General features: G+C 33.2%; 4 protein-coding genes across 5 annotated transcripts; 2 read left to right on the top strand and 2 right to left on the bottom strand.

Moving 5' to 3' along the window:
* Positions 1-32651: 32651 nt before the first annotated feature.
* On the bottom strand, positions 32652-34709 carry LOC133188269 (uncharacterized). The gene has a single exon (XM_061323642.1). The coding sequence runs from the start codon at positions 34707-34709 to the stop codon at positions 32652-32654; it is 2058 nt and encodes a 685-aa protein (XP_061179626.1).
* Positions 34710-58927: 24218 nt separating this feature from the next.
* Positions 58928-60988, top strand: LOC133188268 (uncharacterized). Its single transcript, XM_061323640.1, has one exon. The coding sequence runs from the start codon at positions 58943-58945 to the stop codon at positions 60986-60988; it is 2046 nt and encodes a 681-aa protein (XP_061179624.1). The 5' UTR covers positions 58928-58942.
* An 8476-nt stretch (positions 60989-69464) lies between these two features.
* Positions 69465-77988, bottom strand: LOC133188613 (nitric oxide-associated protein 1-like). The gene is made up of 8 exons (XM_061324107.1): positions 77056-77988; positions 76548-76676; positions 76037-76219; positions 74325-74536; positions 72108-72239; positions 71729-71845; positions 71288-71411; positions 69465-70253 (listed from the first exon to the last, which is right to left on the bottom strand). Exons 1-8 carry the CDS (start codon positions 77978-77980, stop codon positions 70045-70047), a joined length of 2031 nt encoding a protein of 676 aa, XP_061180091.1. The 5' UTR covers positions 77981-77988; the 3' UTR covers positions 69465-70044.
* A 13144-nt stretch (positions 77989-91132) lies between these two features.
* Positions 91133-137713, top strand: LOC133188612 (FERM, ARHGEF and pleckstrin domain-containing protein 1-like). 2 transcript variants are annotated; one of them, XM_061324106.1, is made up of 28 exons: positions 91133-91276; positions 101793-101948; positions 105088-105192; positions 105537-105652; positions 105982-106079; positions 106472-106598; positions 107868-107955; positions 108231-108401; positions 109756-109916; positions 111489-111560; positions 113339-113649; positions 125514-125748; positions 126102-126366; positions 127434-127523; positions 127787-127917; positions 130182-130266; positions 130532-130718; positions 131047-131097; positions 131403-131461; positions 131565-131636; positions 131896-131964; positions 132062-132155; positions 132335-132416; positions 133101-133210; positions 135159-135304; positions 135587-135694; positions 135968-136119; positions 136423-137713. In XM_061324106.1, exons 2-28 carry the CDS (start codon positions 101850-101852, stop codon positions 136511-136513), a joined length of 3375 nt encoding a protein of 1124 aa, XP_061180090.1. In that variant the 5' UTR covers positions 91133-91276; positions 101793-101849; the 3' UTR covers positions 136514-137713. The 2 variants fall into 2 exon arrangements, with proteins under 2 accessions (XP_061180090.1, XP_061180089.1); XM_061324105.1 differs by lacking the exons at positions 125514-125748; positions 126102-126366; positions 127434-127523; ... (12 more) ...; positions 135968-136119; positions 136423-137713 and having other exon boundaries at positions 113339-116336.
* Positions 137714-144179: the final 6466 nt, after the last annotated feature.

The following is a 144179-nucleotide window of genomic DNA, read 5'->3' as shown; positions in this document are numbered from 1 at the left end:
CTTTAAGATCAGTTTATTTGCTTGAAAATATCTCACCGCTCTTCTTGTCCTTTTTTATAAGAGAGGTTAAATTTTTGATCTGGTCATCTATTGCATCCATCTTTAGTTTGAGCTCGTTACCAAGATTTCTCTCATCTTCGTCCATTTTCCTCATTTTATCTAGATATGTCTCTTCCAACTCTTTATCAATAGCTTGGGTTTCAATTGAAGCAAGCTCACGTACATACGTGCATCCCGTATATTTTTCCAGTCTTCCACAAATATCTTCAATTCTGCTCCAGATTCTTCGGAATTCGTGGTCTGACATAGAAGCTGATGATGCATGCCCAGAAAGCTCATTCCCAATTTGTCTAATGCGTTCGATATCGTCCCCAACTGTCAAATCAGAAGGTCCTGGATTTTTGTTCCAACCATTTGTAGGTGGCGTGATGTTTGGGCATACATTTCTCAGTAAAGTATACAACAACGTGATATCAAATTCTTTATAGTCTGATATAACTGCTCTATTGATAATGTTGATCTGTTCTGGACGAAGAATTCTCATGACTTGATGAGCTTTAACTAACTTTTGAAGTTGGGATGGGGGAATTTCTTTAGACAAGACATCTCTGTAAATTTTTGTCAATTCATCAATGATAGCTATGTTTACTCTTGCAAAATTAACCACCGGTGAATGTGCTGCTGCCATATATGCCTGAAACTGGTTGGCTGTAGAATTTTTCTAAAGGATTTTTTTGTTTCTTTGAATGTTTATCCAGTGATGCTTACATGTCAAATTATGATTCTCTATAAAGTAATGAAGACATATTGTTTCACATCAAATTTTCTTCCGGTAGTTATCATTCATGTTTTTTTACGATTTGATATTTTGAATGTAGTTACTTTTATCATCACCTTATGTAATGTGTTACGTACAAACCAAAACATAACATAAACTTTGAGCATTCGTTCCAGTATTAAATTAGTTTTAAACAAGTATTTTTATGTAGTACATTATGAAAAAATAATTTATTTACCGAGAGGACATCTATATTGCAGATGCTAGATTGCTAGTTTCATACAAATGTATTTATATATTAAAAAATGATGAATTTTGCAACTTTGTCGCAGGAAATTCGAGCTGACTGTTTTCTCAGACAATTTGATTAAACAATTTTTTCATCGTTATGAAAAAAAAGGTTTAGTTTATCACCTTGACATTTCAAGCTATACTCGATACAGTAATGGAGATTAATTCCTTATGTATTATAAAAAGTCATTGCAATGCTTTGCAATTGTGCACAAAAAATAATTTTAAAGGTGAAATTGTAGACTGATTCTTTGAATACATATAAATAAAAAAGATAAGCAGTGAAAAAAAAACTTAATAACGCTTCCTCACAATCTATTGATTTTACGTATTTCTTTCCTTGTCACCAAAAAAATTTATTCAAGATATCAGACACAATTCAGTCCTGACAACAGGACAACAGGTAGAAAATATTCCTACGTGTACCCTTAAACACACACATATTTTTTTATTATGTATAATATTTTTTATTAAACTGAGACTTAAAAAATTATCTGCCAGTGGATAATAATCTTTATTAATTTCATTTTTAAGTTTGCTTTGATGGAGTGGGGGGATCAACACCCATATAATGTATGCAGATATGTCGCTGGTATGGGTCTGTTTTCAACAATACATACAAAAAATGTATGCTTATTTTGGTCACGCCTTTACGTATACTCTGATATATTATGCAGTTAACATAAATTTAGCGGATTGTGATCGATACAGGTTCGGTGACGCAATATCAGAATGTGTTGCATGTATACCTATTCAAATATCTTCACACATTATTAAGTGATCCCCGGGGGTCAAATAGAATGAAATTAAATGAACATCTCTTTTGTTTTTCTTATTATAAAGTTAAACTTACCTGAACATCGTCTAAGGTAACTTCATAAGGAACTGTGAGTGCATTTGTCCCATGATTTCTTGCTCTTTAAATTAGAAGAACGTAGTACAAGGGATCATGGGACAAGATTATGTAGTTTCATTATATGCAGACGTACATCGTCTCAAGCCACGGTTCGGAGTCCGCATATACGAGAGTGGATCCAAAGGTAATGTTATAACTTCTATAAAATCTCTAATAATGAAATGTTATCAATAACGTTTCACAAATTAAGGATGGATTCTTCTCATATTTCTTATAATGGCAGAATCTTGATTTTCTGAATACTCAATATTCAGACTGTTTACACTTTTTTAACATCCAAAAACTTTGGTGTCATCGGCCTTGATTTTAAGTCAAGGTCATTTGAAAGTTAGTCCTAAAAATAGTACTTTTACACAGAGAAGTTTTGAAATGTATGCATATGAATAAATTTTGCTGACTGAAAAAATATCTTTCACCATAAAATTAAAGTTGTTACTTATTTTTGATGACTAATTCATATGAAATGAGCTGGTGAAAAGATAACATGAAATCCTTTATATTCAATAAATACATTTAATCTGAATTTCCTCGATATTTTTTCAAAATTCTCAGTTTTCATGAATTCACATGAAATTTCATCTCAATTTTTACAATTGACCATATAATGTCAAATATTTAGATTTTTGTCTGATGAATATTCAAAGGTTCAAGATTAATTTACAAGGTAAAAAAGATATAGTAATCAGGCAAATTATTGAAAAAAATTAGCCCGAATTTGCTCTATACTTTCTGAAATCTTCAATTTACAGAGTATTTTAAATGTCTATAAGAAAGATTTTTAATCCCCAAAAATATATCAATTTGGTGTAATTGTGACATAAATACATTCATTTCTACTAGTTATACATTCTATTTTTATGGTATTTTACACTAATGATATTCAAAATATTCATTTCGAATTTCCTCTGTCATTTTATTCTTATGAATGTTATGTTTGACAATTTTATAAAAAAAACATCAATTTTCTAGTGGCAATTACAGAAAAATTATCACATACATTCTTCACATGCACAGGACTAATTCAAAGCAACTTAACCTTCAATATAACTAGGAATAAATAATAAACCTTCCAAAAAGTTATGAGAAAAATCATACATAAAATTTTCATAGACTAGAAAAGATTTCAATACATTATTTATGACATAAACATGAAATCAATATACATGTATAGTGAACATGCCATTCAATGCTTAGTATATGAATATCACAGGGACTAATATATATGCCTATACATATACATGTATATGTAGTTATATACATATAGGTCCCTATTATGTTATTATTGGATATTTTACATTTGTAAACTGAGTTTTGAAAACAACAAGCAAATTCAAAGAATGGTGGTCCCCCGCTTTCGATGTCTTAGTGGATGGGATGCCATTATTTATGGCATATTGTAACTGTCTTGTTTGTTTGTCCTGTCTTATCTGTGCATCATACAAAAAGACATAAATAATGCACTTGTCAAATATGAACACCATATCATATGTCATTCAAAAGTAATCACCAAATACAAAATTTTTGAAATTTAGGTCAAACATGAAGGGTCGCCCGCGTGGCGCAGTGGTTAGAGCGTCTGCTCTAGAGTCGCGAAGTAAGGAGTTGATCCTTACGTCGCGGGTTCAAATCCCACTGTGGGACGTGGAGACCGGCCCTTCGGATGAGACCGTATAAACCGAGGTCCCATGTCGCAGTAGGTGCTGGCACGAAAAAGATCCCTCACTGCTCAATAGCCGTAAGTGCCGAGCATAGGACAAAATTTGCAGCTCTCCACCGGCAAGTGGTGGCGTCTCCATATGAGTGAAAAATTCTCGAGAGGGACGTTAAACAACATACAAACAAACAAACAAACATGAAGTTCAAGGTAAAGGGGTAAAAAATTATAGCAAGCTCGGAAACACTTTGTCACTACTAATGCACATGTCAACTGTGAAAGCCCTAACCATTCTAAATCAAAAGTTATTAGCAAAGACAAAAATTTTGAAAAGTAGGTCAAACTTCAAGGTAATGGTCATGGGGTCAAAAATCATAGTACATTTGGAAAGGTATTTTTACAAGTAATGTTCATATTTAATATGAGAGCCCTATCTTTTCTCATTTAAATTTAATGACCAATTTAAAGAAATGTTAATTTTTTGAAAAGTAGGTCAAACTTCAAGATCAAGGTCACGGGGTCAAAAGTCATAGTATAATTTCAAAAGTCTTGTCATAGGTAATGAACAGGCATAATATGAAAGTCCTATCTTTTCTCATTCAAAAGTAATGACAAATTTAAGGTAATGTTAATTTTTTTGAAAAGTAGGTCAGACTTCAAGGCCACGGGATCAAAATTCACAGAATATTTGGAAAGGTCTTGTTACAGGTAATATACATGTGAAATACAAAAGCCCAATCTCTTCTCACTCAAAAGTTATGGCCAAGGTTAAAGTTTTTGTGACAGACAGACCGACAAAGAATGAGATTTAATGTCCCCTCTCTTTCGCGAAAGCGAGGGACAATAAATACCTACACACATTTATAAGTATATAGTTTGTTCAGCACCAATAAATATAACTCCTCAATGTGATCATATATTGCATAAAATTTGCTGGAGTTTTAAGATAACAAAAAAGCCATCTATGACAATCAAATGCCCTTTGACATCTTTGCCTGAATATGACATCCTTGAACTTTGTAACAATAATATGCATGCAGCTATCAAACTTAATTTCACATTTAGATGCAAAATACTTATTCAAGGATGAAATTTCTTTTTGAGAATTTGTAGCACAAACATTTATTGATCAGTGTCAATAACTTGTATTGAAATTGAATTAAAAATTACCTCTTGAGGGTTTCTACTGCAAGTACATGTATATTAGTTCATTTGTAAAAATCTAAATTTTAACCCGGCCACTACCACCAATTTTGTTCGGCATGCTCTTGCTTAAAATCACCCTTTAACTAAATGATCTAAAGCAGGCACATTTTTTGGTATTCCAGAACTGTATTTTAAGATTTTAACTGTATTTGAAAATGTAAAGCAACTGAATACATAGAGCTAGGTATATATCATTTACAAGTTGTTGTAATGCCAGTACATGTAAATCTTCACATTGTAATCTAATGAAAGATAATGCTTGAAAAATTCGCTCTGAGAGTAAGATTTCAAATCTGAATCAAAGATTTTGTAAAGTAATCACATTCTACAAAGCATGCACTGTATCGGGTACTTGGGAATCAAATAATTAAACATTATATAATTATAAATAAAACTATTTTTGAATGAAAGTTTCTAAAAAAAAAAAATCAAGAATGGAATCATGCAACAAGCAGCAGTGACTTTGATAACATGCATTGACTTCCACATTTCTACAAAAACATTTCTTTGATCAGATAAATAATGTAATTCCTGCTTCTGACATGATATATTCTGAGAAAATCTCTTTTCCACAGACAGCCATCATTCATTTGATGTGAGAATTTCTTGCTGAACATGTGTCCACCTGGTGAAAGTCCAAATTTTTTGTTGACCTATAATTTAAAAAACGTAATATATTTTACATAGCAGCACAGATGCTGCATTATATGATAGTTAGATAAAGTTGTGTCCATATTTCTTATACATGTACCCCAATAGTCCATCTGCCAGCACTCCTTGCTCAATCATCCTGCATTCTGACCTCCAGTCTTTTTTCTAGTCTAGGGTAAAGTAGGGTTGTTTTTCTCCTAAGAATTAAACATGAACATCCCTTAGACTATTTTTTTAAATTCATGGAAATTGATTATAAGATTAAATAACTTATCTCATCTGTATTTCATTTATTGCTTTAAATGAATGAAAATATTTTAATAGATTCTACCACATGCATAATGTCTTATATTATAGTGTATTGGATATAAATAAATAGACATTTTTTATCCTAAGAGTACAGAAAAGTAAAAAAAAAAAATATATAAATAGTTTTTTAACAATAATGTTTCATTTTGCTCTATTTATTAGACAATTGTGTGTTTCAATATTATGGATATTTCCACGTACAATATCAAGTTATTTTTCCGTTTGATTTGTACCCAAGCGGAACACCTTACTTTTCTAATAACTTGGTGATTGTTCGGTCTTGAACAAAGTAGGCTAGTTAAAAATATAAAATTTGTTGTAATCATATACAAAAAATGCTATTTTTGTGAATTATTATTCATAAACCTGACGAACACACGAAATATATCCTCTTCAAATGTTGACAAGTCGCGGGAATAAGCAGACGAAATATTGATAACAGGACTTTAATTTCCGTGCGAATTCCCATAAATCAATACAAACCAGCATGTAATTGAATTCAATTTCAAAATTATAAAAATCTTCAGACATATATAACTAACTTACATGCTCACTGCACACGACATGACATCAGACGAGGCAACGTGGATCTGCAATCTTGCACATGTTTGTGACCTTCAAGTTCAAGCTTCCCTTTTGGCTGATCGGAATTTCCCGGGCATAAACAACTATGATTTAATTTGTCATAACTGTCCCTGGGCTTCTACAATGCTTCGATAATGTTCACAGTTTGTAGATTTTACAAAACAACCCTCTCGGGGTTTTCTACGGAAAATGATCTGGACATGTTGACATTCGCTACCGAACTGCGAATATTATGGCGATTGTCGCAAATCAAAGAAAATATTACGAAAAATTTATTAATTTCAAAAGAAATTGATTCAACATTACTTAAACTGCCAAATTTACTAATAGTTTTTCCTTCAGTATAATTAAATATGAATTTTGCATTTTACGACTTGCATAATTTATGGAGACCCATTGACGACGTAAAATGCTGACAAGAATCCATCCTTAATACCTAAATCCATTCTGATTCTTTGTTCAAAATCCCGCATGAAGTAGATGTACGTCTCCACCCCCTTTCTGTAAAAACTTGAAAAATAACAATTTCATCAATTGAAGTTTATTGTGAAACCTGTTATACTATGTTATGAAAATTGTACTTCAGATGCTCTTATTTCATTTCCGTCAAGGATAAAAGCAGCGAATATGCACATTTTACTGATAAATTGATTTAGGGGTGGGGGGGTGGGGGGTAAAAATTCACAAGTACTGGGTCTTGGTTTATAAATATGTATGAACCTTATTGATATGTAAAAACTGTACTTTACTTTTTTACATATCAATAAGGTACATGCATATTTATAAACCAAGACCCAAGTACCTGTGTAAAAATTAGCTTTTAACGCTCTATGAATAGGCCGAGCATTTGATATACAAAAGACTGTTTTAAGAAAAAAACCGACACGTATTGATTAAAGCACAAAACTTTACAGCTTTAATTGTATTTGAACGGTGTGTTCCCCGAACGTCTACTGGACTAAACCAACATCTTATTATCACACTCAATTAAGGGGCCCTGTAAGGGGTACATTAAGGATCTACAATCATTTATGAACTAAATTGAAGGAGGAATTCTACAGCAACAATAATGTTTGACATCTCTTCTGAAACATGGTTTCAGCATGGAAATATTGATAAAAGATATTTATTGTTTTAACATGATTTTTTTTCAGGGGAAATGTAAAACTCTTGAAGATTTTATGCATTAGTTTAAAAAATGCTAAAAATAATGTGTTTTATTTTCATAAATAATTTTTTAGCAAAAAAAAAAAGAAGCTTATCTGATTTTTCTTGACATTTTCTATTAAATATTTATATTTTCCATTTATTTAGGGCAAACTTTAAACCCTAAAGGATCTTATTTGCAATTAAAAAATTCTTTTCATTTTCTCCTAAAAAGCCCCCAAAATTCATAAAAATTAATTTAAATTAATATCAATCTTTCCATACTTAAGCCATATTTCAGAGGAGATGTCTTAAAGATCGGTTAAATAAAATTTCCGTGAACATGTAAGTAGCATTCTTTCTTAAACAGGAAAAATCTATCGATCATATGTCATTTTTAAATAAATTTTGCTTTAGATACTTTTGATTTAATTTAGTTTTAATCATCATTTCAAAGCATTGATTTTAAATATTATAACAATAAATAATTTCAAAATCTTTGGAAGTTTTTATCATAAAACTCAATCACAATATACATGTAATTGTTTTGGTAAAAAATCTGACAAGAGTAAGATACGGTTATATTTGAAAAAAAAGTATTTTACCAATAAATCTGTGCTTTAGTACACAGTTTTATCAGTAAATATTAAATTATTTGATTTTGACTACTTGGTTCAATCAAGGTAACAGATGTAAACTCTACCTGGACCCCTTACAGGGCCTCTTAATTGAGTGTGATAATTTAATAGTTGTTTTAGCAAGTAGACGTTCGGGGAATAAACCATTTGAACAATACCTTATTCATTAATTTTCATGTTAGGCCAAAATAAAAGAAATACCTTTCTTTACCCTAACGCGACCGACCCAATTAAAACGCACCGACTGGAAAGTTTTGTTTTCATAATATTATTCCAATATTTATTTTATATATATATATATATATATATATATATATATATATATATATATATATATATATATATATATATATATATATATATATATATATATATATATATAGATAGATAGATAGATAGATAGATAGATAGATAGATAGATAGATAGATAGATAGATATAGATATATATATATATATTTCTGACAATTACTGGGACATCAACATTTATTTGAACATTTGTCTGGTGAAGGGCTTCAAATTTAGACTTGTACGCGGCACTTTAGGCCATTGAGCAGTAAAGAATCTTTTTCATGCTAGTATCTAATTGCGACACTGGACCTAAGTTTTTATGGTCTCATTCGAAAAACCGGTCTCAACGTCCCGCATTGGGATTTGAACCTGCAACTTAGAAATAGCTCCTTACTTTGAGGCTCCAAAATGAAATGCTCTAGAAACACTGCACTATTCGAAGCCCTTAAAAAAGTACATTGCATATGTCAGCACTGGAAGCTCAAAGTAGACTTGTATGAAAAACAAATACTCTGATGTCAAGTCTTTGTGTTCTGGAGATTCATTTAACAGATGTACAATGTATTCAATTTCAACAAATTTACTCTGGTATCAGATATAAGATATTTTACAAGTTCGATTAAATAATAGTTGTGAATTAATTTACCTTAAATGTTGAGTCTAAACGGCATTTGTATGGTATTCTACCTGTTTACAAATCGCTTTTGTTTGTACTTAACTTATTTATAAAGGTATCATTTCATTTAATTTTAGGAATGTATTTTCCAAGCTGCTATCAAAAAATTATTTGCCAACCTACCTACCAACCCAACTTGAGATTTTTGGGTCGGGTTAGGGGAAACATATATTTTTAATGATGGCCGTAGCAAGTTTTTATGAAGTACAAATTGAACTTCGGTTTCGTTGCTCTCAGTAAGGAATATATTCAAATTTTACCGATAAATGTATTAGGAAAATCTACTACATATATGTTATACTCTTTCGATATATAAATATATTCACAACTGATAGGTCGCCCGCGTGGCGCAGTGGTTAGAGCGTCTGCTCTAGAGTCGCGGAGTAAGGAATTGATCCTTACGTCGCGGGTTCGAATCCCACTGTGGGACGTGGAGACCGGTCCTTCGGATAAGACTGTGTAAACCGAGGTCCCGTGTCGCAGTAGGTGCTGACACGAAAAAGATCCCTCACTGCTCAATGGCCGTAAGTGCCGAGTATAGGACAAAATTTGCAGCTCTCCACCGGCAAATGGTGGCGTCTCCATATGAGTGAAAAATTCTCGAGAGGGACGTTAAACAACATACAAACAAACAAACAAACACAACTGATAGTGTCATCAATGATTTACCATTATTTCAATGACCATTCACACAAAAGCTTTTTTTATGCATTGTTCATGCAGCTATAATCGCTTCGTTTTTTCTTTTAACATCGGACTCGATGCTATATGATTTTCTAGAAGCTTACGTCAATATTAAGATCGGTGAATGACGAAAATAATTTGCACATTTCCCTTTTTAATCGCAGGAGAATAAAACGTACGCTCAACTAGGACCTCGGGTCACCCGCAAATAGTTCGTCATTTTGCGTAGTGATAAAATATCATATGAACTCTTCAGGCATTAAAGGCACAAAAGTAAATTCATCTGTATCAGTACAGTGACCGCAGGTCACCTTATATTTTAATTGAATTTTATTAGACATAGTTTTAAAAAAAATTACTCAAATACAATCATATTAATAACTTTACATCTATATATTTTCTCATAGAATAACACAGACTTGAAAGTAATGTTTTTAACGTTTAAACACACAACGTCAAGTTGTTAATAGGTCAGGTCCATAAGAAGCTGTGAGGATCAGGTCCCACCTCAATAATTTCCAGTAAATTCTCTACGATAGAAAACAAAGAAGATTCTTTTCTTGTGCTCCTTCAATAATTTTTCAAGTATCCTAGCCTTGTGTTTCACAAAATTGCAGATCTGATTCATAAATAAATTTTGATTAATTAACAAATTTTCCCTTAATTTTAGATAAGGATTTAAATGTTAATAAGGTTAATCTCTTCACAAATGTTTAACTGCTTAACTTTTTTCAAACAATATTATTATCGGCCGCTGGAGCAGCTGACTATTTGAAGTTTAGTTAGAAAGTACACATGGGGAAATGAGTCCTTTTTTTTAAATTCTATTTATTCGTTTAGTATCATCATCAGTCATGATTTAAGAAACTGGACTTAGGTAAACTAAAAGACTTTTCAAAAACAAACTAAAGGCAACAAGTATGAAAATAAGCATCTGAACATTTAATCATGTGAAGAAAAAAATACAAGAACAGTATTTAATTTAAAAGTCCATTAAAAAAATACAGATTTGGAGCAGAGCACCAAAGGACCTCCTAAAATCATCAGAGGCGGGGCCAGGCGCCAAGGAGGAGGTTTGCTTGACCGCTGGTCTCCCTTATGATGTACAATATAAGGTGACCTCCAGTCTCCGTATTCATATATAACTTTATTTGACCCCTGATTTCCCTTATGATGTACAATAAAAGGTGACCTCTAGTCTCCGTATTCATACACAGCTTTATGTGATCTCTGGTCCCCCTAATAATGTACAATATTAGGTGACCTCTGGTCTCCTTAATGATGAACAATATAAGGTGACCTCTGGTCTTCTTAATGATGTACAATATAAGGTGACCTCTGGTCTCCTTAATGATGTACAATATTATGTGACCTCTGGTCTCCTTAATAATATACAATATAAGGTGACCTCTGGTCTCCGTATTCATATACAACTTTATATGATCTTTGATCTCCCTAATATAAGGTAATTTCTAGTCTTTATATTTATATACAACCTTTGGTTTTACACAGCTTTTTTTTTTTACATCATAAGGACACCAGGAGTCACATAAGGTTGAATATAAAAACAGATACCAGAGGTTACTCAATATTATTCCATATTGTACATCATAAGAGAGCACATGGATCTCTTAAAGATATATATATATGAATGCAGAGACAAGAGGTTTTCTTATATTGTTCGTCATTAGGGAGATCAGAGGTCACACGAAGTTGAATATTAATACGGAAACTAGAGTTCACTTTAAATTGTACATCTTTACTGATACTAGAGTTCACATTAAGTTGTATACGGAGACCAGAGGTCACCTTATATCGCACATTATTAGGGGGAGAAGATGTCAGCTTATATTGTTCATCAATAAGGAGACCAGAGATCACCTTAAATTGTACCTCATTAGGGAGACCAGAGGTCACCTTATATTGTACATTATTAAGGGGGGCCAGAGGACACCTTATATTGCACATTATTAAGGGGACCAGAGGTTACCTTATACTGTACATCATTACGGAGACCAGAGATAGCCTTATATTGTACATTATTAAGGGAACAAGAGGTCACCTTATATTGTATATCAATAGGGAGACCAGAGGTCAACTTATATTGTACATCATTAGGGAGACATGAGGTCACTTTTTATTGTTCATCATTAGGGGGACCAGAGGTCATCTTATATTGTACATCATTAGGGAGACCAGAGGTCACCTAAAATTGTACATCATTAAGGGGACCAGAGGTCACTTTATATTGTACATTATTAAAGGGGACCAGAAGACACCTTATATTGAGACAATAGGTTAAAAAGTATGGTATATGAAGAACTATTACCTAAACTCAGACTCTGATTTTAATGACAAGCAAAAACAAAGAGGTACACAATTTCTCCATATTCACTTTTTTTTCCCTCGGAATGGGGTGTGTGTGTTTGGACAATTTGCTTGTCTTCATATACGTGTATGTGATTCTTAGAAGCAATTCTCACGGAGTCCGTGTTTTCTAGGTCTATTCTTGGTAAGTCGCTTATTGGTTAGTTTTGTTTCCTCATTTACAGATCAGCGGGGGTGGTGATTGGAGTTCAGCATCTCCCTTTCATACATTTTTCACTTATCAAGTACAAGGGGAATACCTGTTCTGTTATATTAATAAGGAGACCAGAGGTATATTGATAAGGTCGCCTATTGTGGTATGATATATCATTTGGGAGACCAGGAGTCACCTAACGTTATTTATTACCAAATCATCAACCATTATCTTGAAGTATCTGTGAAAAGTCCAAGGGGGCATGATCACCCCCTCCCGTTTTCCCGCTAGATCTGCGCGCGCAGAGACAAAACGTCACCTACTCTGATATAAGGAGACCAGAGGTTAGCTAGTGTGTTACTTTGATACGGTCGCTTAACGTTTTTCATCATTAGGGAGACCACGGGTCACCTAACGTAATTCATTATCATATAACTTGTATCATATTTCTTAAAATAGAATAGTCAATGTTGCTTGCTTTCTTCCATTGTAAATTTCCTAACATAAGATTATTATTCTTTAAAGAAATGCATTTTCTGTTTGTTGTATTACATTTGTAAAGGCTTTCCAGTAGAAGAATTTATTCTACTTTCACTTTGCAGTTTCAATGCACTATATTTTGTAGTGGATTGATTGATTGCTTGTATGTTGTTTTACGTCCCATTCGAGAATTTTTCACTCATATAGAGACGTCACCATATACCGGTGAAGGGCTTCAAATTTTGACCTTTACTCGGCACTCAGGGCCATTGAGCAGTGAGGGATCTTTTTCGTGCCAACGCCTGCAGTGACACAGGACCTTGGTTTTTAAGGTCTCATCCGAAGGACCCGCAACTTTCACTTCAAAGTGCCGAGCGCATGGCGAAGGAACAGTTGCTACCCATTTTTTATCGACTTAGGTCAGTCGCGGCCGAGATTCGAACTCACGACCTCCCGATCACGGAGCGAGCGCTCTACCGACTGAGCTACCGTGAACGGTTTTTGTAGTGGAGAAAACAGGTTTAATAATTGTGAATGAGCAGGTGACCTTAGGTCTTAGTTGAGCGTACGTTTTATTCTCCTGTTTTTTAATCGGTTATCACAACGTATTTCTTTTATATCATTTAAATCAATTTTAAATCAAGTTTGATTGTATAATTCAGTGATGACGTTTAATGAAATAAATAAACGATTCCGTGTTGTCAGTTTCATTAAAAATTGCAAGTAATTTAGATCCGTCAACCGGAAACGCCATCGTACTCACGTTTTTGCTATTTCACTGCTGTTTATAGAAAAATTAAGAAAATGACAAGCTTGATATGTTTTATCTTAATTATTTTTTATGATCATTTACTTGTTAAAACAAATTAAAATGAAAAACATGAAAAATGATCAATGTTTATGTTTTATTAATGGTCTTCTGAACAAGGTTAAAATGTTAACAACTGTCCACAACTGATTAATAGACCCTGCAATAGATAATGGCACTACCGATTGCAAAGGCTTCTACTCTTTAACACGCTTAATATGTCTCTCCACATGTATCCTTAAAGATGCAATTTTCTGGTTTTCTTGAATTTCAGATGAAGTAAATTGTCCATCTGAACAAAAAAATGGGGTGTACTTATTTGAATGCCTCTATCTTGTAGTATTTTGTTCAATACAAAACCTTTGTCGGCTATTACTTTATTACCACATTCTAAAAGATGTAAGTCCACAGGATTTAGTGATTTCAACATCAGACATACAGCCTGTATATAAAGACGAAATGAATGTAACTGCACCATGGGGGGCTATTACAACAAGGCCCTTCCAGGTGTTGTGACTTTTATAACTTGAAAAAGTTTTTGAAGCCAAAGCAAGAGATGATGGCTTTTCAGTAAAAACCTCCATACAATCTATTATAATTCGAGTTCTTGGATAGAGGACTTGAAAATCTTGTGGCATATTCTGCACAATTTGCTCTCGGGTGGGCCATATGTTTATACTTCCTAAAATGAAATGTAAGTAATTTGTCCATGTTAAGATTTTTCTGATCACAGTAGATTTGTGAATATTGAATCTGACAGAAAGGTCCTTGGTTAAAAAGCCACATCTAATGCGACATAGAAACACAAATTGTTCATCTACAAGAACCATGGATTTTGGTCTTCCTCTCAAACTAACATCATCAGATGTATTGTAATACACAGTTTTCATTTTTTGAGCAGTAGGTTTAATTGCATTGTAAAATGCTATGTAAACAGAGTATGTAGGAAAACCAGTGTAAAATTCAATCATATCATCATCATTAGAAAATCTGTTGACCCCAATTTTTTTTCCATTAAAAGCATTTCATTCAGTGTAGGAATTTTATTATTATTCTTCTGTATTATTTCCTGAAGTTCTTCTACTTTAAACTTGCATCCCGCATGGTTGTCCATTCTGAAAAATAAAATACACTCTCAATACATAATTTTAAAACTATCCAAAGAAAACTAAATACCAAACAAAACAGTTCATAAAATATTTTGGCAGTGCTACCAGCATACCTTGGCCTTACCATGGCATTGAGCCCAAGGAAGTGTGGTTACACCAAAATTTGTTCAAAAAATTGTTCAATGTATTAATTGAATTTCATTTTACTTAATGTATTTTCATGTACAAAGTAGGCCAGGTCTGTTAACTATTATTCAGAACTATCTAGTACATTTGCATGGGTAATTTAATTACATAAAATGGAGATCAATTATTTTATATAAAAGAACCTACACATTGCCATCATGATCATTGTCAAAATGTTAACTATGGGTATCTGTGGAGTCTATCTCATGATTCTCTGGTTCTGTTCTCTCAAGCTGGTCAACAAGATTACTTGGAAGTTCTCTTAGAATTTTCCTACTTGGAGGTAAGTGGTGACGTTCTCTGGGAGGTTTTCTGGGAGGTGCATTCTGGATCCACGGAAATACAGATGGGACGGCATCAGTTTTTAGACACTTCTTACTGAAGTGGATCTAAAGTTCGATTCATAAAAAAATGCCGCAAACAAACGACAGTGTTATTTCCTATCTGAAAAATAAATTGCAATTTTATAGCTAATTAAAAAAAAATCTTAACATGATGTCAGAAAATGTTCAGATGTTACCCACAGGTCACGTAATGAATATCGAGGAAATTGAAATACATTGATGTGCGTCCATAATCTGAAATTAAGTATTAGATATGCAGTACTAGTATCTAATCTGCACATTAACTGCCAAGGATGCATTGTTCCTGAAAATTATGAAGACATACAATTTTAATCGATCTCTTATTAAGGATGTTAAGTATGTGTCCGTACGTCAGTATAATTTTGCCTACCTTCAACCTGGGTCCTTCGTCGCGTCGTATAGCAACGAGCCATTTCTTCCGCATCTCTAGCTTCTTAGGAATATGATGAAAACTGAGATCATGTTGAATTCTAGCATTCCCATTATAAAAAGCACGCAACAATATTCGTCTCGTTTAGAAATTGTTAATTCACATGTTAGAGCGTTTTCTTTTGACTCCATGCTGATGCCGACACTATCTTAGCCTCGTTTTCAATAGCTTGACCTCAGGTCAATGAATATATGAATAATTTTTGAGAACAGTCTATAGCACAACTTTATTTCGTGGCCACAAATTTTATTTCGTTGTCACGAATATTTTTCGTGACCACGAATTAATAACAAGAGGCCCAAGGGCCTTAACGGTCACCTGAGTATAACACAACAATTAGTTTAGAGGATCCATTGAGTATAAAATGTACTGAAAAGTGCAGCTTTGTTGCCGAAATGCAAGAAAAATAGGGTGATCTGAATCAGCAAAATAATTAGTCTAGTATTCATTAACAGTTCATAAATTAGGTTCTAATCTGTTCCCCATTTATCACTATCACCATACAGTATATTGTAGCGTGAAACCTTATAATGTAATCATAAATAGCAGAGGCGGCTGAATTCCCCCACTTAACTTTCTGAGGACCTGGCAGGTTCAAAATATACAAATATATGATAAAGCAATATATGTAGATAAATGTTGAGACTACCTGTCTTTAATCAATTATATGCAATAAATTAGAGTTATGCTGGCTCTTGAGCGATCGGTTCTTACAGCTCGGCTCTTATGGTTACCGGCTCTTACAGCTTGGCTCTTTGAATACCGGCTCCTACAGCTCTTTTCTTTAATACTGGCTCTTACAGCGCAGTTCCTACAGTTCGGCTCTTTACAGCTCTTGCTGACTCCCACAGTCACTTTCTTAACAACAAACAATATCTAAAGCCAGGAAAGACTTGTTCAGTCACGTCTAAAGCTTTAAATATTTATTTATTATCATTAACTAAAAGTTACCTCTGATCATTAATGGTCCGCCGCTTGTGTTGCCACTTCAGCATCAACTTAGCAATTAACACAACTCTGCCGCTTCACTTTTCTTTATACCCTATGTGACCAACTACGCCATCTAGCGGAAACATGACTAAAATACCGTTTGTACCGGAAAAACTTTTCCCGGATTGTTTCAATATTAACAAACTATCAGTGCTTCTGTACTATTTCTAATTCCTTATTGAAATCTTTTACATTGGCCTTTCTTGGTGTTTGATGAACATTTAATAAGACAAGTTATTTTGGTCTCATTTTTATTTATCTATTACTTACAAGTCTACCTGATCATTAAAACTATGAAAGTACTTTTTGTATTATACAATTAAAATTCTTGCATAATTCTCTTATTCTATTAACCTGTCAAGTACATTTTTTACAGTGATTAATTATCAAAAGTAAATGACAAAGGGGAATTACTTCTGTCAGTTGAATACAAATTAATAGAGACCTGGCTAGGACCAGAACACTTGACCAAATTCCAGATGTTCAAAAATTTGGTAAAATACCCTTCCTTATTTAAACTTTTACTCTTTTTGCCTCTGATATGCCCAGGTGCAGAGAATATTTTTAAAGAAATAATGCATTTTTACTACAGATTCACTACATTTTTCACTATATTATCAATAGAGCCCTCCCCCCAAGGAGAAACACCAGAGCCTTTGACCCTCGAACCAGAAGTTTGCTCATCATAAGTAATCACTGTTATCAATCTCACCACACCAGTCGTTAACTTTACAGTATGGTACTGCTCAAACTCTTATTCATTTAGCCTTTACAATGGAAAATAGTACCTCATGTTGCACGCATAAAAATATCTATAGTTTAGATACACTGATTTGTGGTATGTTGAAAATGGCAGCAAAATTAGGTCCTGTGTCTAATTTACTTTTTCTAGCATTATATTACTATAGAACAGGGAGATATGATAAAACACTATATATCACTTATCTCACTAAACATAGACTTTCACAGACTTTTATTTTGTATCCATATACTGATGGGCAAAGGTACAGCTGTAGGTATTATGTCTTTGTCTAGAAAAATGAGAGTAGCCTGGACGAATAATATGAATTTAATTTGTAATATACCCTGTATTGGAAAATTGTGTTTAGAACAAAATGTGAATCAACAAAAAGGAAGGCCATTATTACATTTATCACCCTTTGTTATGGTAGAAATGTTGTCAGTATTATCTCATTATAGACTAGGTAAAAGATCTCAGTGTTTACAGTCACTGACAGACCTACGGACACTGTTGCTGTATGATGATGGGAGCTATGTTAAGAGTCTTATGAAGAATCGCTCAGACAGGAACCATACAACAAAATAAAAGAAGCTACAGATTTTAGAATAAGATGTGTTAAACAACAATTACAGAGAAATGAACAGATGTAATTAAATGTTTCATAATGTTTCTATGGTAATTTAAAGAGTTGTAGACCAGACTGCAGCACTTATTTGGCAAAATCTATGAAGCACAGATGAACCTTTTTAAAGAATTTTTTTTTACCTTCTATATAACTTTTACTTTAAATCTTGCACTTTCTTTTGCGAAGTTGACCATTTTAAGGGAAAATTAATTAATTTTGAGAACTATTGTTCTGTTGAAGGACCTCAAAATATATATTGTTAAAAAAAAAGTAATTTTGTGCTTTTCGTCTTTGAGGTCAATATAATAAAACTCATGTAATATATTGTTAGCACATGAATATTGTATGTACTAGTATATTGACATCATTATGTGAAATATATGAAATATGGAGAATGTCTTGTTAATTTTATCTGCTAAATGATAACTGTGTTACACTCCTTTTCATTTTAAAATAGTTATACGCTACTACATTAAAGTAGACTGGTAATCATGATATATATGTATGTTTATATTCTGAGAATAAGTTTTAGGTATACGTCTTCGCAAAGCTAGAAAACTTCAAAAGTATTATGTACCGACATAACTAAATAATTTCACTTTTATTTCTTGTGAAAACCTTCCGTTAACTGGACTAGTTAGAATCCGTTTTTCAAAGCCACCTGGATGAAAGATTTCTTAGGCAATGGACTCAATGAAACATGAAACATTCAATAATACAGTCTTTTACCTACTTAATCCAACATTATATGATTTGTTATACATATATTTATAATATTAACTAACGAATATCTTTCTTTGATTGTTTATGTGAAATTACATGTAATGGCTGTATAACCACTGCAGACGAATTTATTACACAATCCGTTTATGCGGGTTGTTTTTTCTGCAACAGTTCACGGGTTGCAACAATTACTTCTCGTTAACTTTTGATAGTGTGGATCATGTTCTTAGCACACAGCGAGCAGAAAGGTCCGTCGTCCGTCCACCTGTCTATTTTTCTATAAACAATATTTTTTTAATGCTACTCCTCCTACGTTTTGTTCCGATTTCAATAACTCTTGTTATACACAAGTAGAATGCACAAAGATACAAAATTCAATATATCAGATTTCATATTGGTTAAAAATGTTGCCATGCTTACCAAACATAGCATTTTTGTAAAATTCTTTTAAAAGCCTACCCCAGCTTCATTTTGGTTTCATTTTATAAACCTTTTTACCAAAGACCATATTAAGATAATAAATACATTTGTCCGTTTTAATTTCGATTAACAGTGATGTCATGGCTTATACAATTGTAAATAGAAAAATTTTCAAAAACTATTTGAGTAGAATTTTGGTCTGATGGAAAAAAAATCCTTGACAAAAGTAGTTTTTACTGCGAAACGTGTCTCTGTTCATTTTCTTTTATATTTTTATGAATGGCTTTTCCATGGAAACTATAAATAGAAATTTTCTGTTTTTAGTCAAATTGCTATAAAATTAGGCTCATACAGAAACTTAATCAGGGATCATTAGTTGTCCTAGTTTCAAGTCCAAGTGCTTTATTATAAGTACAAACCAGAAGTTGTTAAATTCGTTATTGAATTTGGGGGTTGCCTTTCTCAAAAATAAAGCCTTTATTCTAAATAATTTGTTTTCCTTTCAGGCAGGGATACATGTAACCAGTGGCAATAGTAGTGTGGAAATTATGGAGACCTGATACATGTTACCTAATCGAGGCCTTTTATGGAATACGTGAACGAAGATATACCCAATTTCATTTAAAACTTTCTTCACTAATTGTTTATTTTAATGATAGATTTAAAACAACTGTATTACAACAGTTAAAGTTATCATGTTTCATGTGTCCAGCTTATTTTGGCATTTAATACAGGAATTTCATAGGGAAGGAAACTGAAAATCATGCTGAACTCTCAACAAGATTTATAAATAAAATACTATTAATAATATATCACAAGTAAAAAATGTTAGTTTTCTGTTTTGTCATTTTTAGTGGAGTGAATCTGAAACCCTTTAAACATACACAGAGAGAGAGAGAGGAGGGGGATGATGCTTGTGTTTGTGGTTATAACAATATTATATATATAGTGATTTTTTTCATAACACTCAGATGTAAATATTCATGAGTGGGAAGTGGGAATGAATTAATTATTTATTGTCAAACATTGTTTGAGTTTTGATAAGAAACTGGTGGCCTAGTCCTATATTGATGTATCAACAATTCTTCAATACATGACAAAATGTCAAGAACATCGAATTGACATGATATTGGCAATAGATAATACAAGTAAAAAGCTATATTCGGTAAATTCGAGAATTCTTCTAAGAATTGGACTGATCCATGTGTATAACATTTCTATACAGTGAGACTGCTGATGCAGTATTAAGTATGATTATTGTGCAGTGTCGATTACTTTTTCAATGAATGATAATGTATAATAATATAAAAGATATGTTCCGAAAGCAATGAAGAAGATGCAACATTTCAGTGAATAATTCAGTGATTTTTTTTTTCGTTTTAGGACACAGCTGAATAGTTCTCAAAAATTATGTTCATGATATTTTGTTCTATTTAATATAAAGCAAAGTATCTCTTTGGGGGAAACAATAGTCTACAATCAATAAAAAAAGATGAAGAAACAAGGAACAAAGACAAAAGAAAATCTATAGAAAAGAAATAAAAACCAGAGGCAAAGACAAAAGAAAATACAATAACTGTTGTTTTGATTTTTAAGTAGGTAAATCGTTCTTATTGTTGTTTGTTGTTATGAACAAATATTCAAAGCAGGAAACAAATTTTATTAATTTAGTGCTTGACTTAAGCGGGTTCTTTTGTCAAGATGGCATTTCGGATCTGATCTAAGTAAACAAGGTACGGTTCCTTTTGCAAAGGTTTTTAAACGGAGGTTATTTTAGCAAATACTGACCTCTACTGAGAAGACCTCTACTGAGGTTGTAATTTATCAAGGCAAATAATCGTAATCTGATATGCACTTCCTTGTACATCATAAAAAAATTTACAATGTAGTATATAATACAAAAACCTAAAGAAGGAATCATTCAGACAATTAAAGCACCATTATTGATACAAATAAGAAAGTGACTTTTTTTTCATCAGTTGTTCAAAACTTATTGAAACATTATCTTTTCATGTTAGTATTATATACTTAATCAAACATTTAAAAAAATATATAAAAACTGTACTCTGACTCTATGCTTCAAAAAATGTTTAATTTACTTTAATCTCTATCTTTAATAATCATAATATTTGAACTTTTTTTCTAGTATTTTCTAGATAAGAAGCTTAAAATTATGAACCGAAACAGCCATCTGAAAAGTCACAAAGAGACACTCAAACTAGGACCCTAAAATATCAAACTTAATTCACATAAAAGAATAATTATCTTTATCTTTTCGATGTCAGAAGTAAAAATTCGCTCTGCATGGTAAAAATATTCACAGGTTTGGAACAATCCATATCATCCCTCGAACAAGTAAGACACAGGCTTACACTTATTTCATTTTGTTTCATTTTGAAAGAGAAATAATAAAATAAACTAAAATCAATGTTCTGTAGGGTGTCAAATTTCAGTAGAGCAGATGGATATCTCCAGAATTCTTCAATTTTTTTGTACGATTTTTTACGTATGAAAAATATCTTTTACTGTATGCTTAGTTCTTACCAATGTGTACAATACCTCCGATACACTTTTTTTTAAACTTTTTAACAATTCTTGTCAGTCAGTTTAGTGAATTGGTAAATTGTGCTGTTGCTGCACATGTTCTTTATCAAAGTCACTCTTTCAGTAATATACCATAACTGACACGCAAGAGCATAAACAGCGTACGAACAAACCAAGGCAGGTTACTTGAAATAACGTTGAAGTAACAAAGGTATTAACATAAATAATCTGCAAATACCATGGTCAATACAAAGATATAACACAGTAACTTGATATGTTCGGATAAAGAAGACTTTTGCAAGTTTATAGTTTATTATAAGACCACATGAAAGGCAGAATCAACGGTAGATAAAAAGTTCAATGGCTGAAGGTCTCGGAACCAAGACGGAGAAAGCTCAAATAATCAGTCTATAGAGCTAAGATATTAAAAAGCTCTCATAATTCATCTTGGAGCTTCGATCTTAAAAAAGCTCACACAGTCAATCTTAGAGCTAAGAAGCTGTGAAAAAGCTCACATAGTTCGTATAGGAGCTAAGATCTTAAAAAGCTATTGATACTCAGTGCACACATCTTTCGTACAAGACGATGCATCATAGGGATCATGTATTTGGTAATAGCAATTTGTGAGTTAGAGTGTCACTTCAATAATATTGATACAGTCCCCTCCCCCATTCAAGCTCCGTCTTTCATCTCCTTATAGGATACAGCAATGTCATCTGTTTATATTAACATTGTGTATTTTGCTCATTCTTCAGTAAATTAGATGCTCGAAGTTTTGCACAAAGTCTGATTGGAAAATATCAACGTTCAAAAATAAGACAATCGTTAAAACCAATTGTCCATCAAATGAAGACACTCTTTCGTTGTATCCAACCTCTCCGAGTTTGTAACACGCTCATAATTAAGAGGTTATTACCCGTCGCTCTACACGCTGAGAGTATCTATTGTAATTCATATCACAATATTTGAACATTAAATAATACACTTTACAAGTTTAATACATCAATTATAATAATATGTTGTACGCTTAATGTGTTACAAAGACCTTGTTTGCAATTACAAGCTTCTAAACGGTCGAATGTTAACTAATATAAAAATCAGTAGGCCCTGGCAACGGGTTTCAAAAGTTTTTGGGGGGATTCCGAGGCAAAAAAAAACGTAACTGACCCCAAAAAAACTGGGGGGAAAACTCATTAATCGCCCATTTCTGGAATTTGTCAGTGCTTGACCTTACATTAATACAAAATTACAAAATATACTTTTGCAAAAAGATGGGATCCTGCTCCCCCCCCCCCCCCCCGCGTTTTACTGGTCTGCTTACCCGATTTTAATGAAAAATCATTATGACTTTACCTGATCTAGACAAATGTCCTTGTTTGTTCTGCTATCAGTTTGTATTGAATTATTGAACCTTTTAGCATTCTTAATGTTTACATCTAAGCATTACAATGGGTTCCGAAAAGGGATTTCATATTGTTATAATGTACTGCATCAAATCGGAGCATTTAGATGCATGCCACGCAAGCCACTCCCTTCTTGAATGAAAAATCGGGTTTATTGTATATGTCATATTTATATTTTATATTTATATATTTTATATTTCATGTATATATTTTAATTTTTTTTAAATAAAAAGTTAACAATTTTCTTTCAAATACTGTGCTATATATACAATTTAATTTTCAATATCAATATTTAAGACTGAGAATCAAATGCAAAAGAAAACAAGAAAGGAAGTGAAATCATATTTTCGGCATTTTAATTTATTACTCCTGTCACTATCCGTACACTGTATTCTGGTGTTTATTTTAGGAACATTTTCAATTGTTAATCAAATAAAGAACAGTCAAAACTACAAACTAGTAAACTAATTGTTCAGAGAACAATTAGAGGCCTTTCCACCTTTTTAAGTGTTTCCGTGTCATCTGAGCTGAAAAAAAAGAAGAAAAATGCAAAAAATGAAAAAAAAAAAAAAAAAATTGCTCCTCCAGCTGGGCTCGAACTCAAAACCCTTAGATTGAAAGGCAGGTGCGCTAACCATTCGGCCACGCATTCCGATAACAAACATAAGTTAATTGTTTAAGACTATAGAAGAAATGCAAGCGTATTTTTAGAATCGGTAGGGGAAGAAAGAAGTTCCGTAAAAGGAAATAGTTCCTGAACTTGCAAGCAGTATATAAAATAACAAGGGACGGGCTGCGTGAGAAAATGTAAACACTGTTCCCTAATGAAAATGTATTAATGGACTGTAGCCCGATTCATCGATACTGTGCGCATGCTGAATTTTTTGTAAATAGCTTCCTTGTAAGCTTAAAAGATCGGGTTCGGATTTTAACATTTCTGACTGAATATCCTGAAATAAATATGAAACATTTAAATAAGCATTTCTTTGGGTTTAATTAAATATGTGTAGCCCAAATTAAATTCCCATCATGCATTTTTAGAAGGGAAACACGACAATGAAAGCGAGAATTGTTTTTTTTATATACCGAAAATCGCTATTTCTGGAAACTGATTAATTCTAAATAAAAATCAAATAAATTCCAAATGTAAAAGAAAGAGAGAATGCTTGATATTAAAATGTCGTATCATATCAGGAGAATTGAATGCTACTAACGACATCTGAGGAAATAGCCGATAAAAGGTTTAGATCATTTCTTCGTTCACCTGCACTTAAATTTCAAACACAACAGAACTTGTAGTTTTTGCCGTGAAACTTCAGGACTTCTATAAACTTATAAGACTCACCGTTAAACTCTCCAGAAAGTTTCTCTGAGGTCTATACTACATTTTAAACCGAATTTGGTGTCGATCCGAGGTCTGGTTTGAATTCTAGAGTAATATTCTACGTTGTTGTTGATGTGATTTTTTTTTTTTTTTTTTTTTAAGAAGGGGGGGGGTGAATTATTTATTTTATGCCTCTTTTAAACTAAGAATTGTAACTACTTCCACATCCTTAAGCCTTATTGTGACCTTTGGGTCAAGGTCAAAGGTCAAGGTCAAAAGTCAAGGTCATTAAAAAAAAAAAAACAAGAAATCTTTACTTTCTAAGTTTTCACCTGATACTGGAGCTGAATGCATGTCCTTACTTTTCCATTTGACCCAAAGTCAAGGTCAAAGGTCAAGGTCAAAGTTCAAGGTCATTTGGTGAATTGCTATATTTTACACATATATAAGGAATTTCTTATGTTTTTAAATGACCTTGACCTTTGACCTTGACCTATATTTCAAGGTCAAAGGTCAAATATTGCGATGCAGTTGGTCCCATGTCTCTAGGATACACCGTTTTAAAAAAAGGTTCATTAAATGTAAGTAGCATAAACTTTCAGGGGCAGTAACTCATACAAGGGACCAAAGAATGCTTTCGCAATGATAGAATGAAGAAGGTACTAAATGAGTCGAAGACACTGATGAAGGTTTGGAATCTCTACGGTTTACGGTTTCGGAGGAGTAGCGATAACAAAGTTTTGTTGCAAAAGGGGTGACAACTTTTGAATGGGTCAAGCTCGGGGAACAAGAATGAAATCTTTGAAATAGTTTAAGAAGGACATATTATAGATGCAAAGATATCCAGTATATGTTGAAAGACAAAAGAGATATTAAAAAAGCTAATTTTCTCATATTTTGAATGACCTTGACCTTTGACCTCTATATAAATTTCAAGGTCAAAGGTTGAGATATCCAATGCCATTGGTCCCATGTCTTTACGATTAATCGTTTAGAAAAAAATTAATTATTCGTAACCATCAAAAACTTTCAGGGGCAATAACTAATTAAAGGGGTTTATGCAACCTTTCGCACTGAATAGATTGAAGAGTCTACTAAATTAGTCAAAGACATTAGTGAAGGTTTCGTATCTCTATGGTTTAGGGTTTTGAAGGAGTAGCGATAACAAGCTTTTATTGCGAAAGGGGTTGTAACTCCTTGAGGGGTCAAAGTTCATATATGCAGGGTCAACTGTAAAAATCTTTTACGAAGTGCATTCTTATGGACCATAAATCTTTTTGATAACTTTTAAAACAAAAAACCATTCGGCGGAAAAATAATAAAAATAATAATAATAATAATAATAATAAACAGAACAATTTCAATAGGTCTTTCCACAGAAAGGTGGAAAGACCTAATAAACACCTTAAGGTGTAAATTTCGGAGGATTTTCACAAATGAAGACAGATGTGAATTAAAATATTTCCCCACGTCTACAAACCTACACTAAGGAAACTAAGTATTTTGTTGACAAGAAATTTATTTTCAATAAATTTCTTCCGAAAATTTAAAATATAAGCCGTTCCAACCGTCTCCCATGGAAAATGATTAACGATTATCAATTGAATATGATTATTTTAAAAAGTAATATTGAATCATTTTACTACCATAGTGAATCATTCTACTACTATAGTGAATCATTATACTACCATAGTGAATCATTCTACTACCATAGTGAATCATTATACTACCATAGTGAATCATTATACTATCAAAGTGAATCATTACACTATCATAGTGAATCATTATACTACCATAGTGAATCATTATACTACCATAGTGAATCATTATACTAATAAAGTGAATCATTATACTATCATAGTGAATCGTTATATTACAATCTGACTGTTAAGGATTTTCTTGATTCACAGCTGGTTTTTCGTAATAGTTTTGCTTTATATTTTGAAAGTGGAACGGATAAATAAGAAGTTTAGATAATTACTTTTAAGTATACAGATACAAGCCAACTCGATGAAAACAATCCGCTATTAACACAAACCCTGTTTACTTGAAATAAAATGAATTATTACTGCTGCAGATTTTGCAGCAAAATTTAGAAAGAATTCATGCCCGTGGTGTATAGGCATAAAGGACCCTTTTGTTCAGTAATTGTGCGGGTTGTTTTTTTTTTTCAACTATAAATTTTATACTACATTTGCTTTTCTTGTACAGAATATCATTTTACACATACTACAGTTCAAAAAATAACAATTTAAAGAATCAACACTTTTAATAGACGATTTACTTTCCCCAATTTATAAACCTAACTGCTCGCATAGTTAACGATCTCCATGTATGACGTCCAGCTCTAGACGTTTTTGTTTGTCGTGATTTGTGTTGGTCCTCCTCTTCCATCAGATAATAAGTTCAGCCATCTTTGAATCTCTTTCATTAATAAAATCTAGTGCTCGATACATGTATTTGTATTGCCTAATCTTTCCTACATCTTTTTCAGTATAAGCAGTAGTCATACCCCAATCAACATAGCATTCTGACCGATTTTGGCAATAAAGACCTGGCAAAGAGTTCAAAACTGTCTTCTGAGTCCTTTAACAATTCCAATTGCAAATTGTCTAAAACTAATTAAACACCTTTCCTTCATAAATAGTATACTAAAGGAAACTCAGTATGTCTGGAGTTGCTACAGGTTTCACAGTATGAAAATTATCACGACAACAAGTAAGCCTTTTCAATTTAACTGCGGAGCTGATTCCACAAATGTGCAGAAAGCTTCTCATATGCATGCGTTTTATCAAAATTTTGATTTTAGGAGATGTGCGCCGGGTGTACCATTTACCTATACAACCCCTGACTTTCCAGATTCCTTCCTGACATATGTTTGAAATAGGCCTGCACGAAATTCATGTTATACAGAATGTAATTCAATGATATGTTTTCATTTTTAGATGAGTTGAAGGCGTATGATGATATCTAGTAAACTAGTAACTAAGTAAAATATAAAATAAAACATGAAAGTAAAATTAACAAAATGATTCTAATCTTTTCAGAATGTTGAAGTATATGCAAGTTATAATGCAAATGATAAAAAAAAATATGCCATTGTGTTGGATAATATTGACATAATGAAGAACATAAGTACTGTTCTATCCCAAATGCATTTTGATGTTCATCACCCCAATAATTCTCAAACTTATGCAGAATTACATATTTACATTTTCTGTAGAATGGTTATCGGCAAGATTAAAAGTGAAGGCTTTATCGAAGTAAGGAAACACATGTGCATTTATTCATTAATTTCGTAGCTACATTTAATGACCTTTACAGCTTTATCAAATAAGTGCCGCTTCCTGGTCCACAAGTCTTTATTTATGATAGAAACTTTACAGAAACTTATAAATTTAATTGTATATATTGCTCTGTAATTGTTGTTTAACACATCATTTTCTAACATCCGTAATAATATTTAACACTCGTAGCTTCTTGAATTCTGTGGAATACTTCCTGTCTAAGCGACTCTTGATAAGACTGTAAAGCCCCATGTAAGTCTCCGACAATATACTGACAGATTTCAAGTACTAGTATCTGCCAAGATAGGCCCTAATGATAAAGGGTACATATCTCCCATCTTATAGAATATCAGTGTCTGTAGGTGTGTCAGTGACTCTATACAGATCTATTACCTAGTATATAGTGAAAAGTCACAGACAACATTTCTGTCATAAGAAACGGTGAAAAATGCACGAGTAACTTTCCATTTTGCTCAATTACATTTTGTTCTAAATTTAATTCTTCAATACATGAAATAGTTCTGTATAAACAAACATTGTATGCCCAAATTAGATTCATCCTCCTATACAGCGATAAATTACTTATAGTTTCATTATACCTCTGCCTGACAACAGTTTTGTTATACATATTAAAGGTTTGTACTAGTTTATGTTTATTGAGATAAGTGATGGGTATTGTTTTAAAATATCTCCCTGTTCTATAGTAATTCATTGCTAGAAAAATTAAGGAAAACACGGGACCAAAACTTCCTGCTAGTTTCAGCATTTTAAAAATCATTCTATCTATGATGTACACATTTTTGTTTGAACCTCTGCTTGCCATTGTGAGAGGTATGCAAATGAGAGACTCTGCAGTACAATATAAAAATCAACATTTGGTATGGTGATTTTTGACAATCGTGATAGTTTATCAATTAAACTCAAATAGAGATAACAATCCAAATGTTGTTCAGAAAGAAAATATGTCTGCAATACTTCATAACTGCCACACAAATCTATATCTGCAGTAGCTATAAATTCTCCCTCAACAGAGGATAACACAAAAGACGTGTCACCTAGGGCTGCTTCTAGGATTGATCTGAGAGTCGGACTTAGCTGTAGACAGGACACACCCATTCTGTAATACTGATAAAGCTGTTGTAAAAGAGACACATGAAGATATAATGAGTAAGGGTACCTCCTCCATTTTTTTTAATTTCTTGGCCTCTGGGCATTTGTTTTAGGTCTTCGGACTCTATTTCTTTATACAAAAAATGTAAGAATTCTCTGAATATCTTCTTCTCTTCTTCTGGATACTTAGTAGATAAATTAAGTATATGGTTATAATGAGGAAGGGTGACTCTTTTAAAATTGTGATAAACTTACTGAATAATCGTAGTGAGCAAGGGTTCCTCCTCCTAAATTTTGCAATTTGTTGCCTAAGAGCCAGAGGTCAAGTAGACCACTAGGCCAAGTAGACCACTGGGCAAGGCTCTATTAATTTATATTCTATTAGTTATTCCCCTTTATTATTTACCTGTGATAATTAATCATTGTGAATAATGTAATTTGAAAGGTCAATTTTAATAAGAGATTTATACAAGGAAGTTTTTAAATAAATACATAATATAAAAAGTACTTTCATTATTCTTAATGGTCAGATAGACTTTTTAATTATAGATTAATTAAATTGAGAATAAAACTGCCTTATATTTTTTTTCATTAAATGTTCTTCATAGACCAAAAGAGGCCATAGTAAGAGGGAATGAGATGGGTTTACCAATAGTGCTCAAGCACTTTTGATTTCTTTAGTTTACAAATTAAAAGTGATAAATTGGGGCAGATACAGATAAGTAAATAGATCTAGTTTAAGATTTATTACAGAGTACTATACTAATTTTTTTTATTGATCCCTAAGCATAATATTTGTTTTGCTTTTGAGCAATATAACTTCATCCATCAGTTTGTTGTACTTCATACTTCAAAGGATTGTACTCAGGAGACCGTTTAGGCCCTGTGGCCTCTTGTTTTTTACTATCAAAAATCAAAACCCTATTTAATGAGAGTGAATACCTCTTGACTTCATTCGTAAAATAGTTTTATACATTTATTGCAAGTTAGCTAGCATATGTACGTGTGATCACGCATTTCGTATGTAAACTTATTTTAAAAACATAGGTCATCAGAGATTACAGAGCTCACCTCAACGAATGTTGTCTTTAAGTAAGGCAAAGTCCCACACTAATCTAATAATCTAGAAGTGTGCATCCCTAGATGCATCATACATGCAAATTTGGTTCAGTTAGGTCTTGGATAGGACCTGCTCTAAACAAATTATTCTGGTCATACATTAAGAAAATGAAGGTCAGATCCAGCATCTGAAGCATCATCCATGCAAGATTGGTCCAGGTAGGTCTATTAGTTGCTTGGGAATGGACCTGTTTCAAAAACTTTAACTTGGTCACTTTTCTGGAAGAGGTAGGTCAGATCCAGCATCCAGAGCTAGTCAGGTAGTGTACATCCTTAGATGTATCATCCATTCAAGTTTGATCAATATAAGCTGTATAGTTATTTTGAAATGAGACTTGCTCCAAGAACTTTAACCTGCTCCAATAATCTTAACCTACTCCAAAAACTTTAACTTGGCAATTCTTTAGCTGACATTGCAGCATCTGAAACCTTGACTGGTACAATGAAACATACTAGAAGCATCTTCAATGCATCTCTGATTAATGTAGGGCATAGAAGTACTTGAAAAGAAATCTGCTCAAAAAACTTTAACTTGGGACGCTGACACCATCGCTAAGTTGGGGTGAGCTAAAAATCATGATTAGTTTTAAAATAAGTCACACACTTTATACCACTATTATATGGTGTGCTAAAAGGTACATTCACTCCCTTACGTCATTGCATTAAAAGAAACATAACGATTACCCTTACTAATCTCTCTCTCTCAACGAAATGAGTTCTTAGACTGTCACACTTCAAAGGAAAGCAGAGTGTTAATTGTTTTTATAGCAGTTTATCTTTATTAAATATTGAATAAACTGTTATTTTTCTAATTGATAGTAAGAGCTCTGTAAGATTACATTGGTTCATAGAGAATAGCCAGAACCCTCACACCCAGTTTCAGAGATGCAGATTAAACTGTGAACGAGGACCATTTAATTTTGGTGTATGTGACCTAGTGTTGAATTAACGTAGTTCTCCACAGAATAGCATGCATGTATTAAGATCATTGCGTGCTTAAGGAGTTTAGATATAAATATTATCATCCAATAACTGCCATCACAGTGCATTCCTTTCCATTAACTTCTTAATTGATAAAATTGTGAGTCATCAATAAAGTATTTGCATTTCACAGTATCAAAATATTTAATTATTTAAGTAAATATATGTGAATTATTGATAATCTTTTTTAAAAGTCACATTTTAAGAAAATTCAGTTGATGGCTGCAAATCTAAAGTTATTTGTAATAATTACATAGAGAGAAAAATCGTTGAATAATCGTATTCTAACATGGATTACATGGAACTACCTATACACCATGGAAGTAACCATGAACAAATGTTAAAAATCAAACAACCTTGTCACAGGCAATTGGGGTATGGCGACTCCACTCCCGATTTAATACGAAAAAAATGGAAAAGGAGGGTGGGGGGTCCATACCCCAGGTGCCTGTGAACCTTGTAACAATTTATGAACCTACATTGTTCCGCTGTGTGATCAAAAACCTATAAAAGCTTTAGCAGACGTATCAAAGATGTCACGGAAAGATAAATTTTAGTTCAGAGAGTTTTATCACCTTCTAATTATGTGTTGAAAGCAATGGCGGTCATTATTTATGTAACAGTCAAATTTGATTAAAACATGGAATAAACTGTCACTGTTTTAGAAAACACACTAATTGACCAATACCTGTGACCCAATTTGAAAGAATTTGCGGAAGTTTGATGCAGCCACTGTGTGCCACATATTCAGTTTATCAGAATCTATCAAGATTTATTCATACAAGAGCATGCAGGCAGTGTTTTGTGATTAGAACAGACGCATTTATTCACATCAGCATGTTATTAAAGTACAATAATTATGGGTAATCATTTTTTTTTAGGAAAAAGAGTTGCTTGAAGAATTGGACCAGAAGATTAACATGTCTAAAGAAATTAAATAAGTATAATATCAATCCTGAGATTTAATTAATAAATAATGTGATCTTCACATGACTTGTTCAATTGCAAACAATCAACATTTTAAAGGAATATTTATTATTTTCTTAACTTCTAGACCATAATATCAAATATTTCAAATATGAAAGATCAGGCCGCTAAGTGACCTCTAAAATTTAAGCGCCATCTAGCTCCTAATCAAAACAATTTAGTCGCCAATGCAAATTTTAAGTCACCAGCAAATTTTTCTAAGGCGCCAATTCGAAAACTGACATTAGTCAACATACCCTTACATAATTTAAGACTTCTTTTCTCCTCTTTAGAAAAAAAAATATGGAAAAATATTTATAGTTCCGGAATGACGATCCCCAAGTCAATTTGAAATGGTCGCCAATTTGCCGACTTATAGAAAAAAAATTAGGCACGAATCAAAATGTTTAAGCGCCATGGCGACTAAATCAGTCGCCAATTAGAGCCCTGCTGATACAATCTCTTTTATATGTATATATTTATTTGTCTGTTTTTGAGCAGATTTTAATGGCGATTCAACAAGATTGCGTGCGTAGATTTAGCCACAGGAGTCATGTTGAACACTGCACTAGATAGTACTTGATAGCAAAAATCAAGCTAAAAAAAATCAGACTCCAAAGTTTGACTCCAACTCCACTCCATAACTCTAATCCATGAATTACACGGTCACGGTGTCCTGAATTAATATACTTTGCTTACATGTTTAAATTTCTGTGTTCATGTAAATGTTGTTTTACACTTCGTATTCTAATATTTGTAGCTTCCTGTATTCCGTGAAATGGCTCCTGTCTAAGCGATTCTTCATAAGACTGTAAAGCCCCGTGTAAGTCTCCCACCATGTGCTGACAGATTCCTAGTATCTGCCAGGATATGTCTCTGAATTTTAAGGGAACATATGTCCCATCATCATAGAGCAGCAGTTTCTGTAGGTCTTTCAGTGACTGTAAACACTGATATTTATTACCTAGTCTATAACGAGATAATACTGACAACATCTCTACTGTAACTAAAGGTGATAAATATAAATATGACTCTCCGTTGTGTTGGCTTGCTTTTTGTTCTAAACATAATTCTGTAATACATGGGATATTTTCAAATAAAAGCACATTACTTATCCAGGCTATCTTCATCCTTCTTGTTATTGATAAATGACGTAAAGTTTCATTGTATCTCTGCCTGTCAGTGGTATCTCTATACATATTGACGGACTGTGACATTCTTTGTTTAGTGAGAACAGTGATATGGAATGTCTTATCATATTTCCCTGTTCTGTAGTAATACAATGCAAGATAAAGTAAACAAGACACAGGCCCTAACCTTGATGCAAGTTTCAATATGTTACAAACCATTCTATCTAAAATGTAAACACGTTTATGTATGAAACATGAAGTATTGTTTGCAATTGTGAAAGCTGATCTAACGAGAATGTCAGCGGCACAATAATGAAATGTCAATGATTGGATTGGCGAGAGTGATAACTGTGATAACGTATCAACTGATTTCAAGAAGAGATAGGAATGCGATATATGTTCAATATGAAATGTTATTGTAGATAGTTCAAACTTGCAACACATATCTGTCGTTGAAATATCTATCATTTCTCCCACATCAGAAGATAATACAACGAACGGGCTACTGAGAGCTAGTTCTAGAAATGGCCTGAGCGTCGGACTAAGCAGAAGACAGGACACACCCATTCTGTAATACTGATAAAGCTGTTGTAAAAGAGAATCGCGTGCATCACCGACTACTTTGTTTTTGAACATATTGTTCTGTGGAACAAAAAAATTAGGAAACACTCCACGATAAACACAGTGAATAAGATATTTAAAACACTTCCAGAAGCAATTCAATAAATTGTTCGGGCACCATCTAAAATGTCCAAGTTGTATCATCCAGAACATCGTGGTCTTCAAGTAATATGAACACAGTAATGGTTCCTCCCTGTGATTGATAACTTCCTTTGAAAATATTTTCAGAAGTCCATAACATAAAAATTGTGTATGATTCATGTTATACACTAGTTGTTGTTCGGCTTGAGAAAACGATAATCTCCATTCTAATTCGTTAGAAGTCGATACAATTTTACTTCCAATCGGCACGCAGTGACATCCATTTCTTAGAATTTTTTCCATCACAGGTGCAGACGGCCAAATATATCTCAGACATCTGTCAATCCAAACATTGAATGTCTTTGGCCAAAATAAAGTGGAAAAACATATAGCATGATCGAATTCTATAGGTCCATAGAAACCGCTCGTGCAAGGACCATGATTGGTGAAATTCTGTGTTTGGTTACGTTTGACCTTCGAAAAGATCTGAAAATGTCTTTCTGTCCACAAAGAACTAGATATGTAATATCCGCCATTAAAGGAAGCAAGACACGAAATCACAAAATCGTTTCGTGTGGATGTCAGAAGCTGTAGTCTGACAAATCCTGGTGGTGTGTCTGAATCTTCAATTAATATGATATTATGTTTTGATGAACTGTAAACTTCAGCTTGAGAGATGTCAGTTATTAATTTATATTTACACCACCAGAGCATTGTATCCATGTCAGATGAACTAAATCTAAATCCCTCTCTATAACTACCACTATTTATTAAAACACATCCTCTTTTATTATAAAAAGATTTCATTATCATCTCCTCCATGTCCTTGACGTCCCTCCTGATGGCCACTTCTGTCGGTGTCCCTATCTGACGACACAGACCACCATACAGGACCTCTGCTATACGGAGAATGTGATCCATTCTGTATATAAAGATTGGTTTATAGATTACATTCAACCCTCATAAAGACAAATAATGTATAAGTAAAGTGTTTGAAGTAACGTGTTTGGATATGCAACATTTTAGCAAGTTTATTTGAGAGCAGATTTATTCAAACAAAAAAGTGCTATATAGTTTTGATTAGGGTTAATTTGTACAATTAAGTCCCACCTCTGTACTTTTTAGATGTCAGTTTTTATACCCTCTTCACATATTGTATTGTTAAAAAATTATTTTGAAATTTTATCAATGATTGTTATCTTTACCCTTTTCATTTTAAGCATTTCTGTACGCACAGGATAAATAACCCTAGGTTGTTTCTAAGTACTATTTTACCTAATTGATGTCTCTCTGCAAATGGCGACCTCTACGTTATGAGTTGAAAGGAAATACATGGCACATCTTCTTCTGTTATCTGTTTAGGTTTATTCACATATGTGAGATCCAATTAATTTCTACACTATTGTTCATTACTACTATTAGATATTTTATAGGTAAAAGAAAAGAGAAAGAACAAAAAATATCTACACTCTCGATCACTTCTCGATCATGTATTTACAATACATGTAAAATCTTCAAGTGTACAAAATTGGCGCTGATCCAGAAACTTAGATTATTTTTAGATTTTTCTGCAAAGAATAGTAACAGTCTTTTGTTTGAGAATTAAGCTTTTCCCATGCTTGTGAGGGCAAATAACAAAAACGTTTCATAGTATAATATGATTTTGACGATGGCTTAATTACATTGTAAATTTGAAATTTACTGGAGGGGGGGGGGGTTAATGCAAATTTTACAACGTGAAAGTACCTGTTTGATACAGAGGACTGAGATTGGGTTAAAAAAGGGATGGTTTATTTCTCCTAATTACATCATCCAACCTCTAGTGTTTAGGGGTTCGTGTTTTACCCTCTCCTCTGTTTTCATTGTCTATTGGATTTATAAGATTATTATTCATTGTCTTCACCTTTTCCATTATCTCCCCTTTGTGTGAATATCTCAACAAAAGATTTATTGTTTTACATGGGAATCTCTAGAAAATCACCCCATTTGAAAGAAATTTCATTTGGCTTGCCTCTCACTAAAATTTCAAATTATTTACAACGGATTTTCACATATGCGTTATACTAATATGTGTGATGTAAATGAACATAAAGACGACAGTACTGCATAATATCAATTTCGCTTGCATACATTTTTATTTATGGAATAAGTGATTTGATCGAAAGTCGATTTTATATCCGTTAAATTACATCATATTTCATCTCGAGGAAAATATTTATGAACTCTTGTACCGATCTTTTCATGTACTTAAGAACTATTTTAAAAAAAAAATCAAGCTCTGCATATCAATTTATTTCTTCCGGGTATTTATTTTTTCATTTAATTACCTGTATTTATCGACAGTGTATTTATTGCCCCCCGCTTTCACTGAAAGTGGGGGATATTAATTTGGGTCTGTCTGTCCGTCCGTCCGTCCGTCTGTATTTCTGTCTGTCTGTAACACTTTCGTTTCCGCGCGATATGTCGAGAACCCTTTGAGCTTTCGCAATGAAAATTTGCATGGCAACTCCCTATGGCCTAAAGAGGAACCCTATTGATTTTGAGGTCGAAAGGTCAAAACTCATAAATTCATAAATTCTGTCTGTTTTAACACTTTCGTTTCCGCGCGATATCTCAAGAATCCTTTGAGCTTTAGCAATGAAATTTTACATAACAACTCCCTGTGGCCTAAGGAAGACCTCAGAAGGTCAAAGTTCAAGGTCGTAAATTCATACATTCCGTCTGTGTGTAAGCTTTCGTTTCCGGGCGATATCTCAAGAAGCTTTTGATCTTTTGCAATGAAATTTTATACCATAATTCCCTTGGGACTGTCTCGCCCCTCTAAAAGTGTCACGCCCCGTTTTTTTTTTTTTAAATATTAATTGTATTAAAAGTCGTTTTGCAATATTTTTAGCACAGGAGCATGTGGAGAGTTATTAGTATAATGCAGGTTGTAGGCGGACTTTATCTATTAGAACTGTTTAGTAAAGGCTAAATTTGACACCATGTATTGTGTAAAATTTTGACAATATCGAACGTGAATATAAACATTATATGTGACCTAATGTTTGCATTTAATTTGTTCTACAATCAAGTGCCTCATTGGTCTAGTGGTATGACTCTCGCTTAGCATGTGATAGGTGCCGGGTTCAAATCCCCAACGATCTTTTTTCTTTTTTTTTTGAATTTTTTTTTTTGGATTTACTAAATGATAGTATTCAGCATGTAAAATGAAAAAGTTATGACGTCTGGCTTGTACAAACGCATAACTCATTTTTACAGTGTGATACATGTAAATATCCTATATAAAAAGAATCTTTTAGACACATCTTAAAGAATAAGCAATCAAAGCTTTATAATCATATTGGCTTCAATATACATGTAAACATCTAATAATTCTACATATCCAGGGGGGGGGGGAGTCCGACCCCCCCCCCCAACTGCGCATGCTCTTCTTTTTTCCCTAAGCGGGGGATACAAATTCTTTGAATTAGCTTGTTTTGGTCTCTTTTTCTCTAGTTTGTTTAGACACAGTGTATATAAATCTTGCACAAAAGAGATGCTTTAGGATTGTAATTCGAACACAATTATTAAAAGATGTATTTTTAGCTTTCGACAATCATGTGGAATCATTCTATTTAGAGTTTTACTTGATATTTTCAGAAAATGGGAGAAGATCCCTCTTATTTATCTTTGTTAAATGAATAGCTTTGAGAGGATCATGTACACTGTAGGTACAAAACTATTATCCCCCTTCACACACATCCTCTCACACACACCGGTATTGATGTGGTTGGATATTAATCCCATTCAGTATGGAGTCATGTAAAAGCTTTTATTATATGTATAATTAATAGTCTTCAGAGGCACGATTTACATGATATGTTACTCTGTCTCTTCAAATATTTGCCGCAAATCAGCTTCAATAACATCAATAACCCGCTTTGTCAAAATCCGAACAAGAACTCTGTATATCAAGTATAACGTTCAGTTTGAATGTCCTAAAGAAGAAGCCATTATAAATGTGTAATTAAACATCAAATGTCGATTTAATGCAAATTGATCTGCTGTGTAATACAGTGTTTGTATTTTGTGTGACCTGTAGGTTCATGAGCACGTCTTTCGTTAATCAAAACGCTGTCAAATAATGTTGATTTAGTTGGACAACAGTCATGTTGGTAATTGATGGAAAAAATTGCACTGATTAAGTAAGAGACTGTGTATATGACACTTTCCATTCTTTTTTTTTTATTAATTTATTTTTATATTATCTCTTATATATTCAACAAGCTACTTCTGACCTTTGAGGGTGCTTCTAATATACGTGAGAAATATTCATCACACTCTTACTTAAGTGATTCTGAACGGAATACACATAAAACTTAATTACATTTAAAGTAAGTAATTATAAATTCATCGACAACTTTTAAATTTATAGTTTTATTCTGCAAATTTCTTTTCACAAAGAACGATTTACATTTTTCCATTTTTTTTCAGGAGACAATTCTTTTTCATTATGTTTATATTAGGCAAGTTCCACTTTATTGTCAGACAATTAAAAGAAAACTCTGAATGATAAAAGTATAGCATTATTCCAAAAAACTTACAACATCAGAAAATCAAGAAAAATTCAAGAAGAACTAAGATTAATCTGTGTAAAATCTGTTCTTTTTATATGTTGCTGAGATCCTGATTTTAGAGAGGTAAAAATCTTCAAAGATTTGTTAACTGATGTTTATGGTGGATAATGAAAATATTTAATGGATATATGGGATAAGTAACAAGGAAATGGTAGAAATCACAGGTGTAATGGATTTTAACTTAGAAATCAAAAAGTGATGCTGTGAATTTTTGGATCATGTTCTTAGAAGGTGATGACGGCATAACGAGAAGAGCTATGAAATGGACATCAACTTGAAAGAGAAAACCTGAATTCAAAATGAACATGGATGGGGACCAATGTTTTCTTAAATAGAATTTTATACCATTTTTGATAAATGTATTAATTATTGAGAAATGTTAATGAAAGGTCAAGAACTGTATTTCTCTCATCATCAATATAATCTAAATAAATTATTTACCAATAATATATCTAGGCCAGTCGGTCCAAACTATTCAAATATTTTATATTAGTGCTGTTCTCAAAAAATGATGCTAAATGTGTTTTTAATGAACATGACTTCGAATGCACATTAATGGTAAAACAAACAGTCATTAGAATTTGAAATGTCGATCAAAATTTTGCATAGGGAATGTTATATGAAACACTGACCACACTTCATCACGTCACATGGGTATCACAAAGGTTAACAATTTGGCATCGTAATAGAAACCGGTAGTGGGGTAAAAATTGGCCGTGTGTGTCCTGACAACCTCAGTTGCGGTTTCTCAACAATTAAATCTGTATTCTTATTATAAACGACTTGTTTTTCCAATAAGATACGTACGTTTAATTATACATTTCTGTACTATTCATCTTCTTAGAGTTAATGTTTTGAAATTTAGTTATTAAATAGTCATGTATGATTTTCAGTTTCCTTCCCTATACAATTCCTATCATAGAAGCCAATAACAATTATAATAATGTAAAAGCACTGCTTCATTAAAGTAATGTTCATAGATACTCTGATAAGAGAGATAACTCTTAATGGCATAAATGTCTGTTATTCCTTTATAAACTTTTCAAGTTGAATGTCTTTTTTGTCCACTTTCGCCTCGCAAACTATGATATAATTGTTTGTATTTTACGTAAGAAATACGTTTCTTTTGTAAAATCATAAAGAAACAATTTATATGAGTGATCAGAGGGTTAATGAACCTTTACAATCGGATAGTTAAACTTCTTGGACAGAAAATGTTTAAATGTTTGTTGTTGATAATTTATGTTTTATTTTTTTGAGGATGTTTTTTAAAAATTATTATTTTTTGAGTTGCCGTTTCTAATTAATAAAGTTTGTGTCCTTTTAGACATGAATAGCCATTCGTATAGTAGTGTGAGAATCATAAAGCCCTGATACATATAACCTAAGCGAGGCCTTTGTGGGATACATGAACAAACATATACCCAAGTTCATTTAACAATTTCTTCAACAATTGTTTATCTTAATGATAGAATTTAAAACCACTTTTTTACAACAGTTATAAATACATGTATCTTGGTTCCTGTTTTAGGCTTATTTTGGCTTCTGTGACAGGAATTGTACAGGGAAGGAAACTGAAAATCATACACGACCATCAACAAGATATATATATATATATATACACACACAATTAATACTATTAATAATCTAACACAAGTGAAAATTGCAAGTTTCCTGTTTTGTCCTTTTTAGTTGAGTGAATCTAATACCTTAAAAACAGGGAGAAAGAGAGAGAGAAGGTGAGGCATCTTTATTTGGTGGTTAAACCAATATTCCTTCAATATAATGATTTTTCATAACACTCACAAGTGAATTTTCATTTTCTTGAGTGGGAAATAGAAATGAATTACTTCTTCTCAAACATTGCTTGAGTTTTGATGTGAAATTTGTGGCTTTACAACAGTTAAAAATATCATGATTCCTGTTTTAAGCTTACTTTGGCTTCCATGAGAGCAATTGTATAGGGAAGGAAACTGTAAATCATACATGACTATCAACAAGATATATATATATATATATATATATATATATATATATATATATATATATATATATATATATATATATATATATATATATATATATATATATATATATATATATACAATTAATACTATTAATAATTTAACACAAGTGAAAATTGCAAGTTTCCTATTTTGTCATTTTTAGTTGAGTGAATCTAACACCTTTAAAACAGGGAAAAAGAGGGAGAGAAGGTGAGGCATCTTTATTTGGTGGTTATACCAATATCACCAATATTCCTTCAATATAATGAATTTTCATAACATCCACACGTGAATTTTCATTTTCTTGAGTGAGAAACTGGAATGAATTATTTATTCTCAAACATGGATTGAGTTTTGATATGAAATTTGTGGCTTAGCCCTATGTTTTGTCAACTTAATTCTTCTATACATGATAAAATGTCAAAGACATAGGATTGTTCGCTGTTAGCCATTTTCATTTTTCTTGACACAAAGATATATGCATATTTACATGTATATACATATATATCATCACGTCACTGTATCTCTCTTTGTTGTTAGACGTGGTACACGATTTAGTGTTAAAATTATGCAGTATACAATTACATACTTCTTCTGTATTGATATAATTTAAACAGGTAAATTGACACATAATTTATTCTTGCCTCAGGTTTCAGTATGTTTTTGGTTGTATGTTTTTTGCTTTTGTTTTTTTTTTTTGTTGGTTTGTTTGTTTGTTTGTTTTAAGTTTTTTTTTTTTTTTTTTTTGGTTTTGTTTTGTTTTGTTTTGTTTATTTGTTTGTTTGTTTTGGGTTTTTTCCCAAAAAAATGTGCAAACACCCTTTCATTGGTACGATATGTTTTATTGCCTACCATGAATCTAAATGAAAAATAACATGTACAATTATGAGATAATATTGTTTGATATGATATGATGTGTCTGTAATACGTATTAATTCATGGTCTAAATAATTACACTGAAATATTTGTTAACTTTTGAAAATTAGAGAAGCTCGTATTTCATTGATGGCGTATCATTATCTACGTCTTTGACATAATATTGGCAATAGATAGTACAAATAAGAGGCTATATTCGGTAAATTCGAAAAGTCATCTAAGAATCGGACTGATCCGTGTATATAATATTTCTATATATTGAAACTGCTGACGCTGTATAAAGTATGGTTATTGTGCATTGTCGATTACTTTAATGATAATATATAGTATAATAAAAGATATGTTCAGATGAAGATGAAACATTTCATCAAATAATTCAGTGATTTATTTGGTTTAGGACAGAGCTGAATAGATCTCAAAAGTTTTTTCCTGATTGTTTCTTCTGGATCTCTTTGGATCTCTTTGGGGAAACAATAGTCTACAATCAGACGAAAAGATTAAGAAACAGGTGGGAGGGACAAAAGAAAATACAATAATTGCTTTTTTTATTTTGAAGTTTGTAAATCTTTTATTGTTGTTTGTTGATATAAACGAATATTAAAACAGGACACCAATTCCTTTGTCAAGATGCCATTTAAGATCTGACCTACGTAAACAAGGTATGGTACGTTTTCCAAAGGTTTTTAAACGGGAGTTATTCAACATTTGCTTTAATCGCTATCTTTACTAATTATATTTTGAATTTTAGTTCTCTTATCATCTTGATATGTAGCTTACAATCAGGAATCGAAAGGACCATCTGTAACGTCACAAAGAGACACTCAAAGGAGGACCTTGAAATTTTAAACTTAATCCACATAAAAGAACAATTACCTTCACCTTTTCAATGTCAGAAGGTAAAAATTCGCTCTGCAGTGTAAAAAAATGTTTATAATTTTGTCCATATCATCCATCGAACAATACGACAAAAACTTTAAGTCTGTTGTTTCATTTGGCTTTATAGAGAAAACATAAAATAGACTAAAAATAATGTTCCTTAAGGTGGAAAAAATGGATTTCTTAAAAAATCCTTCAGTTTTTCGTTGTACGAGATTTTTTTTATGTCCGTTTACTTTATGCGTAGTTCTTACCACTGTTTAGCTCTGATACACTGTTTTACAAATCTTATTGTTTAAAGAAAGACAAAAACACATACAAAAAGCTTTTAATATGGAAATGGAATCAAAATTTTAGAATTCTTCAATGAAAACAATCTGATATCTACATAAACCCTGTTAACTTGAAAAGAAAATAAATGCATACTGGTTAAATGATGAGTCTCTTTGCGCACTGCCTGTTTGTTGTGATATTTGTACGTAAAATTGCTAATTAAACAAAAATTTTAAAATTTGGATTCTCTTAAGCATTTCACTCTTTGTCTCTTAGATTGTAAACTGTCAATGATTTTGCATTTGTCAAACCATTTTCTCACCTTTGCAAATCAAGCCTACCTTAAATCAGGACACTGTGCTGAGGATTACCTTGAGGCAAACAACGAAATAGACACAAGTGCATATAAAACAAATTTGCCTTCCTAATTTTATAGATAGGTTAATTAATTTCCATCTTCAACCTGCCAAAATAGATTTACATCATTTCCAAACGCAGGAGAAGGCGGGGTATCATTGAATAAAACATGAGAGAGGGGTGGAGGAGAAGAATAAGATCAATTGTATAATGATGTCTATCACCAATGAATTTATAATATGTTTCTGTGTCTCATCAAACTTTTTAATGAAAAGGGTCCGTTTTGCCTATACACCGTCTTGTAGGCGTATAGGCATAATAGACCCTTTTTGCTGAAATGGTCTCTTTCGGAATTAACGATTATTTTCTGTTAAAGTTTTACAACAGGTTGCTGTCCTTTAAAAAGGGACTGCAATACGTGGACCATATGCATGTGTTTCTAACCGAAATCCAAAGAAAATTTCTAGATTTAATGAATATACATATAGGAGTAATTATTTTTTTTTACATCTATCTTGAAATTTTCATCGTTATTGAAGCCTAACTGCTAAATTAGCTGTACTAATAAAAAAATATCATGGCCTTAACATGAAATGTTGATCTAGGTATCTATCACAATTGTAAGGTAACCTTTCAAATTAACAACAGAATTAAAAGAGGCTTAAGCGTGCAGGTATCGCAGTAGTTGAATTTTAACTCCATTGGTGGATACGGGGGGGGGGGGGGTGCGGGCGTTTGAACCCCCTTTATTTTTGTCAGTAGAGAGAGAAAGAGAGAGAGAAGATTCCTGCGAACGTAAGCTATGCCATTTTTGGACCATCTTCTGAAGTAACTAACTTTAAGAAGTATGCATAAAAAGTCATGAAAGGGAGTATGCATAAGAGAATATTTCTCTCCTTATATTATGGGTATATTTTAATCAATGAAGAGAAAGGTTCAAAATGTCCCCGTAGTATGCGGGAGAGGGGACTCACTTTTTCTTTAAAAAAACAAAAAAAAAAAACAAAAAAAAACAATCTTTTGTTATAGTTTAAATATATATGTTAAGATTTGAACTGGAAGCCCCCTTTTTGCGAGAAGGTCAAAATACGGAAAATCAAACATTTAAAAGAAATAAAATTGTACCGAAAAGTTAGAGGACCACCCCCACCCCCATTTGAAATAGGATTTTACAGTGTGGTGCACAGGTTGTTCATTTATTTATTTATTTATATTTTTGCTTGTCAACTCTATTTGGAGGTTGTCTCCTTTGAAAACCGTTGCTACGGGCTTGAAGTGCCTTTGGTGTGATTCTATGCATGAGTGTTCGCGGGTTGCCGAACTAGAACCCCCCCCCCCTTTTTCAAAAACTGCCGGATCCGGCCCTGTACTCGAGCACTAGAGGGTCTTAAGTTATCTGAAAAAATATAGTTTCATTCAAGATCAGCAGACATTACAACAAATGTTTAGAATAATGATGTATGAATATCTTGTAATACGTGAAAGACAACAAAATTAACGTTAAAACATTTTAAGAAAATCTCTTTTCCTCCCAGAAATACAAATAAAAAGTATTCATATTCCTACACTAGCTGCCTCCTCAGTCTTTTTCAGGAAAATATTTAAGTCTTTCTTCTATTGAAAATGATCAATCTTTTCACCAATTATATTACTTTCATGATTATCCCAGCAGGCACAGAACATTGAAAAAAACTTTGAATCAACGTTGATTATATATGTTGGTTTAATGTTTAGTTTATGTAAGATTTTGAAAATTGAGTTCCCCGTTGAAATCTTAACGTTGATTCAATTTTGAAAATCAATATTGATTAGACATTGAATAAAAGTTAGTTCAACGTTTTTTTTTTGTTTTTTTTTTTTGGGGGGGGGGGGGGTCATTACTTATTTAAAATTTTAATTGTTTTATTAACTAAGACACCTTCATTATTATATAAAGGAAAACATACCCGGTATATAAATCTATATTGTAAACATTTAATTAACTTCCTATCAATAGATCAGTTACAATAAATTTCACAAAAATACTTTTTATAAATTACATGTAATCACGGTACAAAACCCAAACCTTTTACAAACGTTTTATATTCTCATGTGTGGTCAAGAAGTAGCTCAATCTATGAAAACATTCCAAGATAAAACAATTTTATGCACCCAGATGCGCATTTCGACAAATTATGTCTCTTCCGTGATGCTCATGCCGAAATGGAAATCCGAAATCCGATAAATATTTCTTTTAAAAAATACATTGTTAATTAAATCTTGGTGTTATAGTCCTGGTGTTGGTGTCCTGAGGGCGGTGTTGTTCTTCTTGGGTGGTGTTGGACTCCTGGGGTGCTGTTGGTCTCCTGATTAGTGTTCTCTCCTGGATTATGTTGGTCCTCTGAGTGGACAGATTGGTGCAGCGTTTTAGTTGATTACCCCTACAATGTACAATTTGATATGATAAATATTTGTATAATGAAATATGTTAAAACTGTGTTCAATATCATCATATTTTTATTCCAAAATTATCTTTCAGTTAAAATTGACGAACACTTAAACAATATCTTGCGCTTTTTCCAAAGAGGGTGTTGCAGTTCTTTTGTTATTTTCCCTAAGTTGTAGCAGTTTAAAAGGAAAAAAATTAAGTAACAGAAAACGGTCTTGAGTACAGCACAATGTAGAACAATATTTAGAAACTGCATATCGACTTCCAGTTTGCCATTAAATGAAGTGGAAATTAGTCACATAGCAAAATAAGTAAAGTGTTCTGTTTTCAAATAGGGAATCCCCATTGTTCTGAAAAAATGCCTCCTTGAAACAGAATGAATTTGATATACGCATAAAGAAACAGGATTTTTCTTCAAAACTGCCATTTCCGATTTTTGTATCAAAGAGGCATATTTTTGAAAAATACACAAAAATCGAATAAAATTATTATCCATCCGAAATGCAAAATGTGCACATAAAATAGCACATGATAATTCACTGTCGGGGCTGGTCTAGTGGTAAGGCGTGTGGACTCTATGGAAAGATTCTTTTTACCTGAGAATGAGTTCGAATCCTGGAGCCCGTTTCATCAAAGGTCGTACGCCCAGTCGTAGCGCTACGCCGGCGTAAAGACGGGACTAGCACAAAGATTTGCGTTTCATTAAATAGCGTACCTTTACACCAGACTAAAGTTAGGCCAAATTTTTACGTCTACTCATGGGTAGGCGTAAGTTCCGGTGTAAAGACGAATAATGACCCCCATCGAATAATGACCGAGGGGTCATTTTTCAACTACAAAATATGACCCCCCAGCCGTAGAAAAAATTCATTTTTTGTAGAAAAAGAGTCCTAGGGGTCATTTTTTTTTTATATGTGTGTCCTATAAAAAATTGACTCCCGTTGAAAAATGACCCCTTTTCCAACAGAGTGATGCAAAAATTATTACAGGTAATTGATACCAAGGTTAATTTTTTATGTCCTTTTGACCAACACTGGACAAACCCGGAATTGACCCGCATCGTGGAAATGATGTACAATATGTATCGCAAATGACATAATACCTCGTGCGAACAACATACTATGGATGTATTTCCTAATGGAATAAAAGGTGGAGATAGCGAAGAGTAATGATTTAAATATCCATAAACAATACAATTCTGTTAACAGGGTATAAAAAGGACCCCCGAAGATTGTAAAGGTGGGATTAGGGGCTTAGAAAGAGTAAGCATCCCTCTCACCCGCCGTGAACCCTATGAAAAAAGCAGGTAAACGGAACAATCCGTTGTCGAATTTAGTAAAACCAAAGGCCAAAAAATTGACCCAATTAAGGGTTAAAATTGTTGACAGGGGCATTGGTACGACCATTGAATTTACGAAATGCTGACTTTAAGCGAGGTTATTGAAACCCCTGTAACATCAGCTTATCTGTCAGTAGAATGCCTCGATTTTAAAAATTAATCGTGCTCTTTGATATCGAATGAAATGGTAAATCTTAACATCATATGCAAATGATAGCGAAATATTACTGCATAAATAAGGAAAGTTGATGATGGAAAAGGCTGAAGTCATCCTATCTGTCAGACAATTTAGTTGATTGTTGGACTTTATCGTCTATAGTCATTAGAACGTCGAAATGTGAAGCAGACATACATAAAAAGGACACAAAATTTCTGCATGTCTGAAATATATATACAATCGTATAATGTGCATTCAATTTTCTTTTCTTTTCAAATATATAAAAGTAATAAAAACTAGAAACTCATTGCGAGCAATGAGAGGTCTTCCGTCCGATTTTGAAAGTAAAAACGTAAATTCAAGCTAAAAAGGTGATAAAAGAAATTCAGACACTTTGGAGATTTAACCCTGGTTGTCAGCATGAAAATCCAACGTGCTAACCATTAATCATTCACTTTTTTTGCATCACTTCCTCTCACGACCAGAAGTAACGGCGATACAAGATTTCCTCGCGATTCAAATAAACTGATGAATGACTATCAGTTCTGAAAGTTTTAGACTTCAGTCGTTTACTGTTGCCGAGCAATTTCTAATTCTGAGGACAGGTAAACACGCGACCGGAAGTGAATTTTATAAAAAATCTCTGACGTTCCATACATTTGCAGTATCTACAAAATGCATAAAAACATTTCAAGTACTTTATCGATAAGCAATATTTATGAGAAGGTTAAATATCGAAGTAACGTAGCTTATCACCTAAAACCGGAAGTTGACGTTTTTGTTTCCGGTGGAATCTAACATGTGTCAAAACAGCGAAAGAGATGCAATAAAGTGATGCAAACTTTAATTTAAAAAAGAAAAGTTAAAATTTTTGATTTCTTTGATCACTTCCTGTGACGACCGGAAGTTACGACGGACGCGTTTAACCAAAATGGTTTTGCCTACTCCTCAAGGTCTGCTACTCATAAGAATTTGGTGTTTTAATCTTTTACCTGTTTTTGAGATCTCGCTCAGACAATTTTTCATTTTGAGGACAGAAAAACACGCGATCGGAAGTGAATTTCTGAAAGATATTTCAGTTTACTCTAGAACTTTGCAGTCTGAATAACATATTTAAAATTCATTTCAAATACGTTATCTATAAAGAATATTTATAGGAAAGTAAAATACTCAAATTTTGTAGTTTTTCTCTTATAACCGGAAGTTTTCGTTTTTGTTTCCGGTGGGACCAACATCTTTCGAATCTGCGAAAAAGATGCAATAAAGTGATGCAATCTTTACATAAAAAAAGAAAAGTTGAAATTTTCGATTTCTTTGATCACTTCCTGTGACGACCGGAAGTGACGGCTGACGCTCTGAACCCAAATGGTTTTTGCTACATCTTAAGGTCTGTTGCTCATATAAGTCTGGTGTCTTAATCTCTTACCGTTTCCGAGATCTTGCTCAGACAACTTCACATTTTGAGGACAGAAAAACACGCGACCGGAAGTGAATTTTTGAAAGATATTTGAGGTTACTCTAGACATTAGCTGTCTGAATAACATGTTCAAAATTTATTCCAAATACTTTATCTACAATAGATATTAATGGGAAAGAAAAATACTCAAATTATGTCGTTTTTCTCTTATAACCGGAAGTTGACGTTTTTGTTTCCGGTGGAACCAACATATTTCAAAACTACAAAAGAGATGCAATAAAATGATGTAAGAATTGATTTAAAAAAGGAAAGTTGAAATTTAACGATTTCTTTGATCACTTCCGTAAGCGACCGGAAGTGCCGACGACAGACGAAAAGGTGCCCTCTCCAATTTAAAAGTCAAGTTCTATCATCTCTAACAAGTCTCCAGTTAATATCTTTAGCCATTCTCGAGAACACTCGCGGACAAAATTGCATTTTAAAATCAGAAAATTGTCCATAACTTGGCACTGGAACCGAGTTTACCAAAAAACGGAATTTTATATAAAATTCATATCAAGACCTTTTATCCCTGAAAATTTCAAGGAAATTCATTGAATAGTTTTCGAGAAATCGCGTGCACAAAATTTTGTCTAAAAAAAAAAGAATAATAATAATAATAACTAGAAATTCATTGCGAGCAATGAGAGGTCTTCCGTCCGATTCTGAAAATAAAATCAAATATTCACTTTGAAAAAGTGATAAAAGAAATTCAGCGTGAAAATCCAAGAAAGCTAACCATTATCCATTCACTTTTTTGAATCACTTCCTGTCACGACCGGAAGTACGGTGATAAAAGATTTTCTCACGGTTTAAATAAACTGATGACTGACTATCAGACCTGAAAGTTTTAGACTTCAGTCGTTTACTGTTGCCGAGCAATATTGTGAGAACAAATTCTAATTCTGAGGACAGGTAATCACTCGACCGGAAGTGAATTTTATAAAAATCTCTGCAAACTTTTTCAATCAAAAAGATGAAAACATACATAAAACTCCTAGAAGACTCTCTATTAACACTGTAAATCCCAGAGAAAAATACTGAAAAACAAAAAAGTTGCAAATTTAACATTTTTGAATTCACTTCCGTTTGCGACCGGAAGTAAGAACGACGGAAATTAATGGTCGATCAATATATCTACATTTGATGCTCTATCACCTCAGCAAGTTTCATATTGATATCTTTAGCCATTCTCTGATGATACTGTTTACTTTCTTTTATTCTTTATGTATTCAACTTTTTATTTCATGTAATTCCACAGGCATGTCCATGTAATCTTTTTCTGCACTTCTATATACTTCTGCATCAGACCATTTGTCTACTACGAAAGGTTGATCACGATACATTATTTCGCGCGAAACGTCACGGGTAAATATTCGCGCATATCCTTTTGAATGTATTTTCTATTGAATGGTGATAGCTTCAATGAAATTTCAAAATGTATGTTCTTATAACCTGAATATCGAGCTTGAGAAAGTATATTTATCATATTGTACTTATTATATATCGTATGGATAAGTAACACTAAAGCAGTGATTTAGGTAAGATTTTCTACAAGTTTTATTTTCCTGTGTACCCTCAAAGTGGACTATCCCGATTAGTTACACATTCATGAAAAGACTGGAATGTTTCGTCCAAAAACATGTCTCCTGCGACGGTCAAGGAATCTGATACCATTTATGTTCAATAACAACATCTTTTAGAAAAAGAATATTTAAATCATTTTCATTAAACAATCTTTAAAAAAAATGGTTTTCTTATTTTTGTCTTTTCTGTTCATTTAATATGACACAAGCCTGCATGGGGAAAAAACAATGGCCACGTAATAATTACTATATATTGATTGCTTTAGTCAGGCAAGTTTCTTGAAAAGCTATTACTTATAACCATGGTTTAGGATCAGTTTTTCCGTGGTGTAAAACAAAAGGTTGTAGTTATCGTATTTTTACTTGTAGTCATGTCGTTTTTCTACTTTGAGATACAGACAAGAACAATTATAGTAGACGTTTGAGGAAACCCCGGATTAAAACTCTAATTCGAAACAGAATTGCAACGTAATTATGATGTGACAATCCAACAATTCCTCCACATTTCTTTGATCCTTATGGTACTTTCATTCAAACAAACGCTCAGCTGACTCCATAAATTCTGACCTACTTATCGGAGTTTACGAAGACAGCCGCCATTTTGGACCCGCTTCAAATTTAGAAATGCGAATATCTAGAGTTTGGATTGATCAATTCTAAAATAAATTATATATTAAGCATTTTCAGAAGAGTCTCTATTAACCTTATTAAAATAAAAGAAAAATATAGAAAAACAAAAAAGTTTAAAAATACGACTTTTTTAAATTCGCATTCGGTAACGACCGGAAGTACTGACGACGCACAAAAAGGTGATTCCCCTCATCTAGAAGAAATTACCTATCATCTCTAACAAGTCTCCAGTTCATATCTTAAACCATTTTTGAAGAAAAGGGGGGACAAAATTTCATTTTAAAATCAGAAAACTGTCAATAACTTAGCACCGGAAGCGATTTTTCCAAATTTTCCTTCTGATGAACAAAGTCCATTTGACGACACATAATTCCTGAAAGTTTCATTTAAAACCACTGAATAGTTTTTGAGAAATCGCCTGCACAAAATTTTGGGGGAAAAAATAATAAGAAGAAGAAGAAACAGTAGAATCACTATAAGGTCTTCCGTGAAGACAGAAGACCTTAATAATAAGAAACAATAGAATCACTATAAGGTCTTCCGTGGAGACGGAAGACCTTAATGAATCCCAGTATAATGTAAATTCAAGTCTGTTTACATGGTCGTCTGAGAATAGGATACATACATGTAAGAGGAATATTTTTTTTACTCTATTTTAAAACATTGATGCATTTGTCAAATCAATATGGAAACATTTCAATACAGTGTATATTGAAGTAGATTAATATGTTTTCAATTTATCATTAAGGCAGACCATTTTATTGACCTTCCAGGTGAACATAAGGATTTATTTTTCCTACATTGAACTAAAAATAGATTGAAAACAATTCTGAAAAGTTATTTCATCTGAATCAAAATTCCACTCAAGGCAACATAATATTCAGGCACAAAGAATAGGAGAAGGGGGAGAGATTGCCCCCTCCCCACTTTTTCTGAATGTAAATTTTAGCAATTTCTAGTTTGAAAATGTTCATCGAAAGTCTTGTAACCACCCTCTCTTTTTAATACAGTATGGTTAAAAAAAAACTCTCCTACTTGAGTGGACAAGGTGCACATAACATTCAGGAGCATAAAATCAGGGGTGGGGTGGGGTGGGGTGTCCTCCCCCTTCCATTTTCATGAACGTAAATTTTTTTTTTATTTTTTTTTTTTTTTTATTATTATTTTTTTTGCTTGAATATGTTCCTTGCAAGTCTGGATGCTCTACCCCCAACTTTTTGATACAGTAGAGTAAACGGAAATCCCCCTTACATCAATGAACTTTTTGAGGGGTTCATCAAGCATATTTCTAAGGTAACTTGTCATTTTTGCCTCTTATAATGCCCCATTTCCCTTTTCGATGTTATGCCTGATATTTATTTCCTACATTGCACCTAAATACATTTCAAATGCAAAATAAATACTGGTTATGCTTATGTTAACTCCGATTCTCTCACTTTGTTGTTTGGCTGGGACTTGAGAAAATGTAAACAAGAAACGACATGTCTGCTTAATCAGTTTGTATCAATTTATTCGTTGAATCATATAAAAAAAACAATTATTGCTGTTTTTTTCTGTCAATACGATGATTTTCCACCATCGAAAAACAATGTTCTCCTCGCCTTTAGGCTCGATAAATCTTTTACTACTTTAGATTCTGAATTATCGCATTGTCCTTAAAATAGCAATAATTGTATAATGTAATGAGATCAACAAATCGTCAATTTATTCCCAATTAAGGTCAGGTGAGCATTTTGGCCAATAGGTCTCTTGATTGACTGATTTGTTTTTGCCCCCTTAAAATTTCAATTCTAATCCATAAGGGGTCATTATTTTACGGGAGTCATTTTTCTTCAGGTAGGGTAAATTTTTAGGGTGATGACACTTTTTCTACGGGCAAAAGGGTCTTTTTCGACGTCGAATAATGACTGGGGGTCAATTTTTGCCGTTGAATAATGACCGGGGGTCGTTTTTCGACGGCGAAAAATGACCCTCGACGGCGAAAAATGACCCCCGGTCATTTTCCTATGGGGGTCATTATTCGTCTTTACACCGGCGTAAACATAAAATATAGCGACTTTACTAATTTGAAAACGATTTAACCATTCCTTAAGAAGAATTACGGTTCTAAGAAGTCTTTTTAATTATACAATGCATTATTTAATTTCACAAACTATGAAGATGAAGATGGAAGGGGGGGGGGAGGGGTTACACCCACTCGAGGAGGTAGTTGACATGATGTATTTAGCTACATAACTACCTTTAATAAATTTCTTCATAAAAGATTGCCTTATTAGAGATTCATCTTAACACCATCTCTTAAGTTTTCACAATCCTGCAGTTATACACATTTGATTGTAGTATTTTGAGTATGAGGTATTGTAAATCGACTATTCGATATACATTTTGTGTCATAATTTTGACATAAAAGCTATTTTTCCCAACATTTTTTTTTTTGGATGGGGGGAGTAATTTTTCCACAAAAGCACAGTTATCTTCTTAAACTTTGGTTAATATCCATATCAAAAAAATTAATTCATCGTAAAACCAAGTAGGCTTTTTAAAAAAAAATTATCGTGCTCGAAAATTCCATTACGATTTTAGGTTGTAAACAAGTTTCTCAGATGGAATTTTTGTTCACTGAATACCCTGCCCCCTCCCCCGTTCAAAAAAATCACGGACCCGCGCCTGCGTCCAGAAAAAGTTGTTAACGTTCAAAAGACGAAAAAGATTCCAACTGATTTCGTAAATATACTTGGAAATTGAATACTAATTAAAAGAGTTTTTTACCTTCGGGACTAGGGACAGCAAAGTCACTCAAAGCTTCTGAGAATTAGCTGTCAGAGAAACTTGACTCGGAATTGATTGTAATTTTACAATTATTACGCCCATGTATGACATTGTATTAATGTTTAAACAATTAATGATAAATTTCTGGCAATTTCAAAATGAATACTTGCCTTTTTTAATTTATCGGGAAAAATAATAAGAATCCGCATTTCTAAAAATAAATGCTAAATTTTTAGGAACAAACTGAATGACGTACAAGGTAATGTTATTCAAGAAATGGGGAAAAAATCTTTATTTTTTCATGATGGTGCATTTTGTGTTTTATGTTACGGATTCTTAATAATTAAGTAGTCCATCATATGCCCAGTTACATATACATATACAAGTACATAAAATTGTAACGGGTTCTCTCTCTCTCTCTCTCTCTCTCTCTCTCTCTCTCTCTTTGTGTGTGTGTGTGTATCAAAAAGGGGGTGAGTGGATAATGATAACATTTCAAAATACATATTTTCTTTCCATTCATTTACAAGAACATTTATTTCTTTTCTTAGACCTTAAATTTTGGAGTTTAATCGGGTGGTATGTTGTAAGACGTTAATATTTTATAATAATTAGATTAAGGTGCATGACTTCTACAAGGTCCCTAAAAATTCATGTAATTTTTCATTAAAGTTTATGTTTCGCTTGTGCAATGCAGCGTTGCCAAGGACTTAGTCTTGAGACTAAGCGTATTGTTTACGACTAGACTTACGCCACTTCGTGAAACGCAAATTACGCCCGACTAAGTTTTGGCGTAAGCCCCGGAAGTACACCTAAGTTAAGGCTTATATTTACGACTTTTGATGAAACGGGCCCCTGGAATGGCTGGTATATATATATATACATATTTTTTATTCTCATATAATGGAAGTACAATGTAACATCTCTCTTGAGAGAGAAAGAGAGAGGATGAGAATCTCAGAAAGTTAATGGGTAATATTTTAAAAGCATGCAGAGTTAAATTGTTTTCCTTGATATTTTGATCTAAAACTAATAAGACATATATTTAATGTTATAATTTAGTGGCGATGTCTTTAAAAAAGTACTATCATTTTAAATAATTTAATTTTTTCATACGCATTTCGTTTCATTACTGTTCTGTTAATTAGTGGCTCAGATTTGACTTGAAACAACTAAAATTGAAATGACTCAATGGAATTTCTTGGATATTGAATCAACGGCGTGATTATTGGACACATTTTTATATACTGAAAAATATTAGCGCACTCTTTCTACAGTACATCTTTCAAAATGATGTGCGAGGTGCAGTTGCCATTAATTGTGCATTTTATCGTTCTAACTTTTCTCGCGCAATATGGCGACAGTGACCATAGAGGAAAAAAGTTTACTTACAGGTTGCTAGTCTATGATAGGGAAAAACTATGCATGAAATAAACGTAAAATGTGAAATGTTTTTGTTATAACAAGCTGGACATAACTGTCGTATAAATAAAGTCATCCACGTAGCATTATCTATATTTAGAGATAACTCTTCATGCGTCGTGGGTATTTAAATGTCCTTCTCGATATAGGGAATAATCACGAGTTTCTGCAACACCCTCTTATGAATAATCAATCAAAAGACAAATATATTAAAAACGAATCATTACATAAATACATATATGCAAAAATTAGTCAATTTGGCATTTGTAAATTATATTTATTCAATAGAACTTGAAAATGCAGTTTTTTAAAGTATAATGAGAATGGTTAATACTCTGTACCATTTGATTTCCATGTGTTTTCATTAAATCAGCCGCTTCAGATTTGCTGGAGGCTGTGAGGTGCTGGAATGTCCTTTATTTACAAGGAACATATATATCATTGTTTGGCTGTGAGATTAAATCTATTTCTGCATGATATCTCTTCCATCTCTTTATAAGCCATGCCTGCTGTTCACAACACAAAAAATAAAATGATGTATATTGAAAGTGTAACAGGAAAGTAAAGAAAAAAGTTTTAAAGTTTGTGTTCCATCAAAGCAAAAGTCTTACACATGAATTTCTCAACCAAAACTTCTGCAGCAGTTCAATATTTCATACCCCCACCCCCACCTCCTCTACAGGCTTGTATCAACAACTGATCAGGCTATATTTGGATTGCTGTATATCAAATTATTTTGTGAGCCTTGATGCACAAAACTAATGCCGGTGATGATTTGTTCTATCTTTTAAAATCTAGTTGTTTTATTATTAATAAGTTTTTAATTCAAGTTGTTAAGCTATCTATATAAGTTCTTCCTACTTTTAAAATACTTGAACCATAGAATGTTTAGTTTGTATATACATGTAAGGGTATAGGTATAAAAGAGAAATTCGGATCTTGGATACGCCAATGAATATATAAATACGATGTGCAGATTTTAAGAAAGGTTTGCCAATGATTGGCATATTCTAATTCGAAAAGGGCGAATTACTCTAAGGGCAAGAACTCTCTAGAATTCTCGCGCATGCTTAGCCTGACGTAAGCCCATGGCATCCGATTTAACACCGCTTATATATTTTCTGCGTGGACCTTGTGAGGATGTTTTGTTGTTCGAAAATAAAATGCACAAGGTTAACAAATACTTTTAAATTATTTCAATGACATTTTGTTGATTGGCACAAACTTTAATTCCTGATATTTGCCGTTATCAGTATGTTTCGCCTCATGAATATTCATCAAATAACGCCGACTTACAACTAATTCGTACATAAACCGATTCGTATATAAGGAGTCAATATACAGAAGTCAATTTGTACACAAATTTGAAAAGTCAATTCATACAAATGGCTGATTTTTACATGGTTAACAAATACTCTTGAGTTATTTCAATGATATTTTGTTGATGGGCACAAACTTTAATTCCTGATATTTGCCGTTATCAATATTTTTCGCCTCATGAATATTCATCAAACAACGCCGACTCACAACTAATTCGTACATAAACCGATTCGTATATAAGGAGTCAATGTTTGGTGGCAGAGGATAGTTTTTTTAATGCCAAACATGTGCCGAGGGGGTACACATATACATGCGATCCATAAAAACATATACATGGAGACAGTTTTCCAAGCGAGCAGGATAAAACACCCAGTAGTTTGTAAATCAATGCATGCCCTAATGAAAATTCACCAATTGATATGGGGCCATTCACCTCCCCTCTGAGATACATACCTTCTTCTAAGGCCTACTGCTTTTCAGCTGAATTTCCTCTGCAACTGACCACGTGTCTTAGTTTCGCATTTACAACTCTGTATATTATAAGTGTCATAGTGACACCTACATGTTGCACATCATTTTTTTCAGCAAGCACTCTGCTACATTGCAAATATGTCCCATAATTATTCTAATCATTTTTCTACTTAAAATATCACATCAAACAGAGGATATATCAGTTTTTTAAGAAATTTGACCGGGTCTTTAGTACGAAACTATCCCCTGCCACCTTTAACTTTCAAAGTTTGCTTTTCAATTAAAATAACTTTCCATATTTAGAAATTGCAATCAATTCTGAGTAAAAGTATACTAAATATGTCTTTTTTCAATGAAAAATAAAAAAAAGTTAGAGGCAAATAAGTGACCCCACCAATTGACGGTCAACCACCTTAACCCCATATTATTTGTGTTACTTCAAAAATGACCAACTCCTACAATCCAAAAGAAACTATTTATCATCAAAACAGTGTTTAATGGTAACTTTGATCAATTTCAAATGCAGCTACATATAAAAAATTCAATAAGAATTGCATGCCTTGATGAAATGTACTCACATGTAACACATACTCTCCTATTTTTGATGTTTTGAGAAATCCCATTTTACCTCTTAATTGCTTGAATTTATACATCTATAGCTTGTTTGCAAAAAGAAAACCTAATCTATTTTCAGGATATTTATTGTAATATACAAAAACCCCTCTTGCATCAAAGGTTCAAGAAGAAGTGTCCTGGAAATTGCAGTTATCTACCCTACCCCTCCAACCATTACCTGATTCTATTGAAAATATACTGTGGAAATCTGATTTTTCTGAGTATATTACATTCAATTTCAACATATCTGAAGGATCAAATACATGCATTTGATTCCCCTGAATATTTAAAGTGATCATCCTGTCATTACTTGGCATTTGTGAGTAAATTTCAGGTGCTTAATAGAATCCAATAATTACATGAAAATGTACATATTTTTGATATTTGTTTCATTAAATATGCAAAAAGTCCATCTGTTTTGTTTTAATTTAAAGAAAAATGTATAATCTATATGAAAATAATGAAAAGTTTAAGTTCTATCACATTATGGAAGACAAATGAGGGGGGAAATGAAGGGGAGGGATGTAATCATCAATAGTAAAATGGGTCTTTAGTACGAAACTTACCCCCTGCCACATTTGATGCAATCCACAAAAGTCAATTTTTACACAAATTTGAAAAGTCAATTCATACAAACGGCTGATTTTGTACATGGTTAACAAATACTCTTGAGATATTTCAATGACATTTTGTTGAAGGGCATAAAGTTTAATTCCTGATATTTGCACTTATCCATATTCCTCGCCTCATGAATACTCATTTAATTACGCCGACCTACAACGAATTCATACACAAACCTATTCAAATATTCATATGCAAACAACAGAAGTCAATTCGTACATAATTTTTTCGGGGGTTTTTTAACATGACACACATGTGAAAATCATTTCATAAACACGGCTTTTTTTAAGTTTTGTTGATGTAAAATTTAAATAAATTTATTAATAGTCAGAAAGTTTGGGGAAACTCATTTATGGATAATGGTTTAAGATTTTAACTCCGAAATAAAATAATCATTGATAAACAACATACGCGCGGCGGTTTCTTAGTTTTGCGACAAACGCTTATTTCGAGATGTTCCCAATTTGATACTCCCTAATTACGAGATACACTATGCTTGGAAGTCGATCTCCAAATTTCTCCATTTCCAAAAGTACAATATGGTTCGAGGGCTCCACGTACATTCCTTGTTGCGGAACTGCATGTTTTATAAATATTTTTTTTTATCATCGTAATTGAAATTTTACGATGTCTTTTGATTGTTTGAATTTTTAGTTTCTGTTGTATACTATATTAGAAAAATGTATATTTTCGGAAAGGAAAAAAAAGTACACATTTTAAGCAGTAATAAAAGGATTGTTGGAGGCAGATACGATCCCATAAAATTTGCAAAGTTTATTTATTACGATTCTATCAAAAAAAAAAAATAAATAAACCATTGCCTAATTATTGGACCCAAAAACTACCGAACGGATGCTAATTTATCAAAGCTATAATTACAAAGACTGTGACAAACAAAAGTTATCCATATATTTCATTCGTATTTGAAAATTCTATCGTTCCTCGAATAAAATTTTACCTTTAAAAAGGGTAAGAAAAAAGACTACAAAAATACATGAACATGAAATATTAGGATTTTCTTGCGAATTCAGTGGGCTTAATTTACATCTTGGTCAGTCATCTCCGGCATGCTTGTGTTCACAAATTAAACTTTGTATTGCGCAATGTCAAACGGGGTCAGTGCAATAAAGATTACGTATGAGAAATAGCATCGTCGCAAACCACGGCAAAATTTCAAATAATGTCTCAAATAATGTTACTTGTATCTAAAAGTAATATGTTTCTCTTCACATAATCATTTTACGTCTACTATCAATTTGCATTGCAAAAATGCTGCATGTTTTTAAACATGTTATTAATTTATTACGTTTCTTTTTATAGATTATATATAAGAATGGACCATATTCCTCGTCTATCAGAAGTCCTGTATGTTGGTCTGTGTCGTAAGATAGGGACACCGACAGAAGTAGCCATCAGAAGGGACGTGACGGACATGTATGAGATGATAGAGAAACCTGTTAATATTCAAAAAGGATTTGTTAGGATTCAGAGTGGTAGTTCTAAAGAGGGGTTTAGGTTGAGGTCATCCGACATAGATAGAATGTTCTGGCCGTGTGATCTTAAACTAATATCTGATATTTCCCAGTCCCGGCTTTTTAATACTTCAAAACATATCATTGTGGTAATGGAAGATTCTGATACACCGCCAGGATTTGTCAGACTACGCCTTCTGACACCAGCACGACACATAGACACGATATTTCTTGTTCCCTTTGATGGTGGAGCTTATATATCTAGTTCTCTTTGGAGAGAAAGATATTTTCAGTTCATGTATGAGGTACGTCCCCCTTCTGAAAAAATCAGAATCCATGGTCCTTGTACTAGTGGTTTCACTGAATCTATAGAATTCGATGAAGCTCATTGTTTAGCCACTATGCCTTGGCCTAAACAATTAAGGAATTGGGTTGACAGATGTCAGAGGTACACCTGGCCGCCTTTACCTGTGTTAAAAATTATTTTAAGAAATGAATGTCACTGTGTGCCAATTGGAAGTAAAGGTGTTTCGACTTCTAACGAATTGGAATGGAGATTATCATTTTCTCTAGCTGAACAACAACTAGTGTGTACCATGAATCATACACAATTTTTATGTTACGGACTTCTGAAAATATTTCTGAAGGAAGTTATCAATTACAGGAAGGAACCATTACTGTGTTCATATTACATGAAGACCACGACGTTCTGGATTATGCAATTAAGACACGGTAGATGGTGTCCGAACAATTTACTCGACTGCTTTTGGAGATGTTTTAAATATCTCCTTCATTGTGTTTATCGTGGATTATTTCACAATTTTTTTATTCCTGAAAACAATATGTTCCTAAACAAAGTAGTTGGTAATGCACGTGAATCTCTTTTACAACAGCTTTATCAGTATTACAGAATGGGTGTGTCCTGCCTACTGCTTAGTCCGACTCTCAGATCAATCCTAGAACCTGCCCTCAGTAACCCGTCGTTTGTGTTATCCCCTTCTGAGGGGGAATTCATAGGTATTGCTGGTTTAGATTTATGTGTCTTGATTGAATTATTGAAATTATGTTTTTCTGCTCAACACATATGGGATTCTTATCTTTATTTGAAATCAATTAACACACTGTACCGGTTATCAATCTCACCACACCAGTTGTTAACATCACAGTATTGTACTGCTCAGACTCTTGTTCATTTAGCCTTCATAATGGCAAACAGTACTTCATGTTGCACGCATAAAAATATCTATAACCTAGATAGAATAATTTGCGGCATGTTGAAAATGGCAGCAAGATTAGGTCCTGTGTCTTATTTATTATATCTAGCATTGTATTATTATAGAACAGGGAGATATGACAAAACCCTACATGTAACTTATCTCACTAAACAGAGACTGTCACAGACTTTTATTATTTATACATATACTGATGAGCAAAGGTACAATGAAGCAGCCGTAGGTAATCCGTCTTTGTCTAGAAGAATGAGAGTATCCTGGGCGAATAATGTGGATTTAATTCATAATATACCCTGTATTGGAGAATTGTGTTTAGAACAAAATGTGAGTCAACGAAATGGAAGGTATCTGTTAAGTTTATCACCGTTTTTTATGGTAGAGATGTTGTCTGTATTATCTCATTATAGACTAGGTAATAGATCTCAGTGTTTACAGTCACTGACAGACCTACAGACAATGTTACTCTATGATAATGGGAAATATGTTCCTTTACTTTTAAGAGACATATCCTGGCAGGTACTAGGTATCTGTCAGCATGTGGTGGGGGACTTACACGGAGCATTACAGTCTTATGAAGAATCGCTTAGACAGGAACCATTCAACAAAATAAAAGAAGCTACAGATTGTAGAATAGGATGTGTTAATCAACAACTACAGAAAAATGCACGCATGTAAAATATGTTTTTCAATGTTTTTTAAAGAATTGTAGACCAGATTACGGCACTTATGTGAAAAAACTGTAAAAAAAAAAAAAAAAAAAAAAAAAAAAAAAAAAAAAGCACAGATGAAACTAAAAATAATACAAATTTTCTATCTTCTTTATAATCTTTACATTAAATCTTGCACTTACCTACACGAAGTTGACCATTCTAAAGGTTTATAAATTTAATTAATTTTGAGAACTGTTGTAGGACATCAAAATGAATTTTGTTTAAAACAAAAATTTTGTGCTTTTTGTCTTGGAGGTCAATAAATTCCAACTCATATAATGTTGTTAGCACATGAATAGTGTATGTACTAGTATAGCATCATTATCTGTAAAAATAACACAACTGTCTCGTTAATTTTACCTGCAAAATGATAACTGTGTTACACTTTTTCATTTTAAAATCTTTCATAAAGATTGAGATGTAAGTTAACCTGATGTCATAATTTTCCCTCAAATAAAAGTAAACTGGATATCTTTCTAATATATCCATTTTTGTAATCAAATTTGAAGTATATGTCTTCGAAAAGAAAACTTCAATAGCATTTATATATTTAATATATATATATATATATATATATATATATATATATATATATATATATATATATATATATATATATATATATATATATATATATATATATATATATATATATCAACTGAATATTTTCACTTTCATTTTTTGTGAAAAATACTTCCTTTAATCGTTCCTTTAACGTTCAACTAGTAAGAAACCGTTTTTCAAAGCCACCTGTGTAAAAGACTTCTTAAATGAAACATACCAAATGTACAGATCAATAAAACAGTATTTTAAGTACTTATCCCCGCTTATGCGGATTATGTATTTTTATGCCCCCGTAATCGAAGATTCGGGGGTATGTAATTTTTGCCCTATCCATCTGTCTGTCTGTTTGTCCGCAAAAACTTTAACCTTTCCCATAACTTTTGATTGGATGGCTTTCTTTTAGTAGCAACATAATATTGACCTTGTCCTTGGAGTTTGACCGACTTTTGCAACTTTTAACCAAACTTAAACCTTGGCCATAACTTTTGAACAAATTATGTAAGGACTTGCATACTTCATATGTGTATTCATTGTGACAAAACCTTTCATTGGGATAAATATTTTTGACACAAGAGCTACCATATGGGGGCATCAGTGTTTCATAAACTTTTCTGCAACAGTTCACGGGTTGCAACAGTTAATTCTCGAGAACTTTTGATAGTGATATTAAGCTGACGCTGTTCCTAGCAGAGACCAGAGGAGCTTATATTCGGTAGTAAGGTGTCCATCGTCTGTCCGGCTGTATGTTTGTCTATAAACAATATTTTTTAAATGCTCCTTCTTCAGTTTTGGTCCAATTTCAGTATCTCTTGTTAAACAAGTAGAATGCACTAAGAAACATTATTCAATACATCAGTTTTTATTTAGGTGCTGAATGTTGCCATGGTTATCAAAAATAGCATTTTTGTGAAAATCTTTCAGAAACCTACCCTACCTTCGTTTTGGTTTGAATTTTTGTAAATCTTTTTACTGAAGACTACAGTCATGTACAAATTTTGCATAAGAAATGTCAAAAATTGTGTAAAGGACAATTGATAATTTGAAATATCTTAAACATTAATAAAAGAATCATTTAAAATATTTCAACAGATCAATTGTCCTTCATAAAAATTTTGATATTTCTTATGCAAAACTTGCACATCTTTCAAGTACACATTTTGCATAAGAAAATCAATTAAAAAAAAGACACTACATTAAGATACAAAATTATATTTTTCGGTTTTAATTTCGATTAACAGTGATGCCATGGTTTATAAATAGGAAAATTTTCAAAATCTCTACTTTTTGGTAGAGTTTTGGTCTGATTGAAAAATTCGAACCCCCATCATAAGGATCAACTCCTTACTCCGCGACTCTAGAGTAAACGCTCTAACCACTGTGCCACGCGGGTGACTAATCAGTTACGTAGAGTATGGTTTACCAATTTTAATGTCTTTATACAAGAGGCCCTAGGGCCTTAACGGTTACCTGGGTATAATATAATAATCCATAGATTAAAACAGAATAAGCAGATAAAGAAAGCTATGTTGGCCAAAAGTAAGAGAAATAGGATAATCAGGGATCAGCAAAATATTAATTTAGTACTCAATAACAAATCTTAAAGTTGATCTAATTATTTGCCTGTACTTTCCCCCATTTGTCACTATCCCAATGCTGACTTAACAAAACAATAATTAGTCAGCCGACGGTCTGACTAGTTACGGTGGGATAAAACTGCAAGTGCGCTTGCGTAATTTGGAATTCTGGGAAAATGTTCTAAAGAAATTCATGCTATTTGCTCCAACCAAAGGGCGTGACTCTTCACAAACACCTTCTAAACAAAGACGCGACCTCGATCTATTTATAGACTGCATTGTTCTTCGTCGTTCTCGACGAAAAATTAAAGAAGAGATTGTTCCAAGTGGGAAATTTGATACTATGAAAATATTTCAGTGCTTCTTATAGAAGATGAAAAGTTTATATGCAGAGCACATTTGACACTTGATATATATACCCTCAATCGCCGTTGCAAGTTCACGGATTTGTGTGTATTCCTCTGAATGCCTGATGCAAGACTCCCTCGATCAATACCTTGCATAAGACATGTACGGGTCGGAATTCACACAACAATCCACTTGCACAAAGGTCCCAAAACAGTGAAAAAAAAAAGAATCTCTTTTCACTTTAATGATGAAAGTTATGAAAACGTCAGAAGATCACTTTAGATGTGTAAAGTCTTATAATTTACACAATGATAGACATGTAAGTGCCGCTTGTGCACGTGAACCGCGCCCACAGGTGAGAAACTGACCACAAGTAGAACTTGAGAGTAGAGAGAAACTGCGCGGATTTATAGACAGCCCCCCCCCCCCCCATTTAGAGAGAGTGAGCGAGATGGAATCCAGTATCATTTTAGGGTATACGTACTGTATGTATAAATATTTTGAATTTCCAGTTTATTACTTTATTTTGGAAGCAATTCTTTTCTTTCCTAATAACACTGAAACGAATGCTTAAATTTATAAATTGAATTAAATATACATACAGTATGCACCCCTCCCCCTTCCCCTATCATGCATTGCCTCGAACCTGCACTAATCTAATAATAATTAACACAATCTAACCCAAGGTCTACCTTCCCTTTAAGCATCATAATCTTTATCATTTATAGAATTTAACAGTAAAATTGAAAATGTATACATTCTTCAACGTTCAATGATTGGGATCACAGTGGCTTTGTTCATTTTTGAGACGAACTTTATCTCATGGCCGTAGGAACCGGGGGGGGGGGGGGGGGTGCCCCCCCCCCCATAATTTTTCCGATGTATAGACTACGATAGAAAACATAGCTACTATATGCTTGTGCCCCCTCAATAAAAACGTCTGATTTTTTATTTATTTATTTTTTTTTTACTTGTCAAGGAATTTTTGGTAGTTAATAATGCCCCTCCAACTGAAATTGTATACCTGTGCCCCGCCCCCCCCCCCCCCAAAAAAAACAAACAAACTGAAATTGCTTCCTACGGGCTTGTATCTGATGTCTGCGCCCAAGCGAAATTAATTGGAGGTCATCATAAAGATCACGATGCAGTCTTATTAGAATTTATTCTATGATTTATTATTTATTATGTACAGCATTATGTTACAAATAAGAAAACGACTTGGCGAATTTTAACTTAGACGACAATGACTTTTAATGAACACAACATGATGGATAAAACAAATCATATACCATCACAATACAAGAAAGAAACTTTCTGTATTCCAGTGGCTGACTCTCAGCTTTTTTTAAAAAGCTAACTTTGTTCTAGAGAACTATTAGTTAACATATTTCGTTCCCCCTCGCACTGGCCTCTCTTGGTCTTTAAAGATGATGTATTATACAAAGATATCGTATTTTTGTCCCATTTTCATTTATTTATTATCTAAAAGTTTACATGACCATTAAAATCTATGAAAGTACTTTTGTATTAAATATTATAATTTTAAATATATATATTATTATAAATATTATAAATAATTATAAATAATATATAAATATTATAAGTTCTTGTACAATTCTGTTATTCAATTGACCTATTACATTATTTACAGTGATTAACTATTATAGGTGAATAGCAAAGGAGCATAACTTCTTTCAGTAGAAATTAATTAATTGACCAAAGGGTACTGAAGAGTTTCAAAATCTGGTAAAAACAGCCCTGCTTATTACAACTTCATATACTCTATTTGCCTCCTAGATGTCCAGGAGCAGAGAAGAAGATTTTCATGGATATATTCCATTTTCACCATAGATTTAATATAGCTCCACCCTAATAGCAAAGCCTCTGACCCAGGGGCCAAGATATTCACAACTTTGGAAGAGGCACTCTTGCTCATCATAACCATGTAATGTTTCCTTAATAACAATGGGCACAGAAGAAGATTTTCAAATAAATAATGCATTTCTACTATATATTCAAAAGAGCCTCACCCTAACACCAAAATCCCTGACCCCAGGGTTATGAACTTTTTTGAAAGATTTCCATGCATTAGTTTTTCTATAAATACCCTGGGGCATAGAAGATTTTCCAAAAAAATAAAATCCATTTTCACCATTTCCCCCAACATGAACCCCTCATCCTGGGGTCACAAATTTCACAATCTTAGATCATCATAACCATGTGCTTAGTTTATCTGCTAAATACCCAGGAGCAGAGAAAATTTTCAAAGAATTTATGCAATTTCGCTAAATAAACAATAGGGCCCCTCCCTAACACCAGAACCCCTAACCCAGGGGCCAAGATATTTACAATTTTGGAAGAGTTGTCCTTGCTCATTATAACTATGTACTTGGTTTATCTGCTAAATAACCAGAGGGCAGAAAAGGAGATTTCAAAGAAATAATGCACTTTCACTATATAATCAATAGAGCTCCGTCCTACAATGTAACACCAGAACCCCTGAACCAGGGGCCAAGATATCACAATTTTGAAGAGGTGCCCTTGCTCATCATAACTATATATACGGTTTATCTGCTATATACCTAGGAGTACAGAAGATTTTCAAAGAAATAAGGCACTTTTGCTAGCCAATATTCAATAGCCCCCCCCCCCCCCCAGCAGGACCCCACACCCTGGGGCCACAAATTTCACAGTTCTGGAGGAGGCACCCTTGATCATCATAACCATGCACCTAGTTTATCTTCTTTATATACAGGGGCAGAGAAGATATTCAAAGAATTTATGCATTTTCAATATATGATCAATAGACACCCACCATAACACCAGAACCCTTAACCCAGGGGCCAAGATATTCACAATTTTGGAAGATATGCCCTTGCTTATCATAACTATATATTTGGTTTATCTGCTTAATACATAGGTGCAGAGAAGATGATTTTCAAAGAAATAATGCACTTTCACTATATAATCAATAGCACAACCCCCCCCCCCCAACCCCCTCACAGGACCCCACACCCTGAGGCCACAAATTTCACAATTTTGAAGAGACACCCTTGATCATTATAACCATGCATTTAGTTTGTTTGCTTAATACCCAGAGCAGAGGAGAAGATTTTTTTTTTTTTTAAAAAAATAATGCATTTTCACTATATAATCAATAGAGCCCCATCCTAGCACCAGAACCCCTGATTCTGGGGTGATGAATTTCATAATGTTGGTAGAGGGCTCAATGCTTATTACAATCATGCCAACAGTTTGACTGCTTGATCTCTAGGAGCAAAGAAGAAGTTTTTTTTAAAGATATTGCACAAATTTTAGTGGTTTTTTTGGCCCCACCCCTCAGGCCCCAGGGGAACAGAGACCATGAAACTCACAATTTTTGTTCCCCTTTATGCTATATGCCAAAATTGGTTGAAATTGGTTGAGCGGTTTCAGAGAAGAAGCTGAAAATGTTCCAATGTTAATGCACATCGCACGACACACGTCTAACAATGCATGAGGACGGACAAAAACAGAGAGAAATAGGTGACGGCATCAATGAATGAAATGAACATGTAAATAATTTCAGACCATGCATGCAGAGATTATGAGAAATGAAATTCCTGCATGCATGCAAAATTTCATGGAAAATTTATCAGATTTCAAATATAATTGAATGTACATCTTTTGAGGAACAAGAAAAATTCAATACTTAATCTAAAACAGAGAAAATTGGTAACTGTTTAGAATTTTACAGAAAAATGGCATAATATCCAACTTCCATAAACTTCATAACTAGGGGTATTTTGCCATCCAACAAGATTATAGTGGTCTCATAATCAAGCAAAGAGTTTTACAGTGTATATAAATGAAACTCAATTAAGTTTTCCATATTCTTTAGTCATTTTTGCAACCAAAGAAATATGATTATCTGTCTCTATCAATTTAATGTTAAGTGTCTTCAAGATAATTGGAATATAAGGTTTGAAGACGCAAGTAAACTATGTTCAATTTAAAACAAAGAGACTGAAGGTCAACGATACAACTGGGTATGTGTTGATCTTTAAGCCATTTCATATTAATTCAATCAATACGCATTAAGTTTATTTTTTAGTCAACAGTCATGCTTGAAGATGTAAAACTATGAAAATATGCCAAATTTGAAATTGCACAGTAAAAATAATCTTTGAATATTTTGTTCTTCTGGAATTCTTGATCATGAGAAGGAAAAAAGATTCAAGTATTTTAAAGAGGTATATGTATATACTGTATAGGAGATTAATTTCACGGGTTGAAATTTTCACATCTGTTATTAAATGCAAAGTTACTCTTGATGAATTCATCGTAGAGACCTGATATTTGATTATATTTATAAGGAGTCTTCGTTCTTCATGTACAGTAAAGGTCAAGGTCATATTAAGAGGTCAAAGGTCAAACATTCTAACGTCATCTACTGATTCTTTTAATTTTTTCTGAATTGTTTTTTTCTTAAATTGCCAAAATTTCTGAAACCAAAGGTTCAATTTCCCTCATTTTGACACATTATAAATTCATAACCTGGGTTCCATTTTAATCCTTCTGTTGATTTTTTGTAAAAGTTGAATTACACGTTCTCGTAGCATATATACAAGAGAACTTGTGATTCCTGAGCTATGTTTGTTCTATTTTACATTACATTGTACTCAAATATATAGGTATCAATATATTTCATTGAATTTTATTACAAAAAAGTTTCCTTTATAAGCAGCATCACACAAATTTTTTACATAATGCACATTCTCAAGTCCAGTGTCTGATTTCACAATCTTCTTACAGGGGCATGATTGGTCATATTTCAAATTATGTGTGCAAAAGATGTGTTGTTAAATTTCTTTCTTATTATAAATAAAGATAGATTTTGTATCCCAGAACAAAATATCAAAGTTTCAAAAAAATTGAATTTGAGGGAAAATTTGGCCTTTCATAACCTTGAGTAAAGCGTGATAATTAAAATAATTGACAAGTGCCACTCGTAATTACTGAATAACTATGTATTGTACATATATAAATATACACATATCGTAGTCTGTACTCAAATTGCAAAAAAAGTTGAAAACTGTTTCTTGAAATCAAAGATTTATTAACTCCAAGAATATAGCAAGTATTTTCACTGAGAGTTATTTCCCCCCATACAGTAATCAGAATGCTGTCAATGCAACTCAGATTCTGTTGGTATTTTCGGTACAAATCAAAGTTTTTTCTATTGTGAAGTAAAATTCTGTAAATTCAACAAAGACATTTTTTACTAGAAAACTGACCAGTCAGCAAGGGCACCGCCGAGGGGTAGAAATATATGGGTGCAGCTTACAGAATGAGAATTTTGATTACAAAAATTAAAAAATATATGAAGAAGAATATGCAATAACAACTGTATTTATAAAATTTCAAGATAATTCCTAAATATCCAACAACCTGTAAAGAGTATCCCTGTATTTACATATTAAGGCAGTAAAAAACATCATATCTATAATAACTCAATTAAATGTATATTTAAACAAGAATAAAGCATGTGTTCTTTAAAATGCCAGCCTTCAGTGAATGCAAATATCACCCAGGCTTGACCTCAACTTCAAAACAAACATCAGAGAAAGGTTAATTTATCTTAAAGTGACAAATAAAGATAAGCCTGGAAAATTTTCTGCCCCAGACAAGATAATTAATCCCAGGGGATTAATTGTACTGCTCTCTCATCCTTTTCTTCCAAGTTTACAATAAGAACTTTTTCAGTAATGATAGAATGAGTTTATTATCAGACTATGTGATAAAATTAATAGTATTCTTGAATTTACACACAGCAGCCAAAAAAAACAAAAAAAAAACAATAAATAAATAAATAAAAACAAAAAAAATTATTTTAAAAAAACCCGTATCTTTATGTATATCTTGTTTTTAGAATTCAATAAAATCATAACTCATTGTGTATTTTACCAAAATAAAGTATGAATATTATTTAAATCCATATTTCAGAGAATGTAAACATCATTCAGAATTGACTTTAACTTCAAAACAAACTTCATTTGCAGACAGAGGTGTTAATTAATCTCAATTTGACAGAAACAGATAATGCTTTGGATTTTCTTCAAGAGGAAAGTTAATTAATCCCATGGGACTAGTTGCAGCTTACATAGTTTACAATAGGAACATTCTCAGTAGTTATCTCTCTTTGCTCTGGCATTCATTCTAATGTAAAGTTAAGGAATCTACCCCACCACCCCAGCTCCAAACTGGATGACACAGAGAACCAAACTTAGCATCAAAATATGTCTTACTGCCTCTTCAACCAACATACCAAATTTGAACTTAATTGGTCCACTACAAAAAAAGTTATTAGAAAAAAACAGAAAATTTGTGGACGGAAGAATGACAGACGGATAGACAGAAAGACGGACAGACAGACAGAGTGATTACTATAGGCCACCCGCAAATCCTTGCGGGGCCCTAATAAGGTTGCCTCATTTAAACAAAATATGAAATAATGGCCATTTTTATAATTTTTTTTATTCTAACTCTCATCTCATCATAAGCGTTCTCCCTTTGAAAGCAGGAGTTTAGATTTGTTCCGTCTGTATTTGAATGAATTTCCCATCCTTTTTCTATGGAAAGCATGGGCTTCCTCCAACATTGGGGGTCTTTGGTAAATCCCAAGAGCACCTGGGGTGTACACTCTCAGAGTGACATCAATGTCTATCTCAAATCCCCGTGACATTCCAATCACTGACACCCAACCTGTAAAAATGTTTTTGATGGCATAAATAATTTGTGAATTTTAATATCTCTCTATGTCTATATCATCTAATACTTTCCAAAAATGATATCACTATTTATCAAAATAAAATTTATCGTATGAATGACTTTTGTTGTTTTCATCTATTAAAAAACAATTCTTACTATAAAACTATGTAACCAAAGCATGCTTAGATATTGAAGTTTCGAAGAAATTAGTCAAAATGTCTGATACATTAGATTCTATTCCATAATGTCATAATTTCACAATCGAGAAGCAACACTCGCAAAATAAAATTACTTGCTTTTATTTTTTATATTTCTGAAATACATGTAAAATTTCTAGATCAAAAATAGATACACAAATTCATATTCTTGCAATAGACAAATTTCACATTCTTTTGTTATCTCCCGTTGCCGATGTAAAACTCACTTTTCTCTTATATCCTTTGTAACTTACCTGTAAATATTTTCAACCTTCAAACTATATCAAACAATTTTGATTTGTCTCTGTATTGCCATGGTATGGGGCAACATAAAAAACATAATGAACATATTCCTTCAGATTTCATTTGAAAGACATTGCCCCATAAATTTGGTAATGTTTTAGAGGGAAAAAAGTGTCTTATGCCGGTTGACACCAGATTGACCCCGCTATGGGAAATAACTTTTGTAAACGTGAAAGTCATTATTTTGATGTTACAATTAAGTCATTTCACTAAATTAAGTACTTGCAAAAAATAAGGAACTCACAATAGGCACTGTCTATCCTAAAGACATTGCCCTTATTGGACATGGAGATCATGATTTATAAAGTACGAGAAATTCTTTAACTGTCCAATCTGTGAGAGAACAAAATAACCTTCAGCATATGGCCCATACCTAGTTATTTCTCTCATACAGTGGAGAGTTTCCAGCTGTTTCAGTTTCAAGTTTATTTTTACATATTTTTATTGTTTAAATAGATTTACTGTAATGTCGAGAAGCAACATCATTCATAAGTCTTGCATACTGAACTTATATTCTACATAACAAACCTAAGGAGGAGAGTTGTATGTCAAGGGCAGCCAATTTCTGAGGGTGGTCCTGGAGGTGGATCCGAATATCTTCACTCTTCAGTGGTGGAAGCTTTGCTAGCCTTAATTCATCACCAAGAGGAACCTACAACAAAACAATTCTGAATATGACATATGCATGCATAGCAGAAGTTGATCAGTTTGAGGAATACATTATAAAAGTTGCATTCAACAATCATTTATTTTTAGCAAATGTTATTCAGGTTATTACCAGTAGTTAGTTAAAGACATCAATGATCAATTATACAATTCCTTCCCTTTCTACATCCCAACACTGAAATGCTACCTGGCTTGATTAATAATAAGATTCCTCCTCATTCTCCTAACAGTTTTTTGATTGAAAAACTCTCACATCCTTCCTAGTGAAAATTATGCTTGATTCTGAATCTCTGAGATACCTACTCCCAGTACATCTGTCCCAATGTTGTTGTGGTAGAACTCTTCTGCTTCATGACTAGGCATCACATACACAGGAAGCTTAGAATTGATAAAAATCACCAACATCACATCCTGGTTCCCCTGTAACCAAACAAAATGTTAATGTTCAAATTATTTGGAAAATTTTTCCTTTGAAAATAAATAATGAATTGTATTTTGAAAAACTGTACAAATATTAATTGTTTCCTCAGATTCCCAAATCATTTTTTTTTTTTTTGCACTGATATTACCTTATATGAAAAATACCATAATTTATAAAAAATGAACATTTTGAGAAAAGATATCTAGAAGAAAAATCACTGTTTTGTAATATCAAAATGATTTGCTAATTTGCATTTTGTACCTCTACATAGTCAATCCTTCCTAGTCCAGTGATGAACACAGTATGGTCTGGCTTCAGTAAATAACAATGGGGAACAATCTTACGAGTAGGGATGATGAGCTTCAGTTCCTCAGGTGTCAGCTCTGTGTGGATCTACAACAATCAGCAGCATTTCCTCTAAGTCTGAGTGATTATTCCCAAACTTTATATACAGTACAACTTGTCTAATCAAGACACCACTGGTTCCAAAGAAATTGATAGGATTATACAACATTCCACATTAGACACCATTTAAAACAATTCCAATCACTGAAAAGGACTTAAAGTTTTGTTCACAATAGCAGGAAGCTGTGCAATACGTAATCGAAAGCACAGATGCATGTTAAAGCTTCTACACCTCACTTATTCAATGCAATAAAAATTTAATCATGGTGACCATAGAGTTTAACAATGGTGGGCGGCCATGGTTAAACCCCTTTGTGGAGAACCCTGAACAATTCCTTTATTTTTATACTGTGTAATAAGTAGGGGTATAAACAATACAGCTGACATATTATCATGATATACTGTAAAATTCATAAATAATATCATGATATGTACTGTAGTATATCATCTTCACAATTTTATTTTAACAGGAAAGGAGAAAATGTATGGCCGGATCAGGAATCAAACCCGGGACCCCTGCATCACTAGTCAGGTGCTTTACCGACTGAGCTACCCAGGCCAATAACCATGGCCCAAACCATTATTATATAGAAATTGTGTCTCTTACCTGAAATTGTAACCATCTAAGTTTTAAATGAAGTTTAACTAAAAAAAGATAATACTCATCAGATGTATCTTTGTAAACAACTCATATACCTCACACAAACATTTCACATGTCTTGTAGTGAATTTGTGCAGCACCATAAATGTAAATTGTAAGCTACAACATTTATTTCATAAGAATATATCAGAAGTGAATTTAAAATACTGAAAATCTGATGCATTAGGATATGCAAGTACATTTTTCATACCATCTTAAGATACAATTTTTTGTGTATTGCAGTATATCAGTGTATCATTATACCCCTACTAATAAGTATTATACAAGGGGTTATCAAAAAGTTTGTGGACTAGCACCATAAAATTAAAACTGCTTTAGGTACATCAATGAATTTCAACACATTTAGTTAGCATCACTTTTTCTATCTAAAGAATAAATCATAAGTTTCATTTTTTTTTTTTTTTTTTTTTTTTGTTTTTATAAATTGTTTATGTTTTTGTAAGCAATGGTATATCCAGGCGGCACAACCTCAAATATGATGAGAAAGACTCTTTTCATATGGGTATTTGTCATCAAAAAATCCTATTAATTCAGGCATGTGGTATGACACATTTGTTCTGTAAAATTTGCAATTTTTATCCCATTCTGTAAGTTTTATGTAATTTTATCGTAAATTTTGTATGGAATGTCCAAACAATTAAGGGCTTGAAAATGACGTCAAAAAGGGGGAGGAATTTCTTTTTCCAACATTCTATAGAGTTTTGCTACAATAGGAAAAAACTGGTATAGAACTAGGGAATGTTTATACGGGCTACAGAAAAATAAAACGCATCCAAAGTACTTGTTTTTAAATGCCAAAAAAAGATTCAGAGAGATGAAAGATGCAGTTAATATTGATTTGTAGTCAGGATGTCAAAAGTCAGTCACGTCAAAAAGTGATGTTGATCATGTGTGGTAGAAATTGATCTCCAACAAACTAAGTATTCTGGCAGAAATTGATCTCCAACAAACTAAGTATTCTGGCATAATCAAAAGAGGATCTTTCCCTATGTATAGATCTATTTACAATACTATATGTATTGAAAGCTCTGTTCATGACATTGTAAAGTCATATAAACAAGATGGGCTTAAGTCCTTTCTTAACTCCAGATAATCTCATCAAGATAAGTGTATGAGGTAGAGAGAGCGGACAATGAGAAACAATGACATTGTCGGACGTCATGAAACTAAACCGCAACAGCACTGGGTGATCATATAATGCCTTTTTTATTTTAGAATAATTTGGCAAATTATCAACGTATCAAGCTAAAATTTTCAACATTTCTTAAAACTTTTGTTGTTTTATGTTCCTTATAAATTTTGTAAACACAGACTACATAGTATTAATTTTAGCACATCAGTCCACGAACTCTTTGATAACCCCTCGTATATGAAACAAAAGTTTTAATTATTTCATCGAAAAATTATCTTACCTGATTGTCACACAAAAGGCCAGGAGTATCGCACAAGAATCTAGAGTCTTTATAATCCCTCTCATCATACTTCATTGGAGTTTCCATGATGAATTCTTTCCCATCATTGGTTCGTACTTTGTCCTCTTTGTATTCATACGCCATGAGATTAAATCCTGAGTACAGAGCCCTTTTTTCTGCATCGTTTGTAAAATCTGTTTTTTCTACTTTTCCTTAAAGTAATAAAACTTATTGTGTGAAATTGTGAATGCCAAAATAAATAATGCACAAGCAGTAATTGAAGTAATTTTGTCTTTGCAACTTCTGTTTTGCCTTTGGAATAATTAAATACCATATACAGCAGAGCATCCTTACACATTAATGTGGTGCATATACATGTATCTTTATTTCACCATGTTCACACATATACATGTACACTGCAGGCTTATGCAGTTCCCCACAATATTAATTATATTTCATATACATTTGCATATTTCATTTTGGAAGTAATCTGTCCTAATCAGCATATTTGAATTTCCAATCAGCAATCCTGGCATTGCTTCAAACTTAAGATGTTTAACATCAGTAGTGACTGTTCCTTCACCAAGTGCCAGTGCTAGTAGTGAAAGTCACGGGTCTTTTGGCTGAGACCTTAAAAAACCGAGGTCCCGTGTCACAGTAGTCATTCACTGTCATTGGCATGATAAAGATCCCTCACTGCTTTGGCCATAAGCACCATGCATAGGTCAAAATTTTTAGCACTTCACCTAAAGGACGCCAATCAGGCCATGCTTCTACATGTGAGAAAAATTTTTGAATGGGATGTAAAAAAAAAAACAAAAAAAAAAACATACAAGCAATGAATTCAATCTGCTGGGATTGCCGAGTCTAAAAATTTTTCATCAGAGCTATTAATTTTTTCCAAAAATTTATTGAATACTGGATTAATTTTAAAATATTCTAAATGTGTTTATTTATAACTGATGATGTCATTACCAGTAGAGTGGTTATAACTTATGATGTCATTACCATGTAGGGTGATTATGACTGATGATGTCATTACCAGTAGAGTGGTTATAATTTATGATATCTTTACCATGTAGAGTGGTTATAACTGTTGATGTCATTACCATGTAGAGTGGTTATAACTTATGATGTCATAACCATGAAGAGTGGTTATAACTAATGATATCTTTACCATGTAGAATGGTTATAACTTATGATGTCATTACCATGTAGAGTGATTATAACTGATGATGTTCTTACAATGTAGAGTGGTTATAATTGATGATGTCATTACCATGTACAGTAATTTTAACTGAGTGATGATGTCATTTCCATGTAAATTGGTTATAACTGATGATGTCAATACCGTGTAGACTGGATATAAATGACGTTATTTTACTTTCATGTTAAATACTAAAATCTGATTGGTTTAGATGCATTTAACAATCTGTAATGTTACCCTCAGTGTTAGCAACACAGTTGACAACGGCGTACGGTTCACCGCTGAATTCTCAAAAAGTCAGTTGTACATTTGAAAGAAGCCAAATAAATGACGTCAATAAAAGCTTGCGTCCGATGTAGCTTACTTGAAAACAACTAACGACAGACGAAACATCCTTGCGAGTGCAAACTTTAGATGATAAAGGACTTTTTGAGTAGTTAGAGGAGTGGTTATAAATGATGATGTTAATACCATGTAGAGTGGTTATAACTGATGATGCTATTACCATGTAAAGTGGTTATAATTGATGATGCTACTAATTTCTTTTGTTTTTTGATCTCCTCTTTCATCTTCTTGTGTCGAAGAATCTCTTTTACTTGAGTTTCCAAAAGTCTTTTTTGTCTCATTTTCATCAACCAATTTGTTTTAGAATTCATGATGGGAAACTTCAGAATGTTGATAGTTGTTCCTGAAATAGAAATATATATTATATATTCATTTCAATCAATCAATAATTTGAAATGTTTGGCTTCATTTAATTAATCTTTGGAGGTTTTTTAATAAATTTCTCCATTTCTCCTATTTCATTGTTGTATGCAACTTCAAAGTAATATTTCATCAGGGCTTTGTTTGTTTCTTCTTTTTTTCCATTTCCTTTTTTAGGGTTGGGGATGGGGGTAGGGGTGGGTCAAAAAATGGAAGCATTGCCATCATTAATCTTATTGGCACTGATTCCTTCATAATAAAATAAATTGGATATATGACAACTTGCAAACAATCATGGTATGATTTTATACCTGGCCACACAGACACAGTGGCTTTGGGGATGACATCCCTGACCTTATAGTAACAGTAGTCTGAATGAAGCAAACTATTGTACAGAGTAGACTTTCCACTGTTAGCAGTGCCAATCATGTAAACATTACCTGTAGAAGGAAACAAACAATTTAAGTAATATCAACTTTTTTAAGAACTTTATGATTACTGACCATAGCCTACCAGTAGTAATTTTCTAATGCCCTCTATGATAATGTTGAAAAAAGTAACTAAACTTATTTCCACTTCAAAATATTGTTAGTTAAGTTTATGCATTTGGATCTATACATTATTAGAACTACATTTTAAATATCTATTAACATTGTTTACAAATTTACATTTAACAAAGTTTAAGGCAGTTTCTAAGTAAAATTCATAAACCTTGATGCTATACCATTGTCTAAAAGTTACAACATGGTAAAAAATAATTTACTTTGTAATTTCTCAAAAAATCAGACATGCATTTCATTGTTGTGAAGAAATCCTTACCTCTCATACCCCAATTAAGAAGAAGTGATGATATTAATTTTTCTACTCCATATCCCGTTTTTGCACTTATCAAGGAAACCTCTTTCACATTATGTCTATTTAGACCTCTTCTCTTGCAAGCAGAAATGAGAGTTTCCTCTACAGAGTCTAAATAATCAGGCTGATCCTGAGGAATTATATCGACTTTGTTTCCTATCACATAAATAGGTGTCCTTTCAGTTAAAATCTGTGAGAAAATGTCCGGAATGCTGTTTTCGATATCAAACAAATCAATCACTAACAACACCAAACATCTTTCAGAGCTGATCTTTCTCATTATTTCATGAACCTTTTCATCACTTGCTCTAATGTTGAACAACATACCTTGATGCTGCATTTTGTGACATTTTTGACATTTGGATTCTTTTAATTCTTCCACTGTCAAGTCTTTGAAAACCTCACTTGGCATGTAACCTGGTAACATCACATCCTGACAGTGGAGTAAGGCACCACAACCCCCACAGTGAACACTGCTCACTTTAATGGACTTGTCTGGTGTTCCAGTTAAGTCGTTCTTCTTGGACAATCCTGCTGCAATTTTTTGACTTCCAATTTTATCAGAATCTGAATCAATCTCTTGCCTTACCACATTCAAATCCTTTGTTAATTCGCTTATTTTCTTGTTAAGCTCTGAAATAGTTTCAAAATGTGATGCTCGTTCGCTTTCTGATTCATTCGAGACAAAAGAGCTAAAACTCATATCAACAATAGCCGGTTTAACAGTTGCTTCATTATCAGTATGGTTTACAACATAACTTTTCTTTTTTCTATACTTCGTATGAAAAAATCTCTTGGAATAGGTCAAAGGGAATAGCCTCTCTATGTTAAAGCGAATAACAAACGGTAATGGCGAAGATTTTGTTTGTAATAGCTTTCTGCAAAACATGTTTGTTACATGTACCAAAGTTTTCTTCTGCAAAACATCATGTTTTCATCAGCCTGAAAAAATACTCTGCGTTGATTCAGCTTTTTATTGTACTACTGCAAAGATAATCTTTTACAAACGCACAAAAGATAATGATTTAGCATTGGGTAAATGTAGTACACCAGAGGATTCGATCATTTTTTTCTTAATGATTATAGAATTAATTTTTAATTTGATATACAGTATAAAACTTTTAAATTTCTATTTACAATACTCTTGTCTAATTTATTAGATAAAGGATTCTATATACCAAAAATCTAAGAAAGCTTTAATTTCTAAATGCCGAAACCCGAAACCTCGAGTGTTTTTACTGGACCGTAAGAAGCGGGGCACGGGGAGGCCGTATAATTATTTATTTTACCGATATATAGTTTAAACAAAGCTACTTTATTGATGTGTCCTTTCAATTATAAATTACGTCTGACGGATTTTTTTTTCAAATTGGTTTGTCAAGGAATTTTTGTTTGGTTGTCCAAATGAAAATGTTTGGTTATGTAACCCCACCCACCCCACCCCCAATAATATTGCTTCCTACGGGTCTGGCTTAGACAGGACCAAGTGATTATCACGCCTGTACAGTAGGAAGGTAAATTTTCATTGAGGGGAAGGAGGTGGGATAGCCATGGGGGTACTGTAAATCACTTTTTATTCAAGAGAACTTTATTTTCGCGTAATTACCTTCTTGGAGAGGACTTATATAGGCCATGTCTGATGTCCAATCCAATTATGTAAAATGACTTTACATAATAAAATACTGATTAAATCAATTACGCGGCATCTCTATTCAAATATTTTGTTCTCGCAAATATTTTTATAAGTATAGATTTTATACAGTATTACACAGAATTCGTGAAAATCTTGTACCGCTTATAAGTACCAAGTACTTATCTCGCAAAAATAAGGTCTCGCAAAAATATGGTGATTTACAGTACATTATAAATTCTGAGGTTCGTTGTTAAAAAAATATTTGTGCGCGCACGATTATCGGTCACAGGTGGATCAATAGGGAAAATTACATTTGAAAATAATTTTTTTTAACCTTCCGTGTCGAATATTTTGTTATATATTCTTTATAAAAGAACCCTTATTTCGAGGTTCACTTATATCACTCCAAAACCTGCGAAATTTTACCATCTGCATCAGTTCTAAACAAAATTGATATACTGCAGTAATCAATAGCAAAATTGTTTTATGCCTCAGTTCTTGGATTTTATAAAGACATATCTTTTGATACTGAAGTCAATGTAAAGAACATGGAGACACATTTTTGTATTAGTTGTGTGATGTAACTCTTGACGGAATTTGAGAAGATGAACCAATTGCAAAATAAGGGAAAGTTATACAGAAGGTCAGTGTCAGAAATTTTACACGTGTGCAACAGTGTATGAAGTTTGATCAAGGTTTCTTGAACAGTTCCTATGAAAATGAGGTGTAAGTAGTAAATAAGGAAATGAGAGGTCATGGTCGTATAAAAGGTAATGTACAAATTAGGGTCGTTGATGTACGTACTTGGGTATGAAGTTGTTTCTTGGAAACTAAGGTAAATGCAGAATGAGATAGAAAAAGGTAAGGTCAAGGTCATTTGGAAGGACACGGTAATGGAATTGTGTCACAATTGAATATCTCTCATCAATGTGAACCTTGGTTAAAAGTACATGTACTATAAAAATAAACTAAAATTTCTTTGGAATTGGGTAATCGCAAAGTGGGACAGGCGGACGGAAATCAGACATGGCAAACACTGGTACTATATAGCCCTGCCTCTAACGTTTTATTTCGAAAAGTTGACTTAAGATAAAATGATCAGGGATTGCAAGAAAGTTGCAAGACGATGTGTTGTATCTTGCCCTTTCCGTTAGATGAGTTGCAGATAATTCAGAATTAATCTAGCTCATTCCAAAGAGGCATCGTTTGGAAATAAAGGCAATAAGGATGCACTTTTGCAAGCATTCTTTAAAAATTCAGTGTGCAAAACAAAACATCAACGCCAATCATTGTAATTATTCATTCCTAAATTTACTGTTCAAGAAACACAGAAGCATCAAGAATGAGAAGGAACTTCAAAGGGCGATGGAATGAAATATTCAGCGCTTTCGTAATTACGACATAAAAAGTGAAAGGGTAGATTTTCGATACCTAATTAAAAACATCGATGAATCCAAGTCAGAGTGGAATTTACTCACGGCTCAGGCTAGAGGAATGATGAAGTGACTTTCCATTCCTTGTTAGCATCGTGCATAAACTTTCCCGAAAAAAATGTATGTATATGCAAACAAACAAACAAATATATAAATATATATATATATATATATAAATAAGATAAAATAAAATAAGATAATAATAAATAAATAAAATTAAAAATAAATATTTTTAATGTCCTGTATATGCCAAAGTATAACAAAATAATCAAGTTAATTATAGGAATTTATCTCCCCAGCTTAAGGGCTGCAGTTTATCTAGAAACTATTCATAAAAAATTTTGTTACTTCAAAATCCAATTAGCGCTCGCTCCGTGATCGGAAGGTCGTGTGTTCGAATCACGGCCGCGACTGACCTAAGTTGATAAAAAATAGGTAACAACTGTTCCTTCGCCTAGCGCTCGGCACTTTGAAGTGAAAGTTGTGGGACATTCGGATGAGACCCTAAAAACCAAGCCCCGTGTCACGGTAGGCTTTGGCACGATAATGAACCCTCAGTGCTCAATGGTCCTGAGTGCCGAGTAAAGGTCTAAATTTTAAGCCCTTCACCGGTATATAGTGACGTCTCTATATGAGTGAAAAATGAATTCTCGACTGGGACGTAAAACATACAATCAATCAATCAAAATCCATTGAGGTCATATTTTCATTGTAGACAGTATTAAAGTGAATTGATCCGAGAATTTTTAAACCAAATATGAATTTATGACCTTGACCTTTGACCTTTTGGTCTCAAAATTAACAGAGGTCTTTCTAAAATTAGAAAGAGTATTCACCGTAAGTTTCATCTCAGATTAAGGTAAAAAAAAAAAAAAAAAAAAAAAAAAAAAAAGAAATAAACGTTCGAAGGTCATTCAAAAATATGTAAGCAATATATTGCTCTTCATCATATTATTTGTACAAGATTTTAGATCAATACATTTTCAAATATAAAAAAAAAATTTATTTTTCGACTTGTATCAAATATAAATCATTCCATGCATATTATAAATTTGTGACTCATGTATTTTTGACCTCAGAACAATTTAGGGTCTTCTTTAAGTCAAAGGGAGTTTGGATATGAAATTCCATCGCAAAAGCTATTATATTTTCAGAGCTATCATCTGGAAACTAAAGTGTACCATTTCCTAACAAATATGAATGTTTGCCCTTGACCTTGACCCTTTGACCTCAAAATGAATAGGGGGTTTTCTTAAGTAAGAAAAAAATATCACTCGAACGTTCATTTCAAAAGCTCCAAAAGAACTAAACTTAACATCTAGAAATAAATCCTTTTAAGCAATACAATGTATATTTGAAATATTGATATTTAAGATCATGCAGTAGGGGTTTTTTGAAGTCATAAGGAGTTTCACGTATGAAATTTTAATGCAAAAGCTAAAGTAGTTTCGAAGATTATCAGATACATTTCATCCGCAAACTATAGTATACTATTTCATAACAAAATTTAATTCGCTTGACTTTTGACCTCAAAATCAAGTCTTCAAGTCATAGGGAGTTCTGATTTAAAATTTCAAAGCAAAATCGTTCGAATCGACTGGAAACGAATGGGTTACAGACAGACAGAGTGACGGATGACGGACAGCTATGCGGACGGACATACAGTGCCAAATAAATATCCCCACCCCTACTTTTAGCGAAAGTGGGAGGAACAATAAATATTTTACATGAATTCCTGAAAATCTCAGATGTTCTTTTACAAATATGATTGTGCCATGGTCATCATCAATAAGCTTTCTTGGAAATAAATTACGAACAATTATACTAGAAATGGTATGACAAAAATAATGCTCCAATTAAAGGTTAATTATTTGAGGAGATGACATCGGAATGGTGGCTTTTATGCATTTGTATCAAGAACAAATCGAAGACTGGCCTATAGAAAGTTTCGCGTCGAAGGTCATATAACCTTTGGGTGACAAGTAAACGAGGATTGTAGAATAGACCTCTTAATTCTCTCTCTCTCTCTCCCTCTTTTTACTTACAATGTACATGTAGGTACATATTGATAGATATGTTACATTAAAAGTTTAAACTGTTATCCTGGTGCGTCCGTCTGTGATGGTTTATTCACTCTTGCTAGCTTACATGTATAACACGCTAGGGAGTACGTTTTATATAACACTCTTCATGAATGGAAGGAAAAATTCGAGTTTGTCGCACTTTTGATAAGTTTTTTTCACACTATGAAAAAATACCACTTTGATTTTTTTTTCACGATGTGAAAAAAATCGCTTTTATTCCATTGATAAATCAATGTTTATTATAATAATTTAATAATTGATAAAACAGTATTTCACTGTTGAAAATGTAATAAAGAACTGTTCTTTGATGTAGGGGAAAAAACTACGACAAAACAAACGAAAAAAAACAACAGTAAACAAAAACAGGAATAGAAGCAAAGAAGACAGTAGGTATACTAGTATACATGTACATGTATATACATGTAAATCGGTAAATGAAAATACTAGTTATTTTAATGCTAGTAAAGGAACAATCTGCATGTATTTAACTTTATAAAAGTGGGGAAATTAATATGTCAGATATCAGAAGAACTACGCACGCTAACTCTCGATTCCTGCCTACATTTTACACCCATTTAATTCAATACTAATGGCAATTTTACCGTAAAATCTTTGTTGAATGCAAAGAACAGTTTAATGGTAATTGACTGATTATTTTAATTCCAGTGTAAAATATTTAATTATACCCCTAATTCTTCCAGCTCTTTAAATAAGGGGGGGGGGGTATACGATATTTTTCATTGAAATCGGGCTTTAAAGTATCACAACATTTAAAAATATTCTTGAATACGAATAAATGTTCCTTATATATAAATCTTTTCTTATGTTTTACTCATATAAAATTAAACATATATTATTAATAAAATACAATGTTTTAGTTTTAATCCCCTTTGAAATTGATTTAAAAAAAGTATTTTTGTAGTTTATTGTCTGTAAACATATCCCCTCCCCCCCCCCCCCCCCCCGTGAAACACAAAAAGCTTTGGTATGAACTTGTGAAATGACAGCCCATATTACCTGTAAAAAGAATCTTTTGTTTCACGGGGGGGGGGGGGTATTTTAAAAATATTTTCCTTTTTCCATTGATTTCTATAAGTGAAAAACACAAGTTTTACCAAAATTATAGAGTTATCTCTCTTTGTTTTCCCAAAGAAGCAATGTTTTATGAAAATTCATATAAATATCTATATAGATATGAAAAATCATTCAAATGTGTTAACTTTTGAAAATTGATTTGGATGTAGGCGGGAGAACAATACTGTCGTTCGCAGTTATTTAGGATATCCTAAGAATTTTTGTGTATTTTTCTTTTCTATAAAAGTTAACGTATCAAAAAAAATCTATATAAAGTAGAGGTTTGGGGTATCACCATCAATATTTGTTCAGTGTCTGTGTCACGAACGACCTTTCACGTTCCATGCAGATATTAAAATAATAAAAATAATTCAGGGAAGCTAGTGACCAATGTTTTTACAACCAAAACAATTTTCTTGTATGCAAATGAAACTTTATATTTAATTTCCCTGTCATATAGAAAGCTAAATTGATTTTTTTTTCAGGTAGATTAAATGTACATTGATCATGAGATAGCTACAAAATTTGTTTTATTTTGATTCTGTCAGTCTATTACGAGGGTGTGAAGTGTATTTTCCAGTATAGTACGTCCTCAGGCCCCAAGATCATGAAACATCGCCATCTCAAGCTTAAGTCAAAATCTTTATTTTATACTAAAATGTTGTAGAAGTCAAGCAGACCAAAATCATTAAAATATTTTTTTTAATATTGCTTCACAAAAGTGTTGTTTTAGAACTGCAAATTTACATATTAATTCAATAATAAATAAACATTTAACAACCGATTGAAAATTTGACTTTAGTCTAAGATGTTTCATGATCCTGAGGCCTGGGGTTAATTTTAAGTGCATGCAGCGTACAGGTCGGAATTTGCAGCTTTCCACAGGCAATTGGTGGTGTTTGTGCATCATTTCATTTATACAAATCTAGCAATAATTCAAATATTGCTCTCTTCAATTAATTTAATGATATCATTAATTTCATAAATGAAGCGAAACAATTCTTCATACTAGTACATGTACATAAAAAATTTAAGTACGTTATGTATAATAACTTCTTTCTTTAAATTGTTGCTCTCTTTAAAAGAATTGATGCGCGCAAATGACGAGAGCAATAATTGAATCAATGACAATATCTTCAAATGTTTCCTGATATCTACAAATATTTGAGATTATCTTAATATCAAAGGCAAACAATTCTCAACTAGCATCTGCAAATGGGCTTCGAATTCGGTGAAAATAGTACTAAGAGTTATATTTAGAGGTCAATGGCCAATTCAGAATTTGTTTCGACAAGGAGCATTTTTTTTCTACAAAACACTTGTTTATAGTTTACCTCGAATCCTGATGCAAAGATTCCGATATCTACGAAATCCGGATAGGTTCATGTAGTTCACTATCACATTAATGCACCATCGAGGTTTGGTTCGATAGTGCGATGACGCGATAATGTGGTGACGATGAAGCGTTGGTGTGATAGTGCGATGACAATAATGCGATGGCACGACAATGCGATGTCGATGACGCGATGGCATGATGAAGCGATAGCGCGATGATACAATGGCGATGACACGATGGTGTGATGACGATGGCGCGATAGTACGATGACGATGGCGCGATGTTCACCATCGTCATCGCATTGTCGCGCCATTGCATCATCGTCATCGCACCGTTGCGTCATCGTCCTCACACTATCGTCATCGCGACATCCACCATCGACCTCACGGTCGATGCTTGATAGTATGACTATGATAGTGAACTACGTGGTCCTATCCGGCTCCCTAGTGACAAACCTTAACTGGGTACCAGAGGTCTGGTGAGCTATGATTTGTCAGCATCTCAACCTAAATTTTATCAATGTGTCAGAGTATAAAATTGGTGCCTGTGATCAACCCGTCCTACGGTCAAATTATTCATTTAATTCTGTTAGTATTGTTTAAACTGAAAAAAGGTTTTATAGGATAGCCGCTCGTCTTAAAATCATTATTATTTATAAGTAACAATTTTCATTTCGTGATTGATTCAAGGTTCTTTGGGGTTTTAGAAAAGGTACTGTAAAAATTAGACATTTCCAGGCCATCAAAATACTCCCCCTCCCCCCTCCCCCCCCCCCAAAAAAAAATACTTTTTACTTTTAGTTACCTTTAGAGAAATCGAATTTCCTTTAATCTTGTCTGAAATAAGGAGTGGTTTGTGATATAATTTTTGAGATGATATTACAGGGTTTCTTTTAACGCTATATAGTGTTAAACAACTGAAGTAAATGTAAAAGAAAAACTAAACTACCGAGTTTACAAGTTAAAAAAAAAATTGCATTTTTCCCTAATGCCTGGATATCTATAGCTTTTTTTATATCGTTAAATATACTTCATTGTTGAATAATTTTTAAATAAAAAATGCATAATCGGTGCTTTTATTCGCGTCAAATGATTAACTAAAACGATGACTTTGAAGAAATATGGGTATATTCACATTAATAAATGTGAATTTAGCAGTGGCGGATCCAGAAGTCCACGTGGGGGGGTTTTGAGGCCCGTAGGGCCGAAGGGGGAGGGCATGGGAGGGAGTGTCCCCCTCCCATAGGTGGGGGTTCGGGGGAGAAATTTTCTTTAAAAATGGCTCCAAATGGTGCATTTTCCAGCATTTTAGATTGAATTAGTTAGTTTTGGCCACTTTTTTCCTAGATGTTTTTCAAGACCGATCTACCCAAATTTTCAAGAAATTGAACAAAAAATTAAAATTTTGGGATTATTTTTAACTTCCATGTTAACTTGAAAAATGAAACTTTTCTAAAGAAAAAGTTAATTGTAAAATCTGATAAAATTAGAAATATCGCCATTTGCTATATAATATCCAATTCTTCATTTTAAAATGCACGTCCAACACACTGTCGCATGTGAAGCTTTGTCTACCAAAATACAACTGCATGATGTGCAATTTTCCAACACTTAGAACATTCGAATTCTGTGTAGAGACCCTAATTACTCTTTTCAACTACTTGACTATACAGTTCATATAATTTGCAATATATATACATAATGATATTTCATATTGAAGAATAAATTTAAATTATTTGGAAAATAATTGGAATTATTGCTTATTCATTGGGGGGGGGGGTAATTATATATACATAATGATATTTCATATTGAAGAATAAATTTAAATTATTTTGGAAAATAATTGGAATTATTGCTTATTCATTGGGGGGGGGGGGGGGGTAATTATAATTTCTAACATAAATGCACTCTTTAATTCTATTTTTTTTTACCCACTTACCTGCCCAATGTTTGAAAAAAAAAGTCTTGAAAAACAATCAGTAAAAAAGTGGCCAATTCTTGTTTTGACAGGACCTCTTATTTATACGTATTAGTTTTACCACAATTCATTATACAAAGTTGTAACCGTTAGTTGGGTTTTATTCAACATCATTCAACTGTAATTTTAAAAAAAATTAGAAACAAAGTAAATAATATGAAGAAATATGCAATAGCAAATTATTATGACAACATTGATTCACACCTAAATGACGCAAATAAAAATAATAATAAATTATACTGGAAATTATTAAAAGATGTCTTTCACGCTAAAACTACATGCGAAATACCCCCTATTCAACAAATGAATGGTAACGGTGATCCTATATATGCATTTTCCGATCGAGAAAAAATTGAATTGCTTAATAATTTTTTTACATCGATCTCTGATATAAAAGATGAAGAATATGAGTTATCAGCTTTCGAATCCAAAGATGTAAAAAGATTTAGTGACTTGTATATACAAGAAAGTGAAATTATTGATATTATCTCTATCCTTCCCCTGAATAAAGCTGTAGGCCCTGATTGTATTAGTCACAAAATGTTAAAATCTTGTAAAGAAACAATAGCTAAGCCACTTTGTTTATTATTTAATAAATCCCTAAGACTTAAAATTTATCCTGAAAGTTGGAAACTAGCACATGTACTACCTTTATTTAAAAAAGATGATCCATCAGTGACTTCAAATTATAGACCTGTATCTCTTTTGAGTTGTGTGAGTAAAATATTTGAAAGAGTTATTTTTAAACATGTATATAATTTTTTTCATACAAATAATTTGTTCTACAAATATCAGGCAGGTTTTTTGCCTGGTCACTCAACTGTGTACCAACTTTTAGAGACTTATCATACTATTGTAAAAAGCATTGATGAAGGGAAACATTGTTGTATGGTTTTTTGTGATTTATCTAAAGCTTTTGATAGAGTTTGGCATAGGGGATTGATTTATAAACTGAAAATGTATGGTATCTCAGGTAATATGTTAGAATGGTTGGAAAGCTACCTTATCAATAGAAAACAAAAAGTCATGTATAAAAATTTATTTTCTTCCGTGAAAAACGTGCATGCTGGGGTTCCCCAGGGCTCTGTCCTAGGTCCTCTTTTATTTCTAATATACGTGAATGATGTTGCCGAAAATATGATATCTGTTTGCAGACTATTTGCAGACGATAACTCTTTACAAGAAAGTTCAAGTGACGTGCGCCTTATTGAACATAATCTAAATCACGATTTAAAAATTCTGGATGAGTGGTCCAAAAAATGGCTATTAAAATTTAATCCAAGTAAAACAAAAGTAGTGTTTTTCAGCTTAAAAAATACAAATCAATTACCTGCATTATTTTTTGGGAACTGTCAGCTAGAATATGTAACACAACATAAACATCTTGGTGTTATTTTCTCATCTAAGTTAGGCTGGACAGATTACATTGATAGTATTGTCAGTAAAGGCTACAAAAAACTTGGACTTCTAAAGAAACTTAAATTTTCAGTGTCTAGAGATACTCTATCAAAAATTTACGTTTCCTTTATTCGACCACAACTTGAGTATGCATCTGAAGTTTGGTCAGGCTGTTCGTTTGCAGATATTGAAAAACTTGAAAAGGTTCAGTTGAGCGCTGCAAGAATTGTGACAGGTCTGTCAGTATTAGCGTCAAGAAACTCGTTGTATGTTGAAACAGGATGGGAACCTCTTATAATAAGAAGGGATAAAGCTAAACTTTTAACAATGTTTAAAATCCACAATAACCTAGTTCCTGGTTATTTAAAAAATATAGTACCAGTAGTTAGAAAAAGTGTTTCAAATTATAATACTCGTAATTCAAGTAATTATTTTTTACCGAAGTGCAGGCTTGAATTACTAAATAAGTCATTTGTCCCTGATACTATTCGCAAATGGAATTCATTGAGTAACGAAACAAGGGAAATAACTTCAATAGGAATTTTTAAAAGAAAATTGAATAATAATAATGACAAGCCTCCCAAGTATCTATCATACGGCAAAAGGTATTTGAACATTTTACATACAAGATTAAGGCACAATTGTATTTTAAATCATGACTTGTATAGATGTAACATTATAACGAATCCAAATTGTTCTTGTGGATATAAGGAGGATAGTCATCATTATTTCTTTGTGTGTAGAAAATATCTTGAAGCTAGACGTTTACGCATGTGAGTTAAGGCTTGGTATAGGCGTTTCTATGCAAATGAGCTAATAAAAACGCGTAAGAGGTATATTTATTATTTAAAGAATGTTTTGATTTATTTTCTTATTCATACTTCTCACCCACGATATGTTATAGCCAGTATACATTATGACGTCATATTATGACGTCACTGATCTTACCTACTGTAGGTACTAAAACACACCAACAAAACAGCTTCGGCGCAAGGGATTACCCTATTTATTTTTACATAAAAATTGTATAATGCTAATAAGAATATTCTATAGATTATTAAAACTGCTGCACAAATCCTAGGCATTTTCTCATTTGATCAGAATTTCAGGAAACTTATACCGGACTGTACATTTTTACCCTGATTCAGCTCAAATCTTTACAAATAGTAATTATACAACTGAGCTGTTGATATTTGTGCAGCAATACCAGCAAAGGTAGGAATATTTTTCTTCTAAATATACCTTGTTTCAGTTAGATAAAATAAAGCATGCCCTTGCGCCGAAGCATTTTTGTTGATATCCATTATACTCTTGTGTAGTAAAGAACAATGACGTCACAATATGACGTCATAATGTGTACTGGCTATCTCATGTCGTGGGTACCAAGTATGTATTAGACAATAAGTTTTAACTTTCTTTGTACAAAAGATATAGTCCTTGGGCATTTTAATTATTTTAATTGTATAGAAATGCCTATACCTAGCCTTAACTCACCTGCGTAATGTTGAATGCATTACTTGTAATTAATAATGTAAAAATGTTAAATGTGCATAAACTGCTATGGGGAGATGAATCATTATCTTTGCAGGAAAATGAAAAAATATTTGGTATTGTTCAAAAATTTATTCAGGATACTGGTCGTTTCAATTAACACTTACATGTACTTGTATTTACTACCTTTTGAAACTATTTTAATATGGTTATTGACGTCATTATAATCATCATTATATCAACTGATATTCCTTAGCAATAATAACTATTGTCTTTGTTCTTCTACGTTCATGTATAATATTGTAAAATTGTAAATCTTTGTAAATGTTGTATGGCTATTAAGATTTTATGTATGGGAGAGGACTATCTAAGTTTTTAGAACTTGTGTCCAATCCCTTTGACACATTGTCAATAAAATATGTTCAAAACAAAAAAAATGCAGATCTTTTGCTTTTTAAAATTGCATTGTAACTTCCATCTACAAAAGGAATACTTTCAATGTGCTTTTTGGTACAGGTCACAACGTATTTCAACTAGTATACGTCCCTGATGTATTAATTAATTTTTTTTCCATTAAATAATAATCACAGTTTATTCACGTAGTTCAATAAAGTAACATTCAATTATCGAAGAAAGAAGAAAATTCTGGAAACAATATTACTTTAGCCAAAACAAAACCGTAATAACTATGTGCAGTTTTGGTTGTTGTGTATGACGTTGCGTCATCACTAGCTGCACGGACTATCATGATCTCTGCATGTACAGTACTGTTGATTACCTGTATATTGTGTGCGCTCAAGCGGAAAGGGATTTCGCATGGTGACTGTATATTTCACCTCTTTGTGTAAAACAATGGGCTTGGATAGAGTTGCATTTATGCAATATATTGTTAAAATGACACTTGTAAAAAAAATTTTTTTGATCGGGCGGGGGGTTTTCCCGAACCCCCCCAAACCCCCCTGAATCCGCCACTGTTTAGTGATATATTTTGTGAGCCTTTTCATTTAATAAGAAGCTAATTATAAGCAATTAACTGTTTCCTCCATCTTCTAAGATTTTATTTCTCGTTTACTGAGATGAATATTCGCTTATTTACCAAATGTTACGTCTTGTATAATTATAAATCTCGATTTCCCTTCTTTACACAGTTACTTCCCATTTTACCGTGGAAAAATAAATTAGCTGAAGGGAAAGTGAGAGCAAATTAGTCTTGGGACAAACCAATTATTTCAAACATATTAATCCTATGGTTCCTAAACCAGTGACAACTAGGTAAAATTGCCGTCGTTTATCATACATTAGTCCATTGTGTCAATTTGCTCTAGCAGGTTAACTGGTGCGGAAAAATTTTCGAGATACCCTGTATCACTTACGAATCTGCGTCTTTAGTCCGTAAAATAGCTCAAATATTGGCTGTTCCATTAATTGTCGTTTAATGCATATTTTCCCTTCAAGCTCTAAAGAAAATAGGTCATTTTAATTAAACTAGGACACTCAGGTAATTTGAAAAATATGTTTTTGTTTTTATAATTATTTTTTTCCTCTTATATTAGACTGTCAGTATTTTTTCACTCTTTATTTTATGTTTTTCCCGTAGGGAGTTTCGACCAAATTTTTGAAGGCAAAGGTCAAACTTCAACAGCGTGTGTCTCTCATGTCGGATTTGTGTGAAAAGTGATAGAAATAATCTTAATTATTAATTTTAATCAAGGGATTTTACTTAAGATTTAAAGATTTGAATACTTTACCAGTGCGTGTGGTGAGTATCTATAAGATTAATACATACTCAGCCTTAATAGCGGTGCTCTACCTCGTTCTCTAGATTTAACACTGTCCCTACCCTATTGTATTTTGGGGATAACAGTACTTTGGAATTTCGATGAATATCGATGTTGTTATTAATATTTTCCCCCTCCATTTAAACGCATCTTGATTGTATTATAAAATTGACAACATGTGTAACAGGATGGAAAATAAAGAAAGCACAGAGATGAAGTATTTGCACAGCAAGACAGTATTATGTATGATGTGATTCACTCATAAAAGTGTGTCTTCATTCTATAAACTACCCATGTGAAGATGTCCGGGGGTAGGGGTGGGGTGAGTGTGTGGGAGTGATGGAAAGTGCTTGTCACAATATGCCATATTGTCATTGATGCATGTCATGTATAATACTGCACTGTCCAAAACACACCTCAGGGTATAATTAAATAAAAGGATATGAATAAACATATAGTGTATTTAATTAACGTATGTTTTGTGGAGTCAGGTGTGTTATTTGTATTGTTGATAATCTGTATCTGCTCTAGACATATTGACATTAGAAATATTGACATTAGAAGGCCATGCCTTTTTCTATGAAACTTACTTGCTTGTCAATAAGTATGGTAATGTTGAGTATATGTTTATATTGAGTATATGTATTAGAATTGCTATACAAATAATACAATATATTGGTTACAATACATATTCTTCAGAATTTTCTGGTTGAGTCTAGCACATCTGAAATCCTGTTGAAAGTATGATCATGTATCATCAGGGACATAACATATATACATGATATATTTAGGTTCTTGATATTGTATGTTCCTGGTATAGACACGTTTGAGAATTGTTTCATATTGGGAGGAAGATATTATAATCCTCCTGTCTTATGCCCTGTTCACACGGAGAGTTTAATTCGAATTAAACGTAAGTTACTGCGAATTAAATTTGATCCGCATTCACACGGAGAATTTAATGCGAATTAGTTTAATTCGAATTAGTTTACTGCGCATTAAATTACTTCGCATTAGCTCCGTGTGAATGCTAAGCGAAGCTAATTCGAATTAAATTTTGACGCATGCGTAAGGGCAGAATTAAGTCACAGGCCACATGTCGATGGTCAAATATAGGTACTTGTGCCAATTTTGAGTGGAAAACAAAGGAAAATTACGTTAATCACTAAAATGTGTACAGGCACTATGACATTATGTGAAATATATATCTGCCGTGCACAATATGATGTGATTTGTAACTGACGTCATAATAGCCTCACTGAATAGCCTTGTTGTAGAAATAAAATTATAATTCGCATTAGTTTACTTCGCATTAGCTGTCGTGTGAACGCAATTTAATTCGCATTAATTTAATTCGCATCATTTTTCTTCGCATTAATTTACTGCGAATTAAACTCTCCGTGTGAACAGGGCATTAAAATAGATGTTCTGAATTCTTTTGTCATGCACACTATCAGTTATTAGGAGTATGTATTTGAATGAATCATGAATATGTGTTTAACATGTTGAAGCTTAAGTGCATTAATTAAATAATTAACTTGGAAGTAAACCCAGTAATGCTTTGGTTAATTTTGCTTAGTATGAAAAATCTGCATATTTCACCTCAAAATGGGTTTTTTTCTGAAAGGGTCTAATTTTCTGTATCATTGAGTACTAGCTGGTGGAAAATAATTTGTTGTTTTAGAGAAGCCACTTAGTTGGAATAAGTAGCTCTGTCAGTTCTAGAAGTGTTTAGCAGCACTGTAGATGCTTCTCTTCCTACTAGCCATGAGGAGAAAACCCTGTGTATGGTGTGGAGGAAATCTCACCTCTTCTGACAAGAGGGGGGTTTAGTTTAGATGCGGTGGCAACACAAGTCAAGTGACCCAGAAGTGTGTGTGGTTTTTAACCTCTCTCTGCCAGCAGCTTGATTGAGGTTTATTTAAATTTTCAGGCCATTCACAGTTGTGGCAGGGGAAAAAAAATCGAGAGAATCGAGGTGCAGGGGAGTAAACTGGAAGATTTAACTTTTAGTACGTTTAGTTCCATGTGCTTTTGCCTTTTGACTTTTAAGGAAGATTTAGAAGTTAACACAGTTTGCAGACTTGTACACTGTACTATGAAGTTGTACAGATAAGGCAGTCATAATGTATACAATGATGTATAAAAAGTGGCCCATTTAAGTCAGGTTTTTTTAGGGTCTGTAGGGGGCCGAAATAAGGCCCCATTCCCAATGCTGAAAAGCAGGTATTTTCCCCAATTTTTGCTTCAAAATTCCCAAAAACTTCAAAGCAGAGAAGCCTCATCATTCATATATCTCCTTCACAGGCCCACAGATTACAAATTTTGCCTCAAAATTGTTAATTAAATCTTTTTTTTTTTTCAAATTGAAAGCCAATAGGAATCCCATTATACCTGCTTTATTCACTTGTTTATTCTTTTTTCAAAACTTCTTTGGATAAAATGTTTTCTCAATTCCAAGAAAATATCGCTATTTTTTCCCAATTGGAAAGGCCCAGGCCCTTGAATTCAAGACCTAAAAAAACCTGAAAGTGAGCATGTCTCCTAATAAATAGACACAATACCAAGACAGTCTGCATGTATGTAGTTATTAAAATAGAATTAGGGGTAGCTAAATTAACAGTTATTAAGTATTACTGTTAAAAAAAAAGTTTTTCTTCAGTGGAACATTTTGGTTGTTGACTAATAATATCAGAGATGGTTGGACCCAGAAGTACAAAAGTGTGATTTTTACAGAAGAGCATTTGTGTACACATTCTTGAACAACTTGCATTCATGTACTTACGGCTAACTTGAACAACTTCTGCACGTGTATGTACGTAGTACTTACTGTTCGAGAATTTTTTTTTTTACAATAAGTAGAAGTGATAATACGGCCTTAAATCCTCATTTTTCCTGGTTTACTTAGAACAGTAAATGGTTAGAGCAGCATAACTAGCAATGTAAAGGTTACTCTCTGTAATTAAGTTTACTACATAAAATTTATGATAGGCTTTTTATGGTGGATAATGGGATGGCAATTAAAACACCATCATCGTTTGTCCTTGGGGAAATTTAAAGTATGCTGGGAGTGGGAGAGAAGGGGGTGATAAATGTTACTGCTTACCACTATATTTGTAGCAGAGAGTAGTAAGAATTAATTTGTTCATGAGGGTGAAAGCTTTAAGTGTGTTTCACTAATTGGGGAGGTTTATCATGTGTATTGCAGACTAAATGGCTATTCGACTATAGGAGAAATTGTACTATTTTTCTTTACTCTTTAGTATAATTACTTTTCCTATAAATGTACAAGCTTTAGACTTGTGAACAGTATTGTTACTGACCATAACATAATACTGACAAAATAATTATTTAATTTATACTGATTACTGAACTATTTAATTTTGTGGATGAAATGTCAAAAATGATGATTTAATTCCCAGAGAGTGCACTTGCTATTTACTACTGGGCAAGTGCACTATCCACTTCTCTGTAGAGGAAAGGAATAGACTATAACCCTAGCCTAGCCAAGATGACTGCACATGAACTGTGTAAAATGAATATGTACATAGGTTTTGTGTAGGGGAGGGGGGGATGGGGGTCAGAAATTATATTTTACTCTTAAAAAAAATACCATGCTTTGGAGTCAAGAAATACTGAGATTCCAGATTGATGTGTGTTGTGTGACAGATTTTGGTTACCCACACTTGGTATGCTGTGACTAAGCTGGTGCCCGCCCCCTATGCCGTGATAGCTGTTTCCTTCAGGCTGTTACAGTCCTCATAATCCTCTCAGTGGCTGCTGTGGTCACTCAAGTAGAAAAATTGTTGATGCTCGTAGATAGCTGTGAACAAGTGGACCAAGAAATGTCAATTTCACTCTGATCATTAGCTGTACCTATTAAAAGCTTTTTCTCCCTTCCTTTTAAATTTATCTGTGCATTCTTAACAAGTGTATCTCTATATGCTTAAATTTTTGTACATTCTTTGTTTATTGGGGTTAGACAGAAGTTTAATTGTTTGGCATAATTTCAGCAGTTGCAACAAAGTAATTGTAGAGTTTCAGTTGGTTCTATTAAAGACCAGAAAACAGGTTGTTATTTCTGCTATATCTAATGTTTTTTTTTTGTGTGTGTGTATAACACTGTTAGAAGTCTTTACGAAATTATCGCCAATGTTCCAGATTGCCGTTATGATACCTGGTCGACGTTTGAATTATTGATCATTTCTGCAACTTTTCAAAGCTTTTATCTGCACATGATGTTTGCTGAGCATTGTTTCCTAGTCTTGGCGAGGTGTCTGCAGTTTTGGAGTATTGTTGTCTCATAATACACAGGCATTAACTTCTGTGGCTGAATCTATGAGTGCTCTAATCAGATAATGGGTATTAGGTCCCAGAGAAAGGGGACCATACAAAAAAATCCACTGGAATGGCTGCAATCATTAGAGATAGTGAAAAAAATTACTCAATCTTGTGAACTTATTTCATAAAGTAGGCATTTTATGTGCAATATGTATCTATACAGGTGAATTTCTCACAGAAATTGCAGGAGTTTGTGCTAATGGTTCTTTTCAAACAAAAAATTAAAATTTCAATTTGTGTTAATTTTCATCAAGATTAAGGATTTATAACACGTTATAAGAAAAAATGCAGGGACTTGATAGAGAATTGAAAATTACAGCAGCTAGGTTTTATTATTGCTAATTTATAGAATTTTTAGATAAATTTGTCTATCAAACATGTCAATGTCAGTAGTTTTGTGAATTCAGTTTGTATTTTAAGATGATGCAAATGATGTTAGCATTCATATAAGCAGAAGAGAGACTTGCATGTAGATACTGCATAAAAATAATGAGGAATATATATATCGCTATTTTAATTCATGGTTTTTGTGAGGTTGTGAAACATAGAATGTTGTTTGTGCAGAATCCTAAATTAATACGTGACATTTAATTATTAATCAATATTTGTGCATGAATTCAAATGTCTTTGTTTTTATAGATCTGTGAACAATAAATGTCTAATGTACAATGTAAAGTGCACATGTACCTGCTTTTGAATTGTACCAGATCCTGATATTGTGCTTTGATCATAGTGCCTCAATTGTCCATGATTGTCATAATGAGTTCCAACTCTACTGCTCTAAGTTCAATATAAAGAATTATGGATTACCCCGCATAATGTCATGATTTGGGATTAACCCTTATCATCAAACAAGGTTTCAGTTTAGTGCACCTGTGTCTTAAAATTGCCTTTGAGGTAATGAATTTAATATAACTGTAGCATTCTGTATATATATATATTTACAGATTCAGTTTTGTATAATTATCCCCATCTCCCAACTTGATGGTTTTTATCCTGCCTTTTGACCCAGGGGCAAAAAAAATGCTGTCAATTCAATATTGTGCGATTTTGTTAATGGTATCAGTGATTTTCATTTTAAATTATAGGACAGCATCATAGACAAATAGATGTGAGACATGTAGAATATCTTATATGTTTATCTGGTGGATTCTAGGGAAATTATACAGGTTACAGAGATGGATAATGTCAAATATTTACTGTATTTAATTGTTACCAGATATTCTGCTCTATTTCCCTGTATTTTTTCTCCCCTCCCTTTTCCACACGTGACAGGGAAAAAAAATTAATCATATTACCAGGTAATAACAATTATTAGTAATTTTAAAAACACTGTAATAATTATATTAATAACTTTTGACAAAGTCTTGTTTTAGCCCTTTATTCAAAGACAAAAAGAGTTAGAGTGATCAATATATTCACACTTTGGAAAGACGTGTCTGTGTGTCTATCAGTATTTCTGTAACATCTTGCTTCATGTAGAGCTATTGACAAGCCCTTATTGAATGATTTCGTCAAGGAGTATTGATCGAAACACTTCCATTGGAGAGAGTTAGAGCTATTTGTGCCCCGACTTATGGTTTTCAAATGACTTGCACTTGGCCAAGAAAACTTGTGTTTTCCAATTTAGATTATGCAACTTGAGAGTGATTTATGAACATGACAGATAATTTTTGAATAGAAAGCAGAGGCGTAATTAAGTGGAACATATGAAGTGGTATTAATGGGTCCAGTTTCATTTCATGTCAAGAGTAACTTGTTACATGTATTTACTGTAAACTTCTGAATGTGTAAGTATGTGAAATATATGTATATGAATTATGCTGGACACATCACATTTTATTAGAGGATGTATTGTAAATTGCATTTCTGCACTTAGCATTCATCATATAAAAAAAAAAAAAAAAAAAAAGATTGCATCTTCTTCAAAATCTGAAAAAAAAAATTGATAGTGATTGAGGGGGTGCGAGAGAAGAATTTAGGCATTTAGTTAAGTAATGATGGAAAAGACATCATTTCTATACTCATGACCCAGACATTGAAAGTAAGCTAGGGTACAAATGTGGAAATCTACACAGAGTATCTGAAATTTTAGCTCTTACTCTTTGAAAAGTAAAATGAAAGTACTAATTGATATATTTTATCTTCAAGATAAATGTACATGTTTTTATTTTTAGTATTGATATGAAACTTTTAAAAATATTTAAGCATGTGCCCAAGGCTGATAGAATGGCAGAAAATTGTTGATTTCAGTTTTTTTTTATGTCTGATATCGGTAATCAAAGCATTGATATAATGATATTGTACATTGCCTTACAAGTACACAATCAAGCCCTCTGGTTAGATCACTGACCTGTGAAATTGGCAAACAAAATTTTTTTTTTCCACAAATTCCTTTTTTTATTTACAAAGGTAGTTTAGGACACAAAACATGATCTAATTTGTTTAACATACATTTTTACCCAACAAAGATTTTTCTTTCATGTTACCATGTTTGTTTTACAGCACTTGTCGTCCCTAAGTTTACTTAAGAAAGAAAAACCCATTATTTCAGATAGACCTGTGTTTTAAATAGAATTCAGATTTTTTTTGGGATGAACATAATAGCATTTATAATTCAGTTAGTCATTGATCCGATTCCGAGTGTATCGTGGCATCGGTACATCTAGGTCAGAGGTCAGCAGATAGGATCAGTATTAATGCAGTATATCATAAATCTTAACTTGGCTGCACACATTCAATAACCAAAATATTGAATTTTTTGGAACTTTGCAGAGGATCAGATAAGTTTGATGCTCAGATAGCATTGGACGGATCTATACAGTGTTTTAGTTGTGAACCATCTGTGTTGGATATTGTTTATTTGGAGGTCCCTCTGTGTGGCATATGTTTGAGAGAGGTTGAGTGCCAGAGGTTGGAATTTGTAGTAAGTGGGCAGGATATGCATGACTGGTCACACTTGCAGGTGAGGTTTCACATTCCTTTTCAACTGTTTTAGGACTATATTTAGCATTTTTTACTCTGGATGTAATAGGTAATGTTTGGAGATATCGAAAGTATCGTCGAGTTGACCTGATTCAGGACAGAAGTTGATGTGATGAGTTACTTCTTACAAATTTTGAGCAGTTCGTACCCACAAATTTACTGTTTTCTATGAAGTTAGGAATGGTTAATAAAATGGATCTGATAATTGATTGAAGTACGCATTTTACTGCATACAGCACTTGGCTGATGTATCATATGGAACATTTGACATCTTTCATGGTAAAATAGCAGAATGTAGAGCTAAGAAATAAAGTTCACAGTTCATAATATACTCTGCCGAACTGATTGAACGGTTTTGTGTTTCAAAGCAACCATATATCATTTGGAGATCCATTTAAGTGTTTTCTACCATTTTCTAATGATAACGATGTCAATACTTTTCTGTCAAACACATCTTTTGTGTTTTTAGCTTTTGGGGTAGCTTAGAGGAAGGGAATATTGGCTTTTGCTTATTTGCCAACTCGTTTATTACACTCACAATAGAATGCTTGCATCTCTGAGACGGGGTTATGGATATATCAATATTTTTGTTCACACCAGTAAATGGCTATTCATCTCCGGGAAGTGACAGAAATTTCCAGTCTTATCGCATGGTAATCTAATTTGTGCTTCAGCACTGTTATACTCTGTGGACAGTCTGTGACACTTGAAAGAGGGACCAGGGGTCCCCAGTGATGGTTTCTGATCAAGTGCCAGTTTTTTGGAGGAGACTGTAGGACTTTGATGTGAGAGACTTCCTAATAGTTTGTCCCCAGAGTGGAGGGTGGAATGACAATCTACTTAGAATGATGATATGGATATTTGGTGTGAAGTACTTCTATCATTTGCTGTTGACAGGCAAACCATAGGGATTTTTGAGAAGTGCAGGTTGATTGAAAACAAAGCTAGTATTTTTTCACAGAAGTATATATAGTTTTTAGGCACACCCTGTAATAGTCATAAAAGTACATCAGTTGTAAGGACATGAGCATGATGAGGTCAGATGAGAGTTATTCATACAAGCCTCAGAGGTTAAGAAGGAAAAATTATCCCATGTTGTAGGAGTAAGGGAGATAATTCAGTGTGTATTGTGCAACAGAAGTACATGTACCATTGGCCACTATATCCTTTGTATTGTGATCTTGAAATCATGCAGTCTTGCATCAGTAGAATAAATTAAAACATAGAGATCTGTTATCGAATCATTTATCAAATGTATAAAAGGTCTGCACATAATTCTCTGATTGAAAAAAATGTTTAATATGAATTTAAAATTGTTAAACTGGAAAAAAAAATAAGAGGTGCCTATTGAATAGGGTGCATAATTTCCTTAAAATTGAAATCACAGCAATACCAGGTACTTTATTGACACACACTCATGAATCACCTCCAGACCAGACTTAAATGCAGTGAAGTCGCAGTAGTTTATCTTGTTTAATGGAGATTTCTTATCAGTGTTACCTTCTTTATTAGGTACATGGGTAAATTACACCAAGGTATGTGATACTGAAGTATATTTGGTACAAGTTTAGAAGTATCGAAGAAAGTTTTGTGTATCAGTTACACTAACTGTGATTGGATCCTTATGCCTTACTCAGGGTTGTCCCTAATATCGAGCGCTGGGGAATTTCCCCGCCTATAATGATGTAATCCCCAGGTTCTTTTGGAATTCCTCCTAAACTCCTCATTAGGGAAGGAACCCCAGATCCTCTTCTACTTTTTAAATGTCCCCTTCTCTTTCAATTCTTAGGGACAACCTTGCTTACTATTCAGTCTTGTATCTTCACATGATTCCTATGTTGTACAGATTAAAAAAAGAGGTCATTTTATGTCTAAGAGAACAAAAAATATACAGTCAAACCTCATCATCTTCAACTCAATGGGACCTAGGAAAAAACTTAGAGATATTCGAGAGTTTGAGATATTGAGGGTAAAATACTTAGGAAATATGTGGTTAGAACTTCCCAATCAATCCAATATTAATATAAAAATGGTATTCAAGATATCCATGTTCGAGATACCGAAGTTCAACTGTAAGTTTCATACACATTTATATCGCCTTTTGCAAGTTTTAGTAATTTCATTGACAACTTGTAACATTTTTGCAGAGTAAAGTGCACATGCCTTTGAAAGAAAGGTAGAGGTGGAGCATTGGGTTAAAACTGAAGATTCTTGGGCTAGTGACAAAAATTGAAGTCAAGGGATGTACAGAGTACTTATCTTTAAAAATAAATTCACTTGAATTTCTTTTGATTCATGTACAATTGAACAACACTCACATTTCACAAAGAATCAAATTGTATGTATTGTATGCATCAAACGTGCTAGGTAAGGGATTTATAGAGCTCTACATGTACTTAATGTAGATCTACTAAGTCCCACTCTTTCCATGTTTTCTATGAGGTCACTATACAATAATTTATCTTAATCTACCATGAAAATATATCCCGCAAAATACAAATGAACCAAGACTTTTTGTTAAAGAAACTGTTTGCCGGATGAGTGAATGCTCTTAATAATTTCACTAGCTTGGTTAGATTACTAGCACTGATCAATGGGAGAGTGGGTTATCTGCACCCCCAGGTTAACCAAGGGCAATTTTGATTGCACCATGGATGTAATTTTCAAACATTTAAACATTTTCTATACAGAAACCATTCACTCAAGAGATGACTATGATATATATATATATATATATATATATATATATATATATATATATATATATATATATATATATATATATTATATATATATATGCTTTGCAAGTTATAATTAAAACATGTAAGTCCATGGTTAATCTGTGATAACATTCACAGAGTAACCTGACATGCAAATCTTAATATAATTACAAAAGAATAGAATGAATTATTATATATGATTACATCAAACATTCAATGTAGAATGTAAATATTTACCTGAGGCTGGTATGGACAAACAAACAATAAGCAATTGAGCATTTTTCAATCTATAAATTGTCCATTATACTTAACTGAGATTTATACCTGTACATGTAGAAAGTATCAGCCAAGAGAGAATTTGGTTGAATTTGATTATACTTTTAAAAATCAAAAATAATCAACATTGCTCGTATCTGTATAATGTATTATACATGTGATGTCTATTTTGTAGATGCTATACGGCTGACATGACATGTGGTTTGAGGTAGAATGAGCCCAGACTCTGGGGATGAGTGACCCCTTGTCCCCGCGGGCCCCCAGAAAGGGCAAAATTGTCAATATCAGGATCAAGTTTTTGGATGACACTGTACATGTTTTTCAAGTCCCGGTAAGTTAATTTTTTCTCTCATACACATGTATACTAACAAAAGTAAGTATATAGATGGAGTTAAAAGAATTCTTTTGTTTTTAACAACCATGTCCTGTAATTAAGCTTTTTGTGTAGAGCAAGCTTTCTAAGGATATAATCTAATTTCTGACAGTTTTTCCACTAGAGAGAGCATCACGTAGGTCTTTGTATATCAGTGTCATGGCATCCTGTTGGTCCGTTTGGGATCCGTCAGGAATACTGTATTGGAACCACTGTGCCACTCTCTTGACTTGTTTTTGTAGAGTTAAAATGTATGCTGGGGATAATTTTGAGAGAAAATCATATACACTGTTGCTCTTGGAATGCATATAATCATAAGGAATGGTGACAGTGAATTTGGTGAAGTTGAAGTGATTTTGGAATGCCCAGGCAGATGGATGGTCAGGATAAGGAAATAGAACGGGGATGCAACCACTCAAGAGGGAGTCGTAAAAGGATTTCCTAGTGGGGGAATCCCCGGGGGGCTGCAGACAGAAGACAGAGTGTAGCATCCAGGGCACTGTTGTGTATTTAGCTTTGCGATCACATTCCGATGTTTTCAACATTATCATATTTATGCTCGAGTTCTTCTGTCTAGATTTCATGTAATCTTGGTAGGACAGGGTGGTTCTGTTTGTGAACTGGTCCAGGATAATGACACGATATGGAGTAGATCTTCTTGTGCTTGCTGCTAAAAGTATGAACACATTCCGCTGCGAATCATTAGGGAAGTCTCTTAGAAGACTGTTTTTCCTTGTCAAATGAATGTAGCTTGGATATGGCACTGATATGACTTTCTGCCTGAGGAAACTCAGGTATTTTGTTTCCTTCTCAATAGACAAAAAAGTGACGTTTTGAGTCTGAGGGTGTAAGAGATAAGGGCAGCTTCCATTGGATGACATCTCTCTCTCAATCTTTCCAAGAGAGGAAAAATGGGGTTTCCCACTGGAAAAGTATGGTGTGGAGTTCAGGTAACTAAACAATTCATTGATCAGTGATATGGTGGTTTTAACAAGGGGATACGAGGCGAGCAGGCACTGTAAACTAATGTAGGCTGGGATGTAGAAATAATCAGCCTGGTGTGGATCAAGTGTTCGATAAGGGCTGAACTGTAACTGATGGTGCATGAGGACTTCCAGAGAGAACTGATGGCTGTCCTGAACATGAACACCTTGTTCAATGTCAAAAAGCCTGGATCCACTTCCACAATATTCAAAGGAGTAGCACTCAGGGTGTTGGAGCTCGAGACGAGTTTGGATGTCAGAGTTAAATTTCCGGGGAAGCTCATAGATGTAGATTTTGAAGGGAGTTTGGAAGTCAGGATGAATTGTTGCTTTGGATCTTGAACAACTTCTTGGATCAAAAGTGAGGTTTTCTCTAAAAGAAAACGGTAGAATTGAATATTAATAAAAAAAAAATGCCTATGATAAGATCTTATTAGAACACTTGGGGTGTTAGGAAAAAAAAAATAAAAGAGCAAAAAGTATATTAATATGATAAAAACATGTCTAGTTGTATATTCAGCTGTAGATCTATGATTAAGTTATCTCTACAGGATATTGTGATCTAAGCTGGGGAGGGATTATATTTATCTGACAAAACATTAAAAACAACATTTCAAAATATACTTGATTTGTGCCAGAATTGAAGCTTTTGGGGAAAGTCTATCAAATTTCAGTAGTTTAGATTCGTTGCAAAGTCTGAAAACAATGAATTAAAAAGGCATGTAATGAATACAATGAACACGTGATCAATAATTTGTAAATCCTCACCTTCCAACTGCAGCATTTTTTGTCAATAAAGACTCCTTTGAAGTATTAGACTTTGATCTCACATTTGTAGAAGCTACTGATCTGCGGTCATATACATGATGAAGTACGAACTTCTCGTGAAGAGGTTCCGATTTTTGACTGAGGTGGACAGATTCCTCACGGAATCGTCCTGTTTTCTCACTGAGATGTTTGGAGTTTTCACTGAGATGTTTGGAATTTTCATTGAGTAGTGCTGAAATCTCAACTGCTCTTTCTTTTCCTGATTCTGTGCGGTATCTTGGAATAAGGTATTTCCTGTGACTGGCGTATCTGTAGAGAAAAATGAGCTGGACGATGACCACTAGCCCGGTGGTACCCAGTAGAAAACGTTCAGTTCTGGGAGATAACCTCATGTGGCATCACGTTAAATCCTAGGACATTTTAACTTATGAAATTCCTTTGAAAGCCATCACAAAATTGATTCAAATACTGCATATCTCTCTATATGTATGGACATTCACGTACAGACTCGGAGTTGTAGCTCAGTCTTACTTGTATATTCATCATACATATGATAGTAGATGCAGAAACACTTCTGTTACTGGACACGTTTGATTAAAAATCAGGGTTACACAAAGGGCATCAAAAAAGGCTCAATAGACATCAAGTAACATCTTGTTGTGTAGGTATATATACCACCAGGGGGACTAGAAGAGTTTCTGTGTAATGAATATATAATAGATCCTGTTTATATTATGGCATAGATCCTGCTTGCCGAAAGGGCAGTAGGGCAATTTGTTGGTTTTAAATAATCATGATAATTGATAACTATAAATGTAAATTCGATGGAAACGTTTTATTGGCATGTGTTGGATAAAACTGTTCCAAGAACACGTTCAATTAGATTATAAGCACAAGAGGTGGGGGACTATATATCATCCAATAGTATTAAATGTATTGATTTATTTTCTATCTCAGCCCATGCAATTCCTGGGTGTCAATGATACATGTACACTTCTAGTATGCAGTCTAACAAAACTGATATATACTTTCTTTGTTCATTTTGTTTTCAAAACATTCTTTTTATGAAATGTCAGTAGCACAGTTAATAAAGTCATTTTTTCTTGTGTTTTTGCCCTTACAACACATACAGTAATCATGGTAGTGACAATTGGCATTCTTTGCAATGTGATGCATTTTGCTTTTTGATAAAATTGACAAATACATTTAAAGACTTGAATAATGTTGTGTTTAGTGTAGTACTGCCTTAAAACTGAAAGTCCTTGGCTGTATGATGTCACAGAGATGGTATTTTGTCCATATATTGAATGATTGAATGAGTATGACCTTTTAACCTCCATTGACAGGTCAAGGACATTGGGCGGTCCCTATGGGAGGCAGCAGTTCATCATCTACAGTTAGTGGAGAGTGACTATTTTGGACTGCAATATGAGGATTCTCACGGACTCAAGGTAAAACCTTTGTAATAATCAGCATTACTTGTTTTCCATCAGGTGGTAAACCCCCCCACCCCAAAAAAAAAAAAAAAAAAAAAAAACCTCTTTTTCCGTGTAATTTAGAAAGACTTTCTCAATATATATTTCCCTTTACATTTTGAGAACCAGACGAGCTATATTCCATTGGATAAAGTTTTCATTGTCTGTCTCGCTTTCAGTCTCCCTGAAAACATTTAACAATTTTTTTTCAAAATGCTAGACCTACAGTTTTTGTATGTGTTACCACATATGTAAGAAATTTTAAAAAAAACAAAGACTTGAGATGGTCAGATTTTTATGTGTTAATTGATTTATTTCAGTGCTGGCTGGACAATGAGAAACCGGTACTGAAACAGTTACCCTCCCCTGACTCACCCCTGGAGTTCCTGGTGAAGTTTTACACTCCAGATCCAGGCATGTTGGAGGAGTACACCAGGTAATATAATATCCATAAAACAGGGTAGATTTACAGTCAAATCTTGTTATTTAGGACTCCTTAGCATGGAGGAAAAAAAATGAGATATATATTGGGATTCTTGACAATGGTGTTAAAAAATGATTGGGATTTCTAGCACATTTTGACATCCACAGTATTAGAGATACCAATTTTCAAAGTAATGAAGTTCAGCTGTTTTACTAAATGTGAAAAAGGCATTCCATAGCTGAAGGAATAGAGAATAAATGTTTTTGAGGGGGGAAATCTGAAATACAATAATGATAAATTTCAAGCTTGATTCCACGAACAAATATTTTGTTTGTTTGTAGGTACCTGTACAGTCTTCAGATCAAGAAAGATCTAGCTAATGGATCCATGGTGTGTAGCGAGAACACAGCGGCTCTGATAGCCTCCTACATTGTTCAAGGTAACTGTCTCTGTGCTTGCATGGCAGTGAAGCATTGTTGCGAGTTTGGCTAAGACCTGTTGTCATGAATCTGTAAGCTCAAAATTGACAGTGTACCTGATGAATAGTTCTTAGAAAAATTGTCAACCTTGCTAAAGAATTACATGCTTTGAGCTAGCATGCTGAAAACCAATTTTCTCTTTGGCTGGCATGCTGATTGTAAATACATTACACTGTATTTGTAATCATTTTAATGGTTTAGTAATATACACAAATTATAGATAATTATAGTTTAACTAGAACTTTTAGTTTCAAAGATTTTCATCTTCTAATTGAATTACTGTAGATTAATATGAAAAGATAATTTCAGAATTATATTGTTTGTGATAATTGTATTTCTCTTGTTTTGGCAGCTGAGATTGGGGATTTTATCATTGAGGAGTATCGAGATTACACATACTTGAAGGTATTGGGTCCATTTGTACCAAACCAAACGGAAGACATGTTGAAGAAAGTCGCAGAGTACCACAAGCAACACATGTAGGCAGTATTTAAATGTTTATACCTCAAGCAACACATGCAGGCAGTATTTTAATGTCTATACCCCAAACAACACATGTAGGCAGTATTTTAATGTTTATACCTCAAACAACACATGTAGACAGTATTTTAATGTTTATACCTCAAACAACACATGTAGGCAGTATTTTAATGTTTATACCTCAAACAACACATGTAGGCAGTATTTTAATATTACATATGATAAATGGATGCAGCATGTACATTGGTTGTTCACACAAATCCTAATTAAACTTTTACTTTGATCATAAGATGGACCATTTGTTACCCATTAGAAATTTATGATTTTCAAATGTTGTGGTTGACCTTTGAGCCTTCATTAATCATTGTTTGTTAAAGAAATTAATATGACTGTAATTTTAAATTAAAAAATTAGTTGTCTGTAAATGTGCTACCTTTCGCTAAGTTGATGCTCAAACCCTCTACCAGAAAAAGAAATTTTACACCATTCAGTAGCATATCATCTGTTAATAATGAATTAAGTGTGGATTTAGGTAACTATATTGCTCCTGCAAAAACTGTGTCCTCCATAGTTTGGAATAAATATTGAGCCATTAACGGGGATATTTACTTCCTTACAATGATGGAAAAGAAATTCATTAAGAGCAGTTTATTGGGAAGTTATTTGTTCAGCAATAATTACAGTTTGATTGGTGAGAGGCTTGGTCCATACAAAGTGACAGATATTGATGTGATTCAAAGCTTCGGTTATTTGATTTTACAGAAAGGTGTATTGCAGTTGATTCTCTGGTGAAATAGAAAATTATTCATTTCAAATGAATTAATTGATACAATTCACATATTGAATTTTAAAAAAAAACTTTATTAGACTTTTGATTTGCCCATACATGTACATATTTGTTCCGGTGAGCTTTGTTCATATAACACTTCACACTGTCGTTATATTGCGGGGAATTTTACTATCAGTTTGGGAACTCGTTTGTAAATACCATTTAAACATTGAGTTAGGGATTCAGTAAATGACTAAGATTGAAAATAAAAATGAAATTTGAATGAAACATGTAAAATGACACAGACACCATGATTTAATTCTGTACTAGATCTGTATGAAGTTGTTGGTAGCGTATGGATACCTGCAAAATGTGTGCATTACAAAGCATCAGTTATATTTATTTCAAAGTAAAAAAAAAAAATTGTATACATATATATATATTGTTTTTTGATTAAGGTTATAAATTCTAAGTCATTGATTGGTTGTTATTTTTACAGAGGAGAAAGCCCTGCTGAAGCTGAGGCAGGACTTCTAGATACAGCCAGAAAAGTAGAAACTTATGGAATGAAACTTTGTCCAGCCAGGGTAAGCTGTTAAGAAGAAAAAGTTGGGGGGGGGGGGGGGAGGAAGAGGTCTGAACAAGCAGATGATATTGTATAAAATTCTGGTTAGAAATTAAGACAGAGATGTCAAATCTGGTATTATACTCTCCATTGACTGTTAATGCTGATGTATAAATTATTTTTTCTTACTGAGTAATTTCTCTAATGAAAATGAAATGTATCTGATGTTAAGAGAACAAAAACATTTAATACGTAATTAAGAACAATGAATTTTCATTATGTAGTTCTTTGTTTCAGGACCACGAGAATGTGACCTTGAGTCTGGCAATAGCTCACATGGGCATCTTAGTCTTTCAGCAGTTCACTCGCATCAACACATTCTCATGGGCAAAAATACGGAAACTCAGTTTTAAGCGAAAACGCTTCCTCATTAAACTTCATCCAGAAACATACGTTAGTGGACAGAAAGTAAGTATTGGCTGTTGTGTACAGAAATGCAGGGTTGTAACTAATTAGGCCTTGATTTCCCAACCGTCACTGTTAAGTAAATACAGTATAATGTGCTTGTTGAAAAGTGCCAGAAGTGATCAATTCTGATGTAGTTCTGATTAAGCATATCTGCTGTAACCTTATTTTATTGTATTCAGATTCAGAAAAAAAATGTTTGGGAGGTTCACAAATATACACATCTCATAGGAAAGTTTTCCTATCAAAATGTAATTAAAATGGAGTATATTACTTTATACAGGGTTGTCCCAAAGAAATGAAAAAGAAGGGGACATTTTAAAAGTAGGAGGGTGTTCTTGGGTTCCTCCCGTAGTCGGGGTTCAGTGGGCAATGCCAGAATAACCAGGGGATTACTGTATACAGAGTTATTTTTGCCCAGTGTTATTTTTGCCCTTTCACAATTACAAAAAAATTTGCCCCATTTTAAATTCGCCCAGTCATGGATTTCTTTAAGAATTCATACTGTTTCCTTTGAATTCGCTCCGTCTTAAATTCATCCACTTGTATCTAGGGCGAAGGGGCGAAAATAAAATAAAGGCAAAAATTTCCCTGTATACAGTATGTCATTATAGGCAGGGAAATTCCCTGGCCCCGGGATCTTGTGCAACAACCCTGACTTTATAGAACTGGGGACATACTAGCCCCAGGGGTCATGAGTTGAACAATTTAGTATTTACACTACCCCAGGATGCTTCCATATAAGTTTCAGCTTTTCTGGCCCAGTGGCTCTTGAGAAGAAGGTTTTTAAAGATTTTTCCTATAAATAAAACTGTATATTTTTCACTATGAAAATATATATATAAAGTGTTAGACCACATTGTATTAAGGGTTTGTAATGTGTATATTTTGATTTATGTATGATAAGATGTTAAAAATGTAAAGATTGAGTAGGTATTATAATTTATTGGTGCTTATTGCTTCAGATAGTTTCACTTAAATAGTACACATTTAACTGTGAATTATTACTCTTTTAATTTTCATATTTCATAATTTAATGTACAGTTGAACTTTGGTATCTTGAACACCAATATCTCGAATACCATGAATATGTTGGAGTGATTAGGAAGTCCCAACAGCTTATTCTTTATTTAATCCTGGATATCTCAAATCCTTGGATATCTCTAATTTTTTTTTCTCGGTTCAAGATAACAAGATTTGGCCGTATGTTAGTGATTCTTTATTTTCAATGTTCTTGGAGAATTTGTTTGAAAAGGAAATGTTATAGATATGATTTTAAATATAATCAGTATTAAAAAATTGTCTCTTAGAAAAAGTATGAAAATCTTATTAAATGTCTTGTTGGTTTTTAACACAGGGTTATTACAAAGACACAGTGGAGTTTTTCTTTGACAGCAGGGATTGCTGTAAGAATTTTTGGAAAAAGTGCTTGGAACATCATGCTTTTTTTCGCTGCCATAGAATCAAACCAGTGCCAAGAAACAAGACACGTCTAGTTAGTCATGGATCTTCATTTAGGTAAGTTTAAAGTACCTGGATGTCTTTTACAACATTTATATTTGATACTTGAAGTTGTATGTAGATACTGTCACACATATTTTCTGTCTCTCACCAGAAATTATGATATTAGACATATATTTGAGCTTTGAATGGAAAGTCCAGTGAATAGTCTGAGAAGTATAATGATTTGATATCTATGTACACAATTCTCCTGTTTGTCATGTTAAATTCATAAATAGATGTACTTCATTGTTTTCGTTTTGCTTTTATTTTCTTTTCTTTTAATTGTAATCCTTTAAGTACAAATAGAATTTTAAAAAATCAAAACAATTCTCTAGAGAAGGGACTGGGGATATGTTTTTATGTGTTTGTTGTATGGCGTTTAGGCTATCTGTAATTTTAATACCAGATGGTGATATACTTTGCTATTCTAAAAGGAGTTGGTGCCAAATAACCATGACCCAGACATCATATAAATTTATAATTAACTTCTTATGAGATTATGTGATTTATTTCTTTTTACACACACACGTTGAGATTTATGGGTCTGAGCCAGTATTGAATAAATTTGATTTTTCCTCAAGAAAGCTTGGTCATAAAATGTCCATTAAATGGGTACTAAATCAGGACTGTTTGCTTAATGAGATGAGGAGGAATGTGTTAATCATTGTGTCATGGCTACCTAGAGACTCTCCATATCTGTTTCATGGTTAAAGGCTTTAGTCTTCTTTTTCTAGTGTGATTTCCTCTTCAATATATGCAATGATTTCGGCCCTTTACATCAAACAGTTGTGGTTATTATTTTAAGGGACTGAAAATGATGAAGATATATTTCTAACCTGTACTCCTCCATTTCTTTTTTATTGGGGGTGGTGGTGGGGGAGGGGGTGGTATTTAGACCCTAGGAGTAACTGCAGAGATAGTACTGCTCTATTAGTGAGATGTTGACTAAAATGTCAATTAATGACTCCACTTGAAAATTCAGCCTGGAAATTTGATTTTTACTGAACATGCAAATGTCCTTCATAAAGTTTGATTAACTCAGAGATAATGTGACTTCTTGATGTGGTTTTATGCGCTCAGACACGAATGCTGATTTGATTATGATGGGTACAAGCAGGAATCTTCTGTTATTGATTGTTAATTTCTTCTAGCATATTGTAATGACTATTCCAGGGGGAAAAAATGGGGGAGGGGGATGGAAGGCACTTTTAGTTTTACCTCACTGCCCATACATCTTTAATTACCTTCTCCCCCACCCCCAACCAAATTCAAAACACTTTTGATACAACAGTGGAAAAGATCATTTGAAGCACTGTCCATCCCATCCTGTTTCATATAGATGTAAAGTAAATAGCAAAATGAAATATATGATAAACCAAGACATGAAGTTAAAATACTTACATGTATTTCATACCTAGTAACTTTTTGTGACATATGAAGGTACTTCGGTTTGTTTATCAAAAATTTCAATGTTCATTCTAAATGATGCCTGTGAAGGTAGGGAAATGAGGTGTCAAAACAATAATGGTGACATTTGACTTAACAAAATCTTTGATCCACCTCTTTATTCTATTGATGTCTTTACAGATATAGTGGAAGGACACAGAAACAGCTGATGAGCTATGTACGAGAAAACCCCATTACTCCACAGTTCCAAAGGTATATATCTAAACATCTTCACTTAAACAGTCCTCAAAACATTTTCAATTGCTACCATGTTACGTGACAGTTGTGGTTTTAAATGGTTTCTAATCTGTGCCTCACCTGCCAATTGGTAACCCTTAGTTCTAAATATAGAGGCTTAGTTGATGCCTTTCGAAAGGGATTCTCTTTTGCTGGTTTCTTTATACACCAGTATGTTAATTTTTTACATTTTTGACTTTTCTGTTGGAAACAACCAACAAATTTCTACAAATTTAAAAAATAAGCATCAAGGTAAAGGGGCTTATTTTCTTTTAATTTATTTAAGAAAGTGCATTGCTTTCATCCAAGAAAAAATAAAAGGTGGGGGCCATTCATAAAAATTCTCAAGATTAAGTATGCCAGGAAGTCAAGGAACTTTTTTTATATAGCGTAGATGCTTATCTGGACAGCAGTGTGGTCTACATGACTTTTATTAATTTTGGCAAATAGATCTCTTTGTAAAGTTTTCTTCTAAGCACTCAAAAGTCATAGTTTCAGGAAGGAGACTTTTTAGGGAATATTTTATTGGAAAAAAAATTCAACCAAAAATATTACAAGTACAAAACAAGGAAAAGACTTAAATTAGTATTTTTTATCTTGTGTTGAGGATGCAGTGTATGCAGAACTCATTGTATTTCTATATTTATCAAACAACTCAAGGGTTAACAGAAAGTAAGTGGACTTTGTTGTCGACATTTGTCTGAGAAGTCTGTCATTAATTCCTCTTCCTTATTCTTTTAATTCAGAGGATCTCTTGATATTGTTTAAATGTCAGTGTGTTTCCTCAGCTTTTGTTATGAATGCAGAATTTCTTAATGTTTCAATTTTTATAATGGGGAAACAGGAGTTACAGAATAGAACTTCAGCATAAGGGGTGGGAGTTAAGGTTTATTGATGCATTATTATTATAGGACTCAAGTTTATTTTGAATTCATGTAATGTAACAGAATTTTGATAAAAAATTTTGATTGAAGTTTGATTATAAATTTTACTTGTGAGTTATTTCCCCTTAAATATCACAGTCCTCATTTCTTGACTATAAGCCCATTGTCCTTTTATCAAAATCCTGGAGATGACCTACAGTTACTAGAGTTTTTGCTTTCTTATTGGTGACTAATATAGACCTCTGAAGTTTCTTAATTTTAGATAGCATTTGTTGCCATGGTTCTTGTACAAAGTGTCAATTTTGTTTTGCTTCGTTTCTAATTTAAGTCTGGATGTTTGTTCGTCATTTGATTTTGTGGAAACAAATGTCCGTAAAATAGAATTTTTGTTCAGTATAAATAAATTATCTATACAAAATAGACTTTGTTAAGTCTCCAGCATGTATGATCCTTCAATTGTTAGCACTAGTCAATGTGTCTAGGTAACTGTAGGTAAAGCATTATTGTATTATAAAGGGAATGGCTGAATTTTTTTTTATTAAAGTCAGTTCATTTGCCTTGTTTGTTTGTTTTTCTGTATCATTGATTAAAGGGATATTTTATGAAGAATTCAATTGATCAAACACAAAGAGACTTGAGAAAAAAAGAAATAAATGTAAGCTATGCTGCTCATATTACTTTTGATAATTAAAAGAGTTGAAGATTTTTAAAAAAGTGACCAGCATTTTCCACCAAAATATCAGGACTAATGAAAATAGAAGCTTTCGGTATCTTGATGCCCCATCATTTCAGAAGATGACACAAAGCTTTTCTCAATAAAGTTTCACTATTTATAGATAATGTCTAACCAAACACTTTTTAATATTACAGATCTGTTAGTGGTAGGATCTCTTCAAGTCGTAGTACGAGTGTTACACCAAAGATCGCCTCAAAGACGATGATCCATAACACACCAGACACCAATAATAGCCTGGCATCTAGTGGTTCCCATGTGGTGCAGATGGAGAGAGTGGTGTCCCCAGGCAGGAGTGACCACAATGATACCCAGAGTATGGACAGTTCACTCTCTGGAAGTCATTCCCTCCACTCGCCGAAACTGGATCACGTCCAGAGGAGTCGGGAAGGGACCCCCGGGGCTGAGGAAGAGGTTGACCAGGAGAGAGAAAACAATGCTCTCAGAGGTGCCAGTTTTATTGTTACTAACTCTGAATGTTTAGATACTAATTCCCATATATTGTCAGCCAATCAAAATGTACATGACAATGGTAACCATGTATCTGTTAATCCTAAATTTTCAGGTGGTGGTGGTGGTGGAGGGCAAGATAGTTTATGTGCTAATAATGGGGAGATTTCTTTAGTTGATAATGATATTTCTACAGGGATAAGATCAAGAGAAAGAAATCTTTCTCTTGACCATTCAGGGAATGTTTCTCACCTTAAAGATGGCAAGAAAGTTATGTTTGCTGAAGATGTGAAAGATTCATCACCACCTTCAGAAACGTCAGATTCTTCTACAGAACAGAAACAAATTACAAGTCAAGCTGGAAAGTTTGTTATTACATTAAATGAGGAGATACCAGCGGGGACTTGTATAACTGTCAGTGTGGAGATGTCACCAGTGAAGGAAATACCTAACTCTTTAGTGGAGAATGATAGTAGGACAAAGATGGACACAGTCGATCAGTGTGTTGTAAGTGCTAATTCTCATCAGGATCCAGTGGATCATTGTGAACCATCTGCAGCATCAGGAAGTGTGGAGGAGGACAAGTCAGTGATGAATACTTCCCCTCATGGGGCTTCTCCTGAGGCAGACAAAAATGAAGTCAGCAGCTCAGATGATCTCATTGAAGACATTCCATACTACCTAGAAAGGAGGCTGTATGAAAATAATGGAGCAGATGTTCAAGAAACAACAAAAAGTCCTCCATTTATCAGGCGTGGAAGAAGCTCCAAAAAGAGGAGACCCACTAATATGCAGATAGAGCATGTTAAGGTGTATGAGGGGGGAAGCGAGTCCAGAAATGAATCCCCTGTGTCTGGGAGGTCTGTTTCCTGGGATAAGGTGACAAGTAAAAGTATGTCGCCATCAGGTAGGTCAGTGCTGAGTAGATCCCCGTCCACTGGACCACGACATTCCAGTAAATCCTCCCTAGAGAGGTCCCCATCATGCAACAGAAAGTTGGAGATCGTTAACATCCACAGACTCCCACCAAAGGACAGCTTCTCATCTATAGATGATACCACTAGCCCAACTCTGGAGAGGGATGTCATCAGACACATACAGACAAGGGGAATTCTCAGCAAGAGTTTGTCTTTCAGAGGAGAGAAAGACAGGAAGGTCAAAAGTCCAAATCTGTGCAAAAGTTCATCATTTCATGGGGAAAGAGATATCAGGAATAAGATTCCTAATGGGGAGGTAAAATTTATTGGTGAACTTCACAGAAAAATGAGTGAAATTGCGGGAAAGAAAAAACTAGAGGAGGAGAAACAAGATACTTGTTACAAAGAAATAAAGCTAGATGAGGAAAAACAAAATAAATGTTATAAAGAGGAGGAGTTAATGAATAAAACTGAGAAAGATAATAAGTCAGTAAGTCATGAGGTAGAGGAAACTAGAACTCATAAACAGGAGGGTGCCAGATGTGAAGAGATGCCTGTGTGCCTGGTCCAGGAGCTTTCTGAATGTATCAGACAAGATCTAGACCAGCCTTCACAAGCTGCAGCTTTCCTGATTCAGGATAAAGACCCCCCTTCCAGAAAGCCCAACTTAAAAAACATCACATTTTCTACATTCAAACCTGTGGATATTTCCACAGGACCTGACTCTAAGCCTGGAAGCAGTGGACTGGGTGATTCAGAGACTGATACTAAGAGCGACTATGGTTCACTTCCCTCTGCTAAACATGCAGACAGCAAGAAGCCATTAGAGATCCAAATGCAGCCAGGAGAAGTGGTTTTCAACCCAACAAATACTAAAGTTAAGCCTGTCCAGTCAGAGGTAGATCAGAGAGATAAGTTTTATGGTCCTCAGAGACCAAGAAAAGTAAGCTTCCACAGAGAAAGAGGCTACAAATATAGCTTTGAAAGTGTGAATGATCCTCCAGCATTTGCCCTAGTGGATCATTTTGATGACTTGTGTCATATTGATACAGCTAGACAAGGTCCCTCCAAGTCGGAGTCTACAGATGTTCTGGATGTCCTTGAGAGTTTGGAAGATGAAGATATGGTGGAATCTGACACGTCCGAGTCGTGCACATCCTCTCTAGACTCAAACGGCCAAAGTGAGCACAGCAGCAGTGATGAAGAAAGTCACAAGCAGGACGAGTTCCTGAAATTTGCCAAGAGTCTGGCAGACTCAGGGAAAGAAACCACCAAAGATTCTGGTGTTGGGGTGGATGAAGGTTTGGTGAGAGATCTGTCACAAGATGACCCTGGAGAAGAGGATAAGAAGGCTGAGGAGGAGAAAAGTGTACACAATGGGAGATCCTCCTCAGACACCCTCCCTGTGATCCCAGTATCTCTGACAGACTCGAGTCTGAGCTCTGTGGAGTCAGACAGTGATAGACCCCCTGGGTCTAAGAGATACAGTCTTGATCCCTTGGCTGACCTGGAGAATCCCAATGTAGCAGACGTCAACACCTCATTCAGTGATTCTTCATTAGAGGAGGATGAGGAATGTGTAACAGAACAGAAAGGAGGCTTTGTCATTCCGACCTTGACCTTTAGTCTCCCTTCGAGCCCTGATGTTTCTGTTGGGAGTCCACAAGGAACAAACAACGAATTTGGTTCATCTTATTGTTGATGATATGAGTTTCTAGCTTTGTAATTTGTAAATTGTAGAAATTATTATTTTTTGAATTGAAGCAAGTATGTCATTTGTAGTAAGAACTCTTCTGTAAAAGAGAGTAGGAAGAGTATGCCAATAGGGACAAGGGTGTTAGACTTTTATACACCATCACTATACACAGTTGAAAAAGTTGGGGGGGGGGGGGTCAAAGGAAATGAAGTTCAGTTACACTATGACAGAAGAATCTTTTGCAAATCTGATAAAAAGAATTAATTGTTAGAGGCATCCTTTTAGAATTAATGGTGTGCTTTTAAAGTACATTTAGAAATAATTGCAAAAGTCTCTTCCTCCTTTTATGATAGATTTGAAAGAATGAAATTCTAATTCATGATATTAAAAATTTTTGTTATATATGATATGTTTCTTTTTAGAAGTTCATTGAGCATATTTTCCTGTAACGCATACATGGGACTCCTTCCCCTGAAACATGGTTGTAGGCACTGAAATTTGTTTTCATTTCATAAGAGTTCAAATGTCCACATACTTCATAGAGGTATGCATTGGAAGGAGATTAGAACATGATTATACAAGTGTATATATATATATATATTTCATCATTTGGATTGTTGTTGTTTACAATACATATTTATTGAAGCACTTTTTTCACATTATGTAAGTGAAAGGGTAATATTTTTAAAGTTCATTGCTCAGCAGAATTGATTGGCAGATCAGATTCTAGAAATAAACAATTTCTGCAGTGACTGTCTCACAATTTATTATGTTTTTAGTTTGGTCTATTATTATTATTTTTTTTTTCGAGCCTTCTGATCTTTGAAGGTGTACTATAGTTGTGATAATCGGTAGGGTAAGGAAATATTGCAGTAAATTCAAAGATTGTGAATGTTTTGTTGCAATAGAGTTTTCTCAGAAAAAGTCAGAAAAGTAAAAATTTTAGTAAGAGATTAATCAAAGGACCAAATTATAAGGTACGCTATAAGTCTATGATAGGTACATTAGGCAAACTTGACCAAAAGTAATTAATCTTAAGGAAATTCATCAAATATTGATGTGAGTACTTGTAATAATGATCTTTAAAACAAAAAGAAAATGCATAGAAATTATGAAAAAGTAAAATGAATATTTTTAGTAGACATTTTAGGATCCGTGTTATAGTATTCCTTTATTTAAAAGTTTCCAAAGCCATCAAACATGATATTACAAATGCTCTTTTTTCACACACACAATATATTTGCTCACCTTTAATTTTGCAGTATTGAATCAATTCTCAATTTTATGCTCATAAAGAGGAATCTCATATTTTTGGGGAATGATATTAATTTTTGCCATAGATTTTTGTATTTTTATAGCCACCCTTTTGTTTTATTATATAAAGTATGAGTTTTGATGAAGGATGTGTTTTAGATTCTGTGAATAGCTGTGATAAGAATTTTTGCATGTTATGCATAGATTCCCTTGTTGTCAAGCATTTATTTACTTATTTTTGTTATTTGTTGGGTTTTTGTTAGTTGTTTGTTATGCTCTTACAGAAAAATATTTATTTTTTAATTTGCAATTTCATATTCAACAGCATTACATATTCATTATGAAGATGTTGCAGATAATTTTTAAAATATAGTAGCTGGCTCCAAGATTAAGAGGGGATAAAGTTTTGATGCATGATTATCAGATTTTTGTTGGCATGAATGATGAGCGATTTCATCATGTTTGTAGAATAGTTGTATAATCTGTGTTGTGATAAATAAAACATTATGTGGAAGTTACAACAACTAAACAAAAAATCTAAACCATATGTTTTATCATGGTTATGTTAGCCTGCACCCACTTCCTGCTTGCATACCAAAATAAGCTTCTAGATATTATACAGCAATTAATGCATTGAACTTTAATTATTTGCAACAAAACGAAGTATAATTATGATTTGAAAGCTCTATGAAAGAAATTGAGTTTTAGCATGAGTGGAGTGTTTGTTCCATTGTCTTGAGTTTTACCCCACTTTTAATCAATGAACAAGTCAGCATAAATCAATATTAAGAAATTTTGAGATGATTCATGTTCCTTGTTGGGTGTAATGATTTTTAGAATTGATCTGAAGTCATCTTAAAGATTTCTTGATAATGTAATTGGCCCGAGATTTGCACCTGCCTATTAATTGTCTTATTTATTGAACTGGAAACTCTTCATTAATGGTTTGTTGTGTTTCTTTGATTCTAGTGAATGGTTTTAATTGAGACAAGAAAAATTAAATTTATAGCTTTCAGGGTACTATAACATACATTTTTTCTCCCCCCTTTTTTCAAAGGGGGGGGGGGGGTCCTAAACTTTTGTTCTTCAAAGAGACGTACTATAAATGGTTTGTTTGATATTTGTTAGAATTGATGGAACAAAATAAATCTAATTTAGATTTCTGCTTTTCTGTGCGGATTTACGTTTGTATTCAGCATGTGCTGTATTTATAATGAGGATATGTACATATAGGTCAAATTGACCTATTTTTAATCTAAAACATTAAATTAAAAAAAAAAAAGGAAAGAAAGATTTCCTTTGAATTTAATAAAATTATTCCTGCTCTTTTTAAAGAGGGAACTTCTACAAGAATGATTCTATATTTCACAAAGTACTATATAGCATTATATTTGATCTCAGTTGTCCTATCTTTGCCATGTTTTGCAGCATTGTTTTTACAATAGTCATAAATACATCTATATTCAATGTAGGGATAGTAATGTAATGGATTCAATGAGAGAAAATACATGTTTGACTTTAAATCATGTTGCTTTTAAGCTATGAGGTTGTATCAGAAATATCTTTTACTAGATTAGGATAAGTGATGAGTGACATTTTTGACAAGGGATATCACGTGATCTATAATATCAATTATTTATTACTTATGATGAATTACTAAGTATTTTGCGAGCTAAAAATCCTGAAATATATTGATTTTGATAAAAGGAAAAAAAGATAAATTAGTCCCAATGGAAAAGTATGTCCGTAGTTTTCTGTTTTTTGTCAGATAAATTTGATCTGGATTCATAGGATAGATTTTTTTTTTTTTTTTGGTATTTAACCTTTATGAAGAGCTGATATCAGTATGTTTGGCACACTTGATACATGGGTGAGTAAAATGTGTTTTGATTAAAACAGGCTCTGATACCCCTGAGCAGAATAGACTTCATTGATAGAAATGAAGAAAATGGCAGAATTCAATAATAAGAGGTGACTTGGTACAGAGACACGTAAATGAAAAACTGGGATGATATTGGTTTTCGATAGGGAAAATGTGCTTTTCTTGGTCACTCAAACCAAAGTAAAATTCTGTTCATTGCCTTCAGGTCTTTTTAATACAATTGACAAGAGGGCTAAAAATTTATACACAGACAAATTAGCCACATCTGATGAAAAAGGGGGGAGGGGATTATATATATATTTATATATAATTTTTTTTTTTTTTTTTTTTTTGGTCAGCTTTTTGGAGAACAAAATTAATTTTTTTGTAATTTTGTACGATAAATTTCAACGAAATAATTTCAACTTAAAAATGTATTACTTCGGTTGGCATTGTCATTGCATTCTGCTTTGGTTTTACTGAATTTGCAGTCAGGCTAACATAGTTGTGTGATCAATTTGCAAACTTTATATGCTTTCTTAATTTTCCTTGTGCAACAGAAAACTGATATTGGTATTGATCTATTTTGAATTTTATTTTCATTGTGATTTTGATGCATTGCACATTTTGTGACAAATAAATTGTATATTTTTTTAATGTTTAGCAGTTTTAAGGGACTCTATATATATCATAACTGTGTACATCAATTCATAATTTGAAATGAAAAATTATTCATTAAGGACAGGGGAAAAAAAGAAATACTCTAAATATTAAACATTATGATTAGTTAGAATTATAAATAAAGTTAGACTTGGGATAAATGTCTGTCTTGATATGGGTTGGGTTGTTTTTTGGAGGGATGGGGTTGATCAATGGGTCTTGATAAGGAAGTCAGGTCTCAAAACTGTCTCAGCCGGAATTATTAGAGTTGCATCCTTAATGCCTCTTTTCCAAGTGCCAAAGAATATATTCTGTATAGTTATTTTTGCCGTCTCACACTTGCAAACTATTTTGCCCCTTTAAAATTTGCCCATACACAGTTGTGTCAATTTAAGATATAATTCTTATCTTTTTTAATTCACCCTATTTAAAGTGCCCACTTGCAATGAGGGCAAAAGGGGTGGGGAAAAAAGGGGGGATTTTCCCTGTATACAGTAATTGAAACAGTGGGTTTTTAAAAATTATTTTACCCTGACCATTTTGGAAAATTCATAATCTTGACTTTTTGAAATCTATCTTTTCTTCATCTTTGTTAGAATTTTACATAATTGTTAAGGGATTTCAAGAGCATAAACAATAAGGTGTGCAAAAATGGCAAACTAAAAGCATTATTGGGAGAGATTCATAGCAAGGTTCATCTAAATCCTGACATTACAAATGAATTTAAAAGATCTGTAGTAAGCTACTGCATTTGAAGGGGTTGTGCAAAGTTTTAGGAGGGAAAACCTAATAAACTTAAAATCAACTTGATCTCACCAAGTCATTGCTAATGGAGTTGGTATATTTTTCTATGATATTAAATGGAGATTAGACATGCATTTGTTTTAGCTTATTTAAATAAAATCTTCAGCTTTCTGTGAGTTCAACATTTTCGACTAGAAAATGGCATTGCTAAATCTATATTCTTTGCTTTATTCATTTGTTTCACTTGATAACTGAAGCAGAGATATTTTTAATTGTTCACTTTAATTAATTTTAAATTGACATTCTTTGATTTGTCTGTCTTTAACAAGAATTATAATGAACACTCATCAAAACAAAGCACCTGTATACGTATGCATCTTTATTGATTATTTCAAAGTTTACACGTCAATAAAAAAAAAATAGTCAGTATATTAAAATGGAAAATTCTCTCTATTGTATAGTGGCCACAGCTTAGTTTATAAAATTTCCTTTCCCTAATAACTTATGTAGTCTTTGGTAAATTGTTTTTGCTAAATCGGTACAGTTTGCTACAGATCTTCCATCAGTATTAAACCCAATTCTTTGGAATAATGGGATATTACCATTATAACTCTCTAGCTCTAGGAAGCTGTCATAGACCAGTCTGTGTTTTATTTGTTTTCTAGAGGGCTGGTTACTTCAGCAGTCCACAGAGCAGTTAATATTGTCTCTGTTTATAGCCATGGCACAGATGTCTAGAAATAAGCCAGCAAATTGACCGTATAGTTAGCCCTTTGGTGAATCTCATTGACATTTTATACATTTTCAAGCTCAAATGCAATTGACAATTTTCTTGGGGTTTTACAAAGTTATTTTAGAATGTCTTTTTCTATTTCTTATGGTGTGGGAATTTATGCAATATTTAAAACAAGTGTTTAAGTAGATATTATTTGCACTGATGTGACTCACATGTATACTTCATTTCTAAATCTCAATAGATTTGACAATCATTTTTTTTTTTAGATATTTACCTTTAATTAACAAGCAAAGAATTCTTTTTTTGATTGCTGGTTGTTTTGTTTTTTTTGAATGAATATTTGTATATATTTATGATATTTTGAATCAATTCGATTTATTTATTTTTAAAATGCTTAGACTGTGGTCAGAAGGAAATATTTTTCATTCTCAGGCTGATGAAAACATCTGATGATAATGTATTATACTGACATCATTTTAATAAAAAGTAAAAACTAATTATTGCTGTGTTATTAAACAACAGACTGTTATGATACCATTAGTACAAGTGCTGATGACATAAGGCAAGCAGGCTAGCTATACAGGCCTTTTTATATTGTTAAGTACTTATGACGTAAAACTACCATGTAGTTTAATCACACAGAACTCCTGTTATTGTTATTCTCATGTACCGTGGAGAGTAATTGGCCAATTATGGAATGAAAAATGAGGAAAATCTGCATTAGTTTTTTATTGATTGTATGTAACAGCACTGAAATGGTAGAAATTTAATATCAGGCTTGGTGTCAGAAGATGTTGATAGCAGGAGGCTGTGATGAGAAAGTGTACACTGAGACACCCACTGTTGTAGTCAGATCAAGATTATACATGAAATAATAACTCACTAGCAGAGAGAACACTCAGATAGTGTGTTCCTTTTTTTTCCACGATTCTGTTCAGAATTGTGGCACAGAAGAACAGGAGGAAAAATCTCCCGATTTTGCTGGCAAAGGGGGAAGTTGCTGTCCATGTCTTTAGGGTGAACAATGTGTTAACAAAAAGCAAGGAGGAATTTGGGTATTAAATTCAAGAAATGCTATTTTGTAATCCTTCATGTTGTTGGATAAATCTTTCAAAAAAAGGAAAATGCTTCAAGTCAAAAGTTTTTCCACAAAGCAATCAGGAAAAATCAGTTCTGTTCAGGAGATATTTCTGCCTTGAGTGAGTGCCAGTAGTTTTAAAAAGACATAATGGAACATCAAGATGAATACCTAATCAGGGAAAATTCCATTGACAAATCATGAAGTGTTTACTGCCAGGAAGGAGGGATTTTCATGGATATTGAAAATTACCCACAATGCATTTGCATGAATTTGATTGGTCAGATAGTGCTGTAAGGTAGGTACCAAATTTATCTGTGTGATTGGCTGACAGTATATGATGTCATGTATAGACGACTATTATTGTTTGTTGTTTTGTGAAGATCTTGTTATTATCAATATTTCATTTGCTTGAATTTCTTTTTCAGCACGGATATATAATTGCGAATAAGAACTTGTTTTTCTGTCTTTTTAATTAGATGAATTGTTTGAGAAACAAAATGTCAACTTTCCGCCTATTGTTGTAGGCAGAGCCGTTAACAGATTTCCAATACTCAAGTTTTGTATCGCTATTTTCAGTTGGTGTGTGTCTTATTACTAGGGAGGCTTTAGGATTCATCCATTAACTCAGCTGTTTAATAATAGATAAAAGTAGTTATACATGCCAGATTCTTGATCACAGAATCACAGACACCCCAGTGTTCTGCACTATATAACAAATCATCTTGTCTTATCAAGAGATAATGGAAGATATTACAATTAAAACAGAAAATTATATTTCATACTGAATGTTTATTACCAGGGGTACAAAAACAATTGTCAGTGACAGAAAGTAACTAGACAGGGGTAATTTCCAGGAAAAAAGGACCTTTATAGGGAATATAGAAATATAAATTAGATAGCTGGACAAATATAGAAAGTGGTTGGCTCCTAAATTGGCATGTTTGGTGTTATTTGGAACTTGATTAATCATTATTCTGGTGGAATATTGATGTCCATTAGAGGGATAGCGAGTCACTGACCACCGATGTCAGTAGCTAGTCACTTATGAAAAATCCATTACACCTTATTTGTTCGGCATCGTAAACAAGGAGAGGGAGAAACAATCAGGGAGGCAGATTATTAATTTGTTCCCTATTATATAAAATTTTTTATTTTATTAAGGGTTTGATAGTGTATTTATCTTGTTCGTATCAATGTTAGGTTATTGGTCAACTTAATTTAAGAAATATTGGGAAAATTATATCAGTTATTGTAACATCATAATCCACATATAATGATATGTTTGTATAATTTAATCAATAGCCCAAATCAACAAACTGGTTAATACAACTATAGTGAAATTCTTCAGTTTTCAGTGCCAAGAGCCACTAAATACATAGTAATATAATTGCTAAATGATGTTATTGCAAAAGTTTATCACACCTATTATAGAGATTTCCAAAGTCAAATTGACTTTTGATATAAATACATGTAAATTTTACAAAATTACAAAGTAGGGAGGGTTTGGGGGTGGAAGGGGTAAAAATGAAAATTACATTTATGTACACCATATATCATTGTGATATCTCTGATAGTGTGATGTGAATAGTGTGCATCAATTAAACGTTAATGTATATATATGTACGCCATGTACAAAAAAAATAAAAAAAATTCAGAAGAGAAAAAAATTGAATATGAAGAAATTCATGAATATTTAAGCTTTTCCACTAGGGTTATAGCAGTAGATAGGTTCAATGAATAGTTAAATTTTACAATAATTCTAAGAATGATATGGATTAAAAAAAAATTTAAGTTATTATACATGTATCATATGGTGTTGAGAGAGATATTATGTACTGTTAACTGTGCAGGTATGTTAGAAGAAAATTGCATGAGAAAATCCAGTCCTTGTCCTTTATACAAGATTCTGCTGTAGTTATGAGAATGATGCTAAATGGCAGGGATTTATTAGATAACAGTTTGTCTGAGAAAGACTTCAAACTATTGAAAATCAATATTTCTTCTTCTGAAGCTCTGAAGAATTCCTACTAACTGTAACAGTGGGAAGTTAATATCATCAGCGAATCTTTTCTTTTGGAGTTTTGTTCCGATTCAGAAGGATAATTCCATGTTCTCTGTTGTTCCACATTGATCTCAAATTTCTCTTTCCATTTCTTAAAACTCAATTAGCAGATCTAATAGAGCCATATTGGAGAACATTATACCTTCATCATACTCGGCTATCCTCTAATGTAAGAACAAATGCCATTGTACTTGAACAGAGTGCAAATCTCGATTTTTTTTTATCTTCAAATTTCAGTATAGTCATTTCAGTGATGTTAGTTAAGATTCCTTTAGAGACCAAATTAACACAAAAGCAAGTTTGTTCTATGGGTATTGTTAGACTGTTCAATACTGCGCATTACAAGTTCTCAAAACTATATTTATTCTTCTGAATTACTACTTTTATTCATGTATTGCCAATTGCAAACCATTGTCTTTGAATTAATTTTCACTGTTCTTTATAAATAAGGTGACTTATTCACAGGAAAAAATGAAATAAGGAAAGACAAAACAGTTTTGTGAGGGGGAGAGGGGGTTATATGTTTCTCAAGTAAAACACAAAAATAGTGAATTGCCAAGGGTAACCAGCATTGCATAATCTTCCAATCACTATCATGACTATATCTAGTTAATATTTCATATAAAGGTTGAGTTACATTGTGAAAAAAATGACTTCACTATAACCAGGTTTTGGATTTATGCCTATTTACTATAAAGACATTTTACAGTGTTTACTACATGCACATGTACAGCTCTGTAGCTGAAAATAGAAACTTTTTAGTTATTTTTTTCTCTAATTTCTCCTGTTTTATGAGAGTATAGTGAATTGCATAGGAGACTAATGAAGTGAAATATTTCCATTTTATATAGATTTACCTCCCCCTTATCCAGGCTACCCCCACATCCAGTCCTCCCCTGAGCCGCTGGAGAGTTATGGTGCCTTTGGAGACAGGAAGTTCTCAGCACCTGTCCTCGGTTCCAATGACATGAGAGGCATAGACCGTCAAGAAGATCACCATATTGTCCGAAGCGATGAAGTCGAAAACATTCCAGAAACAGTACAGGAAGAGCCAGATCTCGAAGATTTCCCGCCCCCAATGATAAGGTAACTGTAGATCACAAGTTTTACATAGCACCTTATTTTCATGAGAACATTTTTTGATATTAATAAGCAAGACAAAATTTTTGTCTCTATTGTTTTTTGTTGTACATAATCCTTTATAAGATTAATATAGGTAAGAATGAAATTTTCACGAGCAGACGGTCTCTTGTAATTATGTGAAAATAAAGTTCTCATGAATTTAAGGTGATTTACAGGATTTTTCATGCATATTACTTGCACTCTAATAAAAGTTGGTTTACAGTGTTTCACTCAAATAACCTGCAGTCATGGTGGACATTTGTTGATTTTAAGATTTCTAAATGTCTGGTTCCTTAACTCTGTTACCTTATTTACAGGAGCAGTAGTGATCTCAACAGAATATCCCCAGTCCCCGTGGAGACCCCCATTGTGTATCAGGAGGAGGATGACTACCCTCCCCCTCCTCCTCCCCCACTGAATGAAAGTGACCTCCATCTGACCTCTGTGAACCATAGGTCAGTCCCACCTGATTCTGTGATTAGTCAAACCGTGATAGAGGATCATGGGATACATGGAAATGTCAGTATTCTCAGCTCGTCAAGGACGGATGATTCAGAAGATGATCCGAAAAAGAAAAACAAGGTATAAAAACAGTAAAGTATACCGCATCAATAAAGTTATGGCATAATTTTAAATATGTATATGGAACAAGGACCCTCTTTTTCTGATATTTGTATCTCAATTATTGTTGTTCTTTTCTAGCTACATTGTGCAACCATTTTTTTTTTTTTGAATTCCAATGAGATTTAGCTTAACTTCATACTATTTTCTTTATGATTCTTTTTTTAGGTCACCTGAGCTAAAAGCTCAAGTGAGCTTTTCTGATCACCCGTTGTCCGTCGTCCGTCCATCTGTAAACTTTTCACATTTTCAACTTCTTCTCAAGAACCACTGGGCCAATTTTAACCAAACTTAGTACAAAGTATCCTTGGGTGAAGGGGAGTGTAAATTGTTAAAATAAAGGGCCAAATCCCCTTACAAGGGGAGATAATCAAGAAAAGACAAAAATAGGGTGGGGTCATTAAAATCCTCTTCTCAAGAACCACTGGGCCAGAAAAGCTGAAACTTATATGGAAGCATCCTGGGGTAGTGTAGATTCTAAATTTTTTAAATCATGACCCCCGGGGGTAGGGCTTGGCCATAATAGGGAATCCAAGTTTTACATTGAAATACATAAGAAAAATCTTTAAAAATCTTCTTCTGAAGAACCACTGGGCCAGAAAAGCTGAAATTTATATGGAAGCATCCTGGGGTAGTGTAGATTATAAATTGTTCAAATCTTGACCCCCGGGGGTAGGGCGGGACACAATAGGGAATCCAAGTTTTACATTGAAATATATAAGAAAAATCTTTAAAAATCTTCTTTTCAAGAACCACTGGACCAATAAAGCTGAGACATATTTGGAAGCATCCTGAGGTAGTGTAGATTCTAAATTGTTCAAATCATGACCCCCGGGGGTAGGGCGGGGCCACAATAGGTATATTAAAAGGGGAGAAATCTGGTAAAGAACAGCATGGCCAAAGTTACTCTGGTGAGCGATGTGGCCCATGGGCCTCTTGTTTAATAAGTGTTAACACCATAGAAATTTAAATCCGAGAGACTGGGTATGTTGTTTGTATTGAAATACTGTAAATTTTGCTGTTCACAGAGACACCTAGTGGACAGAGCTTACTATATTGCCAAGGAACTCCTAATGACAGAGAGGACTTATAAGAAGGACTTAGAAGTCATTACAATGGTAGGATTCTATATGATGATGTATGATCTATGTATGATTCTATATACTAGGATTTAGTTTGTACTGAGATTTAGATGTGATGTACATTTACATAATTGAATTATAAATTTACGATACATGAAATACATCTCTAACAATAACATTTATGTATGTTTGGTTAGTTCAAAGCTAAATATGATGCATCATGATTAGTGAGTCGGCCATAGAAGAAAATTAATCTTTGTGTTTAAAATAAACTAACAAATATATTTTTAATTTAAAAGTGGTTCCAGAATGCTGTACATTTTGAGGACGGTTTGCCAGACTACCTAACCAACTTGTTTGTACATTACGGGCCTCTGTACGACTTCCACTGTCAGTTCCTTAAAGAGGTGGATCAAAGGCTCTCCATGTGGTATATAGATTTATTAGATACCATTATGGCATGTTGATGAGGTCAATACATGATTTTATTGCGACATTTGATTGAGGACAAAACCTGGGGTCAATATCCAGTTCTTTGTTGTTGCAATTAAATCATGGATTGAAATCTTAGTGGAGCAGGTCTCATTCTCAAGTAACTATAGGCTTAAACTGGACCAAACTTACATGAATGATGCATCAAGGGATGCACACCACCGGACATGCTTTGGATGCTGGATCTGACCTACATTTTCAGAAGAGTGAATATGTTAAAATTTTTGGAGCAGGTCCATTCTCAAATAACTGTAAGCCCAACATAGACTAAATCTTGTTTTGGATTCTGGATCTGACCTACATTTTCTGGATGAATGACCAGATTTAAGTTTATTCCCAGGTTACTACAAGCCTTATGTTGACCAAATTTGCATGTATGACACATCTAGGAATGCTAACCACCAGACTTGCTTCAGATGCTGAATCTTACATTTTCCAGATGACTGAATAGAAAAAAGGTTTAGGAGCAAGTCCATTCCCAAGTTAACTAAAAGTCCTACCCAAGCCAAACTTGCATAAATGTTGCATCTAGAGATGCACACTACTAGGACATATGTTAGGGTTTGAGACTTTGCTTCCTTTAAGAAAACATTCATTGAGTTGAGCTCTGTAATCTTTGATTTCCTGTGTTTTTTACCTGACTACATTGCAGCTCATTTATCCCTCTCCCTCTCCCTCTCTCTCTCTCTCTCTCTCTCTCTCTCTCTCTCTCATAGATACTCAAGTTTCATTAAGGCTGTTTAGTACTATACATTTTTAGACCACATTTTTTTTTTTACCCTGCTAGAAATATCCTGTTGGGGGCCTCATCACAACTGACAGTATCACTGATGACTTTAGGGCTACACATTGTATCATATTCCTCAGAGAGTAGAACTGTCTCTCTCTCTCTCTCTCTCTCTCTCTCTCTCTCTCTCTCTCATAGATACTCAAGTTTCATTAAGGCTGTTTAGTACTATACATTTTTAGACCACATTTTTTTTTATCCTGCTAGAAATATCCTGTTGGGGGTCTCATCACAACTGACAGTATCACTGATGACTCTGATGACTTTAGGGCTACACATTGTATCATATTCCTCAGAGAGTAGAACTGTCAGATAATGCTCATATCCCCAGAACCACGCATTTGAAGCTCAGTATATTTTATTGATCATGTTGATTGTGAAGCTCATATCTGAACCGAGAATTATGATATCCTTAATTGTTACTACCTGAATGACTAGGAAAAAAAATTGTTTGAGATCCAATTAAGGAAAAATATCAAATTAAGCTGAGATTCTCTGTCACCTGAGGACTGAGGGTTTTTTTTCAAATTGGGAGGGAAAAAACATTCAGTTACATTTATTTTGCATGGACAGTTTTTGAGAAGTATTTAACTGGAAGCACAGATGTAAAATCAAGGTAGTAAATCTGACTCCTTCCATAGACTAATGAGCTCTGTTTAGTCTGCACCAGCAGATGGGCCATTACATCCTTATGTCTGCAGCATCAATTCTCTAATGGACTAGTAAATTGTATGAGCTTCCTGTCCTTTCACAAGTAGGCTTTTATCCATTCACGTCACTGACCAAGTGTCAATCAATGGTAGAGGGTCTCGATGTCTGCCCTGTTGGCAGACTATGATGGATCACCAGGCCATGGGTTCAAGGATTGTTCATAGTAGAATCCGTCCTGATGATTTCATCTGCAGGTTGAGGGGAAGGGTACATGTATAATTGATGGTTAGAGGGGGTATGAATACAAAACTCATGGAACTTGGTTTAAAATCAGAACTCTATCTAAACTGAAGTCTAAAAGAAGGAATCTCTTTTTATATTGTTACAAATATGCACATGATTACAGTAACTGTGTTTCTGAGTTGAGTATCTTGCAAACCAGTGATGTAGTTTGTTCCTTTACTCAGATTTTAAAAAAGCCACTATGGTTTATATTATTCTTAATAGTTTTTAGGGTTTTTTTTTTTTTAATAAAAGTAGAAATTATAACAGATAATTGTTAAGTTAATTTAAGGACTAGTTTCTGAGGAAGTTACAGTAATTCAAGTTGCAGCTCTAAGAATTAAGTAGGTGGAAAATATTAACAATGAATGAAAATGTCATATTCTATAAATAATTCATGAGCATTTTGCAGCCTCTGCAACAAGGCATTGTCAAATGTGAAATTTGTGGCATGTCAACTGAGGTTAGATTTTGTGTTATAGGGAGGGAAAGTCCAATGCACATTTAAATGGAGACTACCAGAGGATAGGGGACATTATGACATCAACATTTCCAAAGGTCTTACCAGTAAGTGCTAATTGTCATCATATTAAATGTGAGATTTTTTTTTTACAAGACTTGGGATTTGTTGTTGAATTTGCCCCTTCAAAATTCTTGGTTAAAGGTTCAGTTAAATGTAGTTATTTCATGCCATGTTTATTAAATGTTAGCAGAAATCAGAAATGTGTCTTTACCGATAGCTTACAACCATTTATTCCATTTACTGTCCATATCAAAGGATGAGAGTGTATATGTTGTAGTAGGGAATAAAAATTTCTCTTGTGTTCCTTAGCTTTATAGAAATTATCTACAACGACAAGAAGAGATTTTATTGGACCTGGAGCTGGCATTAAAGTCCCATAAAACATTTGAAGCCATGTACAGAGACTTTGAGAAACAAAAAGTGTGTTATCTCCCTTTGAATTCCTTCCTCCTTAAGCCAGCACAAAGAATTCTACACTACAAACTTATTATGGAACGTAAGTCTTGCGTTCAGTTAATGAGAAATCATACATTTAAACGCAGAATTTATGATAATTGATATTACTGTGTAATGAATATTTTTTTTTACTTAAATTACAATAATAATTTTAAATGATTTTTTTATTTGGTTTAATTTCTGTACAGATATATAATATTTTGCTTAAAATTTTTGCTAAATTTATAATAACTTGAAATGCATCCTGTACTTGCTGTTTTATACATGTAAATATGTCTATTGTATTTTGATTTTGTGCACAGAAGTTGATGCGATTCAGAAATACAGAAGAAATGTGAATTACTATTTTGTGTGATTTTTATTTTTAGGTTTAACTAAACATTACACACTGGACCATCCAGACTTTGCTGATTGTAAAAGTGAGTATGAAAAACTATTTGACATTTGCATTAATTGGGATCATTCCATTATAATTTAAATTTTTATGGTCTGAGAACTTGTATTTAAAGAAACAGGATCCTCTCTAAAAAAAAAAAAAAAAAAAAAAGCAATAAATTGGAATCATAGCGTAAGAGAATAGGTACATGTAAAACTTTGCAGACTGATGGTTCTTATGAAAAATAAATGATGAGATTCGTTTTATTTAAAATTTATGTACATGTATGAATGCTTTTTCTTTTCAATCTCTGATAGTGTTATAAGAGGGATTTTCCTTCTGTTGTAGATGCCTTAAGTCAGATAAATGCTGTGGTCACAGAATTTAGTGATTCTATTAGGTCACAGGTAGGTCACATTCTCTGAATCTGTAGACCTCCATCCCCACCTCTCCATCATTTGAAGCATTATGTATCTTATTTTGATGGCTGAAATTTGGTCTTTTTTTCAGGAGAATCTCCATAAGCTGATAGAATTACAGAGAGATTTAGTGGGGATTGACACACTTGTACACAGAGACAGGGTAAGTGTTTACATGGTTTTATAATGCTCTATCAACATAGATAATCTTTGTCCAAATCTTCAAACTATGCTAAATTTGTGAAAAACATGAAGGTGTTTTTGTTTCAAAAACAGATATTTTTTTTGGCTCCTAAAATTTCAACAGGAGTCAAATATTGAATATTTTTTTTTAACTTCATTTTCCAATAATTATTTTTAATGAACATGTCTGTGTTCATATACCTTCTGAATTATGGTTTGTCTTCTACTCCTCTTTGTAGATCTTCATCAGAGAAGGATGTCTGCAGAAATTCTCCCGTAAAGGTTACCAACAAAGAATGTTCTTCTTGGTAGGAGCAAGCTGGTATTTTATGTGGTAGAATGTTAATATGATTATTTGATTTTGTAAATGTTTAAACTTGATTTTTTTTGCTTCTGTTTTGTCAGTTTTCGGATTTCTTGGTGTACACTAGCCGTGTGGCATCCTCAGTTCTCCAGTTCAAAGTTCACGGACAACTCCCTCTACGAGGAATGATCGTAGGTTTTCAGTAATTTCCTATATTTGATATACTTAATTAAAAAATATATAAAGTTCTCTCCTTTGATATACAAATATAATCCTTAAGGGGGAATATTGGGTTTACTGTGAGTTAACAGTTTGATTTTTTTTAAATTTCCAGACTTTATTGTTTAAAAATGTTGTTATTGTTGCACAGGTAGAGGAATCGGACCATGCTAAAATGGCAGTGGCCAACAGCTTCGCAATCTATGGTGGAAATAAATGCATCTTAGTGGCAGCAAGGTCAGATTCAGAGTTGTTTTAATCATTTCATATTTATATACAAGAAAAACTAATTAAAGAGCAAGAGCCACTTAGGACCTTTTTTGGCCCTGTGAATTTCTGAAAATTCAAAACTGTATAGTTTTAGTCAACAAGGCAATAAATAATACTTGAGCACTTGGTGAATGAATATCTACTGAAAATGACGTAATTTTCTTTCTAGTCAATGCATTTTGACGTCGTGAATTGCGTCATTATTCACATATCCTGAATATTTCTTCAAAAATAGCCAAATTATGATGCCATTTTTCAATATTTCATATACAGCACAACCTCCGATCCAAAATGTATAAATATATTGTAAAAGAACTGTTATTGAAGATTATAAAACATATTTAATTTTTGGATCGAGGGATGTGCTCATATTTTAATTCTTTGCTGAAGGTTCTCAAAAACACCTGTTTTCTGCGAAAGTCAATAACATCGCAATTTCACACAACCTGTTGTTCAATGCCTGGACTCTTCAAAGGAAATTCTGTTGTATAAACTGAAAGCACTAAGTCTCTACTTTATAATAATGTTGAAAATGGTACAGGGGTATTAGTCAATAAATTGGTATATTCTACAGGGCCATTTTATGCATAAAGTGAACCTAGCTCTTTGCTTTGACTTAAATGTAAAATGTTCTGTTGTGCTGAATTGTAGTTATCAAGAAGAAAAAGACAAGTGGATTGAAGATCTGAATGCAGCCATAATACAAGCTAAAAGTCGTGGGGATGATAAGTTCAGATATCCTAGTCTCAAATCCTCAACAAGTAAGTACAGGGCTTGCCAAAAGTTGCAGGGATGATAAGTTTCGATATCCTAGAATCAAATCCTCAACAAGTAAGTACAGGACAAGCCAAATGTCCTGTGTGCAAACAGATCTGATATCCTAGTCTTAGATCTTCAACAAGTGAGTACAGTTCACACCAAAATAAATGTTGTTGATTAAGTTCCAAAACCAAGTCTTAAAGGGTTTTTATCACGTCTCAAAATTTTTTGGTATGACAAAGTTTACATGTTATTAAAATCATATATTTAAAAATCTTTGCTAGAAAATTAATATTGTTGATGTTTCAGCGATTCAAAGTTTGAATTTCTCAATATGCATATTTTGATCGCCAATGCTATGCACGATTGCTCTGACGTCATAGGTGTCAATCCTGGTCAAGCAAAGTACTTATTCTGTATACAAAACGGCTCATTCGTTGTGTCTATTAAACCTGTTAGTAAATAAATAAGTGATAATTGGATAATTGACAGCTAGTAAGGTATAATTTGTGGCTTTAGGATGCACAAATTCTCACAAGAAAGGTTTCAGGAAGACTTTTTTCCCACATTTCTTGGACTTGGTCGAGAATTGAAAGGGGCCCTTTTTTCTGCAAACGTGAGGGCTTATTCTCCATTCAGAACAATCGTTTATGCCCGATCATGATTTTTTTTCTATACTATAAAATATTTTAAGGACATAGTACCTTTTTTTAGAAAGGAAAAAATACTCGACACGCATTTTTAAAGTCGCACAGAATCTAGTACATGCTAGTGGGAATGTTGGTGAACTTCGTAATGGCGTACGGCGCCATCGAACAGTGTTGAAGAAATGTCATTTCTAGTACACGATATTCACTGGAACAGATAGAATATTTATGTATATACAGTTTTATTAAGATAATGAAGAAGTTGAATTTAAAATTCTCATATTTTTAAATATTTATGAAGTCCAACTTCAGTTATTTGTTCTATTTAGTCGGAAGTCCCGAGTTGTCAATGGCATCGTCTTCGGTGTCCTCTCCTATTGTCGGCATATTTTCTTGGTTATTTCTCTCTGCTAGACGTTCATACATAAAAGATTGACCGTCTATAACTGAAAGAATATCGTCGATGTCAAAATTTTTACCGATCTATTGTGTAGTGTATATTATTTAACGTCAAAATCTATTTGATACATTTAGTCTTACGATAAGCTTTACGAGTTCTAATTGACCATTGACACCTATGATGTTTCAGTACCACGTGACCCCTATCTAATTAGTAGAGATTTTTACCTCGAGAACTCTATATTACGGGTGTTTTATTGCCTAATTATGACTGTTCTCAAAGTAATTTCCTAATTAAACAGTAATTACATGTTTCAAGAATATAAAAGTGTTTCATTTTTAAAAAATTTAGATTCGTGAGAAAAACCCTTTAAATCCTCGAAAAAGTAAGCACAGGGCATGCCAAATGTCCTGGGGATGATAAAGTTCAATAATCTCAAATCCTCAAGTAAAACCAGGTCAAGCCAAAATACACTGGGATAAGTTCAGAAACACTAGTCTTCCGTGCTTTACATATAAGTACAAGGAAGCTAGAAGATGAAGGGGTATTAAGTTCTAACACCGACCGTACTCTCATACCCTCAACAAGTATAGGACAAGGCAAAAAATGATAAGATGATAAGTCCCTTTATCTAATCTCAGACAAACTTAAAGTAAGAGGATGGTAAGTTATCTAGGCTTCAGTCCTCAAAAGGCAGTAAGATATAAAAACCAAAAGTCATGGCTAATATAAGTTGTATCAATATTCTATCAAAATTCTTAAGTTTAAAAAATACATGTATTTCTTTATCAGTGAACAAGATATATACATATTAAAATGATAAGAAGCATAAATTATCTTTATTACTTGCATTTTAATCATTATAAACAAATTATTGTATAATTAATTTGTAAATATTTCCAGGTTCCTCAGACAATGTAGGGGTGGATGGTGAAGTGAATGGGGTGTCACAGGACAAGAATGTCCAGCACAGAGCCAACACCACCATGCATGTGTGCTGGCACAGGAATACCAGTGTCAGTATGAGGGATCACGAGAGAGCAATTAAGGTATCCACAATACCTGAAGAAAATCAGCAATAGAAATAACTGACCCAAATCAATAATAACTGACCAAAATCAATCAGCAATAATTGATCAAAATCAATCAGCAATAACTGATCAAATTTAGTTTCCTTTATGTTTACAATGAGCACTTTATATCACCAGTTTTCTCCCACAATATAATTATGCAACTTTTTTGTCATTTTTTCATGTATTTATCTGCTTTTGCCCTGAATGACATATGGGGAGATTTACAGAGATTGTGATGAATTGTTCTTGACTTTTCAGAACCAGTTGAGCGGTTACCTACTGAGGAAGTTCAAAAATAGTAATGGCTGGCAGAAGTTGTGGGTCGTTTTCACCAACTTCTGTCTTTTCTTCTTCAAAACATATCAGGTATGCTTCTTTTTGCTTATTAAGTAATGAGATTTGATTCAAATGTATTTTTGCTTTGGGCAGTATGCAGATAACTGAGTACAAATTTTGAAGAGCTATACATACCTGTATTTGTCAGCTTCAAAAAAAGAAATGTCTACCATTCATTGGTTACTTAATATTTTTGTGTAAAGTAGTAATCAATCAACTGAAGAAATTTTCCAAGTTACATGACATGGTTTAGTATTGTATATATATGTATATGCCTTCACGAAAATGCATTACTATTTACAGGACGACTTCCCTTTAGCCAGCCTGCCATTGCTTGGTTACGCTGTAAACACACCTGAGGATGAAGATGGCATTCACAAAGACCATGTGTTCAAGCTTCAGTTCAAAAATCATGTTTACTTCTTCAGAGCAGAATCTGAATACACATTTGAAAGGTGCGGCAGTTATTATTAACTGTAATATAAAGTTTTACATATCAGTATAATGATCTACCTTACATTAAATGGGAGTAAGTAATTAACCTTTCTGGTTTATTGATTCTGTACTTGTTTAAATTTTCAGCATCTTAAAATATAAAGTATTTAACATTTTAAAGATTACACTGAGAAGAATTGGGAATTTAAAAAAAATGACACTTTGGCAGTCTCATAGATGTGTTGTGACATGTCAGTAGGGATAAGTAAAAAGAAAAAAATCTCTGCAGTGCCAGTATTTCTATGCTTAGTATTTTATTTCAGGTGGATGGAAGTTATCAACAGTGCAACAAACAGTGCCAGAAGAATCCGCCTCTTCAGTCGATTGGACAGTAATCAGCCAATCAGTTCTTAGCAGTTCTCTTCTCTTTGACAGAAATTAACCAATCAGTTTTCAGCACAAAGTTGTTTTTTTTTTTTTTAAATTCAATCATGGTATTGAAATTGGTTTATCACAGCAGAGGCATATCTTGCAGTGAAAAATAATTTAGCCAGTGAATTAAACAACAAAAAAGGCCTCCACATACAGTGTTATTGGTACGTTCACTGTGGAACTGCACAACATCATGTTAAATTAAAACGAACAAAGATTCCATTAAATTTACACAGAAATCATTTGCCCTAGTCAAGCTTTTCGCACTTTAGTTTTGTGTTTTGTTGCATCTTGTTTTACATGAATAGATTTTGAATTTTGAATTTCTTTGCATTTTTTATTCCCCTGCCAGCAGCTGTATTAGAATCTATGCAATAGTATACAGTGTAAATCCCTGTCTACATTTGATGTATTAACAAATTATAGATATTAGAAATCAAAATCAGCAACATCCATGTAAACCCACTTCCATAAAAGGCCTGTTGCCAGGTCAAATGTACATGTATTTCATATGCTGCTATTTTTTAATTTCATATTCATTAACCGTCACCCCCAGTAACATGTAATCAAAGTGTATTTTATTATGGTAACTCTGTTATATGCAATTTAAAGGAGAACAAATTTTCACAGAAGGGAATAAGAAGATAATGGCAGCATTAAGTACGTCTATGTTGTGAACCCCATTCCAGGCTGTACAAAAACAATAACGATGTGTTGCTATAAAGTAGAAACAATGTGTTTATTGTAATTATTAATTTAACCATATTTAGGTATTCATTAGGAAACATCTATATTTTTTCGTATAAATATATTAAAAGTATTATCACCTGAGTTACTCATTGTATAATTTCTACAAAACAGTAATGTCTATTCTAGGTAATGTTTTTTTTTTGGGGGGGGGGGGGGGTTCTTTAGAAACTCTCAAACTAAAATTCATCAGCTTTGTTTTTTAAATGGGTTGTGTTATTCAGTATTCTGAGACTATACCAACGACACATGAATTTAATCTGAAACTTTGACAGTTAATTAAGAAAATGTTAATCAGTATGGATGTGGTTAGGGAATTTTTTATTCAGATTCACATAAAACCTTCTCATGCTTTGATTTTGTTTTTTTTTTTAATTTCCTGTACAATGTAATCAATTTGCTTTTAGTCCATTAAATTTCTGTGAAAAAAAAAAAAAACAAGGTAGATTTGTAGCATGTACAAAATATTTTCTTCAGCAGTATTTCAACAATGATTTAGCTGTTGCATCCATTTTGTTGGGAATTTTTAAGTTTTCATTATACATTTAGCTTTTATGTTTACATTTTTGTTTTAGTTGAAGGTTGTTTAGAGAGGAAATTTTATTTATCCTTATTTTTACAAAAGATTTATTTTCTACTCTGTGATTTTGTGGAAGAAAAATTTTAATTAATGTTCTAATTCTAGGTATTTCTGAAGGGGAAAAAATTATCGGTTTTAGTTGCCTAGCAACAAATATTTGGGTGATTGGAAATGAGAGGTTATGAAATGATCTCTTGGTGCATGTATTTATTTCTTTACTTGAATATGTTTTCAAAAATGGGAAGTTTAATATACAGATAAGAAAATATATGTGTGCTAATGAAATTTTAAAATGTTTGCAAGCTTGTTCAATTTATCTCTGATTTGTGGTCATGCTTTATGTAGAATGAGAGCAAAATTTCTGATGCTTCACATTTCTTGAAGTCTGTGTTCATTGGTATGTTCTAAACACTTGACTGAATAAAATATCAATGATTCTGTATGCAGTATATGTACATGAAGGAAGATATATGATATATGTTCACAGTTTCTATAACTGTTGGAAAAAATATATATAATTTCAAGTCATAACCTTTGCTGTTCTGAATTTATGAAAGACGATAATGCATTAAAAAGTAAAGATCCATGTTTTATTACATGAAGGCATTTTGTCCTTATACATGTTAAACATAATGACACAAGGAATTTTTGTAAAGCCTAAATGTATCTGGAATATTTATTTTTCCTGGTGCTTATATATCTAGAGAATTGTACATAAGAATTACACAACATGTTAACTTGTGAATACTATATGAAATGAATCTTTTTTTTTTAAACAATAAAAATACACTTAAAACTATTATGAGTGTTTTAAAGTCTTTCATTAGAACTCTGCTTAAAAAGTGGCAGGTTTTTTTTAAGAGTGCTAATTCTATTGTACTGCAGAGCCCTTATTTGAAAATCCATTGCAAGATATTTATGTCCACTCCTCTCTAGATAGATATTTTTCCACACTAATGTGTGCAGTTGTTTGCCATCCTTTATCTTTTGTCTATCAGATGATCCAGTTTCTAAAGAAATAGTTTAAGATATGTTCATTATTTTAAACATGAATTCATCTTGCTTAGGGAGTGAGAGGGGTGGTTGCAACATTGCAAAAATCTTGACTTTTTAATTACCCCAACATCTAAATTTTTTGAACACCTGTACTTTGGACTTCTTTAGGTAAATTTCTAAATGGACACTAATTATGCATCTTGTTCTGACAGAGTATTTACCTTTCTCATCCCTGTGAATTTTATCTGGAGTCTTGATATTTGGCTAATATGTATTTTATTGATTACATTGTAGGATTTCTTTATACATGTTTAAGTTCATAGATTTCCTGTTATGTAATATATAATTTAACATACTGGCTAGTGGTTTAATCATGAAAAGGGCTTGTAGATCATGGGAAGAGTTTTCTTTTCTTTTGTGAAGATGCATACATGTAACTGATGTGCATCTGAAACAGGATTTTACTTCAAGTGGTCAAAGACCCATGAGTATATCTGTGATGGCAAGGTGTCAATATGTTTGTAAACAATTTCTCAGAATGCTATACCTAATAGTATACAATTTCAAATAGGATTGTCCAAATAGAACCCCCTTCCTGGAGCAACCAAGAAAGGCACGCTTTTAAAATAGCTTTGAAGAATTAGGTCATCTTGCTATAATATTATGCTTTGGTCGTGATCTGTCTTAGTGTTAAGTACAAAAAATATGACCATCCACAGGCCAAGAATTAAAGTGTTGTGTCAATATATTTAACTTATGAGTCATGTCACCTTGAACTTATGCAAATAATCAAAGCATAAGATGATGATGGAACTCTTTGTCATAAACAATCTGATGCATGGTTCATTAAATAAACGTTTTGCCTTTTAGAATTTACATTTCTCAGATCTCCAGAATTTGACACATCTGAAATATGTGATCTTGACCTTATCTAAATGACCTTTGTACGAATTAACCCTTAGGGCAAGTATTATCTTCCAAAGTCATTTCAAAAATTATGTTATGGACAAGTATGAACACTTCACAACATTGACTTTTACCTCGTCCAAATGACCGTGGTGTAGGGTTGTTACATTCATCTTGACACAAGCAACTTTTGTGCCTAGTGTATTTAACTATGATTTTTTTTCCAGTCCATTGTAAGAATTTTGCAAACGAGTTGCCTAGCTAAGATCAACAAACACCCTCAAGTCACAAACAACCTAAATCTCGCATATCAGATTTTAATGCTTCTTCATTTCAATGTTGTGTCTAGAACAATAATCTAATTTACACCTGTGCCTCAGACTTGTCAAAAATGTCCTTGGCACAGAATGACTGTGAAGGTAGCCTTTAGGCACTACCTTTCAGTTGTACAATGTATGGGCCTCGAAAGTTTCTTTGTTTCAAAGCTGTGTCCAGACAAGAATTTCAATTTTCTTCCGGTCAAAGAAGTTACCAGTATGTATAATGAAATCATAAAAAAGAAAAAAATATGACCAAGATCACATGTTTAGATGTTTTATCTATTCTACAAAGGTTGAAAAAAAATACGACCTTAACGGAGAGTTCTTTAACGTGTGTCAGTGCAATTTTTTTACATCCCCCCCCAAAAAAAAAAAACAAGGATACAATATCGATATATTTGAAAAGATGAATAGAAAAAAAAATATGGATCCTAGATTTAAACAGAAAAAATGAAGGGGTTCCATGCCTTGACAACTGTTTCTTCAATAAAAATGGAAGTCGTAAATCTGCTTCAGGCCCGTAGGAATTTTAAGCAATTGCAGATTTCAGTTGGGGGGGGGGGGGTATCATACATTTTTCAGTTGGGGGCACTATCAACTACCAAACATTCCTTGACAAGCCAAAAAAAAAGGTCATCAGACGTTATTTTTGAGGGGGCACAAGCTATGTTTTAAATTATTATGGGGCCCGGTTCCTACGGCCATGTGCATACGTTGTCGTTGGTCTGCAAAACAAACACTTTTTTGATTAAAAAAAAAAAACATTCTGATTTTACACACAAGTACTCTGAAGGTGGTATTAAAATAATAATAATAAAATAAAATAAAAAACGCTTATCAAGTATCAATGAGTTTCTCATTGACAATATCTATGTAGTTTTCGGAGACAGTCCTTCCAAGCATCTTTTGGAATTTCCATGGGTTCTAATTGTGACCTGTTATTATCAGACCTATTTTTATATTTATATGAAGTAGAGTAATTTTAAAACTTCTACATGAAAAGAAGAGATCTCTTGCTATGACCTTTAACTGGACGTTTAGCTATATCGATGACGTTTTATTAACTAACAGTATTCATTTTTATTCCTACGTTAACTTGATCTATCCCAATGAACTCGAAATAAAAGACACCACAGAGTCTGATACATCTGTTTCTGTTTAAATGTTTTATTTGAGCCAAAAGATATTGATGGCAAACTGACAACTAAACTTTATGATAAACATGATGACTTCAACTTTTCTATCGTCAGGTTCCCTTATTTATGAAGCAATATATTTTTATCACCTGCATATGGAGTTTTTGTCTCCCAGTTGATTCGATATGCAAGAACATGGTCTACGTTCAATCACTTTATAAAAGGAAACAGGCTGTTGACAAATAAGTTGATGATACAAGGATATCAACAATCTCTTTTAAAATCAGCATTTTGCAAATCTATGGTCGATACTATGACCTTGTTTGTAAGTAAAACTGTCGTTAAGTTGAATTTTGGCTGACGTCTTTCATACAAATTGTTTTCAACCTGAGCTGTCTGCGGATTTGATCATGACAAAGAGCACACGGCGGGTGTGACAGGGACAGGGAATGCTTACTCCTCTCTTCTGTATTCAGAGGTTCGCGTTGGCTTCTGCACGTAACTGTTCGCTTACCTCACTGTTCGTAATCTTCACATTTCATATTAAGGATATCTTCAGCCAGGAAATAACTCTCAAGTTTATTATTTAATTTTAAAAAATCTCAAAATGAGGCTTGAAATTGAAATCTTTTTGTGCAATAATATTCATTTTACATCATCTCAATATTATTCAAGATTCTCTGAAGTCTTAGAAACCGTCTTGTAAAATGTGACATTTGTACCCCCATAAAAGTAAAAATTAATAGTTATACATATTTAGAGAAATCGAATTACAATGTAGCTTTAATCTAGCCATAGATGCCAATGTCTATATCAGCATAATATGAAAGTAGAAGTGATATGTGATGTCTTGCAATGATAGCACAAGCTTATTACGCTATGACATATTAAAATCAATTAATATGTTGTGTCTGGTACTGCAAAGCTGCAAGCACAGGCCTTTAGTTCGCTTTAATCTCACTAACTGGGGGCATAAAAAAAATTGTCAGTCGATAGAAGAGATCTGAAGCTTATGGCTGCAAGTGCATATATATAGTTCAATGAACTATAGGAAGAAAGAGAAAGAAAAGAAATAGTTTCTCCCTATAATCCTGGAAATGAAGAATCTGTCCTGCACTGGCATGAAAATAAATAATCTGACTAAAGAAGTGCCATCCCCCTCCCCTCTCAGAATCAAATGGTCGCCCCCTCGGTATTTGTTCTTAATCAAGCGAATTTCCCCCTGACTTAGATGCTTTCAGTCTGTGATATCGTGCCCGGTACTTCTTGTTGTTCTTTTATGCCCTATTATTTCTCATTGTGAGTCTGCTCATCATCGTGCATTTTACTTTTTACCCTATTGGAGCTACTTTTACACCGTTCAGGATTCCGGAAAAAATAATTCCACATGTCACCCGCTTTCTTTTTTTCCGTCCAACCTGCACATCCGATATTTTACAGGATTTTGCTGCCTGGTAAGGCTGGTTGGTTTTGCATCGATTCTGGTAAGTATTATATACGTTTAAGTATACATTTTTTTTAAATCATTCATTTAGAGATCTTTACTATGACAAAGATGTCCTTCACTATGATTTCAGTCTTCACTAGTGTAACAGAAGAGGAGAATTATGCGACGAACCAGACCGGGATTCGAACCCAGGCCCCTTGAATCTCGACTCTAGTCAGTTTCTCTACCAACAGACCAACTGAGCTATTTGGTCACCGGCGATCGAACCTGTCTGACCGCTTCATTCCTCCCTCCTTAAGGTCTTCGCCCCCGAAGACACCAACCCACTGGCGATGGAACCCGTCTGACTGCCACACAATAATAGTGTCACTTTGATAAACAAAATGGGCACAGCCCAACAAATGGTGGTTTTATCATATATGGCAAGAAATTAGTTCTTCATTTTATGTGATACTTTTGTAGGTACCACAAGCACTTGTTTCTTATATGGGGTCACCCCTTTCTTTTCTTTCAATAAGGTACCTAACTCAATGATTTTAGGCACCCCCGCTTCAAGCTTGTATTTTGTCAATATATATATGAATCATTAACCTACTTTAAATGACATTGTCTGCTTCGAGAGACTTTTTTCTTGTCAAATAAATTGTTTCAGATGTCTCTGGTTGAGCCTCTTTATTGTAAACCACTCATTTAATCCTCGAAAATTACCTCGATACATATTAAGACTAGGTGGGATACAAAACTTTTGATTGGGGTTATAAATGTAAGATAAAACCAGAGACCTCAGAATGGAATACTTGGAAGTCTCTGGTTTAATTTTTTAAATACTAAAAGATTTTTCTCTCCCATATCAGATCAGTTAATACCGATGCCGATATGGGTAATTGATGACCAGACGGGGGTTTAACCACCATTTGGTAGGCTGTGCCAAACCCATCTTCGCTAGCCAAGGGTTTCTGATACACTACTCTCCTCATAAGCCCTTGGCATACGGTGTTGAAAAAAGTTGGGATTTTTTTCTCAAGTTGTGATTGGAGTTGATCGACATCGTTCGACCAATCAGAAATTGTTTTTGTAAATGACGATATTTGCGTTCGGGATATATCTTGACTCTTTAATATCGGGAATGAAAAACGCAAGCAAACAACGATCCGTAAGATAACATGCCATTCTATGAATAGTTATATGGTGTCATCCAAATATCTTAAGCTACGTGCAAAATATGTGATTAAGAATCTATACTGAAGATGTAGATTTGCATTTTAACATGTTTAAATAACAAATTAACATAATTCAATACCTTCTTGTTAATTATTCTTTAAAAACATTTAATATATTTTTAAATACGCTTTTTATTTCTGTCGATGACGCAATCTGTGCGAACCTGGTAAGAATCGTGATCACGTGACGAAAACAATCCTGTCTTTTGTCAGCACCGTATGCCAAGGGTTTATGAGGAGAGTAGCGTATCAGAAACCTTTGGCTAGCGAAGATGTGCCAAACCTGATATTTTCAC

Source organism: Saccostrea echinata, unplaced genomic scaffold (genome assembly GCF_033153115.1).
Source record: "Saccostrea echinata isolate AGI-Se365-2 ecotype Australia unplaced genomic scaffold, CSIRO_AGI_Sech_v1 ptg000016l, whole genome shotgun sequence".
NCBI lineage: Eukaryota > Metazoa > Mollusca > Bivalvia > Ostreida > Ostreidae > Saccostrea > Saccostrea echinata.
The sequence above is the reverse complement of the archived record's forward strand: the minus strand, read 5'-3'. Positions and strand labels throughout refer to the sequence as shown.

Bases quoted from the DNA above. Each gene is read 5' to 3' on its own strand.
- LOC133188612 (XM_061324105.1), top strand. From the start codon at position 101,850: ATGAGTGACCCCTTGTCCCCGCGGGCCCCCAGAAAGGGCAAAATTGTC. The intron at 105,653-105,981 runs GTAATATAATAT...GTTTGTTTGTAG, and splicing joins ATGTTGGAGGAGTACACCAG to GTACCTGTACAGTCTTCAGA. The intron at 106,599-107,867 runs GTAGGCAGTATT...TTATTTTTACAG, and splicing joins GAGTACCACAAGCAACACAT to AGGAGAAAGCCCTGCTGAAG.
- LOC133188613 (XM_061324107.1), bottom strand. From the start codon at position 77,980: ATGTTTTGCAGAAAGCTATTACAAACAAAATCTTCGCCATTACCGTTT. The intron at 76,677-77,055 runs GTAAGGATTTCT...TTCCTTCTACAG, and splicing joins TCTTAATTGGGGTATGAGAG to GTAATGTTTACATGATTGGC. The intron at 71,412-71,728 runs GTAGGTATCTCA...GTTTTGTTGTAG, and splicing joins TTGGGACAGATGTACTGGGA to GTTCCTCTTGGTGATGAATT.
- LOC133188268 (XM_061323640.1), top strand. From the start codon at position 58,943: ATGGACCATATTCCTCGTCTATCAGAAGTCCTGTATGTTGGTCTGTGT.
- LOC133188269 (XM_061323642.1), bottom strand. From the start codon at position 34,709: ATGGATCACATTCTCCGTATAGCAGAGGTCCTGTATGGTGGTCTGTGT.